The sequence below is a fragment of the Rattus rattus genome, chromosome 1 (assembly GCF_011064425.1).
Source record: "Rattus rattus isolate New Zealand chromosome 1, Rrattus_CSIRO_v1, whole genome shotgun sequence".
In the NCBI taxonomy this organism is placed as follows: Eukaryota; Metazoa; Chordata; class Mammalia; order Rodentia; family Muridae; genus Rattus; species Rattus rattus.
Genome location: NC_046154.1, coordinates 21,183,318 through 21,325,676, shown reverse-complemented (window position 1 = coordinate 21,325,676; position 142,359 = coordinate 21,183,318). Strand labels below are relative to the sequence as shown.

General features: G+C 51.4%; 2 protein-coding genes and 1 non-coding gene across 3 annotated transcripts; 1 reads left to right on the top strand and 2 right to left on the bottom strand.

Annotated features, from left to right (window-relative positions):
- Window positions 1-22,650: 22,650 nt before the first annotated feature.
- On the bottom strand, window positions 22,651-48,356 carry Epha8 (EPH receptor A8). The gene is made up of 17 exons (XM_032895911.1): window positions 48,266-48,356; window positions 43,698-43,762; window positions 37,779-38,442; window positions 32,251-32,406; window positions 30,995-31,330; window positions 28,798-28,922; window positions 28,536-28,698; window positions 27,598-27,691; window positions 27,133-27,200; window positions 26,240-26,404; window positions 25,886-26,071; window positions 25,575-25,636; window positions 24,823-25,032; window positions 24,442-24,591; window positions 24,166-24,356; window positions 23,829-24,002; window positions 22,651-23,697 (listed from the first exon to the last, which is right to left on the bottom strand). Exons 1-17 carry the CDS (start codon window positions 48,354-48,356, stop codon window positions 23,583-23,585), a joined length of 3,015 nt encoding a protein of 1,004 aa, XP_032751802.1. The 3' UTR covers window positions 22,651-23,582.
- A 23,505-nt stretch (window positions 48,357-71,861) lies between these two features.
- Zbtb40 (zinc finger and BTB domain containing 40) lies at window positions 71,862-138,735 on the bottom strand. The gene is made up of 20 exons (XM_032895902.1): window positions 138,588-138,735; window positions 127,514-127,621; window positions 108,719-109,468; window positions 107,943-108,076; window positions 98,878-99,032; window positions 98,179-98,323; window positions 92,401-92,593; window positions 92,094-92,174; window positions 90,679-90,815; window positions 89,710-89,911; window positions 89,098-89,231; window positions 87,288-87,456; window positions 86,523-86,981; window positions 85,667-85,873; window positions 82,829-82,993; window positions 81,103-81,317; window positions 80,038-80,200; window positions 79,364-79,450; window positions 76,886-77,112; window positions 71,862-75,375 (listed from the first exon to the last, which is right to left on the bottom strand). Exons 3-20 carry the CDS (start codon window positions 109,413-109,415, stop codon window positions 75,181-75,183), a joined length of 3,765 nt encoding a protein of 1,254 aa, XP_032751793.1. The 5' UTR covers window positions 109,416-109,468; window positions 127,514-127,621; window positions 138,588-138,735; the 3' UTR covers window positions 71,862-75,180.
- Window positions 116,863-116,990, top strand: LOC116890573. Its single transcript, XR_004386739.1, has one exon. It is a non-coding gene; the product is annotated as a small nucleolar RNA SNORA17 (small nucleolar RNA).
- Window positions 138,736-142,359: the final 3,624 nt, after the last annotated feature.

Sequence of the window (142,359 nt, the reverse complement as noted above, 5' to 3'; positions counted from 1 at the left end):
GCATGGAGCCACAGTCCTCTCATCTGCAAAATAGAATAACAGCACAACCTTATAACATCACTGTGAAAGCCCAATGGGACAGCGTGTGCCGAGAGACCAGGTGTGCTGGCTCTCACCTGTACTCCCAAGAGGCTGAGGCAGGTGGACTGCCATCACATTGAGACTGCAGGTAATCTGGGTTACAAAATGAATTCCAGGCTAGCCTGGGCTACAGAGTAAGACCTTGCCTTAAAACCAGCCAGGGAGAGGGTAAATCCCGGGGAGGTAGCAACTATGAGCTCAATTCTCAGCACCCATGTAAAACACCTAGCACTGTGGTGTATGCGTAATTCCAGTGCTGGGAGACACAGATAGGTGGATCTATCTCTCGGGCTTACTGGACAGTCAGCAGAGTGAACTAAGTGAGTCCCAGAGCCCAGTGGGAGACTTTGGAAAACAAGGTGTGGGCTTGAGAGATGTCTCAGCAGTTAAGAATGCTCCCTGTGCAACCATGAGGACCCAGGTTTGAATTCTGAAACTTATAGAACGAGCTGGGCATACCTAAGTGTCTGCGGCCCCAGCTCTAAGGACCCACTGCCTTCTTCTAGCCTCTGCATGTGTACAGAGACCTGTGTAACTCTCTCACATGCACACACACAGAAATAAAAGGAAGTCTTAAAAAATAGAAGTAGGCATTTCCTGAAGAATGATAGCTAAAGTGGATCCCTAGGCCACACACACACACACACACACACACACACACACACACACACACGAACATACACACACACATAAACACACACGGACATACACACGGACATACACACATGAGCATACACACACAAAAACACACACCTACACATACACAGACACACACTCACACACATGCACACACACACCTGGGCACACACACACTTTACACACACTCACACCTTCACACACAGTCACATCTACACACACACATACCTGCACACACACAGACACACACACACCTGCACACACACAGACACACATATACTCACACCTGCACACACAGACACACACACTCACACACACACCTGCATACATGTGTACACACCTACACACACACAGTGTGCAGAGTGCATAGTTTACTCTTTTGAGCCACGGTCTCTCTATTATGTAGCCTTGAATCTCTTGGAACTTGCTGTGTAGACCAGGCTGACCTTGAACTCACAGAGATCTACCTGTCTGCCTCTGGAGAGCTAGAATTTAAAGTGTACACCATCAGGCCTGTCTGTGAGTGCTCAGTGGATACTTAGTTCACACTTACTATCGTGGCCTCATGTGCAGCATCCCAGAGAAAGGAGGTGACTCGTGTTCCTTCCGATTCACAGACGAGTAACTGAGGCTGAAGTGGCAGTGACCTGCTCAGAGCCATGTAGCCTAGAGCCAGCTCAGCTTGACCTGAAGGCTGGGCTCCACCACTGCCCATGCATTGCAGTGCCATTTGGGTTTGTACATGTGTTCTAGGCTGAATCTCACACTTTCCCCCTAGATTTCAAACCTTTGGGTGTTCACAACTTCAGCCTGATCTATGGGAGCCATTACTTGTTTTGTATTGCAGCAAAATATATATTATGTGACATGATCACTGAATCATTTCATACACAGAGTTCAGTAACATTATAAAAGGTCACAGCTAGGGGTTGGGGATTTAGCTCAGTGGTAAAGCGCTTGCCTAGCAAGTGCAAGACCCTGGGTTCGGTCCCCAGCTCCGAAAAAAAAAAATAAAATAAATAAAATAAAAGGTCACAGCCAGGCATGAGGAACACACTAGAATTCCAGAACTAGGAAGTCTGAGGCAGGAGGATCACAGATTGGAGGTAAAGCCTGGACCACACAATGAGACCTTGGACAGAGACAGAGACAGAGGGGGCTTTTAGTGTTCAGTGTTTCCACAGTGTTTTCCTCATTCTCTATGGCAGGCCTCTCCTCCCCACTCCTGCTTAGTACTAATATTGGATCATCCAACCCTCCACTTCTGTCTATGAAGTCAACTATTCCAGGGGCCTTGTAAACCAGCTCTGTCTGTCTTGTGTCTGGCTTACATCTCTTAGCCTGTTGTTGTCAAGTTTGCATTTTTGGCGTACAGAGACATGTTCCATGGTGGGTTCAGACATTTCCTTTTTATATTTATTTTCTTTTCTTTTTTCTTTCTTTCTTTTTTTTTTTTTTTGAGATAGGGTTACTCTGTGTCGCTCTGGCTGTCTTAGAACTCACTCTGTAGACCAGGCTGGTCTTGAACTCACAGAGATCCATTGGTCTAGTCTTTTAACTGCTCTGACATTCAACTTCTCTCATCTCAGCTATGGTTAAAAACAAATAAAAAATCACTGTCCCAGAATGTTGTGAAGTCAAGAAAATGTGTAGCTTGTTCTGCATGGCCGGCGTTCACAACTGCCTGCAACTCCAGTTCCACTGAGATCTGCTGCCTCTGGACTCCCAGAGCACCCGAACTCATGTATACATACCCATACACGGACGCAGTTTCTTCATGACAGTTTCTTTGGATAGCCCTCGCTGTCCTGGAACTCCCTCTACACACTAGGCTACCCTCAAACTCAAAGATCCACTGGACTCTGCCGCCCCAGGGCTGGGATTAAGGACACATGCCGCCACAGCCAGACATGTTTAATTAACCCTTTAACTGCTGAGGTGCATTTGGGCTGGGTCCCCTTTGGGCTACTGTGACTTACAGGGACACTATATCCCTGCTTTCATGAGACCTGATGACTGCCACATCTTTGACGCCCTGCTGGGATCCACAGAGCACAGGTCAACATGGTCTGATTGTGTACCCCAACCCCAGCCTGTGTGCCTCTTGCTGATCCTAGTTTCTGTGCCTCTGCTTTCTGAGTCCCCACTCTCCACGTGGGTCTCCACGGTTCCTGCAGTCCAAACCCACCTGCTCCTAGGAGCATTTTCTAGCCTCCCAGGAAGACTTCTGCATCCGAGGCTTTCCTGCCTCCGGGGCCTCTGATTTTCTATTTACCCCTCACTTGGGTCTCTGATTACCTTAAACTCAAATAACTCTGACCTGCATCTAGTTCATTCCACCCCTTTCACAATTATAGCGTGCCTTAAGAGATGGCTAAAGTTAACATCACTTAAAGGAAAGGAGGGTTACGAGCTCCCCCTCCAGGGCAAACCCAGCTTGCACACTGACCACTCCCACTAGCGCAATGTCTCCAACGTCTCGGAGGTGACTGAATTCCTAATGCACCCACTGAGGTAGCCTAGAGTGAGTGGCCACCTCAGAGACTTCAGGGTCCTTATTGTGGGAAGCACTGGCCATTTTGTTATGTTTCCAGCTTCTGCGTCAATTCTGTCTGTCTGTCTGTCTGTCTGTGTGTTTATCTCTTTCTCTGTGCCTGTCTATGTGTGTCTGCTCTTTCCTCTGTGTGTTTGTGTGTATGTGTATTTCTTACCGCCTCTGTGTGTCATTCTCTCTGCTCTGTCTGTCTCTTACTGTGTGTCTGTCAGTCTGTTTCTCTGTCTGTTTGTCTCTCTCATTTCTTTCTTTCTCTTTGTCTCTGTCCATCTCTTTCTCTCTGTCTCTATGTGTCTGTCGGTCTGTCTTTCTCTTTCCTATGTATGTGTGTGTGTGTGTGTGTGTGTGTGTGTGAGACTGTATTTGTGAGTGTGTGTTATTTGTGTGTGTGAGTGTGTGTGTATTTGTGTGTGTGAGAGTTGTGTATTTGTGTGTGTGTGTTTGTGTTTGTGTGTGTGTGTGCATTAATGCAACAGCATGAGTGGAGGTTAGAGGACACCCTTGGCTGTCTGGCCTCACTGTCTACCTTGTTTGAGACAGGACATCCTGTCCATTGCTGTCGACCCCAGGTGAGCTGGCCTGTGGCCTCTGAGGAATCCTCTGTCTCCTAGTTCTCCACAGGAGCACTGGGAATTACAGACATGTGCTTCAGCATCTGGCTTTACATGGGTTTTGGGGATTCAAACCCAGGTCCTCAAAGAAGTACTTTATTCAATAAGCTATCATCCCAGCCCATTTACTAAAAAAACAACCAACCAAACAACCAACTGGAGATGGTCACAGTGTTCCTGGTGTCAGGCTCCAAAGTGCATCACCCAGACCTCGTTATGCACCAAGAGGCTCAGAGAATAGAACTTAAACTTTATCACATACTGCTGTGTGGCCTCAAGCAGGTAGCTGCACTTCTCTGAACCTCAGTTTCCACATTTGTAGAATGAAAAGGACAGGCTTTTCTATCCCAAGGCCCTACACAAAGGTAAGATCCCAGCAGACTGCACAGAGGCTCCAAGAGGAGCTGACAGACAGCCTGTGTCCACATGGTGATCTCCAGCAGAAGGGCAGGCTCTCTCTATGGAGCTTTTGCAGCCCAGTGGATACAGACACAGTTAGGTCTTCACACAGCCTTAGGGAGGTCCCCACTGCTCACACTTTGGCTGGCCCCCTTATTCTGAGGTGCTGGTTCTGAGGTTGTGGTGACTCTCAGGCTCCCCAGACAAATCCCAGGGCTGGATGTGAGCTGAGGAAGATCCTGCTTAGCAATGAGGGGGGCATGACTTCCTGCTTCTGTCAGGGAACTAACCTAGGGTGCTACCACAGAGTGGGCCCCTTTGCATCTCAGCAGTTGGGGTGAGCAGGTCACAACAGCGATGAGAACTTAATACATGGAAAGGCACAGCTCTCCATCTACAGTAATTAGCTGCGGCGGCCGTGCTCCCCTAATTGTCTCTCTCACTCCAGACGGGAGGAGATCAATAGGAAGCGGCTGCTGTGCGCTGAAAGTCACAATTAATTAATTGTCGGGCATGTGTGTGTCTCCATCTCTGTCACATCAAAGGGCCTGGGCGGTAGCTGCCCACATCTCAACAGTGCGAAGCTAGCCCAGCCCCCAGCCCCCACGTGCACAGACCATGCGCCCCAGGCTTGCTCTTTTCTTGAGCAGTAGCAGGCTCCAGGGAAGGGGTCCTCTGAGACGCCAGGCTCAGAGGCCTCCTCAGGCGATCAGCATCACCCCCCTCCCCCAAATCAGGCCATTTTTACCAGATCCTCCCCCATGCTTCCCTATCTAACTCAGACAGCCCCCTGCAGCTCCTGTGGCTTGGTGGGCTTTTCCAGCTGTTGATGAAGAATGCTGGGAGTGCTTGATGTGGGTGGTGGGCTCTTCCTCTGGGAGTGTGTGAAAAGCTGTTCCTCTGAACCTTGGAGATGAGTAAAAACCATTGAACACACACGCACACACGAGGCAGACACACACGCACACACCAGTGCCGAATCCACATCCCACAGTCAGCAAGTGCCAAGTCCACCCACCTCGCTTACATAGGCATGCTGGGGGTACAGGGAACACAGATGGGAAAATAGAGGCACGTGGGGGTTGGGAGAAATCTGGAGGGTGGAGAGTATATGCTAGGTTGTCACTTCCCAGTGAAGGCTAGGAGAGAGCAGCTCTAGTCTGAGGCCACACAGGGAGCGAGATCTGATGGGTTGGAACCCAGGTGATCATCCCACAGAGGGAAGGGGAAGAAGAAGAAAGGAGAGAGAGAGAGAGAGAGAGAGAGAGAGAGGAGTCAGATCAGTGAATTCAGTGATCCTCCTAGCCTAGGTGGACGTTCAGAAAGACACGGGCATGAAGTGCATTCTCACACACAACGTGTGTACACACATATTCACACCCATCCGCACACATACACAAGTGTATGCACAATACACCCACACATTCACATTAGCAACGTTGCCCACTCCATTCTCTCTTCGGTAGCTGTCCTGGGGCTGGATGTCTTTTCCATCTGAAAGGGGAGAAGACCGACCGTCCTAAGGTATACTATGCTCACCCATACACCTTGAGGCTCAGCGCGCATGCTGGGCCTTCTTGTGTCCCCACCGCAGTGAGTAGAGACACTTGGATTCCTGGCACCCACCTCTGGCCAGGATCTGCTGCCTTGCAAGAGCTGCTCTGGAAAGAGGCTGTTCTGCCCCCTGGGCTTCTTCTCCGATCACCCCTCACCTCACAGCAGGCACGTCAAGCCCCTCAGTGCCTGCGGTTGACAAATATTATACCAGCTTCTGCTGAGGGGGCGGCATCCTTGTCCTTCTGTCTACCTCTGGCCTCCTCTTGGTGAGAACAGAGCCTCAGTCCAACCTCCTCCTCTCAGCTGGCCATCAGGGGAGTCCACCTCCACACTCCCATCATCCTGCCTCCTGTCACTGAGCCTTTGAAGTGTCGCCTGATTTTCCAGTCTGTCTGAAGTCCCTCACTGTTTATGCAGCAGCTGGTCCAGCAAGGCCCTCCCGCCGGGCCTTTCCATGATGAGGACAGCCGCTGGGGATACAGGGAGACAGCCACAGCCTCTCTGGGGGGCTGCCAGAGGAAGTCGTGATGACATTTCCATCTTCGGGGTCTCCAAGATCGAGTTTGCCTTTTGGTCGTTGTTGTTGTTATTACTGTTGCTTAAAGAGACAAAAAGGGAGTTTTCTGAGAACCCCAATGTGCCAGTTCACTTCAAAGAAAAAGGAACAAAGGAAGAAAAATCCGAAACAAGGGGCGAAGGTGAAGCTCAGAAATGTTTTTGAATATATATAATTTTTTTTTTTGCCACTGCAGCAGCTGCATGGTGGAAGACACTGGATGGGAACACTACTGGGCTGAACGACCTCGGGCAAGTCACCTCTAGTCACCTGACCCCTGTGGGGGCGAGGGTTCCTCCAGACCAGTTCTTTCTTTTTTTGACACAGAAGATCTGGGAACGGGGCAAGGCTACAGTCCAGGATGCTATTTAAGCCCTGGAGGATAGATTCCCCATGGTAAAATGGCCACAGCTCAGGACCAGAGAGGTTAAGCAACTGGCCCAAAGTCACACAGTGGAGAAATCCATGGCAGAGCAGAATTATTGAGCCTGACTTGTAGCTGACAAGCTGGGGGTCTTTTCCACCCTGCCTCTCTTGGCTCAGGAGGAAGTACTTAGAAAAAAGGAGGTAGCCTCTTATTTTTTAATGTACATGTCTCCTTTTACAGCTTTCTTTCTGTCTGGGTGGGTATACGTGAGGTCGGAGCAGGACATCAGGTATCTTCCTCTCTGACTTTCTGCCTCTTCGACTTTGAGACAGGGCCTCTCGCTGAGCCTGTAGCTTCACATTTCAGCTAGCATGACTGACCGCAGAGCCTTCTGGTTCTGTCCCCATCTCTGTCCCCACAATGCTGGGGCTATGGACACACGCCCTCATGCCTGGCTTTTCATCCTAAAATGTATTTTATTCGTGCCTATGTGCCTATGTTGGTATGAAAGCCTGCCGTGTGTGTTGGTGCCTGAGGAGGCCAGAAGAGGGCGCCAGATCCCCTGGAGCTCTAACTTACAGGTCGCGAGCTACCGTGCTGGTGCTGGGAACTGAACTCTGTAAGCAATGCCCGCTCTTAACCTCTGAGTCATCTTCCCAGCCTCCCTCCTCACCTCTTGCAACAGAGGCTACTTCAAGGCTGAAGGCTCTGGGATTGAACAAAACTCCGTACTCTATCTGCCCCTCAGTTCATGCCTCCAGCCTCAGTTACCCTTACTGTGCAATGGGTATCCCCATACCTCGCTCCTGCACGACTGTGGAGTATGATCCCTGGTACCCCTGAGACTCTGAGGATGCTGGTTCCTGCCTGTCAGCATCTTCCTCAGAGACCGGTGTCTTTTGCTTAGCTCTCTGCTTCCTGGAAGAGGAGGGTACACGGGCTGCTCTCAAAGGCCTGGCTGTCACATTCCTACTCCCATCACAGGCCCTCCCACCAGAGCCCCTTCCTGGGAGAGACAGACAGTGCCTACCAGGCTGTGTGCAGAGTGTCAACCTCATGTCACTCAGAGGCTTCTGCCAAACTGATGAGCCCCCAGCGGGGGGCACCCGGGGCCTGGCCTCCTTCTCCCTGGGCCGGGCCTTTCTCCTTCTCACTGTCATAGCTCAGACTGCAGCCCTTGGGAGGTGACCCCGCTGGTTGGTTGAGTGGCTTGCCAGGGGCTAGGGACCTGTCAGAGTAAGCTGGTCTTCAGGAAGCTGGAAGGCTGGTGGAAGGCTCGGCCTCAGTAGGGTGCTGGGGGCAGGGGCCTGCAGAGGGCACAGGTGCAGAACAGGCTGGGCAGAATCTGAATCTACCCCTCGGTCACCTGTCACAGAGGAAGTTGCCTCCTCAGAGGAGGGAATCTCCATCTGTACATGGGGCGGGGCTGCAGAGCCAGGATGTATGCTCAACACCGGGCTCTAGGGAAGCCTGGAGTGGTGTTCACACCAGTGTGACACAGGCGATGGGAACTTTCCAGATGGAAGACCTTTCATTATTACTATTATTATTGTTATTATTATTGTTGTTGCTGTTGTTGTTGTTGTTGTTGTTGTATTCTTACTGGGGCTTGAACCTGGGTCCTCATGTATGCTGGGCAAGTGCCTGACCACTTACCTGTGCTCCCATCTATTTTATTTTGAGACAAGGTGTAACTATGTTCTTCAGACTGCCTTTGGGCTCACGCTACAGTCCAGGCAGGCCTAGAACTTCCAACCCGCTGTCTCTGCCTGTCTCATTCATTCTTTTATTCAATAAAGAGCAGTTGCTCACTCGCTGTGGTTCTAAGTCCCAGGGACTCAGAAGTCCACAATGAACAGAGAGACAAACTCCTCAGGGAACTGACACTCTATTAGCAGAAATGGCCCAGAGCGGTCAGACGCAGAAGATCTGCCTTCTCGGTCTGTCTTGACCACTAACCTGCTGTGTGGTTGTGAGCAAGACATTTCCCTCTCTGGGCTTAAGTTTCAATTTTTTTTAAAGATTTATTCATTTATTTTATATAAGTACACTGTAGCTGTCTTCAGATACACCAGAAGAAGGCATTGGATCTCATTACAGATGGTTGTGAGCCACCATGTGGTTGCCGGGATTTGAACTCAGGACCTCTAGAAGAGCAGTCAGTGCTCTTAACCGCTGAGCCATCTCTCCAGCCCCCAAGTTTCAATATTTTCTTTTTTTTTTTTTTTTTGGTTCTTTTTTTCGGAGCTGGGGACCGAACCCAGGGCCTTGCGCTTCCTAGGCAAGCGCTCTACCACTGAGCTAAATCCCCAACCCCCAATATTTTCAAAGTGGGACTAGTCACTCAGTTTTAGATCCTCAGGAGACGAGGCCTGAGAAGACACTAGGAGAATGGCGATCCCTCTGCCTGACTAGTTTCCTTCCCTTGGAGAAGAAGGCATGTGAGAAGCCACTCAAAGCACCTCTACTTCATGTAGATGCCCATCCCGAAAGCCCAAAAATGGTTACTTTGTCTTTTGAAGTCTCCAACCCCAGGATCTCCAGACTAGGATTTTCTGCTTGTCTGGACAGACTCTCTTGGAGTTGACGAAGACCAGCAGCCTTCATTCATTCACTTATTTGGTCCTACTCAGTCAGCAAACACTTGTCTAGCATTTACCGTGTGGCAACTCCATGCTAGGCACAGGGCTTTCGGGAGGGCTTGTCAATGTCGTGCTACTCCAGTCATTTCAGGAAGGCGTGTCACAGGGTGTGTAGAGGTCAAGGGGTACTGTGTGTGTTGGGTGATCTCACTGACCTTCAGCAACCTTTAGCACTTCTGTTCCAGGCTCTGTGTGTCTCTGTTCTGGACACCGACAACACTGGCTAACTGATTTGCTTCACACTTAGACCCACCAGGAGCCCTGAGCTGAGTGTGGAAGATTGAGACCCCCATGCCCCCTGTGCCAGGCCCGGGGCTGAAAGTAGCGACCAGAGACTCTTTGCACAACTAATCTGTGCGGGGCTCCAGGCTGACGGTTTTATATGCAGACGTGAAACCCGGTGTCTCCCTGTGGCTAATGAATCGCTGGGCTTCACAAGAGAAGCCAGCAGACCCCCTTGTCCATGAATTTGCTAATTGAGCTCCTCAAACTCAGACATTAACCCGCATTACCATAAAGACTGCAGAGGATGGCTGTGCTCACTCCCGGCTCTGAGCTAATGGAGAAAATTGGTTCAGGAATAAAACTGAAATGGAATCATAAAACCTTATTTTCACCATTAATTTGAACCTCATCTTGCCCAAATACGTTTAGCTAAATCTTTCTCTCACACTGCAGGGCTGGCGTAGGTAGCCTGGGGCTGGCAGAGGGCAGATACTGTACTGAGGTCGGGCTCCAGGAGTGGTTGGGCTTTCTGCCACGACTCACTCACTGGTCCGTGGCCTTGAGGGATGGCTCTAGTGACCTTAGGGCCATCTCCACATGAAGAAAGAAATGAGTGGGGAGGAGAGAGAGAGGGGGGGCCGCAAGGGAGGAGACAGCTGGGATGGTAGGACTGCCTGCCAGGCAGACACGGGGAGACAGAGGAGATGAAAGACAGATAGACAGACAGTCAGACCAGTCAGGAGCATCGCCCAGTGGCCAATCTGACAGATATTAGGATGAATGCAAATGGACTGGAGGTGTTTCTGAGAGGACAGACAGTAGGATGAATGCAAATGGACTGGAGGTGTTTCTGAGAGGACAGACAGACTTGATACAGAGAGAGGAAGGCGGGCAGATAAGAGTGTCTGACAGACAAATGGACAGCTGGGCTTACTCACAGCAGACAGAGCTGTGATAGCTTGAAGCAGGTCAGGGTGGGGTGGCCAGTCTGTCTCCTGGGACTTTGCATGGATGTGCTGACTGACAGGCAATGGGGTGGAAGCTGCAGCTGGGGGTAGAGACTAGGGCTGCTGGGACCCCCCACGTGCTCTCAGCAGGAGGGGAAGACTGGGTAGCTGCCTTCACATCGCGTGCCAAGCCCCTGGCATGAGGGAGACTGGCGTGCAGGGTGCTCCCCTGGGCCCCAGGCTTCCTGGCCTCATTCCCTCCCCTTATCTCCCTCACAGCACCATGGCACGCAAGGCAGGGAGTCTGGAATGCTCTGAGGTGGGCTGAGGTGGGTGTGGGGTTCTGCCTGCAAACTCTGTGATCACCGAGGCCCACCAGGTTCAGACCCAGTTTACAGTCCCTGGTCTTGGGAGCGAGGGTTCAGAAAGTCCAGAAAGGAGCCGGCTGGGTTGTAGCCACATCTCTCTGCCACCTTCCCACGCTCTAACCCTCCCCACAACTCTGTGTGTAAGACCCTGTTATGCACCCCAGTTAGCAGAACCATCAACCCTCAGAAGAAAAGAGGCAAGGGAGGGGAGGCACCACCTCCCTCCCACCTGTGTTCTGGAGGTGGTGCTCCCAGTTCGGTGCTCCTTGGCGGAGCTAAGAGTCAGCCATATTCTGAGTTCAGGGCAGGAAGTCCAGTGGCCTTAGGGGCTGAGTTGATCACAGTTTCAATGTTTTCTATCTGATTTTGAGATGACAAAGTCAGGGGACAAGACTGAGCAATCCCACAACAGCTACTATTGGTCAGGTCTCCATCTTGAGTCACAGCCCAGCATGACTACTTAGCAATGGGGAGCTCCTCTAAGGAGTGAATGGGTTCTTCCTTCCAGCTGCCTTGATTTGCTGTCGGTATTTTGGTGTCGAGAATTGAACCTGGGGCCTCCTGCATACTAAACAAGCACTCCACCCACTGAACTACATTCCCAACCACGATGATTAGTTTCATTTTGTTTTGGAGATAAAGTCTCACTGTAGCCTAGGCTAGCCTGGAACGAAAGAGGTAGCCCAGTCCAGTTTTTAGCTCACAACAATTCTCCTGCCTCACTACCTTCTAAGTGTTGGGATTGCAGGTGAGATCCATTACACTCAGCTCTGTGGTGTCGAGTCTTCAGAAAGCAAGAGCAGAAGAGCTATGGCATCTCTGGTAGGGACAGCAGTAGAGGTTGTGACAGTGGCCAGTTGTAGAGTGAAGGCTGAGAGGTGGGCCAACTCTCGGGACCTCCATGCTTGGTCTTCATCTACGAGGCTGGTGCTCTCCCATTTCTGGAGCCAGCCACCCTGAAGTAGCTTTGAAATTCATGGCAGAAGGCATAGTTGGCATCCAAACTGGACTGGGTTCCTTCTATCATCTCAGAGCTGGGGGCTGAGTTGGGACCCATGAACCATGGGGAGTAAGGGGGAGGGGGTGTGGCAGCAGACGGCAGTACAGATGGGAGAGCCCGTAGGGCCAGCAGGCGGGTGGCCCGAGCAACTTACAGGCAGTGTCTTCCTTGAGCTGCCGCAGGTGATGAACACTGTCCCAACTCTCATGAAAGAAACATCAGTTCTAATCTCCTTGGGCTCCACGCCCTGAGCCCCTGCTCATCCATTTTTCATTCGTCTTTTTTCTTTAAAAACCAACCCTAGAGAAGGAAAAGGGTTAGAGAGAATTAGAGAAAGCTGGGTAGCTGGCCCATGACTGGGAAGTCGATCCCAGTCGTGTGGCCATGATCAACATGGCTTCTCTTTTCAGAATTTAGTTTCCCCATTTGTAGTACAGAGCCACGGATACAAGTGCCTGTGGACTGTGGTCAGCACATAATAGATGTTCTGTAAGTAGCACCCATGGTGCTTAGGGGCCAGTCTCTTACCACAGGACTCTTTTCTGTGAAGAAGCCAGTCTATTACTGAGACAAGACAATCCCTTCCTGAGGAGCCCTGACTGTAAGAAGAGTTTCCTAATTGAAATCTGTCTTCCCAGGGCCTCCATCTGGCTCTGGGAAGATTCTCCTCTACTGTGACATCCCCATAGGCATATCCACCCTTCCTTCTCAGCTGTGTCTGAGTCCCCGACGTTCCAAAAGAGGTGTTCAGCCAACAGTGAAGTGAGCTCCAGGCATACCAGACCCACAAGCAACATGGTAGAAAATTTCACTTTCCTAATCACAGCTCTCTGTTCCTAATGCTGTGATTCCCCAGTAACTGCAGTCATTGGGGGGCTGGGGCAGGATTTACAGCTTCTCAAAGTCAGATGGGGCCCAGCCTAGACCCCAACATCAGATACCCAGAGATGTAGCTTCAGCACCAAGAACAGATCCTGCAACCTGAGGTATCGCTCTCCCTTTCCTCTAGATGTCAGGAGACAGGGCAGTGTGGACAGGCTGAACTCTGAATGCCAAGGAAAACTATAGGATAAATAGCCTAGAGAAATAGGGGTTTGTGGGGGAAGGCTACTTGTACTTGATGTTAGAGGCAAGAATTTGGGTTCCTTCAGCTGTGCTGTGGGAAGAAGGAATTCCGTTGACTTTGTTACATTAAAGGATGGTGCTTTCTCCTTCTGATACTTAGTCCTTTTTTGAGCTTGGACTGAGAGTTGTGCCTGACCTGGGAGGGATGCTGGAACACACAGCAAGAGGCAAATAAAGATGCCCTTTACCTGTCATGCCTCTAACCCTGGTCACTGGTGTACATACACATGTGCACACACACGGTTGTGCTCTCTCACTTGCAGACAGCTCCACTCATGCCATTTTTGTACCATGGGATACCAACCACCACATGTACTTATATAGAGACACAACCCTCTCACACCTCAGCTAAGTCCATAGCAGTGACTCTGCCCCAGGAGCCCCGCCAGCCCCTCTGGCCAGGGCTTAAGAAGGCAGGTTTGGGTGTAACTTACTGGCAGGCAAGGTGAGTCCCGTGCCAGGCTGACTTGTGCGATGGTTGGAATGGGAAACGGTGTCTACAGGCTCCTCTGTTTGAGTACGCAGTCTCTTAATTGATGGCTCTTTTAGGGGGAGGTTGTGGAACTTTATGGGAATAAGGCCTAGCTATCTGATTGGCCATTAGGCCTTGAGGTGGTATTATCTGAATGCACTTCAGTCTGGAGTTCCCTTTCTCCTGATCTGTTGAATGTGAACAAGCCCAGCTTCGAGCTCCTATAGCCACAGATAGAAGAATTCTCCTACCATTATTGATGGAGTCCTCCTGTAGCCATGGATGGAGCACCCTCCCACTATAGACGGAGCCACACTATCACAATGAAAAGAGCCCTATTTCCACTATACATGGAGTCCTCCTATAGCCATGGATGATACCGCTATAGCAATGGAGAGAGCTCTCCTACAGCCATGTATAGAGCTTCTCTTATTGCGCTGCCTTTCTTCCATATTGGACGATGGCTCCTATTGGCTCAAATGTTTGTATATCTGATCTCCGGTTGGCCATTTGGGGGAGGATTAGGAGGTGAGGCTTTATGGGAGAAGGTGTGTCGCTTGGGGTGAGTTTTGAGGTTTTAAAAGACTCGTGCCACTCTCAGGAGATGCTCTCTCTGCAGCCCTTCCCCTCTGTGCCTGTGTTTGGATGGGTGAGTGGTTGCTGTCAGCACCCAGCAGATGTCAGCCCAGGGAGGTCGGAGGCCACCCCTAGGCTCCCCAGCACCAGGTCTAGGGTCACCTTGGCTATATCTAGGCTTGAATTCCCCTACTACACCAGCGTCCTCCTTTGCTGAATCTGCACCAGTCACCCATGTCCCTCCCCTCCTCCCTCCCACCCTGAAGTCCCCAGGCCTCTTCTTCTCCCCTTGGGCTTCTGCCATCTCAAAGCAGGAAGGTGGCTCTCTGGTTTATTTTGCATTTTTGGTATTCAGAGAGAAGCTCTCTCGATAATCTCCCCACTCTTCATTCTCGTCACATCCCTCTTAAAGCCACGAGAGCTCCCCCCTCCCATCTTTTATTCATCACCTTCCAGCAGCCCCAACACAGGAGACACAGAAAAGCACACCCTCCGTGGACTGCAGATCGCATGCCAGCAGTGACCCTTCCCCAGCCACCTCTCCTGGAGAGGAGGGCAGGTGCTTGTGAGGCACTGGCCACTGAGGATGAACTGAGAGGGTGGAGGGAGGCAGATGAGGCACAGCTGAGGTTGTCATAGCATCTGGGGTTCTGGCTGGTCCCACCCTTCCTGCTGACAAAGCTGCAACCACCCTCGAAGGCTTGGTTTTCACATCCCAGATGTCTGCCAACTTCCTAGAGGTAGCAGTGGCAATCGTCTATCCCTTGCACCTGTGGGGTGGGTATTCAAAGTGACCTCGTGACATAGATGATGGGTTGAGGCTCAGAAAGGATACATGGCTGTATCAGGTTCACAAGGAAGAAGAACCTGGCCTACCGGTTGGACAGAGATCCAGAGCCCAACTAAGGTTTCTGTACTGATGTAGCATCCCACACTGAATTCTACTGGTCAGGTCTGGGCTGTGTATGCAGGTGCTTTGGCTAAACAGGGCACTCCACTCTCTTGTCCAGGTCTCATCCTTCATTGGTCTATAGAGAAAGCCACATACCTATCAGGGTACAATGTAAGTGCAGAAGTCCAGGGTCCTATGGGGTCTCAGAGAAGGGGTTGAATAGCTCTGAGTTAGGGGAAGGGCGAAGAGCTTGAGGGCAGCATTGTAGGTTAGAATTAGGTCAGGGGGTAGGAGGGAGGGAGGACACGCCTCTAGTGAGAGTCACACATGACTGGCCAGGGAAGGTCCAAGGACTGATGAACCCATAATGTCTTCTTTCTGGTGGCCAGTGAGGCTACACGGCTAGCGGAGAACTGAGATCAGGAAGTGAATGATGAGTTGAATAAAATTACACAAGAGGGGCCCTGGCCACCTCTTCCGGTGTTTCCTTGGAACTCCTGGTCTCATTCCTGTTGAGGTGGGAGAGTTGTGTCAGCTTTGTCTATATGGAGGAATCCAGGAGACAAGTCTCCCAGGGCTTTATTGAGCACACAAAGCCTGCTCAAAAGAGATGTGTTTTGACAGAGGACAGTGCAGACACCATTTATGAGAGAGGAGGTGTCCTGGGTTCTGGTTCAAATTTCTCCCTCTGTCATTTTGCTGGCACCTAGAAAGGAGGCTGTGGCCAAGGTGGGGGGGAGGGGTATGATGAAGAGGACTTTTTATAAATGCAAATACAAGGTGATATGTGGCCTGGCCTCACGTGTAGACCATGCATGTGTCTGATGCTGTATGAGTGTGGGAGAGTCCTTGACCTTCTTTGGGCTAGATTGGGATATTTTAGTTAATAAACAAGGAGTGAGAGATGAAGCACCAGATTACTTTAAAGTCCTTTGATTCTTTAATAAGGGGAAGGGGGATTATCCCCCTTCTGAGTCTGTGATTTGGCACCCGGTTCTCTCCAGCCTGGGAGCATCCTGAGGGCAAGGATTATCTTATTTATTCTGGGATCTACAGACCCAAGTGCAACGTCTGTCACAGAACAGGTGCCCGGTAAGCATCCATTCACCAAACGTGGATTGCTACCTGCTGGGCCAAAGCACTGAGTAAATCACACAAGGGACTTGAAGGCAAACAGGCCGGTAATCACACGAGTCAGATAAGCCCTTCTGTGGGGAGCGTGGCAAGCACAGTTAGCACAGGTGGATGTGGTAGCCTCAGCAGTCTGCTCTGGTCGTAACCTGTGACCGAACCTTCGGGAGATGTGGGAGAAGAAAGAAGGAATGCAAGGCCCACAGATCCAAAGATGCTGGGGTGCTGGGGGAGGGTGGTGGAATGGTGGGAAGGGAGGCAGGAGAATCAGTCTGTGCAGTGCTGGGAGCCCGGTAACAGTTTCACACGTGAAAGAAACCTGTTTGCAGGGTAGTATCAGGGACATAGCAAGATCTTGTCTATGATCTTTTAAATTTTTTTAAACTTTCATTTCTCCTTAAAGAGTTATTATTTTAGGCAGTGTCTTACTCTCTAGTCCCAGATGGCCTGAAATTCACTGTGTAGACCATGTTGGCCTTGGACTCACAGAGATCTGCCTGCTTCTGGCTGGGATTCAAGTTTTGGCTCACCTCACTTAGACAGAATTATCTTTAGATTTTAATGATGTGCATGCATGTGTGCATGTGTGCATGTGTGCATGTGTGTGTGTGTGCGTGCGCGCGTGCATGTATGTGTGCACATGTGTGTATGCATATGTGCACATGTGTGAATGCCTGCAAAGGCTTTGGGTCTTCCAGAGGGGGAATTAGAGATAATTGTAAGCCGCCCAACATCAACATGGATGTTGAGAGCCAAACTTGTATGTATATGTGTGCCTGAGCCCAAGTGCATCTGTGGGGATCAGAGGACAATTTGCAAGAATAGGTTCTCTCTGTTCAGTATGTAGATGTGAGGATTACATTCCAGTCACGGCAAGCTCCTTTACCTCCTGGCCATCTCTCTGGTCCCAAATTAGTGTTTCTAAAAGTACTATTTTTCTGGGATCGGGGGATGAGAGAGTGGCAGGAAAAGACACGAGGAAGCTTCCCCAGGGGCCTGAAGCTATAGGACACAGAGCCCTGTCCTTCTGTCTGGCTCAGGCTCAGACCTGCTGGTATATTGCAATGCAGTCTGAGCCCGCCGCTGTAGTCCAGGACCCTGGACAGCTCTTTACCTCGACCCAGGACCTTGGACAGCGCAGCCCTAGCTGTGTCACAGCGCCAGTTCTTTGGGGCCTTTTTGGAGACACTGGGCCTTCCCAAGGCACCCCAGAACGCTGTTGATTAGAACAGCAACAGCAACAAATATGTTCTTTTTTACATTTTATTTTATTTTGCCGAGGATGAGGTGTGGCAAGCATACATGCCACAGTGGAGTTGGTTATCTCCACCATGTGGGTTCCGTGACTCGAACTTACATTGTGAGGTTTGGCAGCAGACAAATTTACCTACTGAACCTTCTGCGTGGCCCACTAGCAAAATCTACGTTTAGAGCAAGCAGTACCAGTCTCACAAGCAAGTCGAATGGGAATTAGGGTCTGCCTCTACAGGTCCCACGTGGCTTTGTTCATGTTTGTTTTTAATTTTTAAGGATTCATTTTACGTGCGTGAGTGTTTTGTTTGAATGTGAGCACTACATACCTGGGGCTTCAGAGATCAGAATAAGACATCCACAGTTACAAATGCTTGTAAGCCCCGGTGTGGGTACTGGGAATCGAACTCTGGTCCTCTGCAAGAGCAGCAAGCGTTCTAAGCTGCTGAGCCATCCCTTCTGCTCTGTGCTCTTTCGTGAGATAAGGTCTTGGGATGTGTCTCAGGCTGTCTACCCTACTCTGTCTTCTCAGGGCTGGTGTTATAGGCAGGTGCCATTACGTCCACTTCCCTCTAGCTTTCAACCTTTTTTATTTTTAAGGTTTATTTTATTATATAATGCATGTGGATGTCATATCTGTGGTACCCACAGAGACTACGAGAGGGCATCAGACTCTCTAAGAGTTACAGGTCATTGTCAGTTGCTTAATGAAAATTTTGGAACCGAACTCTTGTCCTCAGCAAAAGCAGCCTGCGCCCTTAACCACTGAGTCATTTCTCCAGCCTCCAAACGTTCTTCTTTTTAGTCATAGACTATTTTGACACACAGGAGAGGGAAGACCTGGAAAACAACAGGAGTGTATGTGTCCACTCTCAAGATTAAGGACATCTTTTTCTTTGGCTGTATTTGTTTCAGTTCTGTCTTTTAAAGAAGAAAATTAGCGAAATGCAACAACTGGAGCTGAAGCCAGGGTTTATCTGCCCCACACGCTCTGAGCTGTCATTACCCAGTTATTCATTCAAAACCTCGGCATCCCGTTGTGACGCGTGCTTCCGAGGCTTACACGAACGAGAGGACACCGTGTGTGCTCCGTTGTCATTCACTCCTCTCTCCGTGTGATGTTCGGAAGACGCATCCACGAGACTCGTGTTGATCTGGTTACTCGTGTTAAATGGGGTAGATTATTTCATTGTACTTGTTAAGCCGTTTGTTTTCCTGATCCCCTGCTGAGAGGCAGCCTGCTTCTCTTTGCTTTTCTGTTCTGTTAGGCTGGGATGGATACCCTTAGACACGTGTGCTTTTGCATGTGAGAGGGACTCACTGGTGGGGCCGGGGATGTAGTTTAGCTGTAGACAGCTGGCATAGCATTACCAGGAGAGCAGATTTATCCCAAACACTCTCCACCGAAGTCACAGTTGATGCCCCACTGGGTGCCTTATCTGTAGGTGGCTTTTGTCCCTCAGCTGCTCTGAGTAAGGGATCACAGCTGCCCTTCCTAGGCAGACTATGAATTTGTGGGTGGCCAACAGCCTGTGACTAAACATGAAGGTACAGAAAGATCAGCTACAGGCTCACTAGTGCTCCAGTGCCTCATGCGATCATCATAATGGGACGGTTGCAAGGAGAACACTGTACTTCCCTACAGTTCCCCCATGAATTGCCTGTGGAGAAATCTCCCTCCCAGGACCTGCCGAGGCTCCAGAAGCAATTGCAGCATGCACTCACAGCGATGCCGGGCAAGTCAGAGACCTGCTCGCCTTAAGGTTTACTAAACGTTTCCAAGCTGAGTGTGGTGGTCCATGCCTGCATCTTAACACTTTCAAGGTGAAGGCAGGACAATTAAGAGTTCAAGGTCGTCCTGTCCTAGACAGGGAGTTCAAGGCCAGCCTGGGCTGCAGGAGTTGTTTGTCTTGAGACAAACAACAACATTTTCCTAAGCATTTTCAAATGACTCTCCAGAGTAGCGTGACAATTTGCATCCCCCCACAGCGTGACAATTTGCATCCCCCTAGCAGTCTATAAACAGAGCCGTTCCCCCCCCATCCCATCCGTAGCTGTTATGAAGCGGATGCTCTGCTCAGACTGATGTAGTCTGCGGCCTCATTACTGTTCTGCTCTGCATCTCTGTGTTTATTGCTTGAGAATCTTTGTAATATCTTTATTGACTATTCAGATTTCTTCCTCTGCTGTGCACCCCACCTCTGCCCCATATTCCCATTTCTTTGGGGGAAGTGGGGGTTGGTAGAAACAATTCCAAGGTTTTGCTATTGTTTGTTTGTTTATTTATTTATTCATTCATTTATTTATTTATTTATTTTGTTTCCACGGTCCTAGATACAGGGCCCAAGGCCTCATGCCTGCTCACCAAGCACTAACATGGAGCTACGGACTTGTTTCCGTGTGTGTGTGTGTGTGTGTGTGTGTGTGTGTGTGTGTGTGTGTGTGTGTGTGAAGCATGCACACGTGGCACAGTGCACATGTACAAGTCAAAACACGATTTTCAGGAATCACGTTTCTCTTCTCCCACGTGTATCCTGGGAATCAGGCCTGGGGGCAAATTTCATATTTTATAACCCACTGAACCAGTTCACTGGCCTCTGGATAAAAAAAAATTAATTATTTTGGAAACAAATTCTGCCTTGGCTACACAGGTATTTCCACACGCTGTGGCTTGGGAAAACCTATTCTTATTGGGCTGGGAATGTAGCCGAATGATGGAGAGCTTGCTGGGAATCATGCTCAAGGCTCTGGGTTCAAATCCCAGTGTCACCATAAGAAAGTTAGTCTATTGAGACAAACTCTTGCTGGGCACCTCAAACTGGCCTTAACTCATGATGTAGCCCAGGCTGGCATTGATAGCCTCCTGCTTGTGCCTCCCACGTGCTAGGATTCGGGCTTATCTAGATTATCTATTTACTAATTGTCCTGTAGAAGGTCTAGGATTGGGCTGGGGAGATGGCTCAGTGGTTAAGAGCACTGACTGCTCTTCCAGAGGTCCTGAGTTCAGTTCCCAGCAACCACATGGTGGCTCACAACCATCTGTAATGGGATCCGATGCCCTCTTCTGGTGTGTCAGAAGGCAGGGACAGTGGACAGTGTACTCACATACATAACATTAATAAATAAACCTTTAGAAAGAAGGTCTGGGATTTAGTGATTAAGCCTCATCGTGTTTTCTTGTATTGTTGTTCATGCCTTCTGTGCCTTGTCTGTTCTTTCTCTTCTAACTCTGTTTCCTGTTGAATTCCCTATTAGCTTTCCTTACACATTTAAGACTACGTCGCCCTGGAATTGATCCTGTGCATAGTGTGAGCTGGGACTGCCTTTTGCCTCTTCTGCAGTGCCCAGCTGTCCTGATGTCGTCCTTAAGTGGAACCTGGCTCTGTCTTTGCCCTGGCGAAGCTCCGCTGTGTACCAGGCGTGCTCTGTTCTTCTCATATGCTGATCTCTGGCTGGGACCAGATCAAACTCTCCCACCTGCGCCGTAGATGGTGGCCACCCCCTTCCCTTTCCTCCTTGTTCCTTTTCAGAACCACCTTGGCTATTCCAGGTTCTTTCTTGGGCTGACCTTGCCACACTGCAGGGAAGACGCTGGTGTGCCTTTTATTCAAAGTGCGAGGTGCAGTGTAACATGGACGGGCACAGCCAACTCTGCCTTTGCAAGCTTCCCCACCCACCCCTCGTCCCCACCTTGCTCCCTACCACCACTTGCCCAGAAAATCAACCAGCCAGCCCTTCTCGGCATTTAATGCCAATCAAAATGCTTCTTTCTGCAGGAACCCGTCCCCCTCGGTGGCAGCCCCAGACATCCTTCTCTCTGGCCTCCTCTAACTCTTTTGAGCCCATTTCTGGGATGCTCAGCGTGGCAGAAATTCTTCAAAGCTCCACTCCGTTTGTGGCTCATGAGGGAATCATTATAGCCTGATGATTGTCGTGTAAGGGTGAAGTCTGTTCCAGAGAACAGCAGAAGCCACAGGGAGGGGTCTGGGGCTGGGTTTGGAGTTTCCATCGGGTCTGGTTTCACATGAGGCTTTTGCTGCATAGGACACAGGCCCCTCCGAGCATACTAGCCAATACTGACTCCTTTGTTCCAACTTTCTCAATGAGAGGGAGCTGAAGAGCAAGGACTCCCCATCCTCTGTTGGAGAGCCTTTACTCATTCATCTCTAGGAACGTGGAGGCGTCTTCCCCAGGTGCCCAAGCCATTGGCTCAAACGGACAGCCTTGCTATGGCCCCCTGCCTTGTCTTACCATCCCAGCAGGTTGTTCCCAAGAACCTTTCCTTCCTCCCCTCTTTCTCCACTAGGTGGCGTGTTTCTTGCCTACCGGGAGTCAGGCAAGAACATCAAATGGCTGTGTGAACTGGGCTGGGAGCTGAACTCTGGCCGTAGCTTTGGGGTCAGCACCCAGCCTAGGGGAGGTGTGTACCTCCCAGTGCGTGGGGTTCAGTCCATTGGCATCCCAGACTATGCCTTGGGTGGGTTGTTCTCTCCAGACCAGCTTCTCCTGGGAGAGAGGGCTGGAAGGGGTCTTGTTTGGTGTGAAATACACATTGCTGGTGCCTAGTGGAAGCAGATATGGGGGGAGGGGGGAAGAAAACCAGGATGCGCAGGCAAAGATGAGACAGAATTTATTCTCATCGCAAGTAATTCCAGACTCAGGATGGGAACCACAGAGAGGCCCCAGGAGCCCCAAGGGGGACCCACCCCAGGGGCCTCGCCTGAGGATCCTAAGCCCAGACACTGGGTGAGTGGGGGTGGTGGAAGACAAGGTGTCCCCACCCCTCGTGTCCTGACCATGTTTCCCACTTCCATAGGAAGGAAGGGCAGCTCGGCTACATAGTACTATAATATATAGAAGCGCAGGAGCTGGCCGCGGCACCTGGGTGGGGCTGAGGCCCCCGATTATTGCAGAAGGGAGGGGCTCAGTGCTGGTGTCACGCGGGGTGCTGTGCTGGCTGTGGGCAGGGATGGGCAGGGGAGGGGGCAGCCCTGTCCTCTGGGCCGGGGCTCCTTTGGGCCCTGCCTCCCCTAGGATGGGGCGTTCTCACCCGGGGTGCTTTGTATGTGCTTTGAAGACCATTTTTGCATTGTCAGGAGTGAGGAAAAAAAATATTCTGACATGGTAGAAAAAAAGACATTTACATACCCTGGTGGGCCGTAAGGGGGGAGGGGTATCAGCTGTGGCGATGAGTCTCCCAGGCCCCTCCCATCCTAGCTGTCTTGGGTGGGGTTGGGGAGAACAGACCATGGCTGGGGGGAAAGAGGGTCCCAACTCTGAAATTTGGTTGTCATGTGACCTCAGACAAGGCATCCTTTTCTCTGGGCATACCTATCTGGTACAAGAAGGGGTGGGTTTGGGGCTCCTGTTCCCAGCATGGGCAGGGGGGCAGCAGGAATGGGCAGTGAGACATTGGAAAGAGGCATCACAGCCATGAGAGCGACGGTCAGGCAGTCAGGGCCCACCGAGGGCATCTCACACTCTGCTGTGATCCTCTACGGAAGGCGGCCAGAGGGACTGGCCAGGAACCCTGTTTTCCTATTGAGTAGCAGGAGGAGCCAGGCAGAGCCCCCAAAGTAGGAAGGAGTCCCGGACCTGAGATACAGCCACGGTGGGTTCACCCAGGCTGGACGGTGGGCCTGTGCTGGTATGATTCGGAAGCAGCCTGGGCTCCAGCCGCCAGGCACTGTGCGATCCCCCACAGGTCCTGGGAACTGGGCAGTGTCGCTCACACTCTGTCACGCCTCCTCATTCATGACGTGTTATCTGTGGCCATACACACGTGGCTCCTGCCCTAGTAGACAAGCACACGCGTGGTAACCTGCACACATCTGTGCTGGGGCCTAACGGGGGAACAGAGACATGGTTACGCATTGTTTTCATCAGCCGCCAGGACCTCGCGGGGCACGCCCACACCGTCACCCGTATGCATGCACGCATGCACCCACAGCTAGGCGAGTGATGTCACCATTGGCGTCTGGTGTTGGAGGCCCCAGGCTCTAGAAGACACAAGGTCCTGTGCCTGCCTCCGGAGGGCAGGTGTCCTCTCTATCTGAAGCACCAAGGTCCTTGTCCCAGGTGCCTGACCTCTGTCACTCTCCTGTGGCAGAGCTCAGGGGCTACCCTGACTGCTGGGGCCCCCCCCCGCAGAGCCCCTGACAGTTGGTATGACCAGTGCCAAGTGGCCATAGGTCAAAGGTGCCGGCGTGGCCCCTGAGTGCAGCTCAGCTGGGACCTCATGGTCTGGATGCTTCCGAGGATTTTCTTCTGGTGGCCCATGAGGGTGATGCCGAGGGCACGAACATCCCTGTGAAGGAAGCGAGGCCCGCCCGTTTGGCTCTAGGAGTCTGGGAGCTGGGAAGAGAGCCCGCTGCCCACCCCTGCACTGCTGTGGGGTTGCCCCTGGCCCTGCACCCTCTTCCCCTCCCTGTCACTCACTGGGCGTTCATGTGAAGCACCATGCCAAGGGAGGAGTACCCGCCCGCGGCAAAGTGGTCCCGGTACCGGCCCATTCGGATGGAATCCAGCCAATCCCCCACAGTGAGGTCCCCGTTCCCACTTCCGCCTGCTCGGAGGTCAAAGCAGCTCCTGGCAAAGGCAGGGGCTGGGCACCTGGGAACAGAGAGTTCAGTAAGTAGCTTGCCAGGACTCCGCCTTTGCTAAGGACATGGGCGATGGCCACTCTCTCTCCCGATCCCAGCCCTATAAGGTAGAGGATTTGCAAAGCTGGACTCGGAAGAGGGGGACAGTGGGGCTGGTACAGGGGTTCTGGTACCTGCTGACTGTGGCTGTGGCCCTGAGGCTCTCGGGGCTGTGGACCAGGGCCTCCAGAACACTCACTACGTGAGAGAAGCGAGGCCGCTGGGCACGGTCCTTGTGCCAGCAGTCCAGCATGAGTTGGTGCAGGGCACGTGGGCAACCCATGGGCGCTGGAAGCCTATAACCCTCTTCCACAGAGCTGATGACCTTGGTGAGAACACATCGCCGGGCTCAGGCTGGGTTCCCTGTTGAGGACCCACAGCTGCACCCCACCCCTGGGCCCCAGACTCACATCCTGATTGGTCATGTTCCAGTAGGGCCGTTCACCATAGGCCAGCACCTCCCACATGACCACACCAAAGCTCCACACATCACTGGCTGAGGAGAAAGTGCGGAAGGCAATGGCCTCTGGGGCTGTCCATCGGATAGGGATCTTCCCTCCCTGGGGTGGATAGGAAAATGTTGAGGGGCTGGCTGGACTTGTCCCATAGTCCAAGTCAGAGTCCCACTCCCCAGCTCACCATCCAAGAGCACATGTTCTAGGGGAACCCACCTCCCTGAGCCATTAGAAAAAAACAAGCAAGACAAGTGTGCGGCACCCTGAGAGTACGAACGCCTTAGAACATGGCTGGCTGCCCACGCCCCTGCTCACAGGAGGACGTTCCCAACGCACCGCAGTGGTGTAGGCAGCCTCAGGGTCGTCCTCCAGAGCCCTTGAGAGCCCAAAGTCTGACACCTTGCACACCAGACGGCCGTCTACCAGGACGTTGCGGGCGGCCAGGTCACGGTGAATGTAGCCCAGGTCCGAGAGGTAGCGCATGCCAGCGCCCACCCCTTTGAGCATGCCCACTAGCTGCAGGATGGTGAACTGCCCATCGTGGGTCTGCAAGGGGACACAGAGTGGTGTGTGGGCTTTGGGACAGTGCCTGGCCCAGGGCTTGGAGATCTCCTGAGATGCCTTAGAGATCAGAGGTGACTGCGGTGGACAAAAGGAAGTGACTGGCTGCTTACATGGGCTCCTGGAAGTGTCTTCCCGTTGGGGAATGGAGGCCTAGGAAGGTCACGTTCTAGGTCTGACAGCCTCCCAGTGAATACCCAGAAGCGAGGGCTGAAAATGTAACCACCTCCCCCGAAATGGCAGAGCTGGTGGCATGGGACACCTCTGCGTGAAGTAGGGCAGGAGGGGCCCTCGCAACCCCAGGAATTCATGGTTGAGGGCCAGAAAGCAATGTGATCAACTGGTTCTTGAGATTTCCCCTCACACCTGCCTCTTCCCCATGAACATGAGAAGCTAGCTCCAGAGGGGTGAGGGGTGAACTCTCAATAGAATGAACTCCCACGTGTGGACAGCAAGTGAGCATCCCCCCACCCGTGTGGCTGGTGGGGATGGACGTGCACCCTTTCCCTACGTGGGGACAGACATACCCTGAGGAAGGCATCCAGGGAGCCATTTTCCATGTACTCAGTCACAATCATTGCCAGGCGGCCTGGGCAGGAAAGGGAGATGAAGGTGTGGTGTGTGGGTGGCCAGGGCTGCGGATCAGGGACCGGAACATACGCCCACTCAGGACTCAGGTCAGCCTTCAGGGCCCCACTGGGGTCCTGAGCTCTGAGCACTCGGGTCATCTAGAGACCTGAGACACAGTGACAGGGACAGGGTGGCCCAAGGGATAGACCTAGTCCCTCTCTGGATAAGAGTGTCCCATCGGGGGACGCTGACCTTTGCTGGCACCTACCACGGGTGACCACACCCTCCAGGCGGATGATGTTAGGATGATCGAATTGACCCATGATGGCTGCCTCTCTCAAGAAGTCTTGGCGCTGCCTCTCCGTGTAGCCAGCTTTGAGAGCCTTGATGGCCACGGGCACATCCCGCTGTCCTGGCACCTGCAGCCTCCCATAGCATACTTCTCCTGACTCCCCTGCAGGACCCGGAAGGAACAAGCATTAACAGTGGGACGCAGTTCCCACTCGGGGGCCCAGGAGCTGAACCTCCAGCACCAGGAGCTCTAGGCTGCTCCCATCTCCCTACCCTTCTGGCCGGGGTCCCCTCCCATACCACCCCCTTCCTCCTAGCCTCTGGGGCTCACCCGAGCCTATGATCTTCTCAATGTGGATCCTGGAGGCCTCGATCTCTCTGGTAAAGCTTCGGCCTGCGCGGCCTGGCTCCTCATAGTTGTGGGGCTCTGCCGAGAACTGGGTTTCTGGGAGCTTCCCCGGAGGGTGGTTCAAGGGCAAGAAGACAGGCGGGGGTGCTGAGGAGTCAAGGAGAAGGGCCCTCAATCGGGATGGGAAGAAGTTCCCTCTCCCAGTGTTTATAGGGTGTCACTACGAATCCCTAGATATGATGCCAAACAGCAGGGACCCCACAGTGCTTATCCCATAGCCATAAACGGTAGCCTATGGCGTGGCTCTGGTTCTGTGTTCCGGGTGTCTGGTTAATTCTGGCATGTACGCTGTTCTCTGAACCCCAGACCCCCATGTCTCTGTGACTTTAACATTGCTCTTACGGGGCTAATGCCATCGAGAAAAGGAGTTCACACGTACGTGCCAGCTCTGCCTGAAGGCGGGTCACTAGAAAATGGCTAAACACCCAGGGCTGCGCTGAGCCTAGCGGGAATGAGTATTCCCACTGACGTTAGTGGGCACAGTGCCAGGATGTAGAAGGAGATCCTCCCCATGTCTCCCTTGCTTCCTGGAGTCTCTACAGGATCCTGGAAAGCTCACTGTAGCAGGGGATATTGTTTAAGATAACCCAAGCGCCCGCCAGAGAAATCACGCGTGAACTATGTGTGAGTGGACAAGGCTGTGCTTTTCCCTGCCCAAAGCCCCTTTGGCGTCCCCTGGGGGCTGTCAGCTGGCGAGTGGGGGTGGTCTCTGTAATGGCCAGCCTTAGCCTCTGGGCCCCGCCTGGCCTTTCCTGTAGACACCTGGACAAGCCAGTCCTGCACTGGGTCCTGCTGAGGCGAGGCCTGGCACCCACCTTGGCCATTCTGGTAATGCATCTTCTCTTCGTCAGAGTCCTGGAATGCCTTGCTATAGCCGCAGTGCCTGCATGGGGATTGGGGCGAGGCAGTCACCACCCCGCCAGGACCAGGCCACCCGAGACCCAGTCAGAAGGTGGATCAGAGTGCCCTTCTCCCAACAGGTTGGCTCTTGTCCCTCAGTAAGTCTGCATGGGAGCGGCCTTGTTCTTAGACTCAGAGTCCTCAGTTTTTGATTTCTAATCTACAAAATGTCCCCAGTGCAACTGACCATCACACGGGCCATGCTTGCGAAGGCATGGCTCCCTGGCCTCAGTGTGGGGCAGTGTGGTTAGGGTAGGGAGGGCTGGGTGGGACCGGGTTGTGGCTGGGCACTTTTATGTGTGGTCGGGCATGGCTGGATGGTGGCTGAGGAGACCACTGGTGCCTGGGCTGTGGCTGGGCTGAGGCAGAGGAGTATCTACCTCTTCTTGCAGATGAGAAGCAGGAGGAGTACCACCAGGCCCGTGATGAGTGTCAGGCAGATCCAGACGATGGTCCGAGTGTCATAGCGGGGCCCTGCAGGAAGGCCCGGCCCTTTGCCGCCACCAGCCAGCTCTGATCCCACCCCAGCCTGCACTAGGCTTCCCTTAGAGTCCCTGCGGAGGCTGCTGGTTTTCGAGGGACCATGCAAGCCGAACATTCCGCTGACGATCACTTGCCCTCTCCTGACCCAAACGAAGAAGAGCTGAAAACCACCCGTGCTGTCTGTCAATCTCACAGCACCAGGAGTGTGTTGAGAGATGTGAGTGCTGGCCTCAGGGGACCCTCTTCTCAGCCCTCTCTGCAGCTTCCGGGGGGGGGGATCTCTGAAATCTCTTACTGGAGGCCACGGGATAAACAAAATGGGAAGGACAGGATTGCCATGCTCAGTCTCAAGGGGGCCTATAAATACTTAGGACACACAGTTGGCATAGGAATGCCAGGTGGGCACTTAATCCGTCCGGCAGTGCGGGAGGCTGGCTGGCTGGAGCCGGAGAAAGGCGAATAGATCAGCCTTTAACTGCTAGGTTTCTGATTTTTAGCTTCTCAGGGTTCCTGATGCAGGGCACCGACCCAGGGACTAGTGTTTCCTGCAAGGCCCCAGTGATGTGGATGCTGTGGAGAGTATGAGCTTCTAAGAGATGTCACTGGGTCACCTATAAAAGTCACCAGGCAAAGGCCTCACTCAGACTCAGGGGAGGCCCGAAGGTGACGGGACCGAGCTTCACTTCCTGTCTGTAAAGACGTTACTCCACTGCATGCGATACTGAGACCAGGGATCTCCAGGGCCCAGCCAGGTAGAGCTACTGGCTTTCCCCTGCTTGCCCTCCTCCTGGTCTTACCGGTGGGGCTCCCTAGCCCTCCCCCTCCTTGCACTCACTGGGTTTCCCGGTCTCCACCTCCATGGCCTGGCTGAAGCGTCCACAGCCTGCTGAGGTGCGGGCCCGGACCTGGAACATGTAGCGAGTGCCTGGTTTGAGGCCTGACACGGTGGCGCGGGTGGTGACAGCCTTGAGGGTAGAGTAGCTTTGCATCTCCTTATCCTGCCCGGAGAAGAAAGGCCGTGGGACTCTGAGGCCCTCCTCACGGCCCGCAGCTCCCTGTTGGCTCCTCACCCACCCGCCTCCGGAACGTTCTCGAACCTTCTCGTAGTACTTGATCTCGTACTCCAGTATGATGCCGTTGGGCTGCTCTGGCTCCTGCCACAGGAGTGACACGCTGGTCTGCCCAGCCCGCTCCTGCCGGATCACCACCACCTGGGACGGGGCTGGGGCGGCAGCTACCCATCAGGCCCAGCGTGGGCCACGCCCAGGCCTCTGCCCAGTCTTTCCCAGGCTCTTCCGGGACCCTCCTGCTTCTACACCAAGACAGTCTGCAGCCCCATACCCTGGAGAAGCACGGGCTGCTTCCCGGGTCACTCTTTGGGGCCAGTTTCAGGTCTGGTTACACTCAGGGCCTCCACCCTAAGTAGAGGCCGGGATGTAGCAGGGCCTCAGCTATTCCTGAGGAAGGACTCAGGGCTGGAGTCCAGGCTGGGACAGCTCTGAAGAGCAAGGAGCAGGAGCTGAGCAGGCCTATGTATGTTCAGGGATTCTTTGGTCACAGGAGGTGCCCTGTCCCCTACCCCTGGCTTTATCTGCAGGTACTGTGCTCTCCCAAGTATGCTTGAAGGTCACATATAGTTACACCCAAGGCCAAACAATGAAGCAATCTGGGGATGATGGCCCCCACCTGCAATCCCAATGCTTGGGGTGGAGGCAAGACAACTAACATGAACTCAAGGCCAATCTGGACTACAGAGCGAGACTCTAACAGGCCAGTTCTTCCCGAGTCTAGGAGTCCTGTTGCTCCAGCATGCCTGGATGCTCACTGAAGGCAGGGACTGCATACAGTGGTGCCCAATACATGCTGCTGCTACTAGAGACTCTGACATGAAGAATCAAGAAGCCCCTACAGGGAGAGCTGGAAGGACCTGATACGGGGGAGTCGGGTGTGGGAGCTCGCAGCTCTGCGGTGGCTTTCTCTCTTACTACTCAGGGCCTGCTAAGTCACTTACAGCAGTCTCTGCAGGCTGCTCTAAGGAGACCGGGGCTGGCAGGCAGATGGGCGGGGATACAGAACAGAGAGGGGTGCCTGCTGCATGTGGCCATGGTGCCAAGGTGGGGATGAGACTGGTGGGTGCTGTTGTAGCTCTGTGAGGAGAGCCTTGTGACGGGGAAGGTCTTCAGACAGGGACAACTCGTGAGAGACCGGGTGGGTGGCACGCGGTGGGGTGATGGGGTGTCTCTCTCTAATGTGGGTGCTGTCCAGAGGCTCCTGGTTGTCTGCTCTTCCCTCACCATGGGCTAGGGAGCCTCCTGCTTCCATGCTCCTGCAGACACGGGTGGCAGGGCAGGACTGCGAACCCAGGCACAGGTTGGTTGCTCTTGAATACTGCTGGCCAGGAGGATGGAACGATGTGGAGAGAGGGTGTGGCCCTGGATAGATGTCACTGAGCCACTGGAAGGATGAGTGCTGGACTCCCCTGCAGGCTGATCATTGGGGTCCTGACCTCTACTTCCTATGCAGTAACAGGGGATTTCTGAGCCATGCCTGTGTATCCTTGGGAGAAGATGGGGGGGGAGGAGCTGAGGGTTCTGGGAATGTTCCAGAGGGAGTAGTCATAGAAAAATGCTCCTGGCTGCTCTTCAGGACCAGGCTACCACCTGATAGGCCCTCAGAGTTCAGAAAGAAAGAACCTTTGTGGGATGAACGCAGTCTGAGTGACCAGAAATACATGAATGGGTGTGGTCCCAATACGGCCAAACCCACCTGACTCTGGACATAGGCACTGAAGTGATGACGTGTGGGGCTGGGGACATGGCTTAGCTGGTAGGGTGTTTGCCTGGCATGCGTGCGTGAAGCAGTGGGTTCAATTCTCAGCTCTGCATAAGCTGGGAGTGGTGGTTCACATCTGCCATCTCAGCACTGGAAGGCTAAGGCAGAAGGACTGCTGTGGGTGCAAGGGAGGCCTGGGCTTACAGTGGTTAGAATCCGTTGACAGCTGCTGGACTGGGTGCTCTCCCCTCTCTCTAAACCTCCACAGCATGGAAGGCAGGTAGTGTTACTTCCATTGCACAAGAGAAAAGGCAGAGACATAGGCAGGGAAAGTTCTAGAATCCAGGCTTATGACCCATAACTGAAGACTGCCTCTGTGTTTTCTGGGGTTCTCCCAGTCTCGGGCTAAGTTCCTATAGGCAAAAAAACGATCCCCTGCTCAGGTCCTGGTGGGAAGGGAGAGCCAAAAGAAACAACAGCTGGGGGAGGGTGGATGGGGGTCCCTGGGGCTGCTCCGCCTACCTGCCTGGTTTGTGGTGATGTTGACCACAGCAGCGTTGCGGGGCTCGGGGCTCAGGTTGGAGACACCGTTGACTGCCTCGATCCAGAAGGAGTAGTTCATGTGGGCCAGGAGGTTGGCCACCAGCAGGCTGGCCTGCGCCAGGCTTGTCTGTTGCGGGACAAAGCGAGTTCCACTCCCACAAGCCTCACAGTGGCTCAGGGCCCAGGGGCAGCGGCGGCACACCGCGTTGTAGGTGATGTCACTGCGGCCACCTGGGTCCAGAGGAGGGGCCCACTCCAGGGTCACAGAAGTTCCGTTTACGCTGGAGATCAGGTTCACCGGTGCTGAGGGTGGCCCTGAGGAAAGACAGCAACAATGGGGGTAGAGCTGGCCCAGGATCCCCATTGTATCTGATGCCTCTTAACAAAGAAATCATATCTCTTACATCCTCCAAAAGTCCCAGGGTAACTTGAGTTCCCACACCACAGAGTGTGTGTGTGTGTGTGTGTGTGTGTGTGTGTGTGTGTGTGTGTGTGTGTGTGTGTGTGTGTGTGTGTGTGTGTGTGTGTGTGTTTTCCTACACTTCCCACCTATAGTCGGAGGAATGCTGCACAGTGCTGGGGTGCCCGCAGGACCCACACTATGCGTAAACTGCCTGGTCATGTCCACCCTCTTCCATTCCTCCACGCTTTTGCTACTAAAAATGTCACTGGGCATTCTCTGTGGCATGAGAAGCCTGCCGTGTAGCCACCAGGCTGTGGGACATCACACACACTGCCTATTCAGGGATCTCATGGGTTGGCCTGCCTGTGCAGGGAGCCCGAGGCTGGGTGGCCATGAGAAGATCAAGAGAGAAGGGATCTGGGCAGCAACTTCAGGGCAAAACAGTTCAGGCTCCTCTGTAGCAGGCAGTGAGAGCAGGGCCCCTGCTGAGCCCCTGGCCAAGAGAGGATGAGGGCCAGGCTCAAGAAACAACAGCAGTGCCAGGAGTTTCCTACGCTCCTCAGAGTCACCTCAGGCACACGGGGCGTGTGCACCTAGAAATACGCCCTCGCCAGGCACCAGACACCCCTGAAAGACTGAGGAAAGTATGCAAAGGGCCTCTTGGGTGTCCCTGAAGAGATGGCGGAGAACCGCAAGACTCCAGGATGTCAAGCTTCCTGCTGTAGTCACAGACAACAGCCTCTCCCCTACACACCAGCCCACCCTTACTTCATAGACACCTAGCTCCAGAGCACTGGGAGTCCGATCAGGAGAGCTTCGAGGTGGTACTCACGGGTGCAGGCTGCCGATGGTGGGTCCAAGGCCGCACGGTAGTAGCTGAGGTCACAACGGCAGGTCTGGGCCGCAGGGGTGGCAGAATGGCTGTGGGGTGGGCATCGGGCACACAGCTGGTCCCCGGGGGCTGACTTGTAGAAGCCCAGCTCACAGGCTGTGGAGGAAAAGGCAGTTACAGGCAAGCTAGGAGCCCACCAAAGAGCTTCAGGGTGGGACTCACCCTGAGCTTTCTAACGTATGTGTGTCTGTCTGTCCATCCGTCCATCCTGGAGGGACGGAGCTTCCACTGTAACACAATACTGTTTTCCTCCCCATCAGATGGGGTGGAGGTAGAGCATAGACAGGGGCGTTTGTCTTCCACAGGGTTGCACGGAGCTGAGCTAGGTCCTTGATATGAGTTCCAAACCCAAAGTGGACACCCCAAAGCCCCACATCTGAGCTTCTCAAATCACCCACTCTCCTCAGCCACAGATTCTGACAGGGCCCAAGCAGCTGCCAATCGCAGGGAGCGTGACTAAAGCCATGGCTGTGTGATGTGGACGAGTGAGAGACCCATGCACGACTTGGTGCCAGGCCTGGACAAACAGGGACCCTCTCCCATGAAAGTCAGATCCCCAGCCTCACCACACACCCTGAGGTAGTAAAGCCTTTGGTGGGGTCTGATGCTTCACAAGTCCCCCCAGTTAACCTGGCACCAAGACCCGCCACCCTGTCACCTCTGACAGCTGCTTGTCTCCTGGATACCTTTTTCTCCTGCCAGACCTGCCACCTGCTTCACCTCATCTGAGTGACCTTGGTAGCCTCCAACGGGACCTCCGGCCTGCCTGCCTTCTCACAGTCAGTCGATGGCTAGATCACTTAGGAGCAGGACCCAGGACCAGGCCCTTTTCAGAGTCAGGGGACATTGTCATGAGCTGAACTGCCCAGCCCGCCTTCCAGGGCCACCATGTTGGGGAAGGAGATGCTGGCAAACATGATCAAATCATACTCAGAAGGGCAAGAGGGTCCTGGAGAGCAGTGCCAGAAGCCCCCTCCCCAAGGATGGATATCTGAAGGGTAAGAGATCAAGTCAGATAGGCTCGGGGATCCCTGCTGACTCTCTACCTTAGCCTCCCATTCAGGCCAGACGGGGCTCTAGTCGTTCTCACATGCTACAGGCCCCAGGGCCTTTGCACATGCTGGGCTTTCTTCTCAGGGTGTCTTTTCCTATCCATGTGCTAAACTCCTTCTCTGGATCCCTCCCAACTCCCTCTGGTCCCCTGTGATAGCATTGCTGGCCCTCCATGTAACACATAGAAATGACTGTGCCTGTCACTCTATCTCCCATCCCCCATCAGTCTCTCCTGGACTGGGTGGTCCTCATGGGCAGACCCTTGGGAGGTAAGGATTAGTCTGTGTGACTGCTCAGGAGGGTCAGGGGACTCAGTGCCACCCAGCCAGGCTGCTTCCAGGTCTGTCCTAGTGGAACCCCTCTGTCACAGGGACAGCCGCAGGCCCACTGGATTCTCTCCATGCTAAATCCCGTTCTGGAAAAGCCAGTCCCCTAGCGAAGTTTTATTTAAGAATGTCCTTTCGGAGCACGGCAACCGTGGATGCCAGTCAGATCTCTTTATTATTCAAGCAAAAGCCAAGCAGATTTCTAAAATTCTACAGACTGTGAGAAAGTGAGCCAGGGGTTAGGACGACCCTCAAGTGGTTTTGGGGGCACAGGACTGCAGCACTGGAGGAGCTTAGCAGCTGTTAGGTGAGGGGACAATACCCCTGTGCTCCGAAGCACCTGTCTCGTTCTAAGGGTCCCCAAGAAGGTTCAGACTTGATTCCATTTGGGAATCTGTCTTGGGAGGCAGCCTGGGACAAAGGCTCCCGAGGCAGGAGAGGATGGAGACAGCACTGTCAGCAGGGGGCTGGCATTTCTATGCTGGACCTGCGGTTCTGCTGAGTAACAGAGCCCTCACTGCGGTGGGTAGACGCCTGTGATGGGTTGGCACCCCTTTACCCATCCCCCACTCCCCTGCCCCTCCACTACAAACTAGATCAGAGGAGCTGGCTCTGCCCAGAGAACCTTTGGAGCAACAAGGGACAGACAAGTAATTCCGTGGGACATCTTGGTGTGGCAGGGCAAGAAGGGCATGTCACAATATGACAATCCGTAAAGTCCTTGGCTGTAAACAGCTCATAGCAGGGAAGGGTGGGCACTGGAGATCGACTGGCTCTCTTTCTGGCATCACTCCTTACTAGGGTTTAGTGATTCAGGGTACATCATTAGGTCCTAGTTTCATCTGTAAATGGGGACAGCAATAGTGGCAGTGTAGGGCTGCAGTGCGGGTCACCTGAGCATCAGGATCTGGCAGCACCTGGCACTGGTTGCTATAACTAGATGCAATTGGTAACTGTTAGTACAATGTTTCACCTGTGTGCGAGTACAATGTTTCACTTGTGTGTGAGCGTCTGTCTGTGCTGGGGAAAGAAGGTGGGGGGGCATCGGGAGGCTGAGTAAGTGCACTGTCACTGCATTGTACCCCAGCCCACAGGACCCTTTGGCAAAAGAAGAAACACCCTCAGAGAGCTGCACCCTTTAGCCCTAGATTCTCAGCCCAGGGGTGATGCAAAGCCAGTTGGGGGGACCTTCCAGCTGGGCCCCTATCCAGCTCTCCTCATGGTGTAGAGCTTAGAGGAGGCTGTGTCTTCCTGTCACTCCCAGTTCCCTCTTGCTCCGCTAATACCCAATATGGCTATCACGTGTCAAGGCCAGATTAATCCACGCCTCGAAAATAAAATCATCTTTAATAAGAATACTAATCACCGGGCCTCAGGGAGCCCTGGATCCTGGAGGCAGGGCTACGAATTAGTGGCTAGGACAGATGGAGGCACTCCGGGCTGCAGTCTGGTCCTGCCCCGTGACCCAGGAGGCTTCCGGAGTGGTCCAGGCCCTGAGCTGCAGGCTGTGGGCCAGGAGAGGCCGCTGCCCTGCCGAGGGCACCTTGCCCAGGCTGCCTGTCAGGCCGGCAGCTGCCTGCAGCCTCAGCCACCTCTCTGCTCCCCCCTGCACGGAGCCCGAGATTTGACAAATAAGGTGCCCGCCCGTGGTCGACCAAAGGAAATTAATTCTAAATCAGATTTTAAACACAGGCAGGAAGGCAAAAGCGCTCGTCGGCGTCCCCGCTCCCCTCCGAATGAGCCTCTGATATTTATAGAAAGATGATTAGGGCCCCCGAGGGTGATTTACATTCGCATCCAGGTGATAGGAAGGACAGCGACCAGGACTGAAGAGTTTCCGACTCTCCCCGCAGCTCCCGGGGCGGGGGATTCTCCAAGGCCCCTCTGCTTGCTGGAGGAGTTGTGGGAGGGGAGGCGTGCAGGCAAGGGACTAAGGAGGCCACCGAGTACTTCCTGCTCAGGGGATGTCAGAGATGGGACCTCTGCCAATCTGTCTTTCCTGTGTGTCCCTGGGTCAGTAAGTTTACCTCTCTGGGCCTCTTTCTTTCAGTGGTAAACTGGACCAGCTTTACAGGGCTCTGGTAGTTCCCCCATAAGTTTCTGACGCAGGAAAGAAATCTCACCTCGTCACCTGAGGAGCCAAGTGACATGGCAGAGTTTACTTAGAGTCTCCAGACAAGGCTGCTGGCCTGGCTCCCTCTGTGAAGGTCTCAGTGTGGAACCCTTGTGGCTCCTTCCGGATTCGGTGACACGGACAAACACAGACGCCACCAGCAGGGGAGCGCCGGGGAATGTCCCTCTACGTGGGACTCAAACCCATACCCCGCCCCCATCTCTCTGCCTGCAGTGCACTGTGAATTGATATTTTTTATAAAACCTGTAATTATCTTGCAACTGGCGTAATTATGTTGCATTATGATTTAAATGTAAAACTCAAAACACACTGCGGTTCCCTAACCCTGCCCCACCCTGCCCCGTGTGTCTTTGTTATTTTTTATTAATGGGCTGGCAGCAGCAGGCAGTAAGCTTGGCCTCGGCTTCTCCCAGCCTCTGAGGAATCCTCACCAAGAGCCCTGCCCGGTTCCCCACCTCTGCCAACCAAGGGATCTGCCTAGTCTTTCCCGGGTGCACGTGGGACTCACTGGCTTATTTGTAAGGTTGCTCTAAGCATCTAAAGCTTAGAGCTGGGGCAGCGCTGAGCGGGTGCCACCGTTCGGTCTGCCTGGTCGTTATGGCATAGCTGCACCTGTCACCAGTCATCTGAGTGTGACAGGAGGATTCTGAGGATGGCAGAGGGGCCGGCTTAGGGCCAGGTAGCCTGGGATCAGATCCACTCCGCCACTCACACCGAAGGGCCTCAGGGTGTCCCATCTGCAAAGTGGGAATGTGGCACCTCACTCAGAAGGCTATCGTAAGGATGGGGACTTCCCAAAGACAGGGTCCTCCTGCCCTGATCTCTGTGCCCTGAGTGCACAGATGACCATGGGAGGAACAGCAGAGCTAATGTGTTAAGGGCACTTATTAAAGTCCCCAGATTTGGCAAACATTGGAAAACCGTCAGGGAGCTAGTGTGCTCTCCCGGTCTACAGGAGGTGTCTGATGCATGCGTCTCCATGATTCCTACACAGGAAGGGCTCTCCCTGGGCCCTCTGCAGCCAGAACCAAGGTTCTCCATAGCCAGGTTTCCCTGTGCCCTGATGGCAGAGGGGCCATGTGTCCAGCCCCTAGGGGATCCAAGAAGGGCACAGGGAAACCAGACTGAGCCCTGCTCCAGCTGGTACCCCAGCTGGTGCCTATGGAGCTCCCCTAGGCATTGTGCTCAGCATGGCAGGCTGCAGGGCCCCACATTGGTCCTCAGACCACATATATGCACACACAGGCACACATATGTGCACACACACATATGTGCATGCCCATGTATGTGCAACACAATGCCTGGGCCTCCCTTGGCAATTATGACTAACTTTGGTGTGCCCAGGTACTCAGCTGGCCCCAGCAGGACTTTGCAAGCTCACTCAAACACAGACAGCCAGGTTCTGGGACCGTATGACAAGTCCAGCCAAGCCTGCTCTCCTTGGGTGGTCCTGCTCATGGCTTTGCAATGTCCCCTCCCTATGTGTCTTTACCCAGAACACTAACTCTACCTCTCTCCACTCCCCACATTGGAAGGCTGGCGATTTTCAGCTTAGAGGCCAGAGCCAAGAGCCCAGAGCCTGTCTTTCTACTCCCTGGCTGTGTGATCTTGGGCAAGCTTCTTCTCCCCTGTAACTCTTCAAAACCAGGACAATGACAGCCCTGCTTCATTTGGTGGTGATGGGGACTGAGTGAGTTAATACCTCACTCAGTAAAGTATATCTTTTCTGAAGACCCTAGAACCACAGACAGTGTCATTTCCTAACCTAGGGACGTGTCTGCAGGCCACCTCGACAACGTCACAGGACAGGCCACCTGGCTCTTACCCGGTCCCCAGATGCCCTGTGCATCTGCTTGAAAGGGAGCCAGATGGTGGGGCTGACATCTTGCACACCAGCAGCCCCACCCATACGGAGACACCTGCAGCCCAGCCAGTCCGCCTCGAGTTTTACTCACCCATACAGGCATCGCGCCGCTCCTCATAGCCGGCACTGCACACGCACTTGCCGATGGGCACCAGCCATTCGCCCTCGGCACTGCAGTACATCTTGGGTGTGTCGCGCTCCTCTGAGTGTCGCACACACTGGCCTCGAACCTCTACCAGCGAGGACGAGTCAGCCCCGGTTACCGCCTCCGAGAAGGCCGCCAGGTTGCGTACCATGGCGGGGCACTTCTTGTAGTAGATTCTGAGTGAGAGGATGGCGAGGCAGGCACCTATGTCCTGGAAGGCCAGGTAGAAGCCGCGCTTGCTGAGCGGGCCCACGCCACGCACCTCCGTGTTCAGCTTGAGCCTCCGCACGCCCAGATCTGCGCCGGTGAAGCTCTCATCCGCCGCGATGGTGTCAATCTTGAGGAACTGGCTCTCCTGTGTGCTGGCCCCCAGATCCCGGTCAGACTCCAGGTAGTGAAGGTTGAAGGTCTCCTTGCAGGTGCCCAACACCCCAGGAATGCTATTGCAGTCACGCAGGGTGAATTTGATCTCGGCGTAGACACGCCTGGCGCCGTCCCGGGGCACCCAGCTTGTACGCAGCCAGTTGTTCTGGTTGGGACTCATGACGTTGCACACCTGATACGTGTGGATGGGCCGAAAGGACTCGTCCACCTCGTTGATGGAGTCCCACTGTGGCAAAGAGAACGCAATCTGCTAAGTTGGGAGCCACGCCTGGTGCTCTCCTGTCAGCCCCCTGCATAGACAGACACTAGGAGAAACACAGGAGAAGATGTCTCTCTCTCTCGGGGGAAGGCAGTCACCACTGCCCAAGGTCAGGCACCTGCAAATGAATCCTTAAGCTATGCGGATGGAAGTGTTGTTGACTCACAGATGTGAGGCAGAGCCGATGTACCGAGGGGTGCCACCAAGGGGCCATCACTCCCACGGTGAGGGGCGGGTCTTGCTCGGAGAAGCAGATGAGTGCAGTTTCCTATTAAGCTACTAAAGGGACCCCTCCCTTTAGTGTAAGAAGAGGTGGTCCCGGGTTATACCCCACGTGAAATCCCTCTCTAGCTGCCCCACCTTTGTGGCTGCTTGCCGAATGACTATCCGATCAACTGGTCAGACTATCTGTTGTTTTCCGGCTTATTGTTTGGGGTAAGGGTCTCTTGTGGCTTAGGCTGGCCTCCCACTCACGAGTCAAAACCAACCTTGCTGGGGACGGAACTCAGGGTTCTGTGTATGCTTCTGGGGTATTCTAGCTCTGAGATATTCTAGCGAATGAGCTTCTGCCATTCTTGGCGCGGGTCCCGGGGCTGGCCTGGGCTCCTCCCCTCAGGTCAGAACAAGGCTCTGGGAAAGTTAAGCATTACTGTTTCCATCTGGCCCTACCCGAGTGAGGGAAACAGAGGTAAAGCGAACCCCACGGAGCTGAAAGAAAGGCAGCCTGGAAGTGGGGGAAGTCTGCCAACCACGTATCAGAGGAGACATTAATATCCACAACAAATAAAGAAATGCATCCCAACCACAGAAAACTAACACTCCAATTAAAAGAAAAAAAAGGGAGCGAAGGACTTGAAAAGACATTTCTCTGAAGAAGATACACAGATGGCCAAACAGCACAGGAAAAGATACTGCACGTCGCTAACCACTGGGGAAATCCGAATCAAGCCCACAGCCAGAGCCCACTACACAGCCGTCAGATATTTAAACAGAAGAGAGGTGCGGCGAGGGATGAAGGAGCTGGTGCATCACTGGGGGGACTCGAACCGTGCAGCCGTGACCAGCAGATCTCAAAAAACCGAATTACACGAGGCAGCGGTTCTAAGAGTGTATATCGCCTTGATGAGATAGATGCCTGCGTACCCATGCTCAGGACGAGGACTGGCAGCCCACGTGTTGCTGAGTGTGGTCCACTGCTTGCCCAGAACACAGCATCCCCTGGGTCTGAGCCCCGCCACGGAAAACACACAAAAATCTCAAGTAGATGGGAAAAAAACACCTGCCTACCAACAGACAACAGACAGAGAAAATAGCGCATACAGACAGACAGAAGGATAGTAGTCACGCATAAAAAGGAATGGGAGTCTGATACTGTGTTAGGATATGGGTAAGCATGTAATGTGCATGTACATGTGTGTAAGTGCATGTGTGTGTGTGAATGTGCCTATGGTGGCATGCACACCCATGTGTATGGAGAGAGATCAAAATATGCCGAACGTCACCTGCTTTCACCCTCTACCCTCGAGACAGGGTCTCTCACTGAAGCTGGACCTCACTGTTTTTCCGCTGGTGGCCAACAGGTCCAGCAGTCCTGTTCCCTCTGTCACCACCACCACAGTGCTAGAGTGTCAGGTGTACGCTTAACCATGTTAGGCTTCTTCTGCATGTGCCGGAAAATTCTAACTCGGGTCTTAAGAGCTTACACAATACCCACTCTTTCTTATTACACACACAAAAATCTCCCACCATCACCACTCTTACCACGCCGTTCGACGATAGGAAACACGCTCCCATGGCTCTGTGACATCACGTCACCACCTTCCGTCCTGCCCTTCTCCAGGACACCTTTTATCTTCCCAAGCCAGGATGCTGTACCCATAGAGGGTAACACGTCCCCCCTCCCAGCCCCTAGAAGGCATCACTGTTTCTCATCTCCACAGATCAGACTGACCTGGGGCCTGATGCCAGTACTAACGGCACACTTAACCAAAGACGCCACAGAGAGACAGACCAATGCTGCCTTATCTCATCCCAACCAACGGCATGATAAGAAAGAAGGGGGGGTGTAGCTCGGTGGCACAGCGGTTGCTTGCTCTGCATGTTTGAAGGTCTGGGTTCAATCCCGACCCCTAGTATCATGGCCGCCACCACGCCCTGCCCACAAGTGGGTTCCTGACCCTCCCAGCACTGTGTGTGTGTGTGTGTGTGTGTGTGTGTGTGTGTGAAGAGAGAGAGAGAGAGAGAGAGAGGAGTGGGGGGGACCTGAGCCCTCCTGATGTGGCACTTGCCAGCAACGCCCTGGATAAATCAAGGACTCCATGTAGGTGCAGAGAGGGAAGAGCCCTGGCTCCCTAAACCACACCGCTACCTAGCCCCAGCTAGGGACAGGCACAGGGCTGAGTCTAGAGGACCTCAAGGAATAGCAAGGACAGATGGTCATGTCCAGATCTGTGACTTTCTCTCTGCTCTGTAGGAACTAAGGATCTTCTTACTTCGGTACTGGGGGAGGGGGCTTGAAGACCCCCTCCTCCTGAGCTCCATTAAACCGAGGGGTTGAGCTTGATCTATGTGTGGTACAGCAGGGGTCCTGGGTGTCCCAACCCCTTTCCTGCCTGTCACAAGCCCCTCCATCTGGCCTCATTTCTGCCGGCTGTGTGGTCTCCACCCCAGGCAGCCACCCTCAGGCAGGCCTATCTCCACTAGGCTGGGAGGACGCCAGGAGAAAATGCCTAGAGTGCTGAGCTCAGGCCTGGCACAGGAAGGCACTCAAAGTGCAGGGCACCAGTGCACCACTGCCCTGCCAGCTCACCCCTGATCTGCTGCATGCCTGCAGGACCAACCGACGGAGGGTCCCACCCACAGGGCTTCTGAGAGTCTGGCCTCACTTGTAAGAGCTTATGCTTGCTGCCCCGTGCCCCACGCTGCAACCCCAGCCCCAGGCAGTAGTGTCACATCTGGGGCTAAAGTTATTGTCGCAATTAATGGAACACCAAAGAGCTTGCCAGACGCTCCCTGTCTGTTTCCTGCCAGGGGCCCAGATAAATCAACCAGCTTGATCAGAGTTCGTTCCAGCTGTCCCCACCGGTGCCAATGGCCTGGCCCTACCCTGCCAGCCCCAGAGTGAGGGCAGATGCCTGCGGTGGCCGGGTTCCTAGAAACAAATGGAAGGGCAAAACTCACTCAGTCTCCACTCAGGGCTACTCCTGCCCAAGCGGCCTCTGCAACTGACCCCCTCATGTTGTCCCCCACCTGGTTCTCTACCTGGGACAGGGCAGGGCAAAGCAACTGTGCAACCCTGGGTTTGTTACCTTCCTTCTCTGAGCCATGGGTGCTTCATCTGTGAGTGCTTGCTCTTTCCAGCCATTCCAGTGCATGGTGAGGGTCAAAGGTGATACAGACAATAATATGCTCCCTCCCTAGGGCAGACTGCACTACAGCTGTTCGTTGCCAGTCAAGATACGGGACACCCCGTGGGTGTAGAAGGAAGATGCAGCCTGGTTAAGTACATAGGGTCTGGGTCTAAGCAGAGTAGCTTAACCTCTCCAATGCCTCTCCAAGGCTTCTCATTGGCCAAAGGCCCTTTCTATGCATTGCCCAATGTCACTGCACAGAGCATGCTCTACGATCGTCTAAATGAGGAGGTGAGTGGCCTGAGCCATCCCACTGGCAGAGAAGGCAGAGTCCCCCATCTTGGAGCCCAGCAGCCCTGCCTTTGGCTGTGTTCTGCCCAAGCGAGATAGCCCCTCTCATGCTACGCACAGCCCAGAGGAGAGTTGAGCAAGCTGCAGAATGAGAATGCTGGACCGAGCCTCATGAACCAGCTCTAAAGGCTCTCCGTGCTGGGCAGGAGAACCAACAGAAGGTCCCTGGATAGGAGTGTGTGTGCACTCCCTCCAACCCCCTGCTCGACCTGCTCAGGTCCGAGATTTGGACCCATGTAGTTCATTTCCTCTCTGGGAAGTGCCCGACTCCAGATAGAGCACATCCTTGGCTCAGTGGACAATATGGATCCACCCTCGCCCCTTACAGGGAGGTCAGACAAGCCCTCAGCACCTGGGGTACATGTGGGCTCCACACAGGCTCTGGTCCTAGAGAGACCTGGGTTCATGTCTTGCTCACCCCCAGAGAGCACTGAGCCTCAGTAGTCTCACCTGTGGAATGGGCTACCATCCTACAAGGACTTGCTCCCAAGATGTGTTTTATCATTATTTTATTTCATTTTTTTCCTTCCCCTTGGAGCTGAGGACCGAACCCAGGGCCTTGCACTTGCTAGGCAAGTGCTCTACTACTGAGCTAAATCCCCAACCCCTATTATTATCTAAATCTCAAAAGAAGAGGTGTGCAGTAAAAAGCAGAGCCTTCTGATACCAGGTATGAGCCTCTCCAAAGCAAATCCAGGTTCTTATTAACCGAATGGCCAAGTCCCTGGTTCCAGGGCAAACCAGAGCACACCTGGGGCCAAGGCTGCCCGTTCCTGACAGTTAAGAAGCAAGAGGGCAGACCCGCTACAGGCCCTTCCCGAGGACAGCCAGGTCAAGCTGCGTTTCTCGGGTGCCTGGCCTGTGCCCTCAGAAGTGGCCATGCAGGCTACAGCTCTGGGCCCGGAGAATTACAGCGTTCAGGCTTGGCCCTGCCAGTTCCCAGAATGCTGTGCTGAGGAGCTAATATGGCTCAGCCCACTGCTGCCTGTGATGAGACTCCAGAGGGTCAGAGCGGAGATTCATCCTGATTCCTAAGATAAAAACCTCCCTCAAGGTGAAAAGCGAGACCCTTCCCAGGCCTGAGCTGGTGTCACTGTCATCACTAGGATGAGCTAGGCCCATCCCCAGGGCCATGGAAGTCTGCCTGGACCTTGTCGTGCATGTCTCTGTTACCATGGTTCCAGATACTCTGGGCCTAGCCTTGGCAAGCTGTGAATATGCAGGCCCAGGGCACAGATATGAAGATCCTCAAACCAAGGGTCAGACAGACATCGGGGGCCCATGCCAGTGCGGGCTCTGTGATCCCAAGGGTCCCAGTGAGCTAAACTGTTAAGAACTATCTGTTCTAGCTTCCACCTCTCTGTGCCCTTGAATGAATGAATGAATGAGTGAATGAATTAGTGAATGAGTGAGTGAATGAATGAGTGAATGAATTCACTTCTCAAAGCCTTTGCTTCTTTTTGATCTGTGTGATGCTGAGATTCAGAACTCCAACCACTACTCCCTCGCTCCATCACTCACCCCATGAGCAGGATACGTGAGCCAGCCCCAGTCTCCGTGGATGGTCGATGTGTCCAACAGGTTCACTGTAAAACACAAGACAAGAGGGCATTAGGCCCCTGTGACCCTTTCCCTAGCCAGAACCAGCTGCATTGGTGACTCTTAGCTGCCCCTTCCCAGGAGCTCACAGTCCCCAGCCATGCTTGCCCTATCTGGTCTGGAGTCTAAGTCCCGCCTCTCTCTTGACAGTTTCCATCAACCCTCAGCCAACTGCCTGGTCACTATGTCACTCCTGGGGCTCATACTGCCCATGCTCTGGGAAGCCTGGAGTAGCTGGACATACAGAGCCGGGTCTGGGGGCTCCTGCAAGCATAGGCTGGTGTCCTGGTTCTGCCTCTTCACCTCTCAAAGTCCTGGCTTCCTCCTTGGAATGGGGGTGGTGGTGTTCACTCCCAGTGCCCCCTGAGGAGGTGACAGCATTCACATTTATAACATTAAGTCCCACCATTTACCTACACCATTAAGTACTGCTGTTCACCCGAGGACAGGCATGGTTTTAAGGTCCTCACGGTTTTAAGGTCCCCAGTGTGCCCAGGATGGAGCCTGGTACCTGCCAGACCACTAAAGACAGTGATGGGAAGGCTGTGCATGGACACGCGCTGCTGGCTAATGCACCTACTATGTGCTCCCAGGGGAGCCTTAGATGCCACCTTGCCTATGGAAGTGTTTTGTAATAGACAGCAGTCCAGAGGAGTGAGTGGCATCAGTTCCCAGGCCTTGTCACATCCCAGGTGGTCCCCACTTCTTTGAATCTCAATTTCTCTGTCTTTAAATGGATCAGTAAGACCTGGGGGTTCAGATGGCGGCAAGGAAGCCACCTGCAAAGTGTGGGGCCAACACCAGTCCCTGCTGACACATCCTACACCCTTGCTTCCTCACTCTGTCCTGCGCAGAGAGCAGAACTCTAGTCCCGACTCTCTGTTCCTGCTGTGTGTCCCAAGGTAAGTTCCCTCCTGTCTCTGGGCCCTAGCTTTTTATTGCTATGGCAATGGCTGCACAAGGGGCCTTTAGTACAGAGCCCCACAGCCTGCCATGTTTTTGGTTGCTTGCTTGCTTGCTTTTGTATTTTTCCTCCATGGGTCTCCTTCCCCAGCCAACCACCAATGGTTTCCATCTACCAGGGTGGAATATGACCTGGCCAGGTCACAGATGGCCAAAGCTGGGCCTCTTGGAACTTTTCCCCAGGGAGGTGGGGTATATCCTTCTGCTTGCCGTTTGCATAGCTCCAATTTGGCCCTCTCTGGCCCTCAAAGGTGGAGACAAGTGTCATCAGGGACTGCAGAGAGAGGATGCTCTTACAGACTCATTTTCTCCTTCCTTCCACCCTCCCACTCCAACGTCAGGAGCCCGGCTGAACCAGAGAAGGCGTCTCTGCACTCCTTCCTGGGTCCCTAGGGACTGGGGTAGGGGGATCAGAACCGGAACAAATGTCCACCGAGGAAGGTCCCCTCTCCGGAGCCAGCCCTACGCCAGGGGCACAGGCAGAGAGAGAGCCTCCCGTCTCCCTCCCTCCTTTGCTCTCAGGCAATAGAGAGAAAAGTGGGTCAGGCGAGCTCTTTCCTCCTGCCGGCTGGGGGGAGGGAAGGGGGCTCTACCGCAGCTCCCCCCAAGGCCAGTGGGGCCCCATGAGGAGAGAGGGTGGGGAAAGGGCAGTCAGGGGTATCCCCACACTAGCCAGTATCCTGTATGTGGGTCTCAGGCCTGAGGTCCCTTCTCCAGGCGCGGAACAGCCTAGTTCAGACCTGTCCCTACATTGGAGGACCCTGAACAAACATCCATCTCTACAGAGCCTCCCCCTGGACACTCCGACTTCAGGACCACCTTCTGGGACTGTCTGTCCCCACGATGTCCCCATCGCATCATCCAGTCTTCAGATAATCCACAGATAAGTCAAAAGTCAATTCTATCGGATTCACAACAGGGTACGAGAAGCTAGGGCTGTTTGCTCCTACTCCTTCCAGACCCTTCTCTGCCCTCCCTCCCAACCCCCCGCCACCCTGTACCCGTCCTTTCCCTCTGGAACGTTGCCAGCTTCTATACCTACATTGTCATCCATGCGGGTGTGGAGGAGAGTGGGGTGAACCTCAAGGGACAGCCCATGCCAACCCAGGAGGCTTGGGTGGAATCCAGTTCTGGGCCTGCCTGGTCTGGTCTGAGGCCCTTTGGAAACGTAGACCTGGTCATGCAGCTGGCTGATTTCCTCTCCTGCCAGACCGTGAGATTGATTTCCCCCTCTGGACTCATCCCCTATTCGGAAGACAGGAGACCTGGACTCCAAGGCTTCTTCCCAAACCCCTCAGGCCTCAGTTTCCTCGGCTGGAAATGCCCACAGGCGGTCCTCCTGGGGCTCCCTGAGCAGGTCATTCTGGGGACCACACAGGCCATCAGGTGCTGAACAGCACGAATTCCTTGGCGGCTCCCGCCTGATCACGGAAGGCATTATACGATTCTTTTTCTCTCCAGTACTGTCACCTTCCCCCATTCCATTTCACTGAGACTAATACTTAAATTGATTCACATTCCCCGAGGACACAGTGCGTGATGGGGAGGCCAGAGAACCCGGGTGGCCAAGGGACATCAGGCAGGACACGCAGACTGCCTTAGAGACCACCCTGAAGCGGAGGCAGATTTCACCCACAAAGACCTGGCACCTGGTGTGGCTGGAGGAATCTGTAGGTGACTGCCCAGCAGCCATGGTAAGCAATGGGCAGATAGCCAGGCCGGGCACTGTTTCCTGGGTTTGGCCCCAACTAGGAAGATTGCCTCTTCCCTGAGTCCCAGGGGTCTCCCCAGCATGTTCTGGCTCCTGTACCCCTGCAAGAGCCATGTCATAAGGGATTCCTGGGTGTCCCACATGCACACCAGGCCCAGGTCTCCGTCATCTGGCCATCTGTGTTGTGCGAATCACCCTAGCTTGTCTGGGCACTCGGCAAACACACCCTTGGCCATACCCCTGACTGCAGGTAGGTTTCTCCCCTTTTCCCAGGCCTGTCTTTTCTCCCGCTGTGGCTTCTCTGTTACACACATCCCCCTCTAATATCTGTCTGCAGCATGAGAGCCTGGGAAAAGTCACTACCATGGGGGCTCTGGGACTCTGGAAGGCGCTGGCTCCTCCACAGAACAGCTGAGGCAAGGATGTGTGTGTGGTGCAGCGCTGAACTCCTGAAGGCTCGCCGAAGACCTCCTTAGAAACCCCAGCTCCACCCCAACCCTAACCCACCACAATCCACCCCACGCCACTTGGCCTAGCTCTAGGAAAACTTCTCTCAGGATACCGTTCTTCTGACCCTGACTCGTCCCTACTCAGAACACCCCCCCCAATTATGTCTCATAACTAGAGAGACAGCCAGCTCTGCCTGTCCACTTGCCCCTTAGCCACCCTGCAACACCCCTCCCCCCACCCCGGGCTTTGCTTTCCTTGGGGATAGTACTTTACCTACATCGGAGTTTCACTGGGCATGAATGCAAGTCCGAGGGTCTGTTTGTGTCTGTGCTGCATGTGTTTGTGCTGCGGCACCCTCATGCATGGGGGGTGTCACACATGTGCATGTGCAATGGTTGCCCTGCTGTGTGCATGATGGCGGGTGGGGGATGCCGTCCAAGCATCTGAGGTTCTGCCAACCCGGGTCTGTGTGGATGAACCTGTGGGCTGAGTGGTCCCCCTGAGCTAAGTGTTGGGATTCCAGAAGCTCTCTGAGCAAATAGTCCAGCTTGCTTGGGAGCAGTGGACACTGTAAAAATCCAGCCTGCCTCGTGAGATGAGCTTTAGCCCTGAACAGTGGTCTTGCACAGCGTGGTGAGTCCACAGGAACTGTCGTATGTGGGGCAGAACCCCATTGGTCTGATTGCAGTGTCGAGTGGGACCCAAGAAAGGGTGTGGGGTGGGCAGGGCTGGAGCCAATCTGAGCTCTGGGCTTCCTTCACCAGAAGTCATTTCCCAGAGTCTTTTGGTCCTCAGGGCTCGGTGCCCCTCCCACCTGCCTGGGGCCCCGAGTGAAGGGTCCTCCTGGCTTTCACCCAGACAAGACTCTGTTCTCTGCCACCCCGTGTCTGTCTCTCCAAGTCCATTCCTCTTTGCACCTCCTGCCACTGTAGGCGACCCTTTCCCCTGGCCAGCCTACGCCCCCACCCCACTCTCAAGACACCCATCATCCCGGTGTTTCTAAACCCCTGCTCTCTGTCTGGCCCCAGCCAGTTCTTGGCCTTGTGCTCAAAGCCATCTTCAGCCCCCTTTCCTTCAGTCCTCTGTACCTTGTCCCCGATTCTTGGGTTCTTGCGTCTCCCTGTCCGCCCGGTGCCTTCTAGTCCGTTCGGTCCTCGGTCCCCATCCCTTACCCTCTCTCCTCCATACCTCTTCTGTTTTCTGTCCAGTCCTGTCCCCTTGTCCCCAGCCTCCGATTCTCAGTCCCCAGGGCATTCTCCCTCCGCCCCTGCCCGTGCCATCCTGCGCCCAGGGCGGCTAGGGTCGAGGCGGGGAAGTTGCGCCCCGGGCAGCACCGCCCCCGCCCCCGCCCCGCCGCGCAGCTCACCTTCGCCGCGCCCCGCGGACACGCAGGTGGCCGCCGCCGCAGCTGTGACGACCCAGAGAGCGGGGACAGGCGGGCCCAGGCAGGGGGCCATGGCCAGGCGGCGCCGCGCTCCTCGGGCTCGGCCCGGCGGCCGCGCGTGGCGCGCTCCTGCCTCCCGCACCCCGGCCGGCGCACACGCGGCTCAGCCGCACGCGGGCACCCGCGCCCGCCACCGCCCCGGGCAGGGGCCGCCCCCCGCGCAGCCAATCAGCGCCCGGGCGGGCGGGACGCCGAGCCCGCACCGCGGCCACCGGCCGGCAGCACGTGCACACGCCCGCCCGGGCCGGCTCGTGCCTGGGGCGTTGGCCCCGTGCCACTCGTGGACAGCACCACACGCATGCGACCTCGCCAACGAGGCGGGCCCGGGGATGTCCCGGAGGACACACGCGGGACGCACCGCCGGCTCTCCCTCTCCTGCCCACGCAATACCTCGCGGGGGACCGCGCGTGCATGCTTTCTAGTTCACGGGCCCATAGACAACTCAGTGGTACTTGCAGTTTACACATCGCTCTCCCTCCCCACCTCCAGGACTGGGTGGTCACCATGGTTCAGATGATGGGCCAGACAGATCAGTGTTCCAGAGAGCTGGGCACCCTGGCTGTGTGGCCCCAGGCAAGTTTCTTACCCTGGCTGAGCAAATCAGGAATTTGTGCCCCCAGGGCTGTGGGGAGAGTTCAGATAAGCTCTCAGCATCCTTTAAGGGCACACAGCCAGTGGTTGAGGTTTACTTCTTGCTCCTTCCTTACATGATTCCCCTAACGCCCATCTGTCCTGGGAGGGTTGCAGGCTAGAGGTGGGGTGGTGCAATGTCTCCTGGGGAGGACCGACCGCCATTCAACCCTCTGAGCAGCCTTTGGAAACCAGCCTGAAATGTGAGTACCAGGGAGAATGGGACCTACCGGTTCCTGATTGGCACAACCTTTGGCCGAGGTCACACAGAATGGCAAAGACCACTTGGGGAACGCATACTATATACATGCCCCATGGGTTAGCCCTTTTGGGGCATTCTAAATGCACCCACTCTAGTTTAAGCCCCTCACACGCAGGCAGGGAGGAGGAAGGAAGGGAACTAACCCTCAAAAGACCATCATGAGCCTTCGGTCCCCCAGTTAGAAGCTAGAGAGGGATCCAGACCATTTCCCTCTGAAGCTCATTGTTTCGCTCTGTATCTTGATCTCAGAAGGGGCGGGGCAGTTCCATTTCAGAACTCTTTCCAGAAGATTGAACTGACTACTACCTCAAAATTGTAGTGAGCCACCTGTCACCAGAAATATTCAAACAGATACTAAGCTAAAGATTGTCAAGGGGGTTGGGGTAGCAGGGGCAAATTTAACTAGACCCAGGGCGGTGAACTCAAGTACCCATGTGACACCACCAGGCATCCTCCTGGTGACGCTGGCAGAGTGACTGGCTCCAGCCCCAGGGCCAACGGCCACATGAGCTGGGTTTCATGCCTTTTCAAAAGCAGGTGTGTATTGGAATTAGTTTCTTGACTTTGAAGGCTGGAAGATGCTACCTTAAAACCCAAGGGTGAGCAATCTTGTGAGGAGGGGCAGCCTTAGCCTAGCAGAGTGACTAGCTGGACAGTGATTGGGGACAGCTGGGAACACCTGAGGAGCTAGGAGAGTGCTAGAGCCATTCTTAGCCAGAATCTGCTTCATGACCTGAGTCCTCCTTAGTCTTCCCTGGGTTAAGACTAGCAGAAAGCCTAAGACGTGGGCAATCCAATGTCCCCAGCTATCCCTGAGATACTAGAGCCCCCTGAGAAGCGCTCAGGTGTGCCCTTGTTTAGGAGTCTCTCCTCCCTGAACTCTGCTGTCCAAAGGCTGTGGAGGGAGAAAGAAAGGCAATGAATGTGCTCCTGAGGGCCCTGGGGTGAGGGTCGAGCAGCCATGGGCACTGGAAGGTCCTTAGATGGGCTGGGGGCTTCCAGGCATTGAGCACACTCAGGCTGTACTTCACACTCTTCTCACGGAACCTGTGCACGCAGACTCTAACCCTGACACAGGCAAGCACAATGGGAGTCTAGCAAGGACCAGTGACAGAAGAGGAGCTCTGAGAGAGACAGAAGAGGAGACTCTGAGAGAGGAGCTCTGAGAGTGGGATCTGGCACATGTGCGATCTGACAGCTGAAATCCTGTCTCCTCCCCTGATGTTTGCCGACCTATGGAAGGCAGGATCTACGGGGGGGGGTCTTCCTAATACACCACAGATACACAGGGAGAGTTGTTGAATGAGTGTGGCTTCCAGAACTCTCGGAGAGGAAAGCCAAGCACTAACTCTCTTACCAGCCTGTGAAACCTTCCTCTGCCGAGCTGGCAGGTGAAGGGGTGGGGGGTGAGGTGGGGATAGAAGCCTGGGCTGAACTGGGGCAACCTCTGCAGTGGTCCCATCCCTTGGTCCCACCTCCAGCCTGGTTCACCTAGGCAGGGCCGGAGGGGGTGGGCACTCCATAATTGGCACGCAAATCTCTTCCCTGCCTGAGAGGAGCCTCAGATCTAGAAAGAGCTTGCCTCGGTTTCCATTTTATAACAGCCTCCTGGGTTGTTTTTAGAGTTGCAAAGGGCATGGAGGAGCCTGGCATGGAGCTTCCTCTGGGAGGGTGTCAAGCTCCCCATAATAAGGCGTGACTTTGCCCTTGAAGTGTACAAAACTAGGAGGGAGGCAACCCCATATATGAAAGTTCCCCAGCCGACAGAGCCTGCTCTGCAGGAGACTCAAGTTGGCTTCATCCTCTACTTAAGTCCAGGCAAGAGTGTTTAAAGCAATGAATACCATGTATTTGGTTCAAACTATCCAAATATCACATTTAAAAAAGTAAGACAAAGGGTTGGGGATTTAGCTCAGTGGTAGAGCGCTTGCCTAATATATTCATCCCCAGCTCCAAAAAAAAAAAGAACCAAAAAAAAAAAGTAAGACAAAAGAGGGAAACATAAGAATATATATACACAATATATATACTATATATATAGTATATATACATATAATATATAGTATATATATACACTATATATATGGTATAGAATGTTAACTAAGGAATCAGCCAGCCAGCCAGGCACACGCCTGTGACCCCAGCCTTTTCAAAGCGGTAGTAAGAGGATCAGGGGTTTAAGGTCATCTTCAGCTACAGAATGAATTTGAGGCCAGCCTGAGCTACATGAAACCAGGCTTCAAAACAATAACAACAACAAAACCAATTTGAGTCATGACCTTAGCAATTGTGTTTGGCCCCTTCTCTGAGGTGGTACCAGGTCTGGCCTAACTAAGCTGATTGGCCACCCAGACCTGGCTTCTGTTCTCACTCAGAAGCCATGTAACCATGAAACGGATAAACAGGCAGCCACCACACTCCCTCCCACGTAGGGGATATCGAAGAAGCTATAGGCACCAAAACAAAACCAAATTTACAATTTAAAAATACATACCGCTAAAAATCCCCTTTAAGCATGAATGTTGCATGTAATTAAGTCTTTCTGTCTTTATTTTGTTTCTCTTTGTTGGTGGTTCAGAGTCACTCTATGAGCAAAGAGTCCTTGGCTTTGATGTGGAAACCGATGCAGAGATAAACTAGTCTGAGCCATTGCATGGGGGTTGGGGGGGCAGTCTAGGACAGGCGTCCTTGGGGACACTGAGGTGGGTAGACTGACTTGTCCTCCAGCCAGGTGACCCCGGGTAGCTCTGCTCTCTCCCCACCAAAGGCTAGCCTGTTCTCTCTGCTGCAAAGTCTTCTCCTAACTTGTGGTTTCTGATTCACCTCATTGCCCTTAGAATCGCGAGTAAATCAGGAGTCCCTGGGTTCCAAGCAGGAGACTTCCAAGGAGTGGAGCTGGGAGCCCGGGCTGCCTGCAGCGTCTTCTTCTTATACCAGGCTTGTCCAAAGATTGTTTGTTCTTAGGATATCGGTCTTTAGGTTGGAGGGTGAGAGAGGTGTCGTTATAAATACATAAGAGGTTTATTAATGGCCAGGCATGCACAGACTAATTGCTTCTTCCTGTTTATGCACAATCAATCACTGGGATGGTGGGAACCCCTGGCAAGCGCAGAGTGGATCAGAAAGATGTCCAGATGGGGGACGACCTCAGCTGCTCCATCCTTCAAGTTTGAGACTTTCATGTCAAAACAGAACAACAGCCAGAAAAGCCAACCCAAACATGCTCGACCCCTCTCTCTGTTCCACTCCCCGCTGCCCTGGAACACGTGTGGATGGGAAGTCTGTTCTCACTGAGCCTAGCTCTCATCTCGGCCCCTTCTCTTCTCTCCTCGTGATTCAGTAAAGCCTCCCACATCCTCAGTACCACAAGCTCTGGCTGGTACCCCAGGTCCCTCCAAGCTACACAAACCTGGAACTCGAGCATCGTGCCCTGTGATGAGAGTATCAAATGAGGCTAGATCACAACTGTATCCCATCTTCACGTCTGCTGCCTCTAAGCCCCCATTGTGTTGTTTCTATGTTGTACCTCTGAATCTGGGCACACTCTCTGGGCCCCTCTGGCTACTACTCACCGCCCAAGATCATAGCCAGACCCCTCCCCTCGTCTCCTCATTAGATCCCTTCCAGGGGCAGCTGCTTTGTGTGGGTGGAGAGGTCCACCCCTTATGGCTCTGGCAGGGCAGTCCAGGAGCTCTGTGCCAGCCTCTGCCTTCTATCCAACCCCTATCTGCCTTCAAGCCACAACTCACTCCAGGTCTTAGCCTTTATCACTGACACCGAGCGCCCACTGGGAGATTTGACTATATAAAATAACTCCTCCCGGGTTGGCATTCTCCTCCCTTCTGTTCTTGCAGGACCTTAAGACAGAGGGGTCTCCTATCATAAATGCCTGGTGCTGCTTGGCCGTGGCTCCCTTTGAGACAGACCTGCAACTGAAGCTCAGCCACCTGGAGACTTCAGGCAAATCGTTCAACTTCCTCTCTGGGGCTCTGTGCACCAGGGAGCGGGGCGGGGCGGGGGGGGGGAGCTACCGAGAACTTTCCACATCTGGAGTCACGTGACAGCTCATGCACTGTTCTTATTAATCTTAATAGCAGCCCTTTGAAGTGAGTTCTATTCTTATCTACTTTATCTCTACAGAAATGAGAACCGGGTGGGGAGGGGGGTGACATAAGTTGTCCAAGATGTCACAGCTGTTAAGTGGCAGACTCAGATCTGCCTGGTTCCACCGTGGGAGCACGTAGCCCTGAGGTCTCCAGGAAGGGCGGGGAGCTGGAGCACTGGGAGACTGGAGAAACACGGATTAGGGTCATGGAAGCCTGGGGGGTGAGCTGACACCGTGCAGGTCCGGGCTATTGATTTATGAACAACCAGGCCTGCTGGCTGTCCCCTCACCCCAGCCTGCCAGCAGGGATACAGAACAGCTCATAGCCTGCAGAGAGGCCTATGCCGGGAAACCACGGGGAAGGGGCAGGGTACTGTTGTTGAGTCCAGAGAACACAGCTGGGTCTGACCTCCCTGCAGGCTTGGAGCAGAGCCAGGGCATGGGACTCCTGGGTAGCAGCTAGAGAGGTCAAGATTTGTTGTTAGGATGAAAAGAGCACATGCTTTGGCCTTAGACCTAATTCCAACTCCAGGCATAGGCCTTGCTGTGTGGCTTTGGGAGGACAGTGCACCTCTCTGAGCTTTTGTCCTGGTTTGTAAAATGAGGACATCGCCACCCGGCCTTTAAGCTTATGCACATTAAAAGGGCCCCCAGCACAAAGTAGGCCCTCGTGTCTCACCATCCTGTGTCTGTCTTTCCCTGCCCATCTGAAGACCTCCCCCGGGGATGAGGAGGGAGCAGGCCAGGGCTCATCAGCAGAAAGAGAGGCATTCATATCTCTGATATTAAAAGATAACCTTTCTGTCACCCTGCCTTGTTGGCAGAGGAGCCCACATGGCGTTCTGACAGCTGGGAGCAGCTCACGGTGTGTTGTGATGGCTTCTACAGACAGACAAAGGCAGCAGGCCAGTGCTTGGTGACAGGACCTTGCTGGAGGTGGGGTGGTGGTAACTCTCTAGATCAAGGGGTAGCTGAGGAGGGGACCAAGGAGGTAGGACCTAGATTTGGATGCTAAGCAACCTGATGACCTGAGCCAGCTTTTCATTATGAATATCAGACAGGGAGTGGCGGCCTGTTACTTCTGGGAAAGTCTACAGCCAGGGTCATAGCCAGGGCCAGCTACCCTGCCAGCTACCCCCACTCAGGCCTATCAGCAGCTGTCTGGAGGAAGTTTTGCCCTCAGTGGCCCTGCGGTGCTGGTGGCCATCACCACTTGGCAGTCAGCAGTCAGTGCTGTAGCCCAGGGACCTTCGTGGGCAGCGTTGCCTCTCCCACCTCAGGCGCTCATCTGTCACATCGACAAAGACCCCCCAACTCATCTATACCTCCTTCCTTCTGTGTTCTGTGGGGCCTGACAGCCTGAGCCTCCTGGGAAGCACACAGACTCCCCATGGGGCAGGCCAGTGTGCTGGCATCAAGGTTAGACAGACCAGGCCATCCAGTCACCAGTTCATGACAGTGAAAGACAGCGCACAGGGACAATGTGCATGTGGGAGCGGAGGCAGTGACCTCAGGACCAGAAAGTGGAGATGACTTCCCTGAGACCGCTCAGCGGATCTCCCACTCTTCACTCAGTACAGCTAGAAACCCTCTCATCATGGAGTCACTGCAGACAGAGGAGGCCAAGCACCCACGGAGGAGGTCTGCACCCATGCCAGCCCCCACGGTTAAGAGGGGTGTGGCACTGTGAACCCCTAGTGGAGCAGAAGGACATACAGCTGAAAGGAGCTGTCATTTGGTGAAGTGTCCAGAGTGGCTGGGTGCTTTGCCTGTGCACTGGCCTGGCCCCAAGGCTGCAAGGTCCCAGGTCATTTATATCACGCTCTGTGGAGATTCATGGTGGGAAAGAGACCTGGAGGTCAGGAAGTAGGCGGGCTGAGATGGGAGCCATGGGGTGCCAGTCCTGTGTATGCTCCATCAGCCAGAGGAGTCCCTAAGATTCTTAGAGTAACTTGGAAACTAGAGACCCATTCAGGTCTCCATTCTTGAGGTGCCATTTTAATTTGGAATTGCCTCAAAAACAGACGTGCAACCTGGGAAGTGATGGAGAGTCAGGGACAGCCCTGCTCTGCCCCTCTGAGGAGCCCAGGACATCATGGGGCCCAGTCTGAGGTCCCTGTGTCCAGGGTGGCCAAACACCTGCTAAACTAAAGCTCAGCTCAGGGCTGTCTTTGAGGAAGGGAAGGCAGCTCCTGCTCACCCTTGCTGTCTCCTGGAGCTGGGGCTCAGGCAGGACTGACAGACAGCCCCTAGTGAAAGCCTGGGAAGGGGCTGGCTGGGGAGATGTGGTGACAGACCATGGTGGCAGTGTCTCCTTGGGGAGTTTTCTGGGGCTACTGTGACAGACTCATCTCTGGCTGTGGGAGAGTATGAGGGGGACACAGATCAGCCTTCATGGTCCCCCACACCGCTGTGGCTTCCCGAGCAAGAGCATGGGTTCAGCACAGTGTTTCCTCTCTGGGAACCCTTGGGACTCACCCGTCCCAAGAGACCAGGGATCACAGCTATCCCTGGTTAAAACTCTGTTGCGTCTTCTCTCCTGGTCATGGCTTCTGGGGGCTTTTCCGCCTCCATCCCTGCCTCTCGAAGCGGGGCGTCTCCCTCTATCCTAGCTGCAGCAATGCCCCTGACTCAGGAGGCCCTCCATGTCTGTCATTTGGCTTCTCCCTGGAGTTCTTCCCACACTTGCTGGCTCTAGGCCATACATGTGAGGCTTCTTCTGCCTCCTAGACCTGGGCAGGTGTCCCCTTAGGCACCACCGTCTTCTTGAAGCCTTCCCTGGGCTAAAGCCCTAATGTTGGGTAGAATGAACCTGCCCCAACCCCATCTCATACCGTTAGACCAGTGGCTCTCCACCTTCCTAGTGCTGTGACACTTTAATACAGTTCCTCATGCTGTGGTGATCCCCCAAGCATAAAACTACGTTTGTTGCTACTTCATAACTGTAAGTTTGATACTGTTAGGCATCGTAATATTAATGTCTGATAAGTACCTAACATTCCACCCCTGTGGGGGTGGTGAATCACAGGTTCACTGCCTAAGGCGATCTGTCATTACAGCAGGGTGCTCTCAAAACCGGGTGGCCGTGCTGTTTGCTGTGATGTGGAATTGCACCCCAGCACTGACCACAGTGACACTTGCTCATTCTTTGACCAACTTGAACCACAGGTCCTAGAACTGCCCTTGACAAGGGAGCAGGAGTGGTGTGCTCAGATCAGGGGGACTATCGGCTTCGTGTGTGAGCTTCTGGAGGTCATTCCTGGCTCAGTTGGATGCTAATTCCAGTGACTTGGACAACCCCGCGAGCAAGGCTGGCTCGCTACCACTCCCAGATTCAATCCTGGGTTCCAGCCCACCTCTAAAGTTCTCTCCCCCTCTCACTTGGGAGATTCCCAGCTTCCAGATCTCACTTCCTGCTCATCTTGGATCTGCATATCCCGACTTCACGTCTGGCCTCTTGCCCAGCATGCTGCTGCTGGGCCACACGGGGTAGTCTGAGAATTGACCCTAATTCTGGAACCCACAGGGACCCTACACTGGGGTTTGGGTTTATAGAAAAGCTGGTAAAACCCATAAAAGCTTAGCTTAGGCCCCGCCTATTCCCCACTAGGGGAAGGGGCCGGGGGGCTGAGCATGATGAAGTCGTCAGAGAAGGACGGTGCTAAAGATGTAAACGAACCCATGAAATCCCGGTTGACAGCCGTGACCGCTGTAGCTCCAGCCATTAAGCACGGAGCTTTAGCGGCCCCGAAATACACCTGGGGCGCTTGTAGCTGTGTCTGCTCGACACACAGGCACACGTGGCTGTGCATGAGCGCACACTTCTGCAGCTCAGGGGGCCGAACAGAAGGGTGAGAGGAGGGTGAGCTGCCCCTTAAGGGGGTGGGCACAGAGAGGAGCGAAGCCCTGGGCCTCAAGCCCAGAGCACCTTGCAGTCCTCTTCAGGCCTCATTTGATCCATGGCCGCACGTCCACTCATCCTCTATGTCCTTCTTAAAAGGTCATGGGTCACAGCTACTTAATTAACATCCTATCTCCCTGTCCCTCAGCCCACCCTCCAAATGTGTGGCTGATGCCAGGCGCTGGAAGAGATAGGTACCCTGGCCATCAAGGAACAGTCTGGAGAAACTTTGTCAAATCTTACTGATGGAGCGGCAGGGCCTGGGTTTCCACCTTGGTTCTGACTCCGATTCATACCGGAAAAGGTTTTTATCCTGCCCTGACCTTTGGGACTCCTTCGAGTTTGTCTGAAATCGGGTAGTGGTTGTGGGTAGGCGGTGGCTACTTGGGCCTGGCAGTGGGCTCAGCACCTGCCTGACATCCCTGCTGAGTCATCTGATGTCGTCATTCCTGTTCATCTAGAACTAGACAGGCCCACGGAGGTACTAGAGGAAGGCTGCCAGGGTGGGGTGGGGGCTCGCAGGAAGGGCTCAGGTGCCGTGGACTGCACTGTTCCCCACCAGGACTGTTCTGAACTCACATCTTTCCTCTGGCTGCAGGTCGCCTAGGCCTTTGAGGGCCACCCTGAGCTTCCCTGCCCGCTGTGGCCTCTCTCTAAGCCGGTGTGTTTTCTCTCTCACGCCCTTCCCCCGCTGCTTCTCCAGTCATTGGATTCAGCTTCAAACCACTCAAGCTTCACGGTCTGCAAAAGACTCCCCGAGGAGGGCATGGCGCCACGTTACGGTAATCCCATCGCTTAGGGAGGTGGAGCTTGGGCTGCACAGTGTAGCCCTGTTCCCCAAATCCAAAGCCTCCTGTACCAACCCACCCAGGTCAACCTCTGCAATGTCCCTTCTCAGACCGATCCTGGCAGCATCGCCGTGCAGTCCGGGGTCCTTCAGCCCCTCCTGGAGAACTTTTTAAAACTCAGTCTCTTCTCTCTGGCTCTGAAAGTCCTTGGAAGCTCGTCTTTCTACTTCAGGCAAGTGACTTCTGTCCTTCCCAGGGGTCGTGTGTCACAGATGACAGGAAGAGTGTGTCAGGGACTTTTAACTTGAAGTTCACAAGCAGAAAACTCCACCTCCATTTGGGCCTGATGGTAGTTGGTAATAAAACCGGGACCCAGAGGCCAGGCAATAGCAGAGGGCAGAGTCTGACAGGGACAGATCCCAGCTGCCTCTAAGTAGGAAGCCGTCCTGTCAGGAGGGCCTGGTAGCAGGGGTTTAAGGGCAGGCAGACATTTGCAGGGGACACCGAAGTGCAGGCAGTAACGGAAGACCAGACTTAGGCTTAGGGCCCCTCGTAGAGGCTCTGAAGTTGTGGGTGGGGCAGACATCTGCTGGGATAAGAACTAGAAGACTTTCTCAGCCCACTTGTAAAATGGCCAGCACGTCAGATCATCTGTTAATACGATCATCAGGAGATCAGGTCGTCTCCTGAAGCAACGGCTGGTGCTTACGACTGACTAATTGTTACTGATGACCGTGAGCCTTGCTATTGTTGTCATTCTGCTAAGGGTCCTTTATGGCCTTGCTATTGTTGTCATTCTGCTAAGGGTCCTTTATGGAGTAGCTGCCACAGGCTGGGTGCTTGTCAGATCATAACGAGTTTATCCTGGCAGCACCTTGGGAATTCATCCTCTACGAAGAGGCCGCCTCACGTCACTGGTCTTGGGTCACAGAACAGGAACGGTAAAGACGCCCCAACTGACCCCAGAGTGCCCACTCAGACCTCCTCACCCTTGGGCAAAGGCTGTAAGGGCAGGACCAGAGCACCTCCTCTCTCCTTGCTGCTTCCTGCCCCTCCCCCATCTGTGGAGAAGTATGAAGCTCCTGCAGTGGGACTGCCTTGGTGAGACTCCTCTAGTGGCAGTGACCCTCGGTGGCTGGATGAGGCCAGGGGCAAAGGTCAAGAGGCAAGGTCCCCCTCTCCTGGTGAACCTGGTTGCCGCCCAGAGCCTTAGCCCATGGCTTGTTTCCCACTGGGACTCATTTAAGAGCACTGGCCAGCTTGCTAGGGGACTTCAAAGATGGTGTTTGATGAGTTTTAGCGGCTTCGGCGAAACTCTAATTTGAATTTCAGGCGGTGGTGTGTGATTTCCTCGGTGACAGCTCCGAGGGATTGCGAGGGATGCGCAGGCTCGGCTGTCATCCAGGGGGCTTCTCCATCGCCTGCCTTCCCGAGGAGGAGAGGGATCTGTGAGGAACCGGGCTCCATTGAAGCTAGGGGAGGAGAGGGCTGAACAAGTGACTAGGAGGAGACATAATAGCAGAGAGGGAGAGGGAGAAAGAGTGGGAGGAGGAGGAGCTGGTAGTGATAACTAGGGAAGAGAATGGGGGTGAGATTGGAGGGTGTGGGGGTAGCAACAGAAACCAAGAGAGTAAGGGGGGTGATTAGATCCAGAGGGAAAAAATGAGACAGCAAAAGCCACAAAGAAAGGGGAAAGCAGACCGACAGAGACTGGCAGGCCAAAAGCTAGACTGAAGAAGAGCCGAGATCTGGAGATGGAGGACTTGAAAGCCAGCGGAGACAGCTCTGGGGGAGACCAAGAGAACAGGAAAGGACAGGGAGTGGCAGGGGACACTATAGACAAACGGAGGAGGATGCAAAGGATGACAAGAAGAGGCAGAGACGTTCGTACAGCCAGCACGCACATGCTCAACAGCGACTCTGTGTGCAGTGGACCCACGACAGGTCCCACCCAGAGGGTCCCATGCCTGTGCGCAGACAGTGCTTCCAGCCAAGGTCAGAGGTGAGGTGTCTGTCTCACCATCCTGCTAAGAGCTGCCTCGACCTGCATCCGATGCCCTGACCCCCTCAACTGGGCAGTTGACAGACAGGAGCCGTTTATCACGCGTACACACAGAGCTCGAGTGGGGAGACTGAAGCCAGGGGGCAAAGGTCTTGGGGACAGAGCTAGGACAAGACCAGTAGCTGGCTTCTACCCTCTCCCACCCTCCTCCCATTCTCCTCCCACATCTGGCAAGTGTTGGCCGAGTTTTCATTAGGACAAGATTTGAAGGCATAATTTCCCAGGGTTCAAACACCTGCCAGGTGGATTAGGCGCTTGAAAAGGCTCCTGCCAAGGCTGTCAGAAGAGCCTGACCCCAGCCGGAGGCCTCATCAAAGATGGGGCCAGAGAATTCATGACACCACAGCCGCAGAAGGAGTGTGCTCATTTCGAAAGCCACAGGGGGCTGGGGGGGACCGGTCAAGCTGAACTGCAGCCGATTATGGGGTCTGCAGAGCCCTCCCATGGCTGAATAAAAGACGAGAGTGAAGTCCGGAAAAGTGTTACCGGCTCCGTGCCTGGGCCTCAGAGGACCCAGCTGAAGGCCTTATAGAGAAATAAAGATAGTGTCTTGAGCCAGAGTTGGTCGAGTGACCTTGGCAAGGCAGTGCTAGTGGGTGCCACACCCTTGTTTGAACGTGAGCTTGGAGATCAGGCCAACCTTGACACAAGATTCTGCTGCTTACTAGCCCTGGGCCAGCCTCTCGGGGTGCTGGCTTCTTCCCCTGAGACCATATATGCCTGCTCCGAGGATGGCTGAGAGGATCAAGCGGGTGACAGATGTGGTTGGCCACGTGGTGAGGGGGATTCTCTCGGCAAGCATTTCCTGGACACCTACACCAGTCCAGCTGTGGGAACCCAGCAGAAAGATAGTCAGGTCCCTGTGCTGGTGTGTGTGTATAGGGATGTCCCCATGGTGGGGACAGATCTAAAATGTCAAGGTTCAGAGAGAAACAAAAAGCATATCGGAAGGGGAATATGAGCCACCCTGTGGGGCAGGAAGGCACACTGTCCTTGAAGGTGACATCAGTAGAATAGTGTCAGGGACCTGCACCGTAGCTTAGGGGCCGTGTGCTAGCAGAACTGGGACTGTGGGGTTGGTTTCTGGGGCTCTATACAGTGCCACCTCGGAGCGTGCCCTTAGGTAAGTCATTTCCCAGCTCGTTTGCTTCAGAGTTGAATGGAGATGGTGGGTGTACCTTGGGGGTGGTAGCAGTCACTTTGCCCCTAGAGGCAACTTCTGACTGTAGCTAGGAAGACAGGAACAGAGCCCAGATTCCATGACCAGATGCTGCAGCAAAAAGAGACACCCCGCACCCCTTAAAAAGCCCACGGGGAGAGGCGGGGCTCCAAGAGCAGAGCAGAGTCTCCTTGCCCAAAGTGGAGCAGCAGAACTGGGGGTGGGGTAACCCGAGTGATGGATGAGGGGAGGATAGTGATGGGGCTGGGGGGCTGGCAGAGGTCAGGTGGGGGGCGCTGAGTGGCTCATTAAGCTGCCAGGACCTTATCTCAGTCTCCATGGGGGGTCCGTATGAGGCCTCTGGTTTGGTCAGATCTGTGTCCAGTGAGGCTCTGACAGCTGAAAGGCCGAGAAGACAGCTCCGGCCCCATGGGCTTCCCCTTTCCCTGCTGGGGGTCTCCAGGGTCTCCAGCTGCCTCAGTCCGACTCCTTAGTGCGTGTTATGCTTGTTAACAGCTTCAGGAGAGGCAGGCAGCCCAGGCCACCTATAGGAAAGTCAAGCCCAGGAAATCAGTGGGTGCCTGTCTCCCTGTCACCTATCACCCCACCACTGCACGCCTGCATTCTTTTTTGCTCTCTGCCTGCTTTTACTGGGCTAAAATCCCGACTCAGTACCACTGTGTGACTTTTGACAAAGCGATTAACTTGCCTTTCCCCCCCACCTATAGAATGTCTTCCTCACAGGAGTGGATGCGTTTATCCCTAGGTGGTGACCATTGACTACCATTGGCTCCTCCAGGCTGTGGGTGAAGTCTGTGGTGGAGATGGTGGTGCGGGGGCTGTGTTTACCACCCACACACTGGATACAGCCCCTGGTCTGGAAGTTTTACATTAAATCAGGTTAGCCACAAGAACGTCTTCTTCCATCAAGGAACTAAGCTCTGACTGTGGACTGCAGACAAGAAGTTACCCTGAGCTAAGCCTCTTGGGCTTCACCACCCTAACTCTCCAAAGGGACCAGCCCAGTCTGTGCACTTGCCCACAGTGCCAGCCTAGATCAGGGAGCCTTGAAGCTGAGTCTATTCTTTCCCAGCCCCTGACTTGGTAGCTCTGGCCGTAAGGCGTCATGTTGTCCGGTAGGTACCCTTGCATGCTTCTCCCTAGATGGTGGGCTCAGGAGCAGTGCCCTTGAGCTTGCTTGGTCGTCTTCCCTGCACCAGGATTGGCCACTGTATTCCCAGCCCCTGACCCAGTTCCCCGACTCTTGGTCCAGGCTGCTTCGTCTTCAGTGTTATTCCCCAAGGACCCTTTTAAGAATTTCCCCCTAATGAAAGTTTCATTCTGTGGATGGATTATGTCTGTGTATGTAGTCTGTGCACATCTGTGCTTGGCAAGTAACAGGGAGCGCGATTTTCCAGCCTGGTAGCTCATTATCGCCCCCTTGAGGATAGACACTGCAACCCAGGCCGCCCTGGTCCTGAGGATGCGTCCTGGGTTGGTCTAATTGTTTCACCAAGGCTAATCACTTCTCCAAGGAACTAGAAGATGGCAAAATTGATGTCAGGGCACATTTTGCTGGTCAGCTGTGCATTCTAGGAGGACACAAGGTGCTGACACAGAGCCCTCCCTCTGCCAGCTCGAAGGATGGGGGATGGGGGCGGGTCAAAGTGATCTTGTGAAGCTATGGGATGGTTGGGTTCCTCGGGCACCGGGAGACAGTCTGACCCACAACATTTTCCCGATGGAGAAACCTGGCCACCGAAGACCTGGGGAGGGGGGTGGGAGCAGAATCTGGAAGGGGAGTCTGTAACTGGAGTGAGAGTCCCTGCAGGGAGAGGGGAGGGGAAATCAGGCCAGAGTTGTTTCTTGCTGAGTCCACTGGCTGGATCTGACACAGGTTAGACATGCAGGGCATATTAGGAAGGCAGATGGATGATGGATGGATGGACGGCTGGATGGATGGGTGTACGGACAGATGGGAAAGCAAACTGACCCCTGTATCTTTCCCACACAGAGTTGGTAAGTCAGAGCTGCAGCTAGGGTCTCCAGGGGGGTTCTGTGATGCCAGGCGCCAGACAGGAGACAACGGAGGAACGCCGGCCAGCATGTTCTGTAATATTAAACAGGCACCCAGACTCCAAGTACCCAGCACATTCCTTATCTCTCCCCAAAACATGCCTTCCTCCGGGTTCTCCCACAGCCCTCAAACCCCGGGGAGTCATCCTGGACTCTGCTCTTTCCCCAGAGATCCCGCATCCAACTCACCAGCAAATCGCCTGGCTTTCCTCCACCGCCCGTCACTTCCCTCGCTCACCTAGGAAAGCCTCAGAATTCTGTTGGTGCCACCATCTCATTCCAGTTGTACAAAGTGCTGCTGTGACAAGATTGCAGAAGCCCCTTACCTACTCCCCAGCTCCCACCCCTCCCCTTACATGTATTTGCTGCACTGCGACCCAGCACTTCTGCTCAAAACCCTTCTCCGGCCATACCTGTAAGATGACCCACAAGCTCTTGGGTAACTGGCGTCCAGTCCGGAGACCGACCAGTCTCCGGTTTGCCTACTCTGCCCTAGCTGCAGTGTCCTCCTCAGGGCCCTCGTACCTGCTGCTGCCTCCACCAGAAATGCACTCCTAAGGGGTTTGTTTAGCCACTCCCTGAAAGCTACCAGGACTTTGCTCAAACCCTCTGGCCGTCGAGGCCCCTCTTGGGCTTACTCACCGCCATGGTGTGCACAGTTTGAATATGTCATCCAAAAGATAACATGTAGGAAGCTCAGGCATTTCTTGTTTTTTCGTTTTTATTTTGAGGTGACCAAGTCTCACTGTGAAGCCCTGGCTAACCTGGGACTTGCTGTGTGATCCAGGCCAGCCTTGAATTTATGATCCTCCTGCCCCTGCCTCCTTCGTGCTGGGATTATACCATGCTGGGTGAATAAATCTCTTTTCTTTATAAAATACCCAGGCTCAGGCCTTCTGTTATAGCAACAGAAAACAAACTAAGACACCATCTAAAATGGCGCACACAGCCTGACACCTTCCTATGCTACCTTCTGGTTCCAACACTTCTTTCTCCTGGTGCTTGGGGTTTCAATCTTCCTCCCAGGGGCTCAGCCGCCGGCAAGCACACTCCTCATTCCTCATCTGCCTGGTCTATTTAAACGTGAGCCCCAGCAGCAGAAGCTGCAGGCTGGCCTTCTCACAGTGGTTATCCCGGTGTCCAGTATCACTATCAAGCCATAGTAAGTGCTTGGTAAATCCTTGTGAGCTGCCTGGATTCTAGGGATCTGGTGAAGCGTAATGGGTGTGGTAGGGGGCGGGGCCTGGCTCAGGCCGCCAAAGCTAGGGCACTCTTCCTTCTGCAGCTCTATCACTTTCAGTGCTGGGGACCTCCCAGAGGCAGAGTCACACTGTCAGGACCTCGCCCATGCTCAGCCGCCTACTCCTAATCGAGCACCAGCACCAGGGGCTCTGCAGAGCATAGAGACCACACAAATGCTATACACGTTGTCTTACAGCGCCCTGAGGGAGGGCTGACTGGTGCTGGAGAGGAGGCTTCTTTTGGGGTGATGAAAATGTTTCATGGGTACAGAGCTGAAATATGGAAGGTTGGAAGCAGCCCAGTAGTAAGGGCCACAGTGGGAAAGGGTGTACCTGAAACCGCTCGACTTTGAGTTGACAGATGTTTGTGTTACATATATTTCACCACCAAAACCAAACCAAACCAAGCATCAAGCCCCCCACCCCCAAACCCAAACTTGAACATAAGTGACCATCAGCTCAATATTGTACTTGACGTTGTCGTCGGTGGAGTCCAGGGAGGAGCCTGGGAGTGAGTGACTCTGGAGTGGAGATGTTTAGATGGCTAATGCAGGGTATGGAGAAGCTGGGTAGGAAGGCTGCGTGTAGGTGGCCACAGCTGAGTCAGTGGCTCTGGGAGTGTGCGCATGTTTGGAGCACCCCCATCCCCTGTGTTAGGAGTAGAGTGGCTTCCCTCTCCTTTGGCTGCCCGGGTTTGAGAAAGCTTCGAGCGAATGCTGGGTCAGGTCACTGAGCCAGGTGGGCGTGGCCCAGGAGACTCAGCATCTGGAAGCCCTGAGGGCTTCTAGTGCTCAGACCTGCCTCTCAAGCTGCCACTGAGGTTTCCGCTGTAGGTCAATGGAGATCTCCTAGCAAGAGTCTCCCACCACCCATGGGCACCAGAACCTGGGCAAGGAAGCATGACTTCTCCATTCAGCAGGCAGGCAGCACCATTGGCTTCACATCCTGCCGTGCTGGGCAGGACGCATCATCGCACGCATGGTGCACATCCGTGCCAGCTTAATGGTCACAAGGCCCCACCCGCTGAGGGGAGGTACTTCTAGAGCTGTGTGGCAGGCATGTTGGGACGCAATCCCTCCGCATCTACCTGAGGACGGAGTTTTTCCTTCATCTCCTCTGAGAGCTGGGCCACGAGACCACTGGGGCACTGCACACGCAACACAAGATAACCTAGAAAGGCCTTCGCTGCACACCGGCCACGGGCACACGATCTCACTCCTCCCTCACACTGCAAGTGGCATCGGTAGACAGGGAGGGAGACGTTGGCACAGATGGGGCACATCACACGTGTGGCAGTGCGCAGTTCGTGTGTGTGGATCCTCTGTGTGACGGAGCCTTCTGAAGGCCGTGGGAGGGAGAGCCTACTGCCTGCCTTGTTGGCCCCTTCTCATTTCTCTTCGGCCCTGGCCCACTACTGGGATCGAATAGGATGGAGAACATGGGATTCTGTATTCACATCATCATGACCCTGAAAGCGGAGTGACCTTGAAGAAGCTAAGCTCCTTTTCAGCGTTCTGAGTGTCCATTTGGTCCCTCTGGATGAAGAAGGCAGAGCTGGTCTGTGCTTCCTGCGGGACCCCAGGGAGGGGACAGCCTTGCTGCTGACAGTGTCTTCTGAAGATCACAGCTGAACTGATGTCACTCATTCAGCCAGTACCATCCACATCAGGTGCCTTTCCTTCCTGGCCTGGGCAGCAGTGGGACTGTCACAGGCTTTGGGACTAGATGGCAGAGGTGGGCTCAGCCACTTGTCATCCCAAGCCTCTGTCTAGTTCTATGCTGTCCAGTGACAGTCATTAGCTGCATCTGATGCTAAGATGGAAATTAAAATCAGGCCCCTCCGTTGTACTACATTTCAAGACTACCCACCACGTGGGCCTAGTGATTTCCATATTGAATGACACGGTAGACTGTTCCCATTGTCATGGAGTCCCGTGGGACGCTGCCGATCCAGGGACCTGAACACAGATGTGATGCCTGCCTTGGGGAGACTCACAGTGGCAGTGACCAAATGGTGTCCCTGTCACTATACCCTGTTGCTATGCGTGCCGTCGCTTTTCCTTGGGAAGCAGACTATGCCAGCTGTCTCCTCACACAACACAGTGATCTGCTTTTCCGAAACTTCAACTTCTGCACCAGCAAAACAACTCCAGGTGCACGGACGCCAGAATCAAAGAGTCCGTGACCAGAAGTGCCCTGAAATATAGGGGACCAGGACAGACAGCAGGGACAGCATGATGGGGGAGGAGAGGGAAGCCTGAGTCTGCAGTCAGGGAAGCCAGACTCCGGCTAGCTGAGGAAGCTTGAGAATGAGGCTGAGGTCTCGCTCTTTGCATCTCTGTACTGCGAGGGGGACGACGGTAGGATTCTGAATTTCCGTATTGTTAAAGATCAAAAGCACACGCGTGTGTGAACCAGCTGAAACAGCTGAGTGCTACTGGGAGGTGAGGCCCCGTGAGACATTTGTCCCACGCTGGCACAACTGTGGGTGCCCTCGATGGGCTGAGCCTTATGCCTCCCTCTCTTGCTCCACCTGCCACAGAGCCTTAAGTCTAATAGTTGGGACAGAAACAGTGACAATGTATAGGCAAGATGACCTGTTCTGCCCATGGAAGAGGTAGAGGCTGAAGGAGCGCTGGCCCAAGGTATCTGCACAATGGCCTCTGCTATACTCATATATAAACTCACAAGTTTCCGGAGCAACACCATGTGCCTGGCCCCTGGGAGTAAGGAGAGACAGAAAGCTGGGACCAGGCCTTGCTCTCTGGTACTGTTTTTCTCCTTCTCCTCCAGTCAGCCTTGCCTGGGGGTTAGAAGCATCTCATGGAGTTTCTGTGCCCAACTCATTATGTAAACAGTTATTATGGTCGCTGGCCACCAGCAACTATACTAGAGCCTTTTATATATTCTGTCTGTCTGTTACTATGAGAGTGTGCATTACCTCATGTTACAGACAAGACCATCAGGATAGGACAGTGACTCAAAGTGACACCCAACAAAGAGCAGGACAGGGACTCGAACCCAGAGCCGAGTAACTCAAGAGCTGGGCTCCGCCCTGAGGCCTCCTCGTATCTTCTTTGGATCTGATACTCTGGTAGGATGGATGTTGCCATGGGAAACATTTGCTTTAGGAGCCCCAGCTGGGATGAGAAACCAGAGAAGGCATGAACCTTCCCCCTAAGTTTTTGGATCAAGGAAGCCCCACAGTGTGCCCCACTGTACCGGGCTCACACACCCACATGGAGTTCTGGCAGGATCTGTGGCTGTGCTGTATTCTAGAAGCCCTGACTGAGCTGGTAGGTGTCTGGTGAAGCTACAAGGGGTTCAGGGATCTAAACCAGGGACAGGTCACCGGTCAATAGTCCCACAGCAAGACACCACTGTTCGGCTAAATACAGTGTCCCACTGCCATCTCAATTGCGTGGACAAGGTGGGAAAGGAGAGCCAGTTGCCAGGCAATGCTGTGACAGCATGCAGGCTGTGATGGGAGTGGAGGCAGGGACCTGCCACTTACCTGGATGATGAGGTAGTAAGCACGACACACAGCAAGGTCACGAACGATCTCCAGGTCAGACGGCTGGATTCAAGCCCCAGCTAAGCTCACTGCTACCGTGATTTCTCTGACTTCCTTACCAGTCACCCTGGAGCAGCAGTATCTATGCCACGGCGTGTACTGTGACTTTAGGGACTAAGGATCCTAAAGCGTCCAGCCAGTGCCCACTGTGGGAAACATTTAACACCAATTACTAATGATGAGTGTGTGTGTGTGTGTGTGTGTGTGTGCGCGCGCGCGCGCGCGCGCGTGCACATGCTCGCCAGTACACATGTGAAAGCCAAAGGTTAATGCTCATGCCTTAATCACTTCTCCACCTTTTATTCTTAAGACAGTGGTACCCACTGAACCTGGAGCTCACTGACTGGTTATCTACTAAGTGGCTATCAAGCCTAGGATGCTGCTTCCACCTCCCTGGCCCTGGGATTACATGAGTGTGAGGATTTGAACTCATGAATTCATGCTTGGATGACAAGCACTCCCCAAACAACTATGAGAACATTTCTAAGGAAAAAAAAAACCCAGCACCTCCCCAAGACAGATAAATGAAAATTGTGCCACATCTGTAGCTCTCATAGCCTTAGTCTAGACTGGCACAGTATTCTTGAGCTTGTATCTGAGTTCCCCAGGTACGGAAGCCATGTCTCTCTCCAGCCTCATCCCCAAATGTCCACTGCATGTGGTGTGGGATCAGTCATTCCTAGGACCCCTGGTCTAACAGGACGGTGCTGTCAGACACCTGGTGGCCCAGGCTAACTGCCTAGAGGCTTACAGTACTTGAGCAAGGTCACTGCTGTCTTTGCCCTTGAAGGGGTCATAGTGAGAGAGGCCTGGAGTCACCCTGTGACAATCTAATAATCTCATGCTCCCAAGCTCACCTGCACATCACCTGATAACTTTCTCCCCTACGTGCCAACAGGAGCACGTCACAGCCACCTTGTTCCTCAGCTGCGGCCCCTGGGCTCTGAGGCAGCCCCAAAGCTGGTCTTGCAAAGCCGGCTTCTGTCCCAACCCTACCTGGATCAGGCACTTCCTTCTTGCACAGGGTGAAAAGCTGCTGGGCCCCCTGCCAGTCTCCAGGGTCCCTTTCACCCCATCCACTTTTATCAGACCCTCCTGATGCCAGGACTGTGAAATCTCTCCTGGAAAGGCCTGCGGGTCCCTGGACTGACCTTGTCTGGATGTGTTTGATCAGCTGTCCCTGGCCTGCGCTGGGGGAACCTGGTGCGAGAAGAGCGACGGGCATGGTGTTTGATCAGAGCAGCTGGGGAGCTCAGGCTAGCTTGCTCAGCCTTCTGCTAATCTCATCTCAGAGGGCGAAGATAGGATGCTCCCACAGACTGTCCCATAGGTATCGAAGGCAGCAGCCTTGTCGGAGATGTGAAGCAGAGTGTTGGGCCCCCTTTGTTCCTAGCCCGGCGTTCTCCACTTTTCCAGAGGAACAGCCTGTTTGTCAGGTTTGGCCTCTTCTTCAAGGCTCAGAATCCAACAGGGATAGAGCTGCATAAAAGAACTGCAGCAAAACCCAACTTCTGCTGCCAGAGGTTTCCATTGTGTAGCAGCTGGAGATGAAAGCTGGGCGAGCCCCACCTCTGTAGGATTCCAGCAGCACTCGCTCTAGGCCAGCGCCACTCTCTGTCCTGCCAAGCTGCAGATGTGCAGGGAAGAATGGATGGAATTATAGTATATGCTGCCACCCGTAGGGAACAGCTCCCGCAGGACACGAGGCAAAGCCCTCTTCCTGCTCAATGCAGTGTGCCTGGGCTGTGAGCTGTCTCCAGGAGCAAGCGCCCACCACCTAAGCAGCCAGTGACCAGTTCTATAGAGGAGACACAGTTGACATGGGATCTATACTCTGACAGCACTTGGCGGGGACCATGGAGCACAGAGTCAGAGAAAAGGGAAGCTTGGTGTCTACACACATCCTAGATGCCTCTTCTCAGAGAAACCCAAGCCATAGAGAAGGTAGCCCCCAGTAATTACTTTCTCCCATTTCCTTGTGTATGTGTGCACACATGCATGTGTGTATGCCCTTGTGTGTATGCACATGCATGTCTGTGTGCATGTGTTTTGAGACAAGGTCTCACTATATACCTGGTTGGCCTTGAACTCAGAGATGCTCCTGAGTGCTGGGAGTGTGCTACTTTACCTTAACCTATATTAATTTTATATTATTTTTTTTCCTTTTCTTTTTTTCAGAGCTGGGGACCGAACCCAGGGCCTTGCGCTTGCTAGGCAAGCGCTCTACCACTGAGCTAAATCCCCAACCCCTTAATTTTATAATTATTATTATTATTAGCCCCTGGGGTCTTGCCAAGTAGCCAAGGCTAATCACCAACTTGCTCTGTGGTCCGGCCTGTGTGTAAATCTGCAGTGTAGTGAGTAAATGTGGACTTTAGCTTACAATCTACCTGTTTCTTGCTCAGGAAAGCTGGGATTATAAGGCTCCTGTCATCACACTAGACTGCGGTTCCTTTTTCTGACCAAACACATCCGCAATCGTAGGCTCACAGAGATTGCAACAGTGAACGTAACCGCACTCACTAGACTTGGTCTCATGCCTTTGCTTTGGTTGTGCTGCTGAGGACTCCACAGGCCCGTGTGTCCTAGGAAGGCTGTGGGCTCACTGCAGGGCAGCTTAGAGGTGCTGTCCTCAGCCCTGCAATCCTTCTTGGCCCTGGCTCATCTCCTGGGCCCCTTGAACCTATCATAAACATTAACAGCCACCATTTAGGAAGCCTCTGCACTGTCAGGTGCTTAAAAATGTTAATAACTTTGCACATCACTCTTAGGAAAGGCTTGTCCAAGGTGACTTTCTCAGTAAGGGGTGGGAGAGCTCCCCCTTCCTTCCCTTCCGTCTCTGCTGCTCTGCCTCTCAGCCAGCTACCCTCATCCATGTAGGAGACTGTTGGCTCACCAGGGATCCCTCAGTCCAATTTCTACCTCTACTCAAACCACCCCAGGCCAGCCCTCTCTATATTCCCCTTCCACCAGGGCCCAAGGACATGCTTCAGTTAGATCTCAGGGCGCAGACACTCAAGACCCAGATGAGACCTGGAGAGCTCCAGCCTCTGAGGAACCTCTCACGGACAGAAGGGTGTCAGTAGGCTCTGGATATCTCCATGTTTGTACCCAAGACTGTTTCAGAAGTGCGTGCAGAGCCTCCCCAGGACCTACCTTCTGAGCCGTGGGGTTCAGCTCACAATCGTAACGGCCTCCCCTGAACTCTGGTCCTCCTCGCACCTCTTCTTCCTTGTCAGCTGCCAGCAATGTGACATCTTTGGCTCTGCCTTTTTAGTAATTTACTGCGCACTTGGTGCTTCAGGAGCCGGTAACGTTCATAAATGAAAAGCGATGGGTGTTGTAAGGGGTGCCAAGGGGGAGACGAGGGGGAATGCTCCTTCTATCAGCAGACACAGGAGGCTGGCCTGTGTGTAAACCTGCAGCGTAGTGAGTAAATGTGGACTTTAACTTGTTCCCCAGCCCTAAGAGTAGCCACCATCTCCCTTCTTACTGCTGGAAGCTCAGGAAGGAGCTGAGCAGGTGTCCCCTAGGGCCCCAGGTAGGACAGTGAAGGACAACTCAGGTGGACAGAGTGCTCCGAAGTGTGATCCACACTGCTCCTCTGGAAGGAAGCCTTAGATGGAACAACCTGACTGGTTGGTGCATGCACAGGGCTCCTAGGATGCCAAGCCCTTTGCCCAGAACCAAGGAGGATCAAAACCACCAGTCTCCTGCAGCACACAAACCACAGCTGCTTCCAAAGCACAGACTTTATTTCTAGCCACAGTGCATGTTGAGCAGTTCTAGTTTGCAATCCAGTTCACACATCTCCTGGGGCTGGCTGTCTTGGCCATGGTGGAAACAAGCACCAGCAGCCTTGCTCAGGGAAACCACGGCCAGCCTCACCGTTTGGAGATGATGTAAACTTGCTCACGGAATGATTTCCTCAACAACATCGTCGGTCCGCAAAGAACTCACCACTCCCCTCTTCTCTAGAGGCCCAGTTAGACTGAGTAAGTTTGAGGTTCGGAGTTTTTAGCGTAGTCCTCAGTGCCCCCAAGGTTTCCACAGCAACAAAACTGTGAACCTGCCTTTGACTCCCTCAGCCCTAAGTCATTTACTCCCAATCTCTTCCGAGTGTCATCTGCTGGGACATACAGGACCCAGAACAAAGCTGGGATGGGAGAGGCTGACTGGAGCAAACCAGTGTCATCTCCACCACTGGCCGACTTTCCAGCTCCAAGAGACACTGCTGTTCCCAACGAGCGCACTCTAAGTGGGGCCTTAGTGCTCCGTCCTTTGTCAGTTCAGGTTCCCAGGCACAAGAAATGTAAAGGCCCACCCTCCTGTCCCCAGGACACAGAGATCTTTCCCCTCGTTTACATCTGTCTGTCCCTCAGCCCAGCCCTAACCATCAGTGCTCAGGGACAAGGCTGAGGCCTCTCCTGGGGTCAGCATGGGCCAGTACAACACACGGGCCCAGAACTCACACCACGGGCTTGGGTACGGACTGAACTCAGAGCTTTTCCGACGTACAGCTTAGAAGACACAAGAGTCCAGTCCTGTAAAACACCCGAGAAAGACCTTTATCTGCGCTGGCCTAGGTTCTGCTCACGCATTTGGACAGCAGGTCTCTCCTGCTCACAGTAGGACAGCAGCTCTCTCCTGCTCACAGTAGGCTGCTCTTCAGTCACCAGTTTGCTGTCCTTACACCAGTGATGGGCCAACTGGACTCCTGCTTGGCATCTGCCTTCCCCTCTTTGGTGGCTGAATTGGGGTCCCACTGCTCAAATACACAAGTTCCAAGGGATCCACAGACTGCTCGAGCTGCTGCCCAAGGGCTAGGCAGGCAGTATTCAAGAAGATGAGGCAAATGGAACCACATTTCCATTGCAAAAGCAATGTGGACTAAGGAGGCCCATGTGGCAGGTCTCTGGGGCAGTAGGTGGAGACTTTCACCTTCTTCAGAGCCACTGTAAAAAGTCAGCAGCTGGGGCAGAGGTCACACGTCACCAGCACAGAACTCGTGGAAGACAGGAGTTCTCCATACTCCACACCCAGCACTGCTGTGCCTCCAGCCGTGTGTAATCCAGAGCTGGGCATCCAAGGAACGGCAGCAAGCCTACCTGCCCAAGGCTCTCTGTAGCAAACCATGTCTGCTGACTGCACGTGCCTGCACACCACCCAGGTCCTCAGGCTGGAAAGGGCCTGACATTCAGGCTTCTAACTTACAGCTCTTTATATTTAAAAATGGACTTTCTCACACAGGACCTCTGCAAGGTTTGCCTGTCACCAGGAAGAGACTTTTTGGTGACACTCACTACACAGTTCCTAAGTCCTCCACAGCCTGTGACGTGCTGTTCCTGACAGGGCCTGGACACATGTGCCCCTCCGCTGTCTTTTAGTGGGTTACTTGACGCAGATGGACTGAGGAACTGTTCACCACTTAGAGATCAAGAGCTCCCCTGGTCGGCTGGCACAGGTCTGAAAGCCAGCAGACTAGGACTGCAGTGGAGAAACCAGGGAGGCGAAGTTTTGATGCTTGAGCACCATCTTCTGGTCAGTGTTTGGTTTCTGAGGCTGACACGTTTGAAAAACATTGACTTTTAGAAAGGGAAGATTCCCTAGCTGGTAAGTTCAAACGATTTGCATCTGGAATGAGGAGGGCAGGGTTGACAGGAGAGGCTGGCCAGAGCTGGTGTCCAGCTTAGACACTCACCAGTACTGCCTGTGCCAAGCTGAGGCCAAAGGGCAGCAGCCCTTAGACACTGCTGTGGGTTACGCTGCTACTTCGTGTCCTCCTGTGAGGCAGCTGAGGGACGGGGCAATGCACCTTCACCATGGCCACACTGGACCCACATCTCTGCACAAGCTCATGTGAGCTGCACTTGGCAGGAAGCTGCGTGCGCTTATCTTTGATAGCAGGTGGCTAAAGGTGAGTACCAAATCAGGGTGTTCCCTCTGCAGGGAGTCAGCCACACAGGTGACAGGGAGCCGGGCCGAATGGGCAAATACTGTGATAACCCACTCCTCTCTTCAGGCTTCTAGAAAGGGAAGATAAATGCAAGCCCTTCTCTCTAAGCAGCAGGAACCAACATCCATCTAATTGCCCTTCCAACCGGATTCCACAAGCCATCAATTACAGACCGCACGTCAGGAACTAAGGATGAGAGGCTCTGCGACACTCAGACTTGAAAGAAGCATGGTGCTGCAGTAAGTATGCAGCCTGGGGATCCCAGAGAGCAGGCCATGCACCAGACATGCAGGCCAGTGACAGGAGAAGCAGAGGCCACCTCAGATGCTGCTAATCCATCACATGCAGGCACAGGCCTGCCCCCACAAGCTGGTTCATTAGGCTATCACACGGTACAGAGGAAGTCAGCAAGAGGTCTCCGGGCTGAGGCGGTTCAGCCTTGATTAGCAGATGTGGAAGGCCTGAAGCTCACAGGGAGGCTCTGATGAACACCCAGGAAGGCAGAGGCAGCTGGGTGACCTCACAGGAAGCGGCCTCCCAGTGGCAATGCTCTAAAGCTTTGTTTTGAGAAAGACAGAGCAGGGAGGATTGGGGAAGCCAATGGTGACCTGCACTTTTAACACGTGTTTTACAGCCTCCAAAGGGAACCTGAGCCGGGGCAGGCGTGGAGGGAGGACAGCTGCCACGCTGGGGTCCCTGGAGGCTGTGTGGGTGCTTTACTGGCAGAGGCACTGGTGGTGTCTGTGGCCCCCTGTTGGCTCAGACTCAGGTAACTGCCCTGCTCCTGAGGGCGGCCAGCATGCTGTATCTCCTTGGCCACCCTGGATTCCCTCAGGCTCTGACTCCAGAAGCCAGACTTCCCTGGGGTGGGGGAATGCAGGCATGGAGGGCTGAGGCTCTCTGCCACGAAGGGCAGTAGTGCTGGCATCAGTGTGGTTAGCTCAGACACTGGATCCCAGGAAAATGACAAAGCCTCTGTCTTCCCCGTGAGAGCACCAGGGCGGAGCTTAGCTAAGCAGCAGAGGTAGGCCGTGGGCATCCGTGCTGGTCCAACACAGGCTCCTCTACTGAAGGAGCAGCCACTCACTTGGCTTCACCACAGATCAAAGTGACAGTACCATCCAGCAAATCCTCCACCGTCACTGCCACAAGCTCAGAGCTGTTCTGGGAGGTCTGTGGGTCTGGCAAGGTCACAAACACCTGTGAGCCAGCAAGCTGCGTCTCCTCCAACGTGATCACCTGCTCGGCCGGGGCTGCTGGCTCTGGAGCTTGGATCACCTGAAGGAAAAGACAGGAAGGCTGCTCTGGGCAGTGTCCATAGTGAGCTACCCAGAATTTACATGGCTTCCGTCTCATGCTGTAATGATGATATTTATGTTTTCACCTGAGGAGAGCAATTACTTACACCTAATGGGAAGAGGGAAGCTTCATACACCAGCGATGCAAAAGAGAGGCAGGCAGACAATTTAAATAACTCTGTGCACTAAATTGCTATAATTTTGCTCGGTATGCCACCTCAGGGTGTGTGGACTCTATGATTACACTCCAGTGAACAGCGGCTTCCCCTGTGTCAGGGATGCAGAGTGAGTGCCGTGCAGGAGGACCAAGGGAACAGGAGTGGTCTTCCGAGAGCTTGCGCCCTGAGGCTGAAAGCCTTCTTGGTGCGAATGTGGCTCAACTGTGGCTTCTCCCACTCACTTCATTCACATGCCTCGGTGGCTAGGGGGTGAGATGGAGACTCCTGTCTCCTCCACATGATGGACCACAGCTGCTCCTCAAAACCTGCACACCCTGTTAACAGTGACCTTCTCAGCTCTCCTGTGCTTCCTGATGCACCTCTGAGCCGATACGGCTTGATGTATTGATGTGTTTACGGCAGTGTCTTATGCGAAAGGCACAGCCCCCTGGCTCCCAAGGACCAGCCGGGATGCAGAGCAAGCGCTGGGGAGGAAAGTACGTTCAGCCCTGTGGCACTGAGGGCTAACTGGTGAGTTAGGTACGTGGCACAGTATTACTGCTGTAAACGCAACTACAAACTGCCTTTCTTCCCCCGGAGGATGGAGCCCTCGCCCACCCACAAGGCACCTTGTCTAGAAGCCGTTTCCAGACAAGCCGAAAGCAGAGAAGCCCTAGGTCGGGTGGCAGCAGAGCCAGAGTGGCTTACACCTGATCGGTGTGACAGCTGGACAGACAGACCTCCATTGGTCAACAAGCCCACCCAACTCTCTAGGAACAACTGACAGTTGCTGGTTTCTTGTCCTTTCTGCTGCCTGTGGCGAAGATGAGAACGTGGAAGGAGAAGGACAGGCTGGCTCCAACCTGGCCTTCCAGAGGCAGCTTCTCAACAATTAAGTGAAGGCACCGGCGTGGGCAGATGTGTATCCAGCCATCTGCAGTGGATTCGGCTGAGTCACTTGTGCCGATGGCCACTGTCCTCTTAACAGTGGACAGCCTGTGGATGGGACTACATTCCTCCTGTCCAAGAAGCACTTTTTTCTGTTAACCTTGCCCAACAAAGTACAGCCATCCTTCCCCGGGGCACCCTCCACATCCCACATGCTCCTCAGAGAATGTGTGAGCTGCAAGGAGAAACTGGTGCTGTTTTGTCAAATTCCTGTTCCAGGGTCTGTCTACCTAGGGGCCACCGACAGACTAGAGTTTCCTGTTGCCTAGAGTCTCTACCGTCAGGAGAGCCCACAGAACAGGACTGGATCTTGGGATCATGTGCCCTAGCAAAGCCCCAGAAACTTGTGCTCAAATCCTGTGCATCCAATGGCCCCGGACTCACCTGCACCATGCGAGAGGCAGCTGCCTGGGTCTCAGTGCCTGTCACCTTTGGGTGCTCAGACTCCAAGTGGCCATCAAGCTGGGCCTGGGAGGTGAAGAGCTCGCCACAGAGCTCACAGGGGAAGGTGCTTTCTGACTGCTTGAAGTGCTCTGTGGTGACGTGGTGCTGCAGTGCTCCAGGGAAGCGGAAAGTGGCCGCACAGTACAAGCACCGGAATGGCTGTGACCCTGAAGGAGGCAGGAGACATCATTTGGCTGTAGAGGAATGGTGGCCCAGAGCAGGGGAGGCAGAGGCAGGCACAGTGAGGATGAGGAAGCAGAGGCAGGGGGCATGAGGCTGACACTCTCTGCTCCCCATTACGAAGTGGCAGCTACAGAGCAGGCTGGGGCCCTCTGGCCACAGTGCCATTGGCAGTGGATTACGTCTGAATCACCTGTGCTGATGCCCACTGTTCACTCAACAGCAGACGGCATTTCTTCTGTCCAGAAGCACTTTCTTTCATGTTGGAAATTGAACTTGCTAGGCAAGCAACCTACCACTGAGCCATATTGTTGGCCTCAAGGACACCTTTTTTTTTTTTTTTTTTAAGAAGCACTTCTTAGGACTTCTGAATGGAATCAGTGGCACCCCACGGCTGCAGGCTAGACTGCAATCAGGAGCCATTAGCAGCAACTGTGGATGCACAAACATCAAGGCTTGCAGGTCTGAGTCTATGGCTTAGGAGAACATCTCTAGACAGGATGGGGCACACTTTCACCTCCAGGGTTCGTGTGGTCTAAGAGGGAGAAGGCAAGGAAGCACTGGCTATGTTCCAAGACTGGGCACCAAAAGCGGCCCAGTTTTATAAGGTGCTCGGGAGACTAAACCAATGGCTTCCTGTGCTCGGATGAAGCCTACAGCGTGTGCTGTATGTATTGACGCTCCGATGGAAAGGTAATACTGAAACAGACCCAAGGCTCCTCTGTGAAGCTCAAGTCTTCCTTAATTTGTTTCCTGTTTTCCTTTTGTACAAGTACTTGGGTAGGTAATATGATAACATCAGTATCAATAAGACTAAATGTGTAGAAACTACAAATACTACAGACTCCCAGCTGGCAGCCCCCTCCCCTCCCTTCCTGTGGCTCTTTAAAAATGGTTCCATTCCACACAGCCCAGGTGAGGAGCAAACCTGAGATGAGCGGAGCCATGGAGCCTCGGCAAGGAGAGAGCCGGAGACAACCACCAGTCTGGCACCAGGAGACCTGGACAAGGAGGTAGCAAGATGTCCCCAGTGGGCAGACCACACCCAAAATGACCCTTGTCGGGTGCCATAATGCATAAGCAGAGCGCAGCACTCCTGAGACCACTCCTGAGACGACCCCAGACACTCAGAGACCGCAGGGGTCACTAGGAAGAGCAAGTAAGTGGTGGAGAAGTGGAGAGAAAGAAGCAGAAGATGTGGGCCCAGTGAAGGGGCAGAACTGAGACTGAGGGGAGTGAGGAACAGCCTGATGGGAGCAGCTGGTGATGCCACATGGAACAATGGGGTCCTGGCCTGTGCTGCCACCAGGGGCCATGTCTGGGTCCATGGCCCTGCAGCAGCAGGGCTCAGTTACCATCAAAGGCCAGGCAGATGCTCCTGGTCTGGGCTGCTGCCCAGGGATATGCTGATGTCTGAGGGCTGTGCAGAACTAGCCCTACCCCTTGCCTGGGCATTATGGGAGAGCTGGGGTCATAAGAACAGGGGAGCTGACCCCGCCCCAGCCAATTGCAGTGCTCAGACAGTGGCCTGCACAACAGCCAGGAAGCACAGTATCATTGAGAGTTACAGGTGAGCCCACCCTGAGGGCATAAGTGTGGGAGAGCTGGCTGTGCCACCCATCTCCCATACCCCACCCCCATCCCTCACATGGCCAGAAGAGCTAGCGCAGGAAAGCTGGTGGCCAGACCCAGGGCTTTGAGGAGTGCACGAAGGGGCTGGACTTACAGATCTAAAACTATAGGATCTCCATGACAGTGAAACAACAGCATATCCTAGAGGAGTCCCAGTGAGATCCAGCATTGATAGAGGCCTCAGAAGTGTGGGAAAAGGGTCTACTGTGCACAGGACACACGGTGATATACCACAGCTTCCACAAGATTATTTTTCTATTGTGGGGGAGGTTGTGAGGGTGGAAGGGCAGGTACCAGGGGACAGGGAGATAAGTGGGACTGGGACGAATAAAGTGCCGTTCCCAAAGAACCAATAAAAAGTAAAACAAAGGTTCAATTCCTATTGATGGAAGCATTAGCAGTGGTGGCCCTGGCTCTCATACAGGGATGCCTGGCTGCGTACAGGGCCAGGTCTGAGGCCTTCCGAAAGCCTGGTACTGATGCGCCAACTTCCGGATGAAATGGAAGACAGGCCAGTAAAGGGGCTCAGGCTGCGCTGTACGGCTGTGAACGGTGGAACCAGGACTCACAGCCACTGTTGGCTCGGGCATGCTGGGGGCTACTGACCTGAATGCTGGCATTTGACGTGAACCTGCAGCAGAGCTGGTGTGGGGAAGAGCTCCTTACACTGGCCACACTCATGGAACTTCAGATCTGTGAGGGCGAGAGGACAAAAGGGTGGCTTGGCCGCAGCTGGAGGGGACAGGGAGGGTGAGCACCCTTGCCCCACACAGCATCTGCCCAGTTAGGAGCCTGTGTCTGGAGAAATCTGGGTAGCCTACTGGTAAGGAGTAATGCCGTGGCCCAGACTGTGGATGCAAAAGGGGGTGTGAGACTCAGGCGACAGCACGCAGAGTGCTTGGCTGCACATAGGAAATGCCCTGTGACTGACAGCCGCTGCGATTATCCCCAAATGTACCTGCAAGGGAGGTATTAATAACTTCTATTCTGAAGAGAAGAAAACAGACTGAGACGAGATGTCACCTGCCAAGGTCATGCAGCTGCTACGTGCTGGAGCCAAGATTCCCACCTAGAACCAGCTGCCATGAAACCGACACCCTGCCTTTTCAGGTACTGGCTGGGTCTCCTGAGGGCTCTATGCTAAGGGTCTGAGGACTAAAACTGCTGCTCCTGATGGGCAGCTGTGGCCTCCTCTGGTGTGCTAGGGAAAAGCAGAGGCAATCAGCAGTGCCTGGGCCGAGGACAGGAGTCCTCCACCCTCAGCTGCACCCTCACGTCACCTGCGTGCTCTGTTTTGATGTGCTTCTTGTGCTCGATGGTGTTGGAAAAGGTCTTGTCACAGGAGCTGCACTGCAGTGATGAGAACTTGGGTGACCGATGGTTCTGAGCAGCGAACACATCTGGGTGGTGTGTCCGGTTGTGGTACCACAGACCTGACAATTGCTGTAAGGCATTTGGCGAATGTTAGGCCCTAGAAAGTTTTAGTAATGAGAAACAGTTCTGAGACGAGTTTGTGGATCCAGAATCAGGGAGCGCTGGAGGCTGGAGTTAGTGGGGAAGCCCCTCACGCAAGCTTAGGAGGAGATGGAAAGATCTTCCTGGTAAGGCACCTGTCACACAGGGGAGTTAGGGGACTGGCCTAGGGCCACAGTAGCAAAAGGCCAGACTAGGACCAAGGCCTGGCCTGACTGGAGCATGCATGTTCTGCACAGGAGGCTGAATCTCAGTGCTGCTGAGCCCCAGGGTGTGGAAGTCCTGCCTGGACAGAGCCTGAAGCTGCATCCCTCTCTGGCCCCGGCTCTAGAAGTGCACTGGGAGCATTGCTCTACAAGTCAGCAGTCTCCTAGGGATCACACCCAGTCTTACGCCATGACGGCATGAGGCCTGGCCTGGCACAGAACTAGCCCTCCTCCATTTCTAAATGAATGGATTCCCTGCCTATACCTCAGTCATAAGTGTGGGATGGTGTTCTCTAGGACCAGCTTCTGACAAGCATGGCTTACTTCTGGACCTCCGTGTTGGTTCACTTTAACTTTAACTACACACTGATCTCCACAGTAAAACCCACACTCTTCCCTGAGAGACAGACAGCAAGCAGCGACCATACTGAGCAGCAACCCTGGGTGTGCTTTCAAATCCCCCTCCACTCCCCTGTGCTCTTCACGCCTGGAGTCAGCTGTCCATAGAGTGCCAGCACTGAGGGAGAAAACCAACATTCGCACCACAACGATGCTGGAACCTTCTGCTAATGAACACTTCCTGTCTGCTGGGGATGTAACCTGGGCCTCCACAGCCAATGGGGAGTAGGCAGGGATGGGCTCTGTGCTCCTGATGGCCAGGCTCACCTGATAGGCCTTGTTGCAGATCCCACAGCTAAAGGGCTTCCCTCCAACGTGGGTCACCATGTGGCGCTCCAGCATGGAAGGGGCACTGAAGATCTTCCCACATGTGGGGCAGGGGTGGTACTCCTTGGAGTGCACTTCGTGGATGTGCTTCCGGTGATCCTGCAGTGTGGAGAAGCTCATCCTGCATTTCTTGCAATCATAAGGATCTTCTATGTCTGCTTCCAGGCAGGGCATGGGGGCGGGGCAGAGGGAGACAACAGACAGCAGCAGTCAGTGACACACCCCACCTCACAGCAAGATGGAAGGCTGTTCAGACTTCCTGTGGGCCAGAGACCAAGGACCCCAAGTCAATGGGGCAATGATGTCGCCCTACTCCCTATGCCCAGGGAGGCAGGGCTCCTCCAGGCCTCTGGACTCACCATCTCCACGGCATCAAACTGCTCACCCCACCCCACCCACTTCCTGTCTTACACATCACACTCTGCTCCTCCTGTGTGCAGTGACATGTCTGGATCTTCCGTTCCCCACAGACCCTCTGGAGTGTCACCGCTATCTCCTGCCAGAGGCAGCAGGCGAACATTTCTTTGGCCCTCACTTGAGACCCAAGAGAAAAGCCTTTGCAGAGGTCCCTGGTGAATACCGGGCAGGCGTTCAGGAACCGTGTGTGTTGGCTCTCACAGCCCAGAGGAGGAGGAGGCTCTCGTGTGAGTCTTATTTTAAGGTTAGAAAAATCAAGAGAGCAGCCAACATCACGTCCAAGGATCTCATTGGGATTCCTGGGAAGAGGTCTCACCTATACACCCATGGCCATGCCGATTCCTCAGTGGGCCCTCGGAAATAAGAACTACTACTGATGGGTACACTTCCGCCATCTAGATGACAGAAAACATCAGTCTTTTTCTTAAAGCAACTTACAGCAAAATATTTTGATGATAAAGTCATTTGCCCATAACAAGGGTCCAAAGCATAAACCTGTGTGTATAGTAACCGCTGACTTAGGAATCCCGCTCAGCGGCCGCCTCCAGGAACACTGGCTAGTTTCCCCTGGAAATCCCAGGTCCACAGTCTTTTAAAACACTTTGATACAGTTCCTACTGGCCACACTGTGCTCAGGTCAAAGTGGGGCTTGGACGCTGGGCTTGTGTGAATGGTGCAGTCTAGGGTGTGAGAGATTAAGTCTGAAGAGTAAGTGTTCCCCCTTTTTGATAGTCCTACTGCTGGGGAAAGAAGAATGTCGCCATTTCCTGAGGTTGAGAAGACATCAGACACTGGCACTGGGTTAGAGCCAAACCCCACTTATCTAGAGGTCCACAGTGGCAGGAGTAGACAGTCTTGCTAACTCCTTGAGGACATGACCCGGGAGTCCTCTCACATGTTGAATACACAGGAGCTCAGGCAAAGCCTTTGCTGGGTGACTGACCAGAGCTGTAGACATGTTTACAGAGAGCATACGCTAACACTGTGCCCACAGCTAGAAACTGGCATGAGAAAGAAAGTGGAAGCAGGGGGATGGGAGCAAGGCACGTGGTATGCAAGAAACAAACGCTCGGAGGGTGACGTTTGGTACTGAACAGGGATTCTTCTTAAGGGACCGAAGGACTGTGAGTTTCACAGAACTGGAAGCAGAGGGTCCCATTGGTGCAGTGCTAACTCTGCTATGACCGGGACAGACCTCCTCAGTGCAAGTGTGGCCTGCGGTGCCTGACATGGCGGTTACAGTACGTACTGTGGAAGGTGTGCAGGTGGATGGAGAGGCCGTTGGCTTGCCGGAAGCCCTTTCCACAGTCCCTACAGACATACGGCTTGTCCCCGGTGTGGGTCCTCACATGCCGAGACAGCTCGATCGACTGGGCGAACACAGCATCACAGTACTGGCATGCGTACATTTTCCCTGCAAATGCACATGAGCGAGTGAACTCGGAAGGCACTCCTGCAAACAGAGCCAACTCGAAAGCACACACCAGAGAAATGTCACTGGCAGGTGACATTACCTCAGGCAATGTGGGGTAAGTCTGAGGTACTTCATCAAACGCACATTCCTCACAAGCACAGCCTATCACACTGTAGGTGAGCACAACTGGGTGGGAACAAAGCTCCTATCTGTGAGAGAACCTGTCTGTTTATTAGGCTTCCACACAGAGGAAGACCCCCTCCATTTCCAGCAACAGAAAGGTCCTTCTGTCCAGAAATGTGACTTAGATCTTGCAAAACACAGTTTGTTCTCCTTGCAAAACAGTCTAGGCTATGAGACCCTGGCTCACGACAGAACAAAGCAAGGATAACCAAATACCTAGTGTGGCTTTCCATCATTATAGGATAAGCTAGGGAGTCTGAGGGTCAGAGCCTTGCATGACCCACTGTAGTCAGTGCCCAGCCCAATTCCTGCACCTCCCATGTGCTTGAAAGCATGACTAGAGTTAGAGAACAGGGGATAAGGCAGTCTGGAGAACCAGCCTCTGCCACTGGGCCCCCAGCTCCCCCCAGGCCAGGAAGCTGCCACTGGGCAGGAGGGGCTCAAGACCAGCAAGTCCAATGCTAGGCCCCAGCCCAGCTAGAGCAGGTAGCCTCCTCCTTCTCATTTTACGACCAGGCTCTGAAGTAAGATTTGTACATGCGTGCACACATGCGTGCACACACAGAACCGGTTACTGTCCCCTTATAAGTCACTGCTGTGGCTGAGTCAAATGTCTTGTGATGACAGACTGTGCTAGCCTATCCAGGTGGCCTAGAGGAAGGACAGAGTCCAAGAAGGAGGCCTGCAATAGGTGCAGAGGCCGGAGAGATGTGGCCCAGAGTCAAGGCAGAACCTAGAAGCTGCACAGGTCAGGAACTGAGTCTATCCTAGAGTCCCAAACTGTGAATCCATCCCAGATGAAACCTTTAGCTTTCAGGACCCTTTTCAAAACGAGTTCTAACTCCCTGGTGGTAACATGTATTATTTTAAGTTACTGTTTTTGGTAATTCATGAGGACAGAAGAGAAAACCAAAGCTCTTTCCTTGGCTTCTAAGAAAACCCTGCAAGTCTTCACCTTTGACAGCCTAACTGAACACTGCATCCTAACAGAGTCCCTCATGATTCTGGTTCCAGCTCTCTGTGGTCCAAAGCTCACTGGTACTAAGGAGGGTGTGGCCCTTCTTCCAGATGTTCCTCTGGCTGGACTGCTCATCTCTCTGAGGGCATCCCTTCCCTCATGGTGTGAACAGCACACCCAAGCCCCATTCTTTCTCATCGCTCCCCACTGTTAGTTTCTTCCATACAATGGCTCTCTCCATTTCTGTCACACGTTTGCTGTCCCTCTTCCCGCTGACATGTAAGTGCCACAGAGACAGGGCAAGCATGTTTCCAACCATCTGTCTGCAATAACACTCAGGAGAACCACTCAGTAAGTCTGTTTGTCTGTCTTTTCTTTAGGATTTTTGAGACAGGGTTTATCTGTGTAGCCCTGGCTGTCCTAGAACTCGCTTGGTAGACCAGGCTGTCCTCTAACTCAGAGATCCGCTTGTCTCAGCCTTCCAAGTGCTGGGATTAAAGGCTTGTGCCACCACTGCCTGGCAAGCAAGTGTTTCTTGAGGGCCTTCTGTTGCCATTCACTGTTCCAAGTTCCCTGAGAGACTAGCAGCTCCGTCCTCCCAGAGCCTGCGCTCCACTGGGGCACTAACCAGGGGTGAATGAACCACAGTGCAGATGCCTAGCACATGGCGCACATGTGGAGAAAAGTAAAGAAACAGGTGAGGGTAGTTTCCACTAAGGAGGCCAAAGAGCCATCACAAGAAGGTGAGCCTGGAGCCGGGAAGAGGAGCAGAGTCTGAAGGGAGGAGCCCGAGAAAGGGAACAGCTCAGAAGCCCTGGAGGAAGAGCCTGAGGCTGGACAAGGACCCAAGGCATGCAGATGAGCGTGAGTGAACAGGGGTGGAGAGAGCAGGTGGCAGAGTGCAGTCAGGGCCTGAGCATGCTGGCCTGGCAGGCTGCAGGACTCACACTGCCACTGCAGATGAAAAGCCATCACGATGTTGAGCAGGGGTGTGGCATGCTGAGGTTTTGCTTTAAAGTAAAGGGGACTGAGACAGAGAGGCTGGGAGGCACTGAAACCCCCAAGATGAGGCGGTGGAGGCATAGCTACCCGCACCCAGGAGCTCTGATCCAACATTACTGCACTGATCCCCACCATGTTCTCCTCCACCATCCTGGGATGCTTCCCTGGGCTGATGCACTGACAGCAATCCACCTGTCTCTGCCCTGCCCCACCCCACCCCAGCCCTTAGGCCGGCAGTTACAGAGGCAGAAGGATTCCAGGCTAGTCAGCCAGCACTCCGCATGGCCCGCCCAGAAGCACCCGTCAGGCCTTTCTCCTGCTTCAACTCTAACCTAAGTGCAAACAATTGCCGGCTACACATAACTGATCACAAAGTCCTAACGCTGCTCCAGCCTGCTCTCCAGGAGCCTCAGGGGTGCTTTCTACAGCCTGTGCCAACAATGGTTACCTCTGCCTTTGCCTCCCTACCTAGGGTGCCTGCCTCAGCTCCCCCAGTGGCCCTCTGCAGGAAGAGGAAGGGTGTCCCTCACCTTCCGAGTGCTTCTTCTTGGTGTGGTAAGCCAGGGCCGAGGCCTGTGTGAAGGTCATGAGGCAGTGCTTGCACATGAACGGGCGGTCCCCGGTGTGGAGGCGCAGGTGGTTCTTTAGGGTAGAGTTGGCTGCAAACTTCGCCCCACATTCCTCACAGGAGAAAGGTTTCTCGTCGAAGTGCTCCGTCAGCTTGTGGTACTGCATGCCTAGGTAGGGGGACCAGGCCCAGAAGAGACACTGCAGTCAGCGTGAGGAACCGGCAGGAGGATGCCCAAACAAGCTGCACTCGCCAGGCTCATGCTTCACCCATAGGAGGCCAGGCTACCCCAGCCCCAGCGTCCTGCCATGACACTCACATGCCACTGGTCCTGATTCCCAGTCATCTTAGCCTGGCTGAATCTGGCACAGAGATTTTTTTAGCCCATCTTCCCCATCAACCCTCTCTTAAAGAACTCTCCACTCACGAATGAGGAAACAAAGCTCATTTTTAAGTTTCATTAGGTTACCTGACATCTGGGGCAAGGCAAACTGATTTTGATGTAACGCCCTGGGGTTTTCATGTCAATGAGTAGATGGGATGTGGGTGTCAACAGGCAGATGTTAAACATCTGGCCCAGTTAATATGAGTGCCAGTGTGGGTGGTGCTAAGCACTTAGTTCTTCTGTCCTCACACTTGCTAATAGCACAGAGTGTGGCGAGGAGCGTCCCTAACAGTCGGGACAGCGCCCGTGCTCTTCTCAGGAGACCATCGCGCCCTCTGTGAACCTGTCTTAGTGATGAAGACACTCATGGCGCACACACTGCCAGGCCAGACCCAAGCAACAGCATCTGCGGCCCGGCTGCCTCCGGACGTACCTGAGGCGTGGGCGAACTCTCTTCCGCAGAGGTCGCACGTCACTGGCAGCCGCTTCTTCTTCTTCTTGGGAGCATCGGGCTCTGCACCCGCGCTGCGGGCCTCGGGCTGCTGCCTCCCCAGCTCCTTCTCCGAGTCCCTGGTGTCACTGTCACCCTTGCCCTGCACCTGCTTGCTCTTGGCCACCCGGCAGCGCTTCACGTGCACCTTCAGACGGCAGTAGAAATGGAAGCTCTTATCACAGGCTTTGCAGACGAAGCTCTTCTTGGCAGAGTCTGGGGAGGCAGAAGTGTCTTTCTCCTGCCGCTCTGGCACAGGCTCAGGTCCCTGCTCCTTTTGTTCCATGGCCTGGCCATCTTCTCCGGCTGTGTTGGCTGCCTCCTCCGTTTTGTGCTTGGCTCCAGGGTGAAGCCCGTCGGTCACCTTCCACCTCTCCTCTGCATTCTCCTTGGTAAGGAAACCTGCACAGGAGAAGACTCATGGCTCCAGGGCTCGGCTGCTATTATGCTGTGTAACCTCTCTAACACACTCTTAGCGGAGACGGGAGATTAACTGATCCTCAGGAAACTCAGAAGTAATACAGCTGTCCCCTCCCACTGAACACAGACAGCACGTGTCACACCGCGCTCCTGGCCGTTAGGTACCAAGAGCACATGAAAGGAGCAAACCTCCCGAAGCGCGAGCGACATCCTCTTACATCAACTGTTTCTTCTCCTCAATATAGAAAGCGCCCTGGGGTTTAGCAGACCCCAAACCCTGCTTCTTACCAACAAGTGCCAACTCCTGCATGAGGGGCTGCAGGCCAGGGAAAGACTTGTGGACACTGCATAGGAGGTGACAGACCACAGAGGCTGAGACGGATTTCTCCATGGCCCTGCTCAGCACCACTCTCAGGGAGGCTTCAGGGCTCACCGTCTCGGAGGATATGCTCAGCATCTAAACGAAAGCCAGACACCAGGCTGTGTTAACATCAGACTCTCTCCATGATCTTCAACATCAGGGCAGAAAATTGAATTCTAGAAGACATAGCGCCATCTTTAGGTGGTTTGTATTTCTCTCTGAGCATGTGGAGAACCCTGTTCCTGTTTTTCAGAGGATAAGAAAATGAGCAAAATGCAAACCAGTGAGGTGCACACCAAGACGTGCAGAGAACAAACGGAGGCACCCGTGTTTCCTGCAAGAATCATGGCTCAGCACCAGGCACCTCCCAAAAAGCCTTTCTGAGCACAGAAAGCCTGGGGGCCGGGGGTGGGGTGTATAGGATTCTAGAAGTGAGCCCAGGAAGGGGGTGCTGTAAAATCCCAGGAGTGAGCACGGGGAGTCTGTGGGGACGGGTATAGGCTTCTAGAAGTCAGCACGGTGGGGGATGGCAATGAGCTGGCTGCAGCACTTGGTAGCAGCTGCTTCTGTAGAGATCAAGATAATTTTTCATAATATATAATTGTCTCCACGTCTACAAGTAATTCTGCATGAAGAGTGGCTTCGTATTTTTAGACACTTAGATGTACCCTTTTAAACATCATTTTCTTTCATAAAGAAACTCAGCGTTTTAAAGCAGGTTCAAATAGGGGCTTTAAAGAGGCCAGGAAAGTGATTTCAAAGCTGTCCTCTTTCAGAATGCTGGAGCTATGGGCACACTGAGAAAATAAAGCCAGACTGTCACAGATGGCCACATGGAACCTTCACTGCGAAGACATTTTACTTTCGCTCTTTTCAAGTCTACCTAAATAAACCTGATGTCCCTGCAGGCAGGCAGGAGACTAATTAGTGAGGCTAAAACGATCAACTGCAGAGGCCCCAGCTCTGAAGTGCGGCACTCTGGAGAGAGGTGGGCAGCTGAGCCTTGCCTCTGGAGCTCTGTGGGAGCCGAGCCACCTCCTTCCCGTCTGAGAGGCAGGCTGAGGCGGGGCTGTCGCCGGTGGGGATGGTTAGAAACTTGCCCCTCTGTCTGTGTGGATCAAAAGAACCTCCAGGTGCACCTGCAGTTGAGCTTTGTTCCTTTATCATCCTTCCCTGTTCTGGATGGACAAGACAGGGTTTGGCGTCTCTTAGTCTTCCTCGGCCCCCGCCTAGATTTTCTGGGATGCTGGTCAGTGTGAGATGCCTCACGGATTGAGCTGGCACTGTCTGCTGCCCCAGATGGGCAAAGCTTCGGTCTATCTATGTTTGCCTTGGCTCTTTCAAGAATTAGAAGAAAACGCATTAGGACCAGCTTCCTACGTCTGAGACCAGCTGCTTGTGAGAGCACAGTAGACAATGGTCACCATCTCAACTGTCCCAGCCGCTCTAAGATGTGCCTGCTGGGGTTGGACACTGTGTTCACCGCTTACTCACCAGTGTCCTAGATGGGAAACACAACAGTGCAAGCCTGAACTCTTCTGTAAAGGGGGATGACATCACCTGCCACTTAGGGCCGGGAAGCTAACGGGTGAAGGTGTTCTGAAGAGCTAGTGACGCGGACGCACTAGGCGTGCAGTAGGCTCACTGCAGAGAAGGAAGGCGGTGCCAGGCACCCACCGTGCAAAGTTCTACAGAACTCCATGCCCCACAAACCTCCACCTGTCCTCCACTGCCCACCTCTTTCACAGTCTCTGCCAGATGCTCTTCCTCTGAAGAAAGGTGTTCACGCCCCACTGTCTGCTGGATGGCCTCGCGGACCAGCTTGCTATGCCTCAGGATGGTTTCCAACACCGTGCTCTCTGGGGCAGTTACTGAAAGAAAGGGAGGCCGGACGCTCAGTCAAACCGTGGGCACTGTTTTCTCGTTTACCTCTCCACTCCACTCTTCACAGACACGGTCCATCCCTCTCCTCCCTTGGGTGAGGTGTGAGCAGAATGGCTGCCAGCACAGTAACACACAGTGACATCCCTGAGCACAACTGCTTGCCTTGCTTTTCCCTTGACACAGGCCTTTGCACGCGTGTACCTCCTCATGGTCCCATGCATGTGGATGCCGTGCCTTGTTTCAATCACGACTCACTATCTAGCTCTTCAAATACCACTTTTCTGAACGCACTCAAATCCTTTCTTCCTGCCTTCCTTAAACACATAGCACCTTGGTCATCTATGGTCCCACTGTTGCTCCTGAGGGGAGGGACATGGGTGGCGACCATAAGAGAGTCTCTTACTTCCTAGGGGTCGACATTTCTTTCTATAAGGGAAACACCAAGGCAAAGGGAAGATGGCTCACCTGCCCGGAAGAAAGCCCCAGCGCCAGGCTCCCTCTCTACTTCCTCCAAGAGCAGGTTCAGCGGGCAGGTCTCGGTCTCTTGAGCCGCTAACAGCAGCTGCCAAATGGCCGCTGCAGAGACAGTCTGCCTTTCCAGAGCTGCTGACATCAGGGAACTGAAGCCACCCGAGCCAGAGTCCTGTTTCACGAGGGTCTGCATGACCTTCAAGATGCAGCACAAACGTAGGTGTGAAACCCTGGCCCTGTGTTCCCGGAGCAGAGGGCTTCTCAGATCACATGCACTTTGTGTGTCAGGGTTGGGTGTGGAGTCAGGGACAGAGTAGTAAGAAACTTATTTATCATACAACATGCCCTTGGTGTGACTTTTAACATACACTCACACAAAATAATTTTAGCTGAATGGTGTGTGTGTGTGTGTGTGTGTGTGTGTGTGTGTGTGTGTGTGTGTGTGTGTGTGTGGTGTGCATGGTTTTTAGGCAGGATTTCCCTGGACATCTCGGGCTGACACTGACTTCATAATCCTCTTCCCTTGGTCTCCTTAGTGATGGGATTTTAGGCATGTGTTATCAAACACGGATTCAGGCAGATTTCTTATTTGTAACAAAGTTCTTCATTTGTTCTCATAAATGCCTTTCTTTATGACTACAGAAATGTCAACTATTTAGGCCAGTGAGGTGTCTGAGGTGCTGGCCACCAAGTCTAATGACAAGTCAGTTTGATCCCTATAACTCACCCAGTAGGAGAGGACTGACTCCTGCAAGCTGTTCACCCTACAAACTAAATAAATGAAATTTTAAAATAAGAAACTGCATTGATTGTATTTAGCACTTTCCCTTGGAAAAGCAGTCACCTTCTAGTTCTCCTTCTTGGCATTTCCCAACATAGCCGTGTATATGTATTTATAGAAAATGGAAATGAGTGTTTATACATAGTCGCATTTCCCCTTCTGGCCCCCTCCCTGCTGCTCACCTCTCTGTCTCCGGGGGCTAAGCTCTTCAGCCGTGAGATCACCTTTAGCAGCACCTGGCTGTCTATGAGAATCTCAGACAGGTTTTCATGGTACTTTCTCAACAGCTCGGCTCCGTAGGCATCAGGGTTGGGGGAGGCTGTAAGGACAGCAGCGGATCAATAATGCCTGATGCACCAAGGGCAGCCCAGGGCTTCTAAGACAAGAGTCACAGACAAGTGAGAGAGGACAGCAGACATGAGCTGCTTCTGCTGTGAAGTAGAGTCCTGTGGCCAGCCTGGGGCTGCACACACAGGGTTCAGATCTCCTCTGGTCTTACAGAATCACCAGTGCTTCAGGGTTGTACAAACAGGCTAGAGGGTGGGAGAAGGCAGTGACTGCCCAGCAGGCGGGTAATGAGGACACTGCGTTTGTAAGAGGCTCTGATGCACAGACTCCGATGTACACATTGTGTTCTTCACAATGCCCAGGGGTCACCAGTCAAGGCAGGGCCCGGGAAGACGAGGGCAGGCTGTCCAGATACCCTGGAGCCTATCTGTCAGCTACTTTCTTAAGTCAGACTTCCTAAAGGTAAAGAAAGTACAAGCAATCTGCATGCCCCGTACTTTATATATAGTTATGTTTTTATTTTCCCCTTTGACCCAGTAAATCCCCCTCTGGAAACTAAGTCCAAAATATCCTGAAGGCGAAGGACCACTGCCACTGTAAAGGCCGGTGATGAGACTGACTGTAAGGCAGCAACTAGTACTGCTGAGGGCCTAATATGTGCCCAGCATTTCATTAAATGTTTAACAGGTGTCATTTCACAACAGCCACAAAAATATACGTGACGATTCTTACACTCATTCCAGGGACAATGGGGTTTATAAAGTGAAGCTGTGTGCTTAAGGTCAGACAGACATGGGTGGCACAGTGGCCTCCAGTCTTCCCATAACACATCTGCCCAGATCAGGGCACATGTAACACTCCATGCACAGCTTGTGATAGAAAAGTACACTGCCTTCAAAGGAGACTGGAGTATTCAGAAATGCAAGAGAAGGTTTTAATGCTGTTAAACGGGGCAATCGTACAACTAAAGGCTAAGGAATCACCCGGCACCACACCCAACATCACCGTGACACTGACTTGGGAAGCAAGGCAACACCTATTTTCCTCTCCATTTTGGGAGCTGCCCCACTTTAAGCATTACTATAAGCTAGAGGAAAGCTCCCATTTCTCAGAAATCCGTTTTTTTCTGAAAGCTATCTTGGCCATATCTACTCTAGGATAGGGACAAAGAAGTTCCAGCTGGGCTAAGAACAGAAATAGGGTCGCTTGCTCCCTCAAGCTAAGGGACACTGGGGGAGGGGAGGGGAACCTGGGGACTGTAGCGCACAGCTGGGTAAGGGGACAATCAGGATTTGAACTTGCCACTCACATCCATCCACACTGTCCGCTGGAATGCACAATCTCTTGGGCTCCTCTGTCCATGCAGTTTCACGGGTAGCTCTGGTCAGGCCTGTAGGAGGAGGGCTCATTAATAAATCCGAACCACAGAGACCCTAGGAGGGAGCTTAATAGAGAAGAGTCCTCAGATTCCAACTGATCTGCGACAGTGAGCTTGCTTCATAGTGCCATTTCTCAACGCGTGTCTCATCTTCCCAGCGTGGGGCCAGAAGGCAGCTTTAAGCTGTGATTTTCTGTACAAGCAGCTCCTGTCCAGAGAGCGAACAATTAGCTGGTACCTGTGGTGCCAGGTGATTCCGCTACTTTCTGCAAATTCTCCAGCAGGAGGCCCAGGTTTGGGAATGCTGTCCTCACAGCCTGGAGGAGTTTTACCAGACTCTTGGCAGGCAGGGTCTTCTCTTCCGTCACTCTGTGCAACAAATTCTCTATCGTCTCCTTGGGTGTTCTGCCCTCACAGCAGATCTGAATCACCTGCAGGGGGATGCAATCAAGCAGACACCAGTTACTGCAATTCAAAATGAATCTGACACACTGCCGGAAAAACCAGCAAGAGAGCCTTACAGGATGCCCTCCTCCAGCCCTCCCGAGTGGGTCTCTTGCTGGTGTGTGTGTGTGTTTGTGTGCGTGCGTGTGCGTGCGTGTGCGTGCGTGTGCGAATGTGTGTGTGTATATGCATGCGTGTGTGTGTGAATGTGAATGTGTGTGTGTGTGTGTGTGTGTGTGTGAGTGTATGTCTGTGTGTGTGTTGGGGTTGACAGGTTCCAGAGAGGAGAGACGAAGGGAAGGCGTGAGTGAGAGAGAACTGAGCCAGGCACAGGAGACTCTTGCAGCCTGACTAATTGGCAGTGAGGGTGTTTTTCTTTATACAGAACACAGTAGGCAAGGAGGGATTCATGCTGTTCCAAGAGATATAGATCAGATCATCTTTATCCCAGGACACATGTTTAACTTCCTCTTGTATGTCTAGTTCAGTCATCATCGATAAACCGTGACAGAGCAGAGTTATCTTTTACAAATCATCCCCCCTCATCAACCCCGGAACCCAACTTCTAAGTATCCAGAGGCATGTTTTGCCAAAGCAAATGTATATGGTAAATGACTGCCCGCTCCCAGGCTGGCGGCTCTTGTGGTTTCAAGGGCACTAAACAGAAAGAAAACCTCCAAGCCAGCCCAGGCAGACTGCCATGTCCAGAGCGGTGTATTATTAACTCTTAATGCTCAGACCAACTGTCATTAGACTCAAGAAAAATCGTCAGGCCAAAGCTGCTGCAGTCATTAATTTCAGGTATAGTACAATGTTTATATCTTTGCAGAGTTTGTATCTGATCTTGGTATTCTTTTCTTCCTAGGCCATAGGACACCACAATGGCACTGCATAAGCTCGCTTTTCTGAGGGAGGCCGACACCTCATTCTTCTATCATTTTTTCACATAAGCCCCTGTGTATGGCAGTGATAAGTCCAGCCAACTTGACTTTGTTGCTCTATCTTTTCCTGGAGGGGTATGCTATGTGCAGCCCCCAATCTTATATGTCACGTAATCACCTGAGCGTACAGCAGGAAGAGGCTATTAATCTCATCTGCTGACCGCCCCTCTAGCCCACCAAATCTTGTTGACTTTTCAGAGTTTACTTTGTTCTGATTATCTTGCTCCTGAGTAAGTACAGGGGCAGATGTTTCAAGAGTATCTTGAAGCCAGAGCCTTCTAAGGAGATCTCTGGGGTTTTCACGTGAGTTGCAACCTCCAAGATGCAAGGAAGACCTTCAAGTAGGGCCAGACAGTGTCATCTCCCTAAGAGCGGGAGGGGTCCTATGCTCAGGACTTTCCTGGGGAAGCTCAGAAGCAGCGCTCCTGGGAGAGGGCAGAAATGATTCATGAGGAATTTCCCATCAACCCAATATCCCCAAGTTGTACAAATATTAAAATCTCCCCAAGTGTGCAACATGCTGCAATGAAGACTAAAAGTGAAAGCCGGCGTGACTGCAATCGGGGCGTGCAGCTCAGCAGCGCTGGCCCTTTAGCAAGCAGCGTGCTGGCTCTATGGCTTTCGCTGTGCCCGTCTCTAGCCTTGCTTTCTGTTATAGTCCCTTCTCTTTTCTGTTTAAAAACAAAAACCAAAAAGCCTCACTCTCCAAACAAATAGCTCCGTGAAACTCTTCCCCAGCAGCAAGCCTATGTGCGGTCTGCTTCCAACCGCTCGCACTGTTGAAAACCATTTTAGAAGCAGGACTGGCCTAGTACTTGTTATAGCCCAGGTTGACTTTGAACTCATGGCAATCCTCTTGCTTCAGCCTCTCAAGTGCTAGCCCGCTGAAAGCACCTCAGATCTGGCTGGTGTGATCCAGTAAGTGGTGCACATCTGACCAGCTCTTTGGATCCTGTCTGTTTAAGATACTAAGACTGAGAAATGGGTAGGCACTTTTTATGGTTTGTATATGCTCAGTCCAGGGAGTGGCACTATTAGGAGGTGTGGCCCTGTTGGAGAACGTGTGTCACTGTGGTGTGGGCTTTAAGACCCTCATCCTAGCTGCTTGGAAGCCAATATTCTGCTAGCAGCCTTCAGATGAAGATGTAGAACTCTCAGTTCCTCCTGCACCATGCCTGCCTGGATGCTGCCATGCTCCCACCTTGATAATGGACTGAACCTCTGAACCTGTAAGCCAGCCCCAATTAAATGTTGTCCTTATAAGAGTTGCCTTGGTCATGTTCACAGCAGTCAACCCTAAGACAGCACTTACCATTGGTAAAATCCTTTTCTATCTCTGTTCTATCGTCAACTCTGTTTATTTTCTTCTGCTTTCTTTGAATATTCAAAAACTTAAAAGGATAACAATAAACTATTCTTTCAAATTATTTTTCTTATAAAATCTTTCACTTTGTTTGTACAGACCCATCTTACTATGCAGCCTTGGCTCTTCTGGTCCCTACTCTGCAGCCCAGGTTGGCCTCAAGCTCAGGGAAATCCTCCTGCTTCAGCTTCCTGAGTACTAAGATTACAGTGTGTGTCCCTAGGCTTTGTGTGGTTGTTTTGGTTTTTGTCAAATTCTTTTCGTGTATACATGCCACACTCCTGTGCTGTGTGTGTGTGTGTGTGTGTGTGTGTGTGTGTGTGTGTATGTACGTGTACGTGTGTGCATGCACTCACTGTTCATGCAAACACATTGGGTGCCCTGTTCTATCAATCTTGCCTTTATCTCTTGAGACGGGGTCTCTCACTGAACCCACATCTTGGCTTGCCAGCCCCAGTGATGCTCTATGTGCCTGGGGCTCCAAGCACAAACGATGACTTTGCCCACTTAATGCATGGGTGCTGGGACCCACACTCAGGCTCTCAGGTGCATGCAGCTGTCTTATCCACAACCCATCTCCCCAGCCCCGTGAGTCTGTTATTCTCCAGTTTTCTCATTCTCAGTGGCCTCGTGTTTCAGCTTCACTCTAGCTGAACAGTCCCACTTCCCCTGCTCCTTCTTGGTTTATCAATGGACTTTCTGAGCGAAAAGGCCGTGGGGCTCTAGTAAAGATGGTGAATAATAAAACACGTGACAGACACTTTCTGCTGCCATACAATTACTTCTTTCTTTTTAAAATTTTTTATTTATTTTAATATATGCATTGGTGATTGTCTGCATGTGTGTCTATGTGAGGGTGCTGGATCTCCTAGAACTGGAGGTACGGACAATTGTGAACTTCATGTGGCTGCTGGGAGTAGAACCCAGGTCCCCTGGAAGAGCAGCCAGTGCTTTCAACTGCCGAGCCCCCTCTCCAGTCCAAGAGACGGAGCGCAGTGTAATACGCATAGCATGGCCCTTACGGAACCGGGAAATCAGGAGACTTCTTCAGTGTATCTGATCCACAGCTCTACACTGACTGATCTGTGAGCCTTCCTCTGGGAAACGCCTGCTCTCAGGAGACAGTCAAGCAGATCCGTCATGCCACAGCTGCCTTTATCAAATTAGCTCCGTTCTAAAATAATGAATTGAGCTTTAAAACCAGTCATTTTTCCTTGGATAATGTCTAATGTCTATGGTAGATACTGACTAAATGAACCATAATTTAAAATTTAAGAGCTTGTATTTAAAACGTGTAGGAACCTCAGCAGCAACCCATCACTCTTAAGCAGCCTTCCGGTGCCCAGTGAAGCAGCACAGGGATGGCTCCTAAGGCCACACTGACCTCAGCTCTGGATTTTCATGTCCTGTGACGTTGTCCCCACCTGCAGATGAAGATAACCAAACCAACTCCTGCACTGTCCTTCTGTGGTTTCTGTGAGAGGAGGCTGGCTTCCAGAGTCCAGCGTGACTGCTAAGGACGCATGCGCACCTTCAGTACAGCAGTGGCGAGGATGCTCTCAGTGTGCTTGGGTCCAGAAAGCCCAGCAGAGCCTCAGCCTCAATGAGCTCACGGGAAGCAAAATTCAGGACGCTGGAAGCCTTGAACATCTCTCAGCAGACTGTTAGGCAGTGAGCCAACAGCAGCTACAGGAAGGGCTGTGCTTAGGTCCTGAAGTAAGAAATTGTTGCTTCTCAGTTTTTACAGAAAGAAGTCGAGGCTTTCACGGATAAAGCACAGAAAGCGTAACTTGATAAAACAGGTTCTGATAGGTCTGGTGCTCGTTCCCCATGGTGCCTGGAAGCTGTGGCCACGGCCGCAATACTCTCTTCTACAGCGGGTTGGGCCGGGCTGCTTGAGTCTCCCAGGAGCAGCTGCTGTTGCTGTATGACCCCAGCTTAAAAAGTGTTCCTGTGATTTGCAACTAATTTAAGTTCTGCCACAGCCTGTTTTGTCAGGAAAACTGAAAGTGACAGAGGAAAATGACAGTGTGGTCTATCCTGCAGCAGAGCAGAGAACTTGACCGATCTAAGTGCTGTTTTACAGCTCAAAGTCCCCTTTCAGCCTAGCTCATCAGGGCAGGGCTGGGAGGAATAATCAGTGAAATCTTTCAGCAGGGAATCAGGGCTTCTAGTGCAATGAGCAACATCCCAAAGCTGAGTGCCTAAAATTTCCTCTAATCTGAAATCTCAGGAGGAAAACGCCGGCTCATTCTCCACCACCTCGGCACTGTCTATGACGCTTACAGAACTCTGATGCATCATCACTGCCGAAATACACTTTTGAGATTAAAAGCTGCCCCACCTATCTGTCTGCCTAGATTCTCAAGCTAAAATGACTCAGACAGACGGACCCAGCACACTACGAGCCCAGTGCTAACACATCAGCGGTTCTGAAACATCTCTCCTGGGCATCTAAGTCACTCTGGAGTTTGAAGAAGCAATGCCACAAAAATTCTCTCTCCCCACCCTTTCTTCTAGACAGACATATTTTTAGCACAAAGTTGAAATCGATAATACCAACAAATACAGTTATCTAGTTGCCCCGAGAACTCATGCCAGCAGTTTTATGAGGGTTTTAGCAGCTAGCTGTTGGGAGAATAAACTGGTGTGACCTTCCTGAAGGGCAATGTGACAATGCCCACAAAAACTTTTATGCTCCATTCTAAAACTCCATTTAAAATTTACCCTAAGGAAATAATATCGAAAGTCTGCAGAGCTTTGCCTGCAAGGATGTTCCCTGCAACGTCATTTACTGCCACCAAAATATTGGCAACAAATGCCCAAGAGTGAGGAGGGAGCGAGGCGTGGGAAGTGGTAGGACTAGACACTGTAGAGAGGTTCGGGGTAACAGAGGACCATGAGCTGTCACTGCCCCCATCTCAGGACCCAAGGAGAGGGAAGTCCCTAGCAGGGCTCTCTCACTTTTTTTTTTTTTTTTTTTTGCTTGTTTTCCTCTTTATCTCTATATTACCCATGTGTCATTTCTACAAGCAAGAAAAGCATCATAATTACAAATGTGTCTGAACAGTCAACTCTTGCTACAGCTGCTTCCAGTGAAGTCAGAGCCCCAGCCGCAGTGGATCAGCCGTTCACCCGTCTGCCCAGCTGCCATGTGTTGCAGTGCATGGTGTAAGCTATGGCAAGAAATGAACGGAGCATGGGACAGGACCCTCGGAGCAGCCAAGGTGATTACTATGTAGGAGGCACAGAGGAGCCACACAGTTACCCTTTTTTCCGAGTCTGGCAGGAATTCCTCCTTGGCTGTTTCCAGGAACTCCACAATAGGTCTGAGCTGTGTTACACACTGGATCAGGTCCTCTTTGTGTTCTAGTAACAGAACAGACAAGGTCTTTCCCTCTCCTGCGCTCCCTGGGGGAGAAAGAATTAGAGACACACAAGAGAAGCTAGTCAATTTGAAGAAAATGACAGCGTGGTCTGTCGAGAGAGATCTAACAGAATAGTAAAGTGCTTCTGTGCACCTGAATGCAGAATCACTTTTGGAGAGGAAAATACTTTATTATTCTGTTTAAACTCTATGAAAGGAAAAATGTTTCATTTATCTGTCGAAATACAAAGCTTCGGAGGCAGCCAGAGGTTAACTTCTGGTAGGCAAGGCCACTGCTTTGTACCTAACCTGAACGAGAGCAACTCCAGCCTTTAAGTGCTGGCTGCGAACCAGTCACTTGAGGCACAGCTTTGGACGTGCGGCTTTTTGAAAGGCAAGAAGACGGTGGCCTCAGCTGGTTGAGGTAGCAGCCTAGATAACTAGGGCAGGAATGGAGACGCACAGGAACCTCTGCATATTTAACATGCAGCTTCTGGGCTGGCACAAGAACCTATATGAAAGCCACCAACGACACACATTACTGGCTGAAACTCTAATCTGGGTCACCCAGGTGGTCAGAAGGCCCTCCTACCTTCTGGCTCAATCTGAGACACTTTCTCTGCAGGTGTGGACTCCTGGCATAGTCTCATCAGAGACAGGGCCACCTGCACATCCAGGCTCCCATCGTGCACTTTGTCCAGGATTCTCTGGAATGCTGAGCCTCCTCCTTCGGCCTTGAGACATTCCATTACGGTCTGTGAACCAAGCACACACGGAGAGATTAATTGCCTCTGAGAACGACCTGTGTAGCGTGAGGGCTCTGACACCTTGACCCTCACACCTCTCCATCAGCCCTTTACACCGTGCCAGTTTGAAGACAGGGCAACTTAACCAGCCCAACCTCCACAGGCCCTCCTCTCCGTGGCTCTCCTCTGCACCGGACACACATGCTGTAGCTGTTTCATTACTGCTTTCTACACTTTAAGAAGGCTGCTATATTGCTTCCAGGGCTCTACAGCCACAGCAAGAAGCACAGCCTGGCACATAGTAGGCGTACAGAATACTTTTAACAAATGCAATGCACTTCTTGCCTAATTATACCTTCCTGAATCTTATGACACTGGGTGTTTCTCAGGCAAGGCTATCTGAATTTCAAATTGAATGAACTGTCATTTTACTATTTGAGAATGCAATTAAAATCTGCGAGTTAGGAAAAAGAACACTTTAAGTCATTTACATTCTGAATGATAGACTATTTAGAAAGACATGGGCCTTATTACATTTAGCTATATTCTGTAATAAAGCTAACAATGTGTTGGCTTATAGGTGCCAGCTGTCAGAGAACATGATTCTCATATTAATTACCCCATGGTAACGCTGCTTCTGCTCTAGGAAGGAAAGTGTCAAAGTTTCTTCTGGAACCAACACTCACACACAGCCTGCCTTGCCTCTCAGCGCGTGTCACCTGACCTTCCAATATCACTTGGCATCATCAGCCTTGGTACCATAGCTCCCTGACATCGGCAACACTGAAGCACTGTGGTTAAAAACCCGTGTCTGTGGCCAGCCACTTTCAGACTTCTCCCAAATCCACAACCACAGCAGGATCTAAGACTGGCTTGAAACATTGTTTTGAGGAGACAGGGAACTGTCACACAGTCTTGCTGTCCCCAGCCTCCTGTCAACTCTTTTTTTTCCTCCCAGACAATCCTGTAAAAAGGCCCAATCTCTAGTCCTCTCTTCCAACCTAGAGCCACACAAATCTGTGAGATATGCCTTACATCCAGGTCTCAGAGTCACAGAATAAATGAGTATTTTAGTATATACATGAGGATTTCTTATGGTTTCTGTTCATCTCCAAAAGTAAGCATGGACAAAACTTAGGTCAATAATCCTTCCTTGGCTCATAGCACTTGCTGCTCTTGCAGAGAGCCAGAGCTCAGTCCCCAGCATCCATGTTGGGAAGTCCACAACCACCTGTAACTCTAGTTCTAGGGGATCCTGAGGCTTCTGGCTTCTGCAGGCATCTGAACACACACTGCATGTGTGCAGGTACACACATCAAAAAAACTACATAAAGATCTTACTATAACCTTAGGTAACCTATCTTCTACTTAAAAACAAGGAACAAGAAATAAAGACATCGGGTGAATGCTTAAACCCTCTTTGGCCAAATTAGTTCAACTTCCCGTGCTTTTGTTAGTTGGTCTACCGTCTCTTTAGAACACCGCTCACTGACAGCAGTAGGAACCCTGGGATCAAGAGCATGAAAAACAGCTCCATGACTTCAGCATTCAGATATCTACACCTCAGGCTGAACCACGTGACTTACTTCTCAAGATGAGACCATGGTAAACCTCTGGGAGGTAGGTTACTATGCTCTTCTGTCTGGACCATGAGCACAGGTGTGCATGTGACAGTGTAAGCACGGACTTGCTCTGTGCACCTGTTGTTGCTCTCTGCCTTGCTCTGGGAGGTGCAAGCCGCCATATTTGAACTGCCCTAGGAAGAGGTGACTAGAAGAAGGCACAAGTCCAATTGCAGCAGAGTGTGGTATGAAAGCACACCTTCTGGAGCTTGCTAAGGGCCTGGGGACAGCATAGAAGACACTCTGCACTGAGCCTGGAGACAGCAGTAGCTGGCTGATACTCCAGCTACAGCCTTGTGAGACTCAAGTCAAGGACCAGCCAGGTGCCACCCAGACTCCTGACTTGCAGAACCCGTGGGATTCCAGGCTGCTGAATGTTACAGTGAATCTCATACAAGGAGAGTTAGCTCGCAGTTGTTCTTCACGACTAACTCCCTGGGTAAACACACTGCTTCCTCTATTTTCCTCCCCCCTTTCCTTTCTTACTGATATCACACAGTCGCCTTATTCTATCCCAGGCCAGGCTGCTTCCTTTGTTCACCTATGGCTCTCTGAATAGTTCAAATTCTCTCTGGGCATCCACTGTGTCTGGCATTATCATCTGAGTTGAGGGGAATGGAGTTCCCACCATCAGTGGCTTCTGAAGTGCTTCTCATTATCCTCTCTGCTGTCTCTCCCTTTGCAGAACTACTGAGCGGTGAAATTAAAACATTTGTTAACTTCACTGCTCAGCAGTGGTGCTGGCTGACCACCTGGGAGGAGAAGCAGGAGTGGGCTGATGAGGGGGCAGGCCTGTCCTTCATTCCTGCACTGAGTGGGCATCCACATCAGAGCTGGCACTCCAGGCTTGCAGGCCGCCTGCAGGGCAGCCAGCCCTTCCTGCAATAGCAGCTGGACTCACACGGCACGGGAATGCCAAGAGGGTGTGCTATGTTGCACGGGGCTGCAACCACGTAACAGAACTTAAAGATTCCAACAAAATACAACCTTGTCATCTTGATTCTTAAGGGGTTAAAGGTACTCCAGTAAATCCATGTTGACATATGTTCACATGTAGTCAGTGTTACCAAGTGAGATGCAGGTGGACGTATTTAAAGATGAGGTAGTTAGTTTCCCTTCTCTGACACAGGAAAACCATCCAATCTGTCCCTTCACTCAGGCTTTTCTCTGGACTTATGCGATTATCTCAACTGTTTCCACCCAGGCCTTTTATATTTGTTTGGGTGACAATCTTGTGCACTAAGGCTCTCTCTCCCTTTGATGTTGAGAGCCAGGGGGCAGAAATAATGATGAAGACAGGGCTGGGTGGAGCTCACCGGTAGGGAGCCTGCAGAGCATCCTCAATCACTAGCACCAAAATAAATGAAAATAAAGCACAATACAGACCATAATAGTTTCACGTCATCCTAGCCTCAGTGTGGACTTGCTGTGTACTTTACTCCTCACGCTATTCCAAGATGCATTCCTGATGCTCTAGGTGGGCACGGAGAGGCTAAGGAACTTGCCGAAGGTGACAGGGTAAATGCATCTAATCTGGATGCTACTGGACTTACCAGAACCAGCACTGAACACTGAGTGGAGCATGGGCAACATACACGCCATCTTTCTTTGTCTATGTGATTACTCTGGAGACTGGTACGCAGCAGGCACCCATGCCAGGTTTAACTGAACCTTTCCCTATGACTGCAGCCTTTCTGTAGCTGTGGGGCCCAGACTTGCTGAACCAATGGTCGAGATCTGCAAAAACACCAGCTGCCGTTCACCTCTCATTGACCTGTGTGAGTCACCCCAGCCAATAAGCGCTGTCCTTAAGACAACAAAAAAGCTGTGCCAGGGGACAAGGCAGAGCAGGGCCACCCCTGAGAACATCAGATTCTCAGAAGGGGAAACTAGCTTGCCTTTGACATGCAGCTGACGGAGAACAAACGCTACTCGGCCTTCAGTTCCAGGAGTCTTTCTAGGACATAAAGCAAAGGTGAATCAGGCAGCCCAGAGATTAATAGTGGAAAAGTTAGCTCCTTATTCTTGACAAAGAAAACTTTGCTATATACACAATTAATTAAAAGCAGGGACATGGCTAGGAATCGAGGAGGAAGACAATTAAAAGTTTTGGCACAAACTGAAGAAAGTGTGGGCTGGCCTGAATCATGCTTTAATCAGCCAGAAGTCACTGCTTGCTTTTTCTCACGGTAGTGGCTGTTAGACTGGGCACCGACTGGCAGGAGGTGCTTCACACGCCTGCCCCAGAAGGCCCGACATGATCAGTTCCAGCTGTGGGACTGAGTGCAGTGCCTTGCCTCACATGTTTCAGCGATCATTGCTTAGGGAATGGCTTTGCCGCCTTTCATCGGGTAGCTTGGGAGATAAAGCTACCAGGGCACCAGGAGCCCAAGTCCTTCCCTGAGCTCAGTCCAGGTCACTTGTATACCCTACATCTGTGTCTCAAGCAGAACCCAGTGCCACTCACCAATGGCAGCAGGACTCAAAGACCAAAGTTTTTAATGGCGTCAAGTTACATCACAACGGAAACAACAAAACATCCAAAACTCCTTGGGAGCTTAAAATGTACGAACAGGAAAAACAGCAACAGCAATGACAAAAGCCAAACCCTGTAGCTGTACTAGAACTTAAAACATGCTGTTCCAGGGAACACTTCTTGAATATTCATGGTGGGAGCCTTACAGCAAGACTCCACCCAGGAGCTAGCTAGCCTCTCGGAAGGATGTCTTCCCGCTGCCGGGCTCAGACCAGTTGCTCTGAGAATGTCTGCTGAATGAAGGACACTTTTCAGGACACAGGCATCATGTTCTCTGTCCTCACTGTAGGAGTCTGGAGGTTACTAACCTCAGCAGTGTTTCTCAAGAGTGGTCCATGGCCCACAGGTACCAGGGTGGGAGCCCACTGGGGATCTTGCTAAAGGCAGATTTCCAGGCTCTACACAACCTGGGACTCAGACCCTCTGGAGGCTCACATCTTAACCAGCATTCTAGACCGTGCAGAACACACCATTGTCCTGGAGAGACCGAGGACTTTGCCAAAGACCCTGGCACTGCGATTCAGAGGTTGGCACCTCTCTGAGCAGAGGCTTTACAGCCTCAGTCTGGGGCCACCACTGCAAACATCTCACATGTCAGTGTAAAGCACACAGCACTAGGACACCATAGCGCACTCAAGGAAAAGGGGGCCTAGAGACTGTTCAGGCCAAGGAGCACTGAGGTAATTACAAACCAAGGCAGCAGTTGCTACCAACTGAGCTCCTGCTGGGTGCCTGGCACTTTATGGAGAATACCACATAAATAAGCCTAATTATGTCATGATGACCCTACAGTACCTGGTGACACAGCCATTTTATAGTGAGAAATGAAACCTCATAAAGACGAGGTTGCTCAAGGTCACGAGGAGGTTGTCAAGCTGGGCAAACAAACTGTTAGCCTTGCAGCAGACCATTATCCGGAGAGGAGGAGAGAACAATAGAATGGCGGGGTCTCCACAAAGTATGCTAAGGCAGCAGACCCTACCCGCCCCAGCTCCATCTCTGTAATACTAGAAAACACAAACTCACCAGCAAATTGGTGGTTACCTAGAGCCTGGCCCAACAAGGGTTTAAATTCCTCTGTGTGTGTGTGTGTGTGTGTGTGTGTGTGTGTGTGTGTGTGTGTGTGTGTGTGTGTGTGTTACAAAGATTTGGAAACAAATGTTTCTGAACATGCAACAAGGAAAACCAAAGTTTAAATCAAATGGAGACAATGACTCTGCCGTGTTTCTGGCAGGGTTCTAGGCTTGGTCTGACAGCATGACTTCACCATGGCCTTGGTTCTGAATGCACATCGTGTACAGGTTGTTTTGCACACACTGGCTTGCCAGGCAGCACCTCAGACGCTGTGTCAGGCCCACCAGCTCTGAGTCAGGACCATTGCTGCTCGGAGCTACAGGGATTCTGCTGCTCTCACCAAGGTCTCTGCTTAAAGAGAGAAGTGGTTTATGGGGAACAAAGATTTTGCATGTTTCTCACCCACAGTTCTCTCCGTGAGCACTGAATTAGTGCGTCAAGGGTTGTGTTCTGTTAGAAGGCTTATGTTTCAAGTTGCTGTTTAAATTGCTGACTTTTATTTTTTAAGACAGGTTAAATGACTTTTGGCTTGGGATTAGGACGGGATTTCACACCATCTCTGAAATGGCCCTAAATGTACTCTTGTCAGTTGTGTGAAGAAGCTCTCTCTGCGCTCAGGACTGTGAAGACCAGGTACTCATCAACTCTAAAAGAGCTGAGGATGCTCCCTGCATCTTGTAGTACCAAATAGTCAGCCAAGATGTAACTCTCTACAAGAAAAGGACACCATCCATCTCATTAGTATGCAGATCTGCTTCTGTCTGTAATAAATGACGAAAGCACTGTACACCCAACAGTTATTTTAAAGTAAAGTTCTTGGTGATTTACTACCAATAAATGTTAGATTTACATACATTTTCTTTTCTTTTTTTTAGAGATTTATTTATTTGTTTTATGTATATAAGTAGCTGTCTTCAGGCACAACAGAAGAGGGCATCAGATCCCATGGTTGTGAGCCACCACATGGTTGCTGGGATTTGAACTCAGGGCCGTTAGAAGAGCAGTCAGTGCTCTTAATCGCTGAGCCATCTCTCCAGCCCTACATACATTTTCTAAACTTGTATTCCCAGGGTCACATAAACTTTCTCAAGCAAAGAGGGGTTGTGAATAGAAAAGGTTAAAGCAGCGGGGAAAGGTGAGTGGGGGGTGGATTGCCAAAGGCCATGAGAAGATTGGGTACTGCACGTCTACCTTGCCTGTGACGTGGCCTCTGGACATAGAGCAAACTGCACCTGAACGCACGCCATGCTCGGCAGCCAAGCGCGCCTCCTACAGCTGCCTGAGAGGAACAGGAGCGGGAGACCCTGGCGCATGGCCACTCCCCAGCCTAAACCTACCTCAGTAATTCATTTCTGCAGTGCTGGGCATCAAATGCAGGTCCTGTGCTTACTAGGCAAGACCTTTCCCTGGCTCCATGCTCTGCCCTAATATTTAATCTAACCCCATGCTCTTAAAGACTGTTCCCTTTCTTTCTCAAGTCTAAAGCTGTATTACGGCTATAGCAGTTTTAAATACGGTCACCAAGTGCTTTAAATACGGTCACCAAGTGGTTTAAATACAGTCACCAAGTGCTTTGTTAGCTGGCGCTCTGACCTCCAAACTCGAAAAACTAATGTATGCCTACAATGATCTCCACCAGAACTCGGGCTTTCCCAAACACTGCTAAAGTTACTGCCATCGGAAGATTAGAACGGGAACTAGGAAGAGAAGAAAGAATAAAGGAAGTGTTCAACAGATTCACATAAAAGATATGGTTTTTGTAATTTATTTTTCTTTTATGCATGAGTGTTCTGCCTGCATGTATGTATGTATCCTGTTTGTCCATGGCATGCCCACATAGGCCAGCATTATGGACTGTTGCGAGCCTCCATTTGTGGCCTGGGAACTAAACCCAGGTCCTCTGCAAGAGTAGTGAGCACTCTTAACCCTTGGGCCCATGTCTCTGGCTCTTGGAATGGGCACTTTTAGGTAGAGTGTTATCCAAAAAGGGTGAAGACACAACTCAAACAAACAAAGGGTTACAAAGAGCCTCATATCGAGAGAAACCCTGAAGGAGAACATGACCAGGTGCGTCCAGACATTATCAAGGTAACAAACCAATGACAAAGGTGGAGTAAGCTGTGGAGAGAACATGCAAGTGCAGAGAATAGAAAAGCATAATGACCTTCAGGGTGATCAGACAAAGGGTGCCAGGGACTTACAACTTGAATCCCACCCTCCCAACCCCCCCAACCCTGGAAAAAGGCATCAGGGTCGACTTAGTAGAAAGCATAGCTCTCAAGGCAGTCATTTATGACTGTGGCCAACTATTTATTAACAGGGTTAAGTTAAAATCAATACAGAATCTTGAATTTATTTTCTAAAAAGTAACCTACAATGAGCCAGGGAAACAATGAACGGCTGGCAGGCATTTACTGGCGGAATTAGCAGTTAACATGCCTGCAACAGCGAGGCCCCAGCAGATCCGCCCCCCCTGCTGGGCCCGCCTGCAGAGCGCTCCGCAGGGGGACGCAGGCTGACAAAGGAAGCAGGTGGGTTCTAAGTGCCTGTGGCAAGAACCCTGCAGGGTAAGGTGTGCAGAGCACAGGTGGGGATGGGTCTCGGTTGCCTGCCTGAAAACAGAAAAGGGCAGCTAAAACACAGCGTGACAACCATCTGGCGGTTTCCTGTCAGGCGAAGTGTTTACACACACATATGGGTCACTTCTGCCCTGCTGGAATCAGGATAATTCAGTGTGCAGCTCTCTCTGTCAGAATTCTGGCTGATCCGTACTGGGTGGTAGAGTAGTTCACACACAGGGAAGGCCCCGCTCTATCCTCTATCCACACAGAACAGTCTGAGTCCCTGGGTTTGTGGTCTGACTCTGAGTTCTATGCGCTCAGTGCCTTTACCAAGCTGTATTACCTCTTTGTATTCTCAGCCATAAAACAGGCCAAAAAATAGAAGCATAATTTCTGTGAGGATTAAATGAGATAAATTATTTATCAAGTTTAGCATAGCATTACCAAACAAATGCTTATCACTGAGTTTTCAATGTCTGAAAGGGCCGCTATATTCCCCAGGAGATGCCACTTGCTGTGTGCTTCTATGAAATACTCTGTGTGTGTTCTGAGATCTACTTCCCTGATTTGGAGTTATCTGAGACCACCTTTCTGCCTCAGTTTATCCTTAATTAATTGGAAAGGAAAGGTGTGATTATGGCTCAAAACTGGCTATAATGTCGGGCGTGGTGTACCCATGTTAAAAGGCAGAAGCAGGTGGATGTCTGTGAGCTGGAGGTCAGCCTGGTCTACATAGCATGTTCTAGTCCAACCAGGGCTACATAGTGAGCCCCTGTCTCACAACAACAACAAAATGGTGATAGTCTGGGCATCGTGGTACACACCTGAAATCCTAGCACTTGGGAGCCTGAAGGAGAATGGGGTTCAAGGCCAGGCTGGGCCACAGAGCAAGGCCCTGTCTCAAGAACAAGACAAAAAAATTGATGGAAAAAGAAGTTTGACTTTCATGTGATCACAACACAGTGTCCTTTGGAAGCACAGCACCTGGCAGCCTTTCAGGCCAGCTCTTCCGGGAAGGGAGGGAGGCCATTTCATGTGGTGGCTTACATGTCCCTCTTTCTCACCTGTGAGGGACGCTGACTTGGGCTCCGGAGATGGTGACACAAATGAAGCTCAGGGCACCTACCTCCTTCTGAGGCCCTTCAATCTCAGAGCATCCTTCCAGTCTCCTCAGCATGGCCGGGGGGAGCAAGGCTGCACTTGAGAAGACACTTTCATGTTCTAGCAGGAGAGTCAGTTGGTCCTGCTTCCTCTCACACCCTGAGTGAAGACAAGAAAGAAATAACAGAGGGCTTTCATACTTGAAATGGTAAAAACAAAAACAAAAACAAAAAAGCAGTTTTTTCAGCTGAGGAGAGCCCTCAGTCACAGAAGGCCCACCTAGCACACGAGAGACAAGCAGTGTGTCAGCATCCTGAGGTTCCCCTACACAGCATCTACCTGGTGACAGTCCTGGGTCACTCTGGCAAGCAGGGCATTGCTGTCTCAGTACTGCCTCTGCTCTGTAGCCCACTTCAGCTCTCAATACCAACAGACGAGCCGTTTGAAAAGAAGATCCAGCGATGGGCTGCAGAATACTCTGGGTTTCTACCTAATGGTGACCTTCGGCAAATTATCAGTGAGACGAAACATTTGTGGGGCATGGTGATGCATGCCTGTAACCCCAACACTTGGGAAGCAGAGACAGGAGGATTGCCATGAGTTAGAGACCAACCTGGTCTATATGGTGAGTTCCAAGTCAGCTGGGACTTCATAGAGGGACTCAGTTCCAAAATAACAAACAACAAAACAAAGAATTTCAAAAAATAAAACCCACCAAATACTGTAACCGGCAATAGAAGTATATACTTCAATTAAATACAAATTTAAATAAAATGAAATACAAAAGCAAATGATTGGTACCTGCTTCTGTACTGGCTGCCTTTGCCTCACTTGGGATCTGTCCAGCAGGGAGAGGGGAACAAACTTCGGTTGTGTGAGGAGTCGCCCCTGTGATCTCCGCAGCCACCTGAACCTCTTGGGCAATGGGAGGGTCTGCACTTATCTCTTGAGTAACCACGTGAATTACTTCCTGGGTCTTGGCTTTCTCAGTGCCTGCTGGCATGGCAGAAACTTCCAGGGAAGAAGAGGGCTCCCCAGCACCTTCAGAGGAAAGGACGTCTACTTGAGGCTTCTCTGATTCCTTGCCACCTGCCTCCGAGGACAGCACTGAGATATCCCTTACCACCTGCCCCTGGACAGAGCAGTTTACGAGGTTGGTCAGAAGATTTTTACAACAAACAGCCACGTCAAACATCTGCAGGCTATCTGCTAAGGAGATGATCTTGGAGAAGTTGTGCTTGCCCACAGGTAGCTTGCCGGTATATGTCATTTCTAACAAGAGGGCAAACTCTTCAGGGCTCACCACCGATGCATCAATGGAGATGGCATCTGTGCTATCCAGCAGGGTTTTGAACAGGAGGCTGGCTGCTGCCAGGACTGGCTTGTGCGCCCTGAAGTAGATGTTGCCGATGGAAATGGTGCAATCACAGAACCGCTGCTCCTTGCACAGGGCGTAGAGCTGCAGAAGCAGCTGCTGGCTGTAGTTAGGGAGTTCCATGGTGTGGCGCCACCCTCGAACCCTTCCTCTAGACCTTCAGACTCCACCAAGTCCTAGAGAGACCCATAAAGGACTATGTTAAACAAACAGGCATTCAGGAAAGAAAGGCCTAGGGAGAGATGCTCAACAAACCAAAGGACAATTCACTCATCCAATAACAGCCATCCATCCATTCATCCATCCATCCATCCATCCATCCAATCATCCATCCATCCATCCATCCATCCATCCATCCATCCATCCATCCATCCAACAGTGTTCTCAGCAGGGAGGTACAGGTACCTCCTGAATTACTCATAACTATAACAGTTATGTGATTAGTTAGGCAGGAACCATGCTTAGTGCTCTACATTCACAGTCTCACCGGAACCTCATGGTGACTCTAGAGAGGAGCCACCTTCCCTTCCCCATTCCACAGAGTAGCTGAGGGAAAACCAATTGTAGAAAGGCCTGTCACGGGTTGGGGATTTAGCTCAGTGGTAGAGCGCTTGCCTAGCATCCGCAAGGCCCTGGGTTCGGTCCCCAGCTCCGAAAAAAGGAAAAAAAAAAAAAAAAGAAAAAAAAAAAAAGAAAGGCCTGTCACCACTACTGACTGACCTGGGAGCTGTAACTGCTGTATGCCCCTCCTACACCCCCCCATCCCCAGGAGTGCCAGCCAGCAGGAGAGAAAAGACACAGAGACTGGACATATGATGTCCCAGTCAGTACTCAACTGTCATAGCACTGGGCAGGGACCATCACCCCCCCGCACACACTTGCCATGTGGTTCATGCTTCCACTGGCTCACTGGCCAGGCCTCCCTGTGCCCTTTGCTGGGCATTCATTACCTCTCCAGCTCAAGCTTCTTTTAACTCCTGGTTTCAACACGCAGTATATCAACTTCTTGTGTTCTTTCTCAATCCTTTCACATGGAAACCTAAAAGGCTTCTGAAACTTTATGACTCCAAAGCTCCCTGCCATCTTCCCCAGGTCCCAAAATCCCATCCTAACTGTTTACACCAAAACCCTATAATGGGGGCTGAAGAGATGGCTCGGCAGTTAAAAGCACTGGCTGCTCTTCTAGACACCCAAGTTTGATTCCTAGCGTCTATGTGGCAGCTCACAACTGTCTGTAACTCCAGTTCCAGGGCATCTGAAGCCCTCCTTTGACCTTCAAGGCTACCAAACATGCATGTAGTATGCAGGCATTCATGCAGACCAAACGCTTATACACATAAAATAAAATAAAACTAGAAATAAAAACCCATAGTAACCTGATGCTGGTGTTTCCTCATATACTAGATCCAATCTTTCAAAACCCCACTGGTTCCACTTGCAATATATGTAAGTCTTAGCACCTCTCATTCGTTAAGGCCGTCTAAACCACCATCCACAACTATCAGGATTTCTGCAATAATTTCATAGCTGATCTCCATAACTCTTCCTGTCCTACCTTCTATTCAACAGCCAGAGTGATCTACTTAGCACACAGCCAGAGCCCAGCATTTCTTTGCACAAATGCCTCAAAGGCTTCAGTGTCAGATCAAAGTCAAGGTTCTTATAATGAACCACACCGTGATCTAACTATCATTGGCTGCCTCTGCATTGCCACATTCTTCCTCTGCTCTCATCTCTAAGCACTGCCTTCTTTGCTGACCTAGGATCGCACAGAGCACACGGCAGCCACAGGGCTCCTTACATGCATGCCAGGCTGGTGCGCTCACCTCCATCCGCTCAGTGCTCAAGGGCTGCACAGGTAAAAACGTGTGTAATCTGAACTGCTTCAGAGTCAGAAAACATTTCATCCTCTCTGTTTGTTTGGCTTCTGAGACAGTGTCTTTCTTTATGTGGTTCAAGCTGGTCCTCCTGCCGCTGCCTCCCAAACCACTGAGATAATAGGATATCAGTTTGCAGCCCTGTGCTACCATTGCTGGCTGCAAATGAAAGGGCACCGACTTGGTGTCACAGATACAGGATCAGTCAACACTCCAGTGTACTGACAAGCATCTGTGTGTAATCTATGTGAGTTCACTGTCTGTCTTCAGGCACAGACAGGTGCCCACAATGAAACACCAGAATGAATACTGTGTTTATATTCAGGGTGTTTATATTCAGGGCCTATCCTCAAGTCTCCAAACAGATCCAAAATGGTCATGTCCAGAACATCTCCAGGGGAGAACACTTGGTCAGGGTCACTGTCCGCACCTTGTCCTGCCCTGCTTTCAGCTATCACACACTACCTTCGGGTATGTGATGTGGTGGCCGTGCCTTACTTGTCTCCTAGGTAATGCCTAAGCTTTCCTGGAGAGGGTCTTTACAGCCTGCTGTCTCTCAGCGCTTAAAGTGCTTCTATCACACAATACTGCTGATGACGTGGTAGAAGGAAACACCAATCAGAGGGAAATATAACGATGGGGATTTGTAATATGCGCGTAGCAACCTGGATTTGGACACAGGAGCCCAGGAGTGGGAGTAAAGCTTGGAGAGAGTATTGACTCTGTGTGTGTGAGTGAGTGTGTGTGTGTGTGTGTGTGTGTGTGTGTGTGTGTGTGTGTGTAGGATGTATGTATATTCATGTATGTGAATGCAAATACCAGCCTACTTGATCCATGACTTTCCAGAGACTCTACTGTCTCCACCTCCAATCTCCCCACAGTAGGTGCTGGGAGTAGAGATGTCCCAGGGATATCTATGGAGAGTACTACATAGATATCTAAATGCAGGCCCTCATGGTGTGTAGCAAAGACATTTACACACTGAGCCATCTCTCCAGCTCTCTGAGCTGCATCTTAAAAGATGAGAAGGTAAGTGGGTGGCAAGGGCTGAGACGGTTCATGCAGTGCAGCCTGCAGAAGGCACACAGGTAAGAAGAGGAGGAAGGCTGTGAATGGATCAGTGGTGTTACAACATGGCGAGGAACTGGGAGAGTCAAGAGATGGGTCTGGAGAGGCAGACGGGGATCTATCTGTGCACAGTGGTGAGCAGGCCACATGGAAGAACCGGGGTTTTCTCTTAAAGGCAAAGAGAAGCCACTAAAGAGATCTGTGGTAGAAAGTCACATGATCAAAGGCGTATTTTAAATATGTTATTTCAGTGGTGTTTCTACAGAATTTAAGGAGGATAATTCTAAAGGCAGAGTCTACCATCAAAAGAGATCCAGAAAAACCAATGAGAGGTGGAAACAGAAGGAGAGCCAAGTGCTTAGGGACTGAATGGCATGAGGAGAAGCAACACTGCAGGTTGCTGACAGGACGGTCCAGATAACACTGAAGAAGACAGGTGATGAGGGCACAGCTCAGGTTTGGGTTTGGACTCTATACTGAAGACAAAAACTGTAGTATCTCCATGGGGTAAGAGAAGGTGGAGAATACCTCTTTAAAAAGAAGAGAAATAGTGGCTGTCTTTGTTCAATAATCATGGCTGCTGCTCCTGGCATCTCCTGCAGTGCAGGCTTCAGGGTGTATGTGGAGGGCGTGTAAGACACATGGTCCCGACACTAATCAAAAAGCTGAATGACGGAGAAACCTCGATTAGAGGAGAGACAGTTGCTCCCTAAGATGGGTGCCAGGCAGAAGCAGAAAATCACAGGAACAGAGGCCCCATGCAAAAGCCCCCGCCAGACAAGCAAGGTCAGGAAAGCCTGACCCTGGCCAATGAACGGATGAGGGCTGAGCACCCCGTCACGGAGCACCCTGCACACTCTCGTGAGTTCTCCCTCCTAGAGCGCCAGCAGTGCCCCAGCGGGGCTTATCCCTACCTGTAACTAGTCCCAGGGGCTATGATGCCCTCTTCTGGCCTCCACAGGCACCAGGTACAAACAAAGCACACAGACATTCATGCAGGCAAAACACTCAGGTACAGAGTAAATCTTACAGAGTCGTTCCCAAGAGACTGTAGAGTTATTTCCCACTTGTAGCCATCCCGCCCCTCACCCACACCTCGGTGGCTGACATCTGTCAGTTCCTATAACCTCGATTTCCTTAAAGAGGGTGGCTGGGAGCATTAGCGCGACCGCCTGAGTACGTGTGAGGTGGTTTTAACATTTATGTTACAAAGAGGTACCTGGGCTTCACTAGCGATACACGCCTGCACCCCAGCAGCAAGGAGGCAGAGGGTCACCCAGGTCTACATAACAATGCCAGCCCAGCCGGGGCTGCACAAATGCCACAGAGGAGAAAGTTCTGTGTGTTTCTCAGCGCAGAGGGCTGCGAAGCAGGAGCAGCAGGCACAGCGTGGGAATCTGTCTCCGTCTCATGCTACTTAGAGCAAAAGAAAACATGCAGGAAATTTAAAATGTAAGCACTGCCCACGGGATCCTTGTGGTCAAACTATTGAATAGTCTTATCAACAAGTAAAAAGAAAAAATAATGCAGTGAGTTGATGAATAAGCAATCAGGCAGAGTAAGAACAAATCAATCAAATTATGGGATCACTTTTAAAAAACGGGAAAGAAAAACATTTTTATTCACATTTATGCTATTTGTGTGGGTGTTTTGCCTGCATGTATGTATGTGTATCACGGGCCTACAATGCCCACGGATGCCAGAAGAGAGTGTTGGAGCCTCTGGAACTGGAGTTATAGATGGCTGTGAGCCGCCATCTGGGTGCTAGGAATTGAGCCCAGGTCCTTTGGAAGCACATCACACAGTGAGTATGGATGCTAGCAATGTGGTAGACTTGATCAATAAAAAGAGAATGGAGGTAGTTATGGCCCAAAACATTCAAGGACAGGCAAGGGCTATTTAAGAAATGTATTAAAAGTAAAAATACTAAAACTAACAGGACTGCTAATTTCAGAACCGACCTTTGGCAAAACAGCACACTGAGGTGATATAAAGTCATCTTTTCTACCACTACAGACATACAGAAATGCTGGATAAAACCCACAGAAGTGCTTTTAAAATACATAGTCAAGTTAAAAAAAGTCCCCAGGCACCTGAGAATGAAAGAGACGTCAAATCAAAGCTGGGATAGCAAATGGGAGTTGAGACCGGTGCCCCTGGGCTTCCGAGCTCCCGCACAGGCTCTGGACTTGAAGGACACTGCAGTAATGCAGGCAAGAGATGTGGCTTCCAGCAGACCAAGGACAGGGAGCAGGAATTGAGACCCTGCATGAAGCCCAGGGCCCAGGCCCATCTCCCCATGCCAAAGCAGCACTGAGCACCAGGAAGTTGACATCAGGCCCTAGTCATCTAGACCTGATGCAGGGAACCACACACCTCACAGGCACGGCAAGCATTCTGTGTCTTACAAGAATCCCAGTCTGAGAAATTAACACAAAAACTTGTCTCTGGAATGCATCAGAAGAAACTGGACAACTTTCATAACCTGAAGCAAAGAGACACACACAGAGAAACAGAAAAACCCAGAAAGGATGTTTGCCACCACAGAGCACGTGAAGAAGGCCGGGTGAGCAAGTATCAGAAGAAAGTTTCAGAGGGGACCTTTGAAGTGAGGGTAAGAAAAGGCTTCTTAAATGGTGCCCTAAAAGAAACTGGAGGGCTTGTATTTTGTGTGTATAGATGTCAACAGAACTCTACGCAGATTCACAAGTGGGAGATAACATCTGCAAAGTTTAAAGGCATCAAGGGATTAATAACTAAAAAATATAACAAAGTCCAATAAGCCTAGGGGGAGAATGGAATGTGCAGGGAAGGGCAAGCAAAATGACTGCCAGGCAGTGGTGGTATGACAAAATGACCCATTCTGCTTACCAACGCCTTCTGTTTTCCTAACACCTAAGAAGCAGACAGTATTCCAAGTTAGTGGCAGACACTAACATTATCCTCTTTCACTGATGAGAAGACTAAGGCCCAGGAGTTGCTTGGTTTCTTCAAGATCAAATAGAAACGCGTAGCAGAACTGGGCTCAGGGAGCCCTGGTGGGTCTGCCATCCACACTGTTCCAGGATGGCAGTCGGGTAAAGAGCTCAGAGTCAGGCGGTACACACATGCTTGCAGCCTGGGAAGCATTCTGAGGACACACACAGGCCCACTAGGAAACGAGGCTCACTGAGCCCGGTAGAGAGATGAGAGGGATTGGAAACGTCCGTGACTGAGAGAATAGGTAAGCAGAAATGAAAAGTGTACACCACGGAAGACAGGCCACCACACAGGAAACAGCCTGCACTGAGGCAGACATGGGCAGATATACACAGTAGTGAATGAAAATAAAAACTAAAGCAACAGGATGAGACATTGCAGGCAAAGCAGGCAATACCATGAATACAAGGTACAAACACATCAAAGGACACACACACACACACACACACACACACACACACACACACCACACCACACCAAGGGAACTAGTCACAGAAATCCATTCACTGCTGAACAGCTTAGACAGAAAGGTCCTCATTTGAAGAGAAGTCTGGGACAGCTACACACAGCAGACAGTAGAACCAAGAAGACAGGAAAGGAAAGCTAAGACTGTAGAATACACAATGCAAGCCTGACAGACATCGGTTGGGCATTCTAGATGGAGACATGAGCACACAGGAGCATGTACCATTTCTGAGAATTTTCTAAAATTAAAGACAGGGCTGGGAAGATGGCTCAGTGTGTAACGGTGCATGCTGTATAAGCACAAGGATCTGAGTTCAAATCCCCAAAACTCTGTAAAGGCTGGGCATCGTCATGTGTGCCTATGGCAGCACTGAAATGAAGGGAGAGGGAATAGTCAGGCAAATTCTGTTATCCTGGCCCAAATGGCAACCTTCTGACTTAGTGAGAGACCCTCCTGCCTCAAGGGAGTAAGTCAGTGAGTGACACAGGACACCCACAACACTCCTCAGCTTCTGCCACACTTCTAAGAATATGCAAGACAAAGCAACCCCCATAATAAATAAAATTACAGATAGATACATATCTTTAGAATGATATTTTCAAAATATCAATTAATACACCGCAGATATAATACCAACTCCTCGTTCATAGCGATGGAAGGCAGACAAGTTATTCCCATTCACAGCAATGGTGTCAGAGGGGCGCTGTTCTCACCTCTCGGGATGTGCCTATAAACCAAGCATGCACAAGAAGTGCCATTTGAGATGAGCCTCAAAGTGAGTGACTAGGAGACCATCTGTGACAGGGCCACTGTGAGAGGGAAAGTGAACCAGACATCAGAGACAGGGTGAGAGAAACAGCAGCAGCAAAGGAACCACCAAGTTCCCAGCTCGGCGAACACACGAACCATTGGGCGCACTGAGAACTGGACTGTCTTCTGTTGGTGAAGAGATAGGGTAACAATTTGAGAAACGCCACGTTTTCCTGATGAAGGAGAGATTCCTGTCTACACTGCATTGTGGAGGCATTTTAAAGAAACTGCCAGAGAAAGCAGATCATCGGAGCACCCGACTAGCCAGTCCTGGGTCACGCTAGACAGTACAGGGCACAAATGTCGGCGAAGCTGATCCTATCAGGTAGTGGTGTCACATAGCTGTTGCTGGGCACGGAAAGGGACAGACCCTGTCTGTCTCACCCCAGCAGGTGTGGCTGCTGTGTCTCCTGTGTGTCAGTAGGTGGCAGAGAGGAGAGGCAATGGTTAGGCTCAGTGTTCTGACCTATGAACATCTGAGTAAATGAGCCTGAGAGATCACCAGCCCAGGATCACGGGGCCTGGACAAACTCCCAGGGCAGGAAGTCAGCAGGAGCTAAACCCCGCCTGGGGCCTCAGGGCCCAGCAGGATCATGCTGAAGACTAGAAGAACTCCGACTGGGACAGTGGGCCCCAAGCCAGATTGAGCCCGAGACAGATAACCCCATGCATGAGGCCTGTCCTGCCACTGGGGGCCATATCTGGGTCTGTGGCCTTGCAGCAGCAGGGTCTGTTGCCACCAAAAGCCAGGCAGATGTCCCTGGTCTGGTCTGCTGCCTGGGGACATGTTAATGCCTGAGGGCTGTGTAGAACTGGCCTTACCCCTGGCCTGGGCATTATGGGAGAACTGACCTGGGGTCATGAGAGCAGGAGAACTGACCCTGTACCTTGCCTAGGCAGCATAATAGAACTGACCTTGGTGGCAGGGGTGTGAGTAAGCCTCACACCCTGAGGGTGTGAACATGGGAGAGGTGATTAAACCAGTAGACAGGGAAAAGGAAGACAAGAGAAGTGCACTAAACAGAAGCAAGTAAGTGCATAAGGATATGTGATCACACTATAAACAGACAACAATTTTTCTTTTCTTTTCTTTTTTCCGGAGCTGGGGACCGAACCCAGGGCCTTGCGGTTGCTAGGCAAGTGCTCTACCACTGAGCTAAATCCCCAATCCCAGACAACAATTTTCTTATCAAGAAGTAGGGATACTCTGCTTTAACTTTTAAACATTATACTGTGCAGGTGCATATGCATGCGTCTCTCTCTCTCTCTCTCTCTCTCTCTCTCTCTCTCTCTCTCTCTCTCTCTCTGTGTGTGTGTGTGTGTGTGTGTGTGTGTGTGTGTGTTCATTTAAAATAGTGCTACCTGCAGTAAGCATTAGTGAAATTAGCTACATTTACTAGCAAGAGAGGCTCTAAATAGGTTTAAAACAGGCCTTCTGACTTAAGTCTCTGTCTTTAAAGAAACAAACTATACGACATTTGCAGACCACTTTGGGGGAATCGGCTACAGAAAGCCCAGAGCTCTGGCTAAGCTACACTTGAGAAACAAACTACACAACCTATTCAACCTTTGCAGGGGACTTTCTGCTACAGAATTGTTACTAAGTAACAGCCAGACAGCTGTGCTTGGGGGTGGGAGGGCAACAGAAAGTCCAGAGGCTGAGCTACACTTCCCACAGCTTCCAACATGCTTTCCCATCTCAGTCTATCTCCCTTTGCAGGGAAGTTCCATGGAGAGAAAATAGAAGAGTCTGAACAGTGTGGTTTGGGAGGTAAAGAAACTTAAGATCACTAAGTGTTGAAATCTCTAAGTGTTGAAGATTGACACAGGAGCAATATAAAGTGTGTTATGAAGCACTTGCAGAAATTGCTAGGCTGGGGGAAATTGTCAAAGGTCCCGTGGGGGAAAACGCTTAAGCAACAAGAAAGAACTCCAGAAAGAAGGATGCTCCTCAAAGGAGCACTATTAAAGCCTCAAGAAAAGGCTATACTAACTCAGAATAAAGGCACCAGACAGAAGAAACTTAATTGGCTGAACCAAGTGCTGTATAATGACCCAAAACACAAATGGGAATTCAACACAAAGTAGAAAACTAGGCCAGCTTTCTAAAAGGGGCACAAAGAATATTTATTTATTTAAATTCCTATCCTGACTCCTTCCAAAAAGGATTTGGAAGTCCTGAGGTTCCTTATGTTACGAAGAACACAGGAGAAAGCTGGAGAAAGCAAGCAGGAGCTAAGGCACAGTTGGGGGGAAGGGGACATCTCTTTAAAGAACACGGAAGGAAGTAACGCTGCGGGTTACACTGTCCACATACACTGTTAAATGAATAAGTTCTGCTTCCAGGCCGAGTTCCCTAGCAAGGCACGGTGAAGGCATTCGCTGCACTAGTAGAGAGCGGAGACTAGATCGCCTGTACTTGCTTTCCCGTGAGTCTCAGGGCAGCAGCCCACACACCGTCATTCACTCAGCACACTGCTAGGTGTTGTGTGGGAGCCTCGTGGGATATAAATCAAGACCCATGTCCACAGGGAGCACCTCATTCACCCAGCACTGGAACAATTGCAAACAGAACTCTCAATGGGCTCAGTCTGAGATTAGAGGAAGGAAAAGGGGAGACTAGGGATGGGCTCTGCCCCTGCTGACTAGCAGGGGAAGGCAAAGGGTTGGAGCTGTACTTGCCACTTAGATATGACTTAACAGGTGAGGGCAAAGGTCAAGTGCTCCAGCCATAGGAGACATTTCTTGAAGGGACTCCATGGCACTGCACCAGGCACTGGTGACAGAGGTGTCACTACCAAGTGACAGCAGGTGACAGCAATATGGTGGGTGAGGCCAGACACTGAGCAGAGGACAGGGCACCGGCACTTTGAGGGAGGAGCTTCCAAAATCGGAAGAACCTAACTGAGTCAGAGCATTAGGAGAAGTCAGATCCAGGAGAGGGAGCAGCAGCAAAGATAGACGACCAGACATCCTACCCATGCTGTCTGTCAGTAACCAGCTGCAGGTTCCCAATGGCTGACTTTCTACTGCAGGAAAGAAAAACTATTCTAATTAATTCTTGGTCAAAGACTGTCAGTTTGGGTCCAGTACTAATTCTACCTCTTGCTTTAATGTCTCTAGTGATAACCGTCTCCTCTGCGATCTTGCTTTCTGTCTCATTGCCTGGGCTCTGTGGCAGCCAGAGCTGAGGGACCTTGGAGAGCCCTTTTGGTTGCTTTCACGGCACAGAATTTCATTACTTTATCTGTCACGTACTCCTGTCACACGACCAGATGACCTTAGTCCAATCTCCTCCTTTTCAAGGGAAGAGACTGGGGTCCTGAGAGGCTGAGCTGCTCTCTGATCCTAGCCTGCCTTAACCCTGTGGCTGTTTAGTAGCTCACAAACAACCAGAGCCAGGTGAAGTAAGGGGCTCTCTCAACATAATTAGAGCAAAGATCACACACTCAAGACAAGAGATGGGGGACTGCTCCACACGAAGAGATGATTTCAAATGTAAGCTACCGGAGGAATCAGTCAAGTTAAAAGGGAAGCCCTGGCAATTATTTCTGAGAACTCGAGGACGGTTGGTGAGGTTAGAAAAGGGTGACTGCAGCCTTCAGCGGGCCTGGATTTCTCAAGTTCAAAAGCAGCTGTCATTTGGTATCTTCTCTAACACTGCCTGATAGGCAGAGCTGTATTAAGGAATGCAGACTCTCCTGCGCTCCTGCAAGGTTCACGGCTGTGTTTCTCACATGTATGTTTCTAATCTTACCATCACCGTCATCATCACTCTGCCCCAAATACTAGTCTTCTTGGTTAAGCAACACCTCAATGGGCCAGTGATCTTTCCTAAGGCACACTCTGGTCACTGAGAATTCCAAGCAGCCAGAATAGCTCCCGAGAACTCCAGCATGGAAGGTCTAAGGGCTGACTCAGTATGGCACATACATTCAGGGATCTGGGAGGCTACCTCCTGAGCGAGGAGCTGTGTGGACACACAGCTCGCTTATGTACTGGGATTTACAGCTCACAATCCCATTCACCTTGTGCACAGATGCAAACTAAGGCACAGATACATTAAATACTTTGTGAAGGAACCAAATAGCTAATAAGGGGCTGAGTCCTGACGGAAGTCTGGGTTTGACACACAAACATGGCTGTATGCTCTACAGTGCAGCCCGCACTGCTAAGACTTAGCCATCCCAGCTCCTCCTACAGGCAACTCTTCTCCCACCACTGAGCCATCAATCACTGCTTGCTTAACAGAAGCACTCTAGCCTCTCCTCAAGGGGACTGGTCAGGGAACTAATCATATCTACACCCAGCAGTTCAGGAGACCCTGCTTCTCTCTTCCTTTCACTCTCATTTCTTCCTTGTGTGAGGTTCCACGGATCAAACTGAGGGCCTCCTGGACGCTAACTAAGCAAATGCTGTATCTCTGAGCAACAGTGTCCGGCTTCGGTTTCTTAAAACAGGTTCTTGTTACACAACCCAGGCTGGTCTCTCCGGGGCCACTGTGTCTGGTGACCAACTAAACTGCTAATCCATGCCTTCTGCCAGCACCGACAGCCTGATCTTTCTTTCTAGTTATACTAGGATGTCACTTATCAAAGAATCACCAATAGCCACCGTAATGCTGAAGCAGACTACGTTTCTAAGAATTCTTAAGATGTTTAGTGCTGGGGTTGGGGATTTAGCTCAGTGGTAGAGCACTTGCCTAGGAAGCGCAAGGCCCTGGGTTCGATCCCCAGCTCCGAAAAAAAGAACCAAAAAAAAAAAAGATGTTTAGTGCTAACAGCCCAGCGAGGCATTGCACTCCGTTTACAGTAAGACCTTGACAGTGAAGATGTTAAGTGACAGCCCAAGGCCTTACACAGGCAGTGAGTGTCTCATCCCATCTGTCTGACTGGAAGCCAAGTCCTCTCACCCACCAGAGCAACTTCCCAGGCTTTAATGTGCCTCAGAATCACACGGGGATCTTGTCAAAGGGAATTCTGACCCAGAAGTTCTAGCATGAGGCCCAAGTCTCTGCACTTGAGCTCCAGGCGACACAGAGGCTGCGGAGTGACCAGGCACTGCCTGCCGCAGACTAACCTCAGATCGCATGTGCTCACATCTTCAGATCGCATGTGCTCACATCTGGTTATTTTGAAATATGTTGAGCAACACTTTGTGTCTATGAAGTCACAAGTCTATCTGCACATCCCTCCCGTTTGCCCTGGCTCTAGTAAAAACAAGGGCAGCCACAATACCCCAATGTCTCTGGGCATTAATCTACTGAGGCTTCTATATCTCTATAGTTGCCAGGTGTTAGGCAAACAGCTCCGCAGCCTCTTGGCAACAACCAGGGAGCCTCTGGCCTGCATTCCCACGAGCTGGTCTTCCAAGAACCTTCAGATTCCCTGGCTGCTGTCAGTCTAACTAGACCCAACAGGGTTCCCTTTCAGGACAAGCTGCTCCTTACTTAGGGCACAGAAGTGGTCACCAGGACCTGGGCAGGGCCTTTGAAGGCCACAGATGGCACACAAGCCATTAATATGTGCAGACCCAAGTACAGTGAACAGATCTTGGCCCACGCCTCTCCACATGACCTACTGTGACATTTCTTTTCTAAACAGAATGCATCTGTCTTCCTCCACAAATCTCAGCTTCCCAGCAGCCTCTTGGCCAGACCCTGAAAGCTGCCTGCGATGGCATCCGAGACCGCTATTTTGTGGTGTCAAAAATTAAAACTCGATATTACATGCTGCCTTGGAATTTGGCGATATTGAGAGGGCTTCAAAAGACCACAGTCCCCCTCCACACTCAGCTCCAGGTTACTCGACAGAACAAACTTCCTGTCAGAGACCAAGTGCAGCTCCTATTTGTCCCTCAGCAGTGGCTTCGGCTCCCCCAGAGTTGCTGAAGAAGCCAGTCACATCCTCTGGGTACTGCAGAGGGTGCCTCCACAGGCACTCGGTGCCCACTGGGCTCCTGTACAGCTGAGCATGGTACCCACCGTCTGTCAGGTTTTCTGTGTAGGGCCATCCCTAGACTCTGCAGACAGGAAGGAACCCTTCCTTCCTCATCAAGGAGGGGAGGAGACAATTAAAATATCGTTTTTGACCAGTCCACTAAATCTTCCCCTTTCCCATATCCTTGATTCTTAAATGCCAATGCCAGGAGCACAAGCTAAGCGTTTTCTATCCCGTCAGGTAGAAAGCATACTGTCTCCATTTTACAGTGGAGGAAACTGGTATCCAGCAAGGGAACTTGCCCAAGACAGCACCATAGTCATTAATGTTAGGCACAACGCAAATGCAGGTCTGCCTGGCTCTTTGCCCTTAAATAAATTCTTTACATTTTGGGGATGGGGAAGGTATCACAGCAAACATATGGAAGTCAGAGGACAACTCTGAGAGTCACTTCTTTCCTTTTATTTGTATTAGTTGTTAATTATCACAGCCTAGAGGAAAGGAGTCTCGGTTGGAGCACTGCCCAGATCAGACTGACCTATGGGCATGTCTGTGGGAACCGTGCCCTGGCCCACGGTGGACAGTAACATTCCCCAGGCAGCTGAATCTGCCTATTTACAAGAAGTCTAGCTAAGCATAAGCCAGCAAGCAGTGTTGCTCCATGGTTTCTGCTTTCAAGTTTCTGAGTTCCTCCACTGTTCTCTCAATGACAAACCATAACCTGTTAGCTAAAAGGGACCCTCTCCCCCGCAGTTGCTTTTGGTCGGTGTGTTTTATTAAAGCAACAGAAAGGAAACTAGAAATATGGATGGTGGGAGCACCCTCAAGTCACCAGACTTACACAGTGAGTGCCCTTCTCATCCTCCTATCACCTGGCTCCCTGTTCTCACCTAGTACCTCAGGTTCTCTGCTGCCAGGGCTTCCAGGCTCCCAAGCTTCTCCCAGCAGAGCTGAAGTGTTAGCCACCCTGTTGGGAATGCCTTGTTCTTACTGCACTTTGCCACAGACTGAGTGAAGAAGCTATGTATCTAAGATAGTGCTGCTGGCATGGGCCAGCTAGCTGGCTGCCAAGAAACTTCCTCAGATGGTCTGAACTTAATTTACCAAAAGGTCTGACTTGGCTATCAGCCTTGCAGATACATAACCCCTATCCTTGCAGAGTCTCACAGTTGGCTGGGCTTGGGAAACATAAATAACTCAATATAGATCAGAGAACGGATCCATAATGTGAGCTACGCCTGTTCTTTATAATAACCTGTGAGAAGACGCAAGTGGCTGGAGCAGACAGCATCAGAAAGCCCTTTACAAATCACAGAAGAGAGCAGAAGGAAGTTGGCTATGCGGAGCCAACGTTTAGATAAAGCCCCACAAATCACCTTGGTCATTAGAGTAAACCAGATGCAAGTTATAGGATTATGGTGCAAGGCCAAATGACAGTGTATCTGGTTCCTTCCACCACTGAGGTCCCGTACTCTCCTGCAGCCTGGTCTCTCCTGTGACAGATGCATGTGGGTCTCTGATGAGCTCCGCCCACGAGCTGAGTGAGGTTTTCCAAGCAGGCCCCTCACTGACTTTGGCCACTCCGAGCACCCATCTGTGGCTGATCAGCCTCTCCCTGCTCCCAGCTGCCTAAGCCCAAGGAATCTCCCAACTTACCTCAGACTCAGCTTCATCCTGCTCCCTTCCTGTCACCGACCACACGCTGGCTGCACACTCAGCCCTCGTTCCCTCTGTTCCACTCAGCCTTACTCCTCCCTGGCTTTCTCCACAGGCCTCACCCCATTGTTACTCAGCCTGCCTTTCCACCATTCATCACCAGATTAAAACTTAGAAAAGAAATCCAGCCACCCATGTACACCACCATGAAATGACCCTCTGTAAGAAGGTGATGAAAGTTGCCGTGGTGGTACCTATGACCTCAGCACAGGGCAGAAGGATGGTGAGTCAGATGCCAGGGTGGGCTACCCAGCAGGATGCTATCAAACACTAAGAAATAGAAGTCAGGAAACCGTGCAGTTTACTTATGCTCGGAGACTACACAATTTAACCCGATTCATTTATGGATGGAGAGACAGACAGAAACTAAGTAGCCCACTCAAGTCGTTCATACATCTAAGCAAGGCCAGAAACCAGGATCGCAGCTTTTGGATCTTATGTCTGTATTTGGGCCAAAACTAAAACACCCAACTTCTAAGCAAACAACAGAGGCCCTCAGCAGGGAGGAATCTGTGTCTCAGGCTGGTACAACACTGGACATGGTACACAGCACCTTTGTTACTTTTTCTTTGACTACGATTAAAATATAAACCGTTGGAGCTAAAGAGTTAATACCAACCATTGGGGCTCCGTAGTTAATATTCAATTCTCAACACCTAAATGGCAGCTCACAAGCATCTATAATTCCATTTCTAAGAAATCTGATGTCCTCTCTGGGTTCTGTGAGCACCATGCATCCACGTGGTACATAGACAGACACACAGGCAAAACACCCATGCACATTTTAAAAAATTAAAAACACGGATACAATTTGGAGGCAATTAATCAGAAAGCTTTTTCAATGGTAATGTTTAACTGGGGAGTAGTGGTTTTTGACATAGGACTCACTGTTAAACTTCCCTGGAAAACTGCAAGTCAAGTGGAGCCTGGCTGCTCATCCAGAACTAGAAAAATGCCCTTTAATAAGATAGGAATATCTGGGGATAGGGAGCAATGTATTTACTGGTGCTGCTGCTTGATTGTTTTACCAAAATGAGTTTACATGTCAGGTATTAAGTACAGAATGAGTGATACCTGACAGGAAGAGTGGATGTGTCCTTTAGATCCATTCTAGAATTCTATCAGTGCAGAGAAAGGATGTGGAATGTTCACCTGCACTGTATTCAAAGCAATAGCATTTGAATGGGTTTGAAAAAACTCTATAAACTTAAAACACAAGAGATTTTTAAGTAAATATAGTATAGGGTCACGTTTGGGGAATATTATGCAGCCATTCAAACAGGTTGTTGGCTGGAGGTCGTTTATCAGGAACATGCCTACTTGACTAGCATACATAAGGGCCCAGATCTATATGATACCCAAAGGCCAGTAACCAGAGACAATACGCAAACTGGATTTTATGTAATCTGAAAGATTTCAGAGCCTGGCATGGTGGCACATACCTGTAACCTGCACACCTGGAGGGTAGGGCAGGAAGATCAGGAGTTAGGGCAGCCAAAGCTACACAGGAGCTCAAAAACAAAACAACCAACTCTGGCTAAGGGTCAAAGGACACCATTGTGAAAGTACAAAGAAAAGAACAGAAACCGTCACTTAGAAACCAGCTTTCTGATAAGAGCATTATAGCAGGGTGAGCATTCATAACAATGGAAGGACCCGTAAGCCAATTTAATGTGAGCAAAGGATTGCTCAGGCCAGGCGAGGCCACCAGACAGCACAGCAGAGAGAAAAGCCATGTGCTGCTGGGCGTGGGGCTATGAACCTATGAAGTGCAGGTGGGCGGGCAGATATTGCAGCTGCCCTGGGAAACGATCTGGAGGTTCCTTAAAAAGCTCAACACACTCACCGGATGTGGTGATACACACCTATAATCTACTACACAGAAAGCTCAGGCACACAGTGAGACTTTGTCTCAAGGAAAAACAAAATGTTAAACACCAAATGGCTCCACTGCCAGGATACACTCAGAGGAGCTGCAAACAGCCACACAGAAACGTCCGCAGTGGAGCATTAACCCCAGCAGGCCGTGTTAACAACCTAAGGGCATCAGCTGAGGAACGGGTGCAACACACTTCTACAGGGTGCAGCAATAGTTAGCCATAGAAAGAAGTAAGTTCTTAACACGGGCTTCCTCCTGCATGAGAATGTCCACGGAAGGCAAACTCAGAGCCTGAGACAGGATGAGGCAGACTGCAGGGCGGGAAGGAGAGTGACTGAGTCGGACTGTTTTGAAGTGATCTAAAAAAAGATCCTAAAATTAGTAAGTAATGGTTACAGACACTAACCATGCAATTAAACTAAATCACATCTAAATAAATTAGATCTAATAAATTACATCTAAATACATTTTCTGAAAAAAAAATGGACACTTTAAGACTTCTTTTTTTTTTTTAATATTTATTTATTTTATTTATATGAGTACACTGTAGCTGTCTTCAGACACCAGAAAAGGGCATTGGATCCCATTACAGATGGTTGTGAGCCACCATGTGGTTGCTGGGAATTGAACTAAGCACCTCTGGAAGAGCAGTCAGTGCTCTTAACCACTGAGCCATCTCTCCAGCCCACACTTTAAGATTTCTAATAGTGTGAAAGAAATGCTGTCTCCTCCTACTACTCTTCCCTCTCCTCTTCCTTTGTCTTTCAATGCTTTAAGACAGTGTCTCACACTGGACCTTGCTATGTAGACCAGGCTGGCCTCAAATTTGCATAGACCTGTCTGCCCCTGCCTCTGAAGTACTGAGGTTATAAGCCATGTGCCACCATACCCAGTACACTCTCTAGCATGTGCATATACACACAAGCACAGGGTTTCCTGTAGACTGGGCTGCCTCCAAGTCCTGATCGTTCTGTCTCAGATTCGAAAGTGTGAGCATGCACCATCATGCCCTGTTGGGAAAGGAAAACAGCCAGTGCTCGAGTACTCAGTGCAAGTGTACTTTAAAAGCACATGTATGTGCATATGTATTTGCAGACAGAACATAAAATATGTGTTAATGCTAATGGTGGTTATTCCTAAGTACTGTCTTAAAGGGGATTCATTGTTTTCTTCATATGATTCAAAATGCACCAGTTTTATTTATCTATTCATTCATTCATTCATTCATTCATTCATTTGCTCGCTCACTCACTCATTCATTTATTAGTGCTGGAGAACAAACATGGGCCTCGCACATGCTGGGCAGGCAAGAACTCTGCCACTGAGCCTTACCTCATGCTCAAATGTGTGCTAACAGTCAGGGCACTTAAAAGAAATGGGAAGCCAGGGGCTTCTGGTATAGCTGAGTTGGTACTATGCTTGCCTAGTAGGCCTGAAGCCCTGGGTTCTAGCCCTAGCATCATATAAACAGGCACAGTGGTACATACCAATAATCGTAAACCCGGAACTCAAGACGTAGAGGGAGGAGGATCCGAAGTTTAAAGTTGTCCTTGGACACACAGTTTGAAGTGACTCTAGGATACTTGAGTTTCTGTCTATTTAAAAAAAAAATTAAAAACATGAGAAACTAAGGTAAGCCTGTGTAGACTGCTTCAATGCCAGAGTCTGACATAGCTCACCCACTAAACATTTACACTCCGGCTATGTGCAAACCTTAGTAATCAGGACACTGCTAGGAGGATTTTCCTTACGTGTAGGGTGGGGTTTAAGTCCACATTATCCAGGGAAAGAGAAGTCACAAATGTCTTACATTACCAAAGATGGAACTACATCTTTTCTGGGGAAGGAGTTCTCTCTCCCCTGGCGTGGTTCAGTAGTAAACCAAACTACACAGGGCTGGTGTGAACCCCAATTGTAAAACAAACTATGTTTATGGAATTTGTGAGGGGCTCAAGGTTCCTCACCTCCCAAACAGGACTACCGAAAGGCTGGGGGAACCCAGCAAAGCACGGCCTGTCAAGAGCACAGCAAGTGCTCCTGGATCAAGCACCTGCTGATCTCAGCATCCCCACCACCTCGACAGATCGGCAAGGAGACAAAGCCTGGAGAAAGGGGGGCTGGAGCCAGACGCCTCAGCGCTTGGTTACACATCTGTTCTTCCGAGAGACAGTGCCTCACAACTTCATGTAACTCTAGGTCCTGGGGAACTGATGCTGGATCTGGTGTCCATAGGCGCCTGCACAAATGTACACTAACCCACACATGTACACATTAATTTAAAATAAACCTATAAAACTACTTAAAAATTTTAAAAGAAATTTATGGATCACTGAGAAGGCTGGCCTCCACAACTCTAAGCTGGGAGCAGGCATCTGCCTCTTATCCTGCCTCTAATAACCACCCCAGGAGCAGGCATCTGACTCCTACCCTGCCTCTAACAGCTACCCTAGGCAACTAATTGCTTTTCTCAGATTCTCTCAACTTCTAACAAAAGTCTTCTCCAGGTGTTCTACAAGATACAATGAAGCAAAAACATCAAAATAGCATAGCAAACCGCTCAAACCCTCTTAGGCGCTGACTAATTCATAGAAACAAGCGATTCTGCACGGCTATTACAACAGAAGGAGGCTCTGCGGGACTTAGGTGCCTTTCTGGGCACGCTGCTCTGATCCAGTTCATCCAAGATTACTCTTCACAGACTCTGCTGCAAAATCCCCTGAGCAGCACAGCCGCCTAATGAGCGACTGGGGATTGTGACTGCATTATACTTAATGCCAACTTCCCCATCTTGCAGTCAAGAGTCTCAACAAGCAATCACCGCTTTAATGCTTTCAAATCCAGCCTCTTAGGTGTACAAAAGACCCTTGGCTTTGTCCCTGATAGGCCTTTTGCTCTGACCTGAAAACCTGGATGACTTGCAAGTTCTCCTAACTTGATTATCTGAATACATCTTTCTTCGGCAGGGAATACATCTGGACGACACATTTAACACAGGGCCAAACTCCAAACTCCAAATCCCCATCTAATGTACAAATGAAAGCGCCCCAGCAGGGACCCAGTATCCCACAAGTGCTGTGAAGCCAGAGGCTGTGTGCTCAGCAGTAAAGGTCTGGAGTGTGCCCTCTAGACAGAGCTGCCCAGGGGTGAACTCAGCTTGGCCCCTAACAAGCTAAGACCTGAGGCAAGTTGATTATTCTCGGGAACTCAGTTTCCTCATGTGTAAAATGGAGATGATATCAGGGCTTGCTTGGCTCATGAGGCTCTGTGAGAATAATCTATTCTACATAAACAAGCCCACACATATCAACAGCTCCTGTCCCACCACAGACGCTCATCACAGTGAGCTGTTACTGCCCTGCACAGGACGACATTTCAAGGAGAAGAATATAAGCATTTTCCCACTGAAATGTTTGTGTTTGCTACTGTGCATCATCATTTTAAGTTATATTTTTGTCTTTGATATATATCAGATATTACAACGGCTTTTGAGAGCAAAGACTTGATACATTCCCACTCTCGTCTCACATAGCTAAATTAGGATGGAAGCTGGCTAGGAAAGGGGGGAATGGGACACTGTCAGGCCTCTCTTAAGTGCGCCAGGCTATGATCTGAGTTTCATACAGACCCCGATATAACAGGACCAAGGACTTCTCAAGTGACCTGGGCCAGTTCTGAGTCACAGCTGAGAGTTTTATCTTCAAGATCTTTGTTGACAGAAGTCTAGAAGAGACTCTTCCTGTTTCCTATCTTACACGTGTAGCTGCATCTCACATCAACTGGTCTAGGACATCCTATGGACACCTACCATTCCTCAGTGTTAGTCAACTGGTGCTGGGGATTAGACCCAGGGTTGAGCGAATTCACCCTAGACCTAAGTCCTTGTTAAATTCACAACAATAAACAGCCGTCCTTTGGTGCATGTGTTTATTCCAGTCCCACAGTTATCAAAGCCTTTAGAGGCCCGAGGTTCACAGAATATTGTGCAGAACTCTGAATTACCCATGCACATCCTTTGGTAAACTTTCATCTCCTATGCAAATGCTTTGTAAACAGCTGTTCCAGCAGTTGTTCAGGAAAGGAAAACTCTGAACACGTTCAGAACAGGTGCATTCTTCCCCAAATATTTTCAATCCAAGGTTGGCTAAATCCATGGATGAGAAACCCATAGGCAAACAGGGCCAACGGTATATTCTAAGTGGTAAGCAATGAGGAAGACAATCTGGAAAGATGGAGACAGTTGTGAGGTTGCCATAGGGACCCATCTGCAGTAGGTAACACTAAGCATTTCTTGTCCTCTAAGCATGATGTATAAGTATCATATACAAGTGGCATGACACAATCCTGAAAACCAGTGAGTCAGTTACTAATATTAACCTCTTTCCACTGAGGAAGTGAAGGCTTAGCAAGATGAAGAGATTTGCCCAAGAACCCAAGTCAGAGGGCAGCAGTCAGTAAATGAACCCACAGTCTGATGCTAGAGATGACAATGTTACCAGAAAGTTCTAAGACCCAAGGCTGAGAACATTCAACTAGATGGACCTAGCCCTCTTGTATCTGGACAACTGCTCAGAGGTACCACATACAGAATAAACAAGGTGCTTGTTAAAATTACCTCAGAAAGTGGGTGTGAAGCTCCCGTGCGCAGCACTTACCCAGCATACAAGAGGCCCTGGATTCCATCCCCAGCACCACTGGAACTGAGGAAATGGTAAAACATACTTAGTCTCTGCTGTTCAAAGCCCTGGCACAGTGCAGACCTTAAACGCTCTCACAAGCCCACATGCTGTAAGTGTGACCCTCAGAAGAGAGCTACTGTGAGGTGGTGAAGTTTAGAAGGTGGGGTGTATGGGTCCGGGCACTGACTGGGGCATGTCCTAGAGGGGAAAGTCGATTCTGCTCCTCTGCACGCTCCTAGCCTCACCACAGGTCCCAAACCATCAGAGTCAAACGGCCACTGGCCAAACCATGAGCCAAAACTCTTCTCTTTTACGGCTTGCTATCTCTTGGGTGCTTCATATGACCCCGTCCTCAGTTTCCCAGCAATGTCTGTGAATGGAGTGTGCCTGTCTACACAGCAGAGCTTACTGAACTCGGGTCAATGCCCTTCATGATGTCCAGCACTACTTGGTAAGACACTTGGCTCTCAGGGAGCAATGGCCCAGCTGGGAAGAAGAGCCCTCTTTCTGCCTAAATCTGCCTTTTCTTCTGCCTTTTCAGAGAAGGCCAGAAGCACTGAATGACTCCAGACACCTGTCTTTCTGCACCATGTCCTACTGAAATGCTCAGATCACTGGACCCTCCGTACCCTTGTGCGCTCCACAGAGCAACGCTATTCTCCTCTCCTGTGCTGTTAACTTCTTCCTTTGTCTTTGAAGAATTGGGAATTGCTTTCATCTCTAGCTTTCCCCCAGTCCATCACCGGGGAGTAGAACAAGAGGGTTATCTTAAGGAACTAACAACAAAAAAAAGTGTAGCTTCTCCACTGCCTTCACTCTGGCGAAGAGCCTGTGGGATTCCATCGTTATTTGCTCAAAAATGTTCAAAGGGAAACAGGGAAAATTTCATCCTCACCATTCTGCAGCCCAGGAAAGAAACCCAGAACTCTAGGGGCCAATTACTCCACCGTCTGGACTTTGACCTTCAGAAGTCTCCCTCTGGTTCTAACCTGACTGGAACTGAGGGCAACTGACAGCAGAGGGCAGCTGAATGAGCGGCTTGTGTCCAGGGTGATCCCACTTAATGACTGCCAGGCCCTCAGAGAAACGCTCCAAAGTTACAGTGCCATGCAAACCTACAGGCTAATAGAGCAAACTTCACTGTCTCTGTCTTTAAAGTCTCTACCTTCCTGACATCGGGCTAGGAGCTGGGCACTCCGAACCAGGGCAGCCCTTAGAAAATCAATCACGACTGGTGGCTCCAATAAAACCAAGGGGCGGGGCCGGAGCAGGCAGTGAAGCGTGAGCAAGGTTGGCTGTCTGGACAGGAGTGAGAAGCATTCTGGATGGGAAGCTCGTGCCAACGCTAAGAACACAGCCAGGCTAAGGACAGCGCGCCTGTCTCCCTTGTGCTGCTTATCCCATGACAAGTGGAGCTGAAAATGTATAAGCGATCTGTAGGCTTTATACAGAGCTAAGCCTCACTTCCCTTGGCAGTTCTGGTATGGAGGCTTCAGCGTGTGCTTTCCCAAGCCTAAAGGAGTCTGCCGTAACCGTATCCTCAAACTAATAGACCGGAATCTTTCTTCATAGTTTTTAGGAATGGGAGCTAGGAGCAAAGCTGGTTGATTCTAGTTCAGTGGAAAGCACCTTTTAGCATGCCCCAAAGGCCCTACCTACTACCACCATGACAGTAATAATTAAAAAAACAAAAACCAAAACAAACCCTAATAATTGGGACCTTAAATAAACCTGTAAAAATAAATACATAGGGCAAATAGACACGGCAGGTTGTCTCTCTCTCTCTCTCTCTCTCTCTCTCTCCATATATATATATATATATATATATATATATATATATATACACACACACACACACACACACACAAACATATACTAATAATTAAAGAGGTCATAGAAACGAGAGGGGTCAGGGACAGTGAGGGGAGATTGTGGGGTGGAAATGATGGGACTCACGTATGGAATTCTTAAAAAATTAGATATTCAAATAATCAGGGCCAAAGTTCTAAAAGCTGAAGTCATTTGAGCAAATGGACATGGGGCCACTGTGTGGTTTTTTGTTTGAAATGCGGATTGGCTCACAGGCTGCACAGCCTTCCTGGAGTAAACACGTATGTCCCTACTCAGCGTGAGTGAAACTGGCATTCACTGGCTTCCACTTCTGGTTAGAGCCAGAAAATGTAAAAATCTAAATAAGATAGGTGAAAACTCCTTATTCAGGCGACTCTAACAAAGGGGCGGGGTAGGGCCAGCGTCGATGCTGAGTGGCCGTGAGGGCACCCAGGGCATAATTATATAGTGCAGTGCATGGCCTTTTGTGCACGTTCAGCAACAGTCATTTTATTGCTGACAGGGTAGTGCTGGGTGAGCTAAGGTAGAGAACAGCTCCGAGGGCTGCATAGGGGCTTCTGGTATGGAGTTCTGGCATGGAGAGCAGCTCCCAATGTCCTCTCCCTGTCACTTCTCCTTTCTAGTTTATTCGCCCATTTAACAGGTGGACACTAAGTTCTTCCTAATACAGGACAAGGTGCTAGGTACTGAACAGGAAATGGTAGAGACCCTAAAGGAGCATCTATGAACATTCATCGGTTGCATTTAGAAGGCTGTTGCAGTGTCATGAAGCACTGAGTGACAGTAGCTTTGACCAGAGGAGAAAGGGAAGCAGAGACCAACAGACTAGGGGCTTAACCCACGGCAGCGTCTACCACCGCCTCCAGCTGACGTAAGAGGCGAGCGTGTAACCAACTCGTGGCTGCCGTGTTGAACACATTAAAAATCACACCATATAAAAGATTAGCAGCGATGAAGCTATATGTGAGACTACATGCTGAGCATGTAAAGGTTCTGAGTTTAATTCCTTGCACTAAAAAGAAATACATCAAACTTTTTAAAAGAAGATACGGTGGCCCACACTGGTAATCACAGTATTGCAATGAAAAGGCAAGAGAACCAGGGATTCAAGATCATCCTTGTTGACATAAGGAACTCAAGGCACACAGGCAGGATCTGCTAACGAGGTTGATAAGAGAAACTGCCCACTTCTTACCAGTCTCCGGTAAGGTCCTAACACTCACAAGGCATGCCCTTAAGCTTGTCAATTATGTCTGACCACTTCATACAAGAAACAAAACATAAAAAGGCACTTTCAGAACTCTAGAAGTCAAGGTCATAGACTGTACAAAGTGACTGGCTGTGTGACTTCACTCTGGTTGTTACATACAACATTCATTATCCGCTCTGCTCCTTAGAGGGGTCAAGGACCCTCTGAGATCTGATTAAAGTGATGGGCTCTCCTCCAGGAAGAATGAATGGCATTGGTGCAGATTCTTAGGCATCTTCAAAGGACTCATGGATCCACTGAGAGTCACTACGTCTCTGGAGATTAAAGATCTTGGGTTTTGTGGGTCAGTTAGACTGTGTTTACTCTGGGTACGGAAATGAGTTACGCGGTGTTGTGGCTCTGGGATCTGAGTTAAATGACATCAAGGAAACAGAAGGAAGGGAGCTTCCCTTCTTTGCCCTCCATTCCCTGGAGGGCTGCCAGGGTCTCACAGTGCGCTTTCTGCGAATGAAATATGTAGCTTGAAGAAAATGACAGCTTCGTCTCTGAACGTAAATGTCCTTAATATCTAACTCCTTCTTATGTGGTTAGTAGCTTGCTTCTCCACATTATCCAGATGACAGCTTTGGAAGGTAAGCCATTGGAACCAGAAAAGCACATAGCCCAACTCAATTTCCTCAGAAAACCAAAGCACTCTCAGGGTTGAGGGTTGAGAAAGGCTGAGGGCCAGTGCCCTTCCCCAGGGTGTCGGCCCAGGTGGTGCTGGGGAGGGCTTCTGTGAGGAGTCCTCAGTATGAGGCAACAGGGCATACCAATTTGTTTTTCAATCTATTTTACTTCAGTTCAGAGCATCATCTCAGACAGACAGCCCAGGAAAACAAGCCGTACTTTGGTTCCTCCCAGCCTTCCTCAATCTCCAAATGCAGCTGAGTGTTGCCAAAGTGCGACTTGTTTTCCTGGGCTGCTGTCTGCACTGATGCTTTGAACTGAAATAAAATAGATTGAAAAACAAATTGGTCTGCCCTGGCCCCTCCTGCAGTTTCCTACTATGCTTCAAAGCTGGCGTCGCCACCTACTCTTTACTGAAACCCAACAGACCCAAATCACAAAGTAGAAACAGCGCAGCTCAGATGGGAAGGTCCCACCCAGGCCCAAAATAGCCATTTAATTCTGGGCTTGCAGTTCAACACTGCATTAACATGCCACTCTGCGGCCAGCTCCCAGCTCCATTCCCTGGCCCGGGTGACATCTTCTGATGACATGTCCAGCACGGTTACTGCATACAGTTTAAAGCAAAACCTGACATCCATTCTTTCATATGACAGCTCCAGCAAATCTGGGTTTAGCCCAGCCTGTGGTTTCTCATGCTCATTCTGTTCAAACCTATTCAAAAGGCCTGGTGCTTTTCAAGTATTCCATACCAAAGTACAGGATGCTATGTTTTTTGTTTTTTGAGACAGAGACCCATGATGCTTGCTTTTCAGAGATCTGTCCTGTTCTTGCTTTTGAGTGCAGACTAAAGGTGTGTGCCACCAAGCCTCGCTTAAAGAATGCAACTTTATCGGATGACTTTGAAAGGAAATCCACAATCAACTGCAAACACACCCTGTAGACACCATGAAGCATTTCCCCAGAAACCCCTAAGAAAATGCAGATATTGGCACTGAAAGTGTAGCTCAGGCCCAGAGCACTTGCTTGCTGTGGTACAGGCCTGGGTTCCATTCCCGACACCCCCCAAAATGCAAGTGTCTCTGACAGAGGAACACAAACAGCTCCAAGCTTAAAGCACTAAAATGATTAAACACTTTCTGTGTAGACAATTGCTTAGCTTGGTTTTAAGAACTAAATTCTGGGTTGATGAGGTGGTCAGTGGATTAAGGGTACCTGCTGCCAGTCCGTCATCTGAGGTCAGACTCTCCTGGTGGAACAACAGGGTGGAAGGAGAGAACCAAGTCCTGGAAACTCAATCTTTCTTCTTTCTCAATCGCACTGCTGCATTCAGACACTGTCATGGTCTGAATATGCTAGGCCCAGGGAGTGGCACTATTTGGAGGTGTGGCCTTGTTGGAGTAGGTGTGTTGCTATGGCATGGGCTTTAATACCCTCATCCTAGTTGTCCACTACAGCCTTCAGATGAAGATGTAGAACTCTCAGTTTTTCCAGCACCATGCCTGCCTGGATGCTGCCATGCTTCTACCTTGATAATGGACTGAACTTCTGAACCTGTAAGCCAGCCCAATTAAATGTTGTTCTTATAAGAGTTGCCTTGGTCATAGTGTCTATTCACAGCAGTAAAAGACAAGCACCCACACCCGACCACCTACATTCTCCTCTCTCTCCTTCCCTCATTCCCCACCCCCTCTCTTACACACACACACACACACACACACACACACACACACACACACACACACACTCTACATTATTTAATGTAATTTTTAAATGATTTAGAAGAACAACTAAATTCCACTTGGGAAAGCTGTTCTCTAAACACTAAAGAGAAATCTGTCTTCCCCGCCTCAAAAGATAGAAAACCTCCTATCCTGCCACCCCTCATTTTGCTAGCAACATGTCTGAATTTGCACTGTTATTTAATACATGTGGGACCAAATTTGGGTAAGTATTTCCAAATAGATTAAATTACATGTAATAGCAAGAACACTGTATCCAGCACTGCACATTGAGGCAGGAGGACAGGTTGCTTTACCAGTTTGAGACCAAGAAGACTCCACCTCAGAAAGAAAACTCGAGACCCATTAGGATATTTTCTCTTCTTCAGTGAAGACTTGTTTTTTTTTTTTTTTTTTTTTTTGAGGAAGCCACACTGTCCAGACTGTAAGAGCAGACAAGGACTGTGCGATGCACCGAGCCACCCAGCTCTGAGCTCTTGGTGTGAAACAAATTCCTAAGTATTTGCTCAATGGATGCTCAAAATTTGTATATTTACTATCCTTATGGATACATGAAGTTGTGGCATTGGCTAGTAGCGGAGGCCACAAAATGTAAGGTGTGGCATTACTCTTGTGGATCTCACAAGCTTGCAGGAAAGACAGCAGATGGAACACAGCATGGCATTATCTGTTGACTTCGGCTCCATGCTCCCTATGCATAAAACATGTAATACCGGCCACCCCCACCCCAACCCCCAACCCCGGGGAAAATGTTAATCCTAACACTCTCTCTGTCACAGACTAAGTGACAGTTCATGTTAAGCCTTAGTGCCAGTACCTAACACAAACGGAATTGCTCACAATGAAACCACTCATCTATGATGCTATGAGATAGGTGTGTAAAATCATTCATTCTTGCTAGACAGGCAGGGGTGATGCACAATTGTTATCCCAGCATTCGGAAGCTGAGGCAAGAAGATCTCACGTTAAAGGTGAGCCTGGGCTACACAGCAGGCCTTGGTTTTTTGTTTTGTTGGTTTTTTTTAAGGAAAATTATTTCTGTGTGCCTGTGCATTACCCAAGCTCTTTCAAACATTTAAATACAACAACAACAAAAACCCCATCCAACCTATTAAGTGAAGTCAGCAAGAGAGACATGCCTGGAACCCCACCACTCGGAAGACAGGAGCAGGACCTCAGACCAAAGTTGGAGATACATATGAATTCCTATTATACGTTATATATATTATCAATATAATATTTATTTCCAGGCCAGCCTGGGCTATATGAGATCTTGTCTCAAAGCAAACAAAAGACGGAATGGGAAATACTGCCACAAAAGAATCATGTCTACATTGACAGGTGAACATAATTTATGCCAAGCACTGAAAATTTACACTTCCTAACCCTAACCCTAGATTGCTTAAACAACTATCACCCATATCAAGATTTGGATCCAATTCCAAGGAAGAACACTCCCACAGGGAGAAAACTTAACAGTCTGAGGCAATTTGACCTAGGCTACCATACAGGGTGTGTGTGTGTGTGTGTGTGTGTGTGTGTGTGTCCCAGAGACAGGCTCACACTGCCAGCCCTATAACCTAGCACAACCTAAAACAGCATAATCACATTACACGTTTTATGAAGAGAAAATACACTGCAAAGCTACATATAAACATAAAATAGATGGCCAACTGCACACACTGGGCAGATAACATTGCAAAGAATGAGAAACTACTAGCTCGACCGTGTCATGGAAGCCAGGGTACTGTGTCAATTGAACAGTCGCTCAATCTACTTGTGCCTGGGGCCAAGTCTGTAAAGCGCCAGAGAGAAATGACCCTGGCTTTATGGGCCTTTCCATCAAAGCCAAAAAAGCAGCCAGGCAACTGCGCGCACTCCCCCGCCCCACGGGCAAGGCAAGCGGCCGGACAACACACTTAAAAAAAGCAAAACAACAAAAAAAAACTAAAAACGAACATGGCTGCGTCTCCGTGCAATTTCACTTCTGGGAACTAAAGTTTTATTTTCTATGACTTCTGTTTTCCCATAACTGTTTTAAAACCGATAAACCGGTCTTGTCTCGCAGTAAACAAAAGCTGAGAGAAGGGAGGGGAGGGAGTCCTCCGGGCGCCGGTGTGGACAGCACAGCCCGGGAGCGGAGTAAAAAGGGTCGCAATTGCCAGGCAGGGTCCCGCGTCCTTCCGCGGGACGCTACGACCGAGATTACGCCCGGAGTGAGGGCCGTCCCCGGGGCACGCCCGGAGGACAGCGGGTTGTGGCGGCTGCGACCGACGCGAGTCCAGCGGAGCTCGCTACGTGCTTTGCACGCGTCCCGCAGGGGTCCCGGGGCGCCCCTCACTCAGGGAGTCTCTGGAGCCTCCGCCGCAACAGGGGTCTCCACGCGGAGTCCCAGCGCCGTTTCTATGGTTACCTGTTCAGTACCGATTCAAACTGCCGTTCTTTATTGACAGCGCCATAGAGAACACGAACACTCCTGCCCGAAGGGAACAATAAAGCTTTCTCCATTCAACAGCGCTGGAGACGCCAAAAGGCAGCCATCTTGGGGCCGGGGACGCCCAGGGCCGTAGCCCGGATGTGCGCACGCCATAGTCACGTGTTGGGAGACAGTCTCGCGAGAAGGCGGTGGCTACATCACGTGCACGCTCTCCACCAATGGTAGGCTCCCAGAATTAGTTGGTTCCTGGACTGCTCTTGACCTCTGACCTTCGCAACTGTACATTGGGAGAAGCTTTCTTTGCATGATCACCCCTTACCCTGCCACCTCTGAGGTTAGCAGCGAAGAGACAACAAAGATTTCTTTCCTTCTTTCCTAACAGTCATGTGCGGGGCAGGGACGAGACTGACTTCTGGACTGGTCTTGGTGTGGGTGTACACAGCGTTTCTTTTGCCATTATCCTCCCTTTTCTTCTGCCATTATTTTGACTCGCAGCACCGCAAGCTGCTTTTGAACCCGGGCCTCAGCGTCCTGACAGTCAAATGAATGTGAATCAGATCGAGTTAACATCAGCCCCATCGGCGCTGGTCATGAAAGTTGTCATTGAATCACATGGAGACCTAATTGTCCCTGCTACCGATGCCCAGATCCAGGCTTCTCCTTGCAATGTCGAGCTCCCTATGTGATTACAGGTGTTCCATCTCGTCCCAGCACTGCTGCTGTCAGCTTGACTCAATGCAACACCTTTAAAACAGAAACCCAACCTATTGATCAGAGCTGCCTCTCGAATCGCTGTCACCTAATTTGAAGCTAGCGCCACGAACTATAAATTAGAACAGTCTGGGTCATTAGAGTACTCTAGCCAGCTATTCTATTTCATTTCTGTTGTGATAAAATACCCTGACAAAAAGCAGCATACTAAGTCGGGCTTGGTGACTCACCCTCTAAACCTGGGACTTCGAAGGCAAAGGCAGGCAGATCTCTGAATTTTGAGGCTAGCTTGGTATATATAAGGAGTTCCGGGACACCCAGAGCTACACAATAAGACCAAGAAGAAGGAGGAGGACCAAGGGGAGAAAGATATATTTCAGTTTACAATTGCAGGTTAGTCTATTACTTTGGGGGAATTCAAGGCAAGACAAAGACTTCAAACCGCTGGTCACATCACATCCACAGTCAGGAGCAGAGAGAAATGAATGCATACATGTTCTTGCTTGTGCCCAGTTGGATTGCGGGCACAGTTCAAAACCCCGTGTCTGGGAATTGTTGCCACCCACAGTGGACAGCGGGTAGTCTGACATTGGTTAACTCAAGAGAGGGCCCCACGTGATTCTAGATCATGTCAAGCTAATAAATCAGCATTCCATGCCCCCTATCAGTGGTTTGTCAGCACTTGGCTACTTTTCTTGCCACAGTCGAACCGGTATTTGATAGGGCCCTCCCTGCCTGGTGAGCGGTCACCTGGTCACTGTTACCCAGGCAGATCACCGTCACCTTCAGCATCAGATTTATCATGTTCATAGCCTCTAGACCTTCACCTACAGCTGCTGTGAGTACTGATCCCCCATATCTAGCAGCCCCATACCCACTTACAGCAGGAGCCCCACAATGTGAGGCTGTCAGGTTCAGGAAATACCCATGACAGTGCTCAGCACATAGGAGACCCACAAGTAGGCACTAAATTACTGTGTTTTTAAAGAACAATATGGATACTGGCCACTGTTCTATATAGACATGGAGTTGATTTGCATCTCAAGCAATAGGAATACCTTTTAGGGCTGGAGAGATAGCTCAGTGGTTAAAAGCACTGACTGTGGGGTTTGGGGATTTAGCTCAGGGGGAGAGCGCTTGCCTAGCAAGCGGCAAGGCCCTGGGTTCGGGCCCCAGCTCCGGAAAAAAAAAAAAGGAAAAAAAAAAAAAGAGCACTGACTGCTCTTTCAGAGGTCCTGAGTTCAAATCCCAGCAACCATATGGTGGCTCATAACCATCTGTAATGAGATCTGATGCCCTCTTCTGGTGTGTCTGAAGACAGCAACAGTATATATAATAAATAAATCTTTAAAAAAAAAAAAAAAGGAATACCTTTTAAGCTCCTCTGTTTAGCCAGGTTCTGTATCACATAAGGATTAAAAAGAAGAATCACAAGGAAAGAGGCCACCATGCACATGGAGTTTTCGTGACGGTGGTTAACACAGGATGGATTCTTTTTCAGTGCCTGAGTCAAACCCACATCTTGCAAACAGCAGTCAGGGGCTCTTCTGCTGAGCTATACCTCCCAATCTCAAGAGGGGGATTTTTAAAGCTTTCTTCTTATTTTAAAAGGAATATATGGTATCAGGCTGTAGGTTGATGTCCTTATTCAGGTGAAGGCAGGTACAGGATAGAACAAGGCCGTCACTGAAGGAGAAGGAAGGATGGGCAGGAGAAAAGTTTTAGAGAGGCAGAAGAGACCAGAGTGAGGAGAGAGGGCAGTGGAGAGAACATGGTGGCAGATGTTAAGATTTCTCTCTGCACATTTACAGGTTGGTATGACTATTCTTAAGGGATGGATGTGTACAGGATTCTGTGCATCTAGATAAGCAAACTATATCTTATCTAGGTGGACACTTTATATACTTATCAATTGGTTATAAGTTAATTATGTGGATGTATTGTATATTGAGCATTTGACATATAAATCTGTTTGTCAGGTTATAGTTTGTTGAGTCATGACTTCACTGGGTTGTTGGGAGTGTGAGCAGAGTTTGTGACAGGAAGCCGTGGTAGGCTACAGAATGCTTGGGGCTAGCACGGCTGGGGGGCCGTGCTAGCACAGCCTGTGAAACGCGATGTGTGTATCAGGCATGGTAACAACCCACCAAGGGGCCAGTGTGTGAAAGCGGCTGACAGAGAAACAGCTAGGGTGCCTGGATCCTCATGGAGTAGGAACTCGCAGGAACCAGTTGTGTGCTTTTTTAATTATACCACAACATCAGGCAAAATAAATGTGAAAGTCATGGGTGCCTCTTAGATTGAAGGCTGCTTAAAATCAGATTGTCAGTGTACTCGTGTGCGTGTGTCTGTGTGTGTGTGTGCGTGTGTGCATGTGTGTGTGTTACCTGAGGGGGCCAGAGAGGACATCAGATCCCCTGGATAGGAGTTACAGATGCCTAGGGCAGAGATGAGCACTGAGAAGGATAGGGTTACAGAAAAGACCGTCCCTGGCTTCCACCTGGTTGCCCCCATGGAAGAATAAGAAAACAATGTCTGGACCGTCCACTACAGTGCTTCACTTTCTCAGAAGGCAACAGCTTTTGTAAAAATAACATGTGCTTCCCTATGTGTAGAAGCTTGACCTTGACAGGGAAGACACTTGGGGACTTTCAACTCTTTCCACCTTAAAAGACGTGGTTCTCGGGCCACTACCCCATGTAAATACCAGGCACGGTTCCAGTTAATTCATCCACTGTGGAGTCTTAGGAGTGCGAGTCAGTGCTGGAACACTCAACTGTTATTCCAGTGGTCCTGAGCTTGATCCCCAGCACCGAAAGACGAACAAAATGAAGAGCTGCCATTCCCACTGTGTCAAGCCCATACCAAGGACGAGGACATGGGAACTAAAGCTGCCACCAGCATTCCATTGCTCACAGAGCAGTTGTCATTTATCTCTTCTTATACCGTGTGCCGTGCCACAAGAGTGTGTATACTATCTCCTTTAACTGTCATAACTGTCGTGGTTTGCCCTGGAGTTATCTGGATTTTGATGCTA

Coding starts and splice junctions, on each gene's coding strand:
- Epha8 (XM_032895911.1), bottom strand. CDS start 48,356: ATGGCCCCCTGCCTGGGCCCGCCTGTCCCCGCTCTCTGGGTCGTCACA. Junction 32,407..37,778: donor GCGGCGCGATGCCTGTATGG/GTGAGTAAAACT, acceptor TTTCCTCCACAG/CCTGTGAGCTGGGCTTCTAC. Junction 27,692..28,535: donor GGTGGAGACCGGGAAACCCA/GTGAGTGCAAGG, acceptor GCCTTCCTGCAG/GGCCCCGCTATGACACTCGG.
- Zbtb40 (XM_032895902.1), bottom strand. CDS start 109,415: ATGGAACTCCCTAACTACAGCCAGCAGCTGCTTCTGCAGCTCTACGCC. Junction 82,994..85,666: donor CAAGAAGAAGCACTCGGAAG/GTGAGGGACACC, acceptor GTGCATTTGCAG/GGAAAATGTACGCATGCCAG. Junction 80,201..81,102: donor TCTGCAACAAGGCCTATCAG/GTGAGCCTGGCC, acceptor AATGCCTTACAG/CAATTGTCAGGTCTGTGGTA.